Source organism: Panthera tigris, chromosome F2, assembly GCF_018350195.1.
Source record: "Panthera tigris isolate Pti1 chromosome F2, P.tigris_Pti1_mat1.1, whole genome shotgun sequence".
Lineage (NCBI taxonomy): Eukaryota > Metazoa > Chordata > Mammalia > Carnivora > Felidae > Panthera > Panthera tigris.
In genome coordinates this window covers 15946938-16054132 of record NC_056676.1, presented here as the reverse complement: position 1 = coordinate 16054132, position 107195 = coordinate 15946938, and the positions used below count along the sequence as shown (strand labels likewise).

Here is a 107195-nt window from a genome sequence, read left to right as displayed (position 1 = left end):
GTGAAGGTTCCTGAGTGCTTGTGGTGGTCTGCATCTCCCACAGGCACCAAAGAAGGGGCTTTGTTATCAGCTTGTTCAAATATGGGCACAAGGGACAGAGGGAGATGGGAGAGGCTTAAAAGCTGTCTGCCAACAAAGATCAACACTGGAGTTCGACTTCTCAGTACAGTGGCCAGTCCACTTCCTCACCTGAAACAAAGCTTTTCTTTCCCTTGAATTCTGAAGCAAATCGCTAATGGGAGAATACTGTGGCCCCCACTTAGGAGCCTCAGGGGATACGGTCCAAGACCCTCCCAGTGGATGCCTGAAACTGTAGAAAGTACACATTGTTCTATGTTTTTTTTTCCTATGCATTCATACTTATAGTAATGTTTAATTTTTAAGTTAGGCAGAGTAAGAGATCAAAAGCAATAACTAATAATAAAACAGAACAATTATAACAATATGATATAATAAAAGTTATTTGAATGTGGTCTCTCTCTTAAAATATTATATGGTGCTGTACTCAACCTTCTTCCTGTGATGATGTGAAATGATAAAATGCCTGCATGATGAGATGAAGTGAGGTAAATGATCTAGGTAGGCACTGTGACATCATGTGAGGCTGTTGTGACTTTCTGTTATGTCAGGAAGACCATCTGCTTCCAGACTGCGGTTAACCACAAGAGACTAAAACCTCAGAAAGCAAAACCATGGATAAGGAGGGACTACTGTATAGGCAGAGAAGCGACACATGACAACAGACAGTGTCCTTCACCTCAGCATGATTTTCATAACAGATGCACGGATGGATTTCCCTTCTTGTAAAACTGCAGCTCAGGGAAAGCAAGTCTATAAGCGACTTAAATATAATTCACAGAGGTTGAAGGATAAAGTAAGAGGAGGTAAGCTGCTGTGTAACCTTGAGATGATTTTTTGTTTGCCTGTTTATGCAACTTTTAACAGCAGGATTTTTAATAGGAGCTGGGTAGCAGATAACTTAAAAGTGACTCACTGACAATGCCTGGAGTATTTTGTGTTGTTGACTGAGGGTAAATTCTTACATTATTAATCACAAAGCATTAGTGATGTTTATAATAACATGCTGTGAAGATTGACTAGAACTACTCAGTCTTATTTAAAACAGATTATTGCAAATTAACTCTTTCTTTTTCTTTCTTTCTTTCTTTCTTTCTTTCTTTCTTTCTTTCTTTCTTTCTCTCTTGTAATTGTAGTAGGTAAAGATGTGAGGTATAGAAATTCTAGGTGGCAACAAATTTGTAGATATGGGATAGTTGCAGTTGGCCCTTAAAACAATTTTTCCACCTCCCAGTATATAATGATGAAAATCCAGATTTGGACTGTTTTACTCCAAATATTCCTTAAAAACCCAATTCTGGTCAAGTTTCTTTGGTCTTTTATCAATGCTCTGGACATGAACCTTCTCTGGAAACAAACCTACTGCAGTCCAGGTCCAGCTGGCACACAGCATGCTCTCTGTTCAGGAGAAAATGATGTGTAAATCAGGGAAGAATAAAGAATGGAAATATTTGGGGGAAAACATTGGATGTCTTTGAAAAGGTGGGTATATTCTCTTCCAAATTGTTCAATTAACCCTGAAAAATCAGAGAGATATTTGCATTTTGGAAAATGGAAACAAAACCACAAATTTGCAAGCAACTGATCCCATTGCCAAGGATTCCATTACTCCTAACTTTTGATTAGTGACATGGCATTTAAAGGGGCTTGTTTGGAAGCCTTATTGCTCTCCTTGTATCTTAGTCCATTTGGCTCTAACAAATTACCACAGGTTAGCTTTCTACTGTTTCAGTAGAAATTTAATGCTTACAGTTCTGGAGGCTGGAGAGTCCAAGATCAAGATTCTGGTCAATTCAGGTTCATAGACAGCATCTTCTGGCAGTGTTCTCGAACTCATGAACCAAACCATGAGATCATGACCAGAGCCAAAATCAAGGGTCGGATGCTTAACGGATTGAGCCACCCACGCACCCCCATACTTTCTTCTTTTGAGATGAATAGGATGCTATACTTATGCATCTAAATAAGCCAGACATAAAATGTATGTCTTTTTTGTGAACTTCACTGCCTTTAGAATGTTGAGATTCAGGAGAGCACAGGCCTAAAAAGATGGAAAATAATCCTCCCAATTTCAGTTTAATGATACACAGACTTTTTGAGCAGTTACCACATGTTAGACACTGTGCTAAATGTTATAAAATATGCAGAGAAGAACAAGGGCCCTCAAGAGGTTGACAAGCCAGTTAATGTGAGTGTGTGATTAGGTTAATGGCACAGGCTGAAACACCAAATTACAGGAGTACAAAGGAATGCCAAATAAGGGCATCTAGGCTGGTTTAAATAGAAGTGGACAAGAGTGGTGGATATGTAAAGAGTATTAGTAATAGTGGTGGAAGGCAATGTGGGAAAATAGACAAGCCATCTAAGGCCATTTAAATTCATCAGACTCTCCCAAGGCCAGAAGAGGGACATTGGAAGAATTTTAAGGTCAAGGAGAAAGGCATATGACCTAAAGCCACCAGACAATATATTAAATTTGGAGTTTATGAAAGGCTTTGATTAGGATCTGTAATAATTACAGCTGATAAATAAAACTATGATCAACTTTGCCATCCATTCATAATTGTATAATAATGAGGTGGATGATTTTATAGCATTAATACTAATGTACCAACTATACTTGGGATGAGCCGACCTCAACCACGTGGGTATGGGAGAAAGAAAGGCAAGAAGTGAAACGGAGCGGAAAAGCCTTCCTGTATGCTATGTGCCCAGAGAGATATCTGGAAAGTTCTAAGGCAAGGCCAAGCACTATTTGCCTATTCATTATGTGCCCACATACAGATGAATCTTCCTTGAAAACTATCACCTGAAATTAATGCTTCTCTAAATACTGTCAGAATAGGTAAATTGTAAGGATCCATCAAATCTGTCCTTCAGCTCTCCACAGATCCACTGTTCTGGGCCAGCAAAGAGAAGCCGAAGGCTCAGTTAATGAGCCAATTATACAGCTATTTTGAGCTTCTCGTAGTAAAGCACATACAAAGTATTCAGGGATATATCTGGGTCTATTGTGGGTTGACTGTGTCCTTCAAAACAATACTTTGAAATTATAACCGTGGTACCTGGAAATGTGATCTTATTTGGAAATAGGGTCTTTCAGCTGAAATGCTGCAGTTAAGATGCAGTTAAGATGAGGTCATACTGGATTAGAATGGGCCCTAAATTCAATGACTGGTGTTCTTATAAGGGCAAAGAGAGTTGGAGACCTCTAGAGACACACAGGAAAGCAGGCCATGTGATTTCAGAGGCAGGGATTAGAATCAGGCATTTATAAGCCAAGGAAAGCCAAGAATTAATTGTCATTACCAGAAGCAGGAAGAGGCAAGAAAGATTCTTCTTACCAGAAGCAGCATGGCCCTGCTAGTACCTTGATTTTGTACATCTAGCTCCCAAAACTGTGAAAGAATAAATTTCTGTTGGTTTTAGCTACTCAGTTTGTGGTAATTTGTTATGGCAGCCCTAGATGGTGAATACGGACGACTCACAGAGTGTAGCATAGAAGCCAATTGACTCCCACATCCTTGGTGCTACATCTTTTTCTACCCATGACCCCTTGGGCAGAACTCTATCACCTGCCAGTTTCTATAAGAAATCCCATCACACTTAGCGCTTCATAATTTTTTGGTATGCTTTGATGAGCTTTTGAGAGGTCATTAGAAAGGGGTCGGTCACATTATGTCCCATAACCATATTCTATCGTGTTGACCTTCTCCCTCTTTTTTCTTCTTCTCACTTTCCTACCCTTTTCATTTCAGGAAAAAAAAAATACAGAGGTGCCTGGGTGGCACAATCAGTTAAGCATCCAACTTCGGCTCAGTTCATGATCTCACAGTTCGTGGGTTTGAACCTGCATCAGGCTCTGTGCTGACAGCTCAGAGCCTGGAGCCTGCTTCATATTCTGTGTCTCCCTGCCTCTCTGCCCCTCCCCTGTTCCTTCTCTCTCTCTGTCTCTGTCTCTCTCCCTCTCTCTCAAGAAAAATGAAAAATACATAAATTCTTTTTATTTTACACATAGTTAATGGAATGTCTTTGGTATGTGAGTCTGTTCTTGCTTATCAAAGGATTTCTTTCTAATAAATACAGGCTCATCTCATGAGGAATTCTGGTGAATAACACTTTTCCATACCATTATAACTGCACCCCTTCCTCATTTAAGGTGGAATTAAATGGGCTCAAAGGGGTGAGGTGACTTGCTTGCTGGCCATGGTTCACTCATATGCTGGAGTTCCTCTGTCTTTGCTGACAGCCCATTGGAGCAACCCATTCTTCTTCCATGTTCTTGGAACATGTTCAACATGAAGAGCTTCTAAGGCCAACTCAAGCCTCATCTTCTTTACTGGCCCTTTCTTGAGATATCTCCAGGCAGGTTTTACCTCCTTAGATTTCCAGGGATCTCACTGTAGCCTTTGACCACACACTGTTACGTGTCTGAATAGCTTCATGTATTGCAATGGTATTTCCCACTCTGGATTGTAGGTAATGTGTGTAGGGAACATGGCTTTTAAGTTGAAAAGGATCTAGCAGGGGATGAGGAAACTGAGTCTACAACTGATTGCTGTGTGACTATAGGGGAATCTTTTATCCTGTTTCTTGGATTCCTCATGTATTCGCAGGTACTTTAATCATTAGAAAGTATTATTTTGCTATGCCTCACCTAGTCCATTACTTGATGGACATGGTTGAGTTGACCTGATTAAATCTAATTAATTTTTAAACATGAGCAGTGCTCTGGAACATTGAAGTGTAGTTTCTACACATGTGTGCATGCATGGGATTTTTAAAAAGTCATGGTTTATATGCTGAAGTTTTTTTTTTCTACATTTATTTATTTTTGAGAAACAGAGAGAGACAGAGCACAAGTGGGGGAGGGGTAGAGAGAGAGGGAGACACAGAATCTGAAGCAGGCTCCAGGCTCTGAGCTGTCAACACAGAGCCCAGTGCGGGACTCGAACCCACGAACTGCGAGATGATGACCTGAGCCGAAGTCAAACGCTTAGCCGACTGAGCCACCCAGAAGCCCTGAATGCTGAAGTCTTAAGTCCTGGTTGTCTTCTTTATCTTTGTCTTTACATTGTGAACATGCTAAAGGATCAAAACCCTTTATGGAAGAATTTTTTTGATAGAAAAAGTGGCTAAAGTGAAAGCTCAGAAATGGATGACAGGGAAATAAAGCTCTATCATGATCTCAGAACATAGGTACAAAGAAGAGAGACTGCAGGAGAGGAAAAAGGGGCTGTCCTGACAACAGACTCCTGGCGTGTACTCGACTGGATCCTGTGCTCTTAAACCAGAGCCAACCTGTCGTCATTCTCGTCAAGAACATTGCGCAAACACTGCGCTTACAGTACAGAGTGGTCATTCAGTGCACACAGTAAGGGGTGACTCATCTGTACAGATTCAAGAACAATTATGAAACTGACCAAAAGCTGGTATTTTTATTGTCACCATTTGCCAGCAATTCTAAATGTCAGTGACAAAATACTCTCTGAAAAGAAACTTATGATCTGAGTTCTAACAATTGTTGAGATTACTGTTGAATTTAAGTAATAATTAAATTAATATATTGCTATTACTTATCCTTTAATAAGCAGTATTCTACACGAAACTTAATTTAAAGAATTCTGGGGCACCTGGGTGGCTCAGTCCGTTAAGCATCTGACTTTGGCTCAGGCAGGTCATGATCTCGGGGTTTATGAGTTCGAGCCCCGCGTCGGGCTCTGTGCTGACAGCTTGGAGCCTGAAGCCTGCTTCAGATTCTGTGTCTTCTCCTCTCTCTGCTCCTCCCATGCTCATGCTCATGCTCTGTCTTTCAATAATAAAGAAACATTAAAAAAATTTTTTTAAAGAATTTTTGGTTATGTAGTTTACTGCAAAACATGTGGAGTCATCTATATACGTGTTCATCTCAGGCAAATGTTCCTTTGGTTCAGAGTTGTCCCAGCTTGCTGTGGGTATAGAAGGTATGTGGGTCCCCAGGGTTTGACATATTCCTGAGTTTAAACAGTAGATTAGAAATAAATAATAGTGAAGTGATTGTCAAGATATAGAAAAAAACTTGGCTTCTTCAATTCTATCATCTAAAAACAATTTGGTGTTTTTATTGGTATTTACAATTTAAAACAGTAAAACTGAGTGCAAATGGCAGGCATAGGTTTTTGTTGATAAAGACAAATTTAGCTTGCATGAAATATTTAACTGAATCCGAATATGCATTTTAAATTAAAATATTTTAAAATTAATTACTTTAAAGTTATTTTAAAAATCAAGAAAATAAAAAGTTATATAAGTGGCACTGTTTAATAATTCTTAAATTGTACCTTTTACAGACATTATATTATTTATTTATTTTTTTAGTTTATTATTATTTTTTCTTGTAATCTCTACACCCAACGTGGAACTCAAACTCACAACCCTATGGTCAAGAGTCACATGCTCTTATGCCTGAGCCAGCCAGGCATCCCAGATATTTTAATTTCATTAAAATTTATAAATTACCTACTGAACAGTGATTTTCATAAAATATTATTATATGAAACTGTAGCCAATGGATCAAAGTTAAAACTGTTAGGAATATTTAAAAACCATTGAGGGGCACCTGGGTGTCTCAGTCGGTTAAGCATCTGACTTCTGCTCAGGTCATGATCTCATGGTTCATGAGTTCAAGCCCCGTGTCGGGCTCTGTGCTGACAGCTCGGAGCCTGGAGCCTGCTTCAGATTCTGTGTCTCCCTCTCTCTCTGCCCCTCTGCCACTCACGCTCTGTCTCTCAAAAATAAATAAACATTAAAATTTTTTTTAAAACCATTGAATAAATAGTTGTGCTTTTTTCCTTTTTTTGTACTATATTTATTTTAATTAAAATTAAAAAATTTTTTTCCTGGCAAAATTACGTTTATGTAGTACATTAAAATTTGTTTCATTGTCTTCAGTTCTTTTCTGGCTGTTATCTTTATTTGTTTCATGTTACAGTTACTATGAAAATATTTTGGGGGTAGGGTTTACAAAATGGCCCACTCTAGATGTCCAGTCACTCGTGGTGTGCCACGAGATGGTGAAACTGATCTCAAGGGCCAAGTTCACAGGCAAGTGGGGCAAGCTCTAAGTTCAGGAATCTACTCTGCCACCACCTAGCAGTGTATTTGCTGCTGAACTTGCTTGATTTTCTTTCTTGTAATAAAAGAAGGTTTGAGGACATGATTTCCAAGTTGCTTTCTGTCTCTGAAATTTTGTGATTCAGATTGATTATTGTACCCATTACATGTACATGAACACCTACAGTGTGGGGTGCTTTCCAACTCAATATTCATTTTACAAAATTTCTGCCATTGCTTTTTGGATTCACCTACTGTTTAGACAGCTGTAAAAGTGAGCCATATCAGTTGTTTCTTGGTCTTGGTATTCCATTCTAAATCTAATGTCATTTTCAGCATCAAAGTTATCTGCAAATGTCATCGTTTACTCAGACTTTTTTGGTCGATCTTTGAGTCTGGTGCCTTAGACCACTCAGCCATCCGGACACTGCTTGTAAATCTTTGCATGTATCAATTTGTCTACATTTTACCTGCCATGAGCTGCGTCTGAGCTACATTTCTGTTTCTGATAATTCTTATCAATACGGTTTCTTCAAAGTCTCCTTGGCCCACCTCTTAAGCTGATAGGCCAGTTTTAGGCAGACTTTTGCAAGGCTTGTGGAGCTGCAGCCGGATGGTGCTTTGGTTGGCTGTACTGGACGTTGCTGATGCTTCGTGGGGGACAGCCAAGGAAAGCGCTCATGGCTCACACGTGTGTAACCTGGGAATGCAAGGAGTTAATTTCTGTGGGGTCATCTTTGCAACAGGGAGCAGGAGCAAGTGAGTAAGTGCTTCCTCCTTTCCTCCCCTTGAAGGCAGTTCTGAAGTGCCTTTCACAGACCTCTCAGAAGGCTCCAGAGGATCAAGCAGAGTTGCTCGAAGCAAAGGCTGATGCATCCTGTGTTGGCTTTCTCTCCTCTGTCTCACCCCTCTGGATTTTCACAAGCCTTTGTCCCAGTCTCTGCCTGTGGTGGGAATTGAGGCCAATGCACCCTCAGGTGCAGTCTTGAGAGGAGGACCTAAGAAGGAGTCTAGTTGTGAGGGGGCAAGTTAGAGAGATACAGCTTGAGTGCTGTGAAGACCCAAGATTTGTTCCACATTTCAGTGGACTGGTCCCTGCATTTGAGCTCTCTTAGATGCCTCACCACCTTTGACAAATAGAGTGAAAAGAGGGACTCGCCCCTTTCCTTCCTTTTGCAAAAACTAAATTAAAGATGACGGGAATGTCCTCTCTACATGAAGACTCCCATTAGGGATGTCTGTAGGTCAAGTGTTATAGTATTTATCATTACTCCATTTAGAGTCCACTTTCCCAAGTGACCATAAACTGGTGCTTACAAAAGAAAGCTGCTCTTGCCTTTTACCTGCAGGTATGGATGCTGGAGAGGCTTCAGGGCGTCCAGCCTGGCTGAACTTGCTTAGGTGCACCTAGCTTGCTCCTGTAGCTAACTCACGCCCTGTCTTTCTTTGAAATGCTCTATGTGGCATGTTGGAGCAAATGACTTTCTGAAGCCGAGCCTAAAAGTTTTCCAAGCTGCTTTGTTGTTTTCCTGACAGACGAAAGAACTTACTGGGGCTATAATGAAAGGCAGACTGCGATCGCTGTCATGTCAAGAACGCTGCAGTCGGGAAAGTCGACATGATTTCATGGCTAATGATTCACTCGCTAATATCAGTGTGGGCTGCAGTGAGGATAACCAAGTTGAGCTGTCTTAGATCAAATGATTCAATTAGGCCAGCTGTCCCTATTTGTCATGGCTCAACTCGCTTTCAAATTACCTTTCCAAAGTGCATACGTGCCTTAGCATAGAAGTTAACAGCTCAACTGTTTTACAAAAAAGGGATACTTAGGCATGATTAGAAAAAGTCACTTTTTTTTTTTTTTTAAAAATCCACACAGACTTCTTCCCCTTCCCATACCCGTTTCCCATAGGAGATACAGTATGTATTTGCTTAGCTAACCCTGAAGCTATTGTCAGTGTGGTTTTGCTACTGAAACCTTCTGGGCATCTCATGGCAAGAAATTGTTAATTTTAAAAAGGAATGTCTAAGTTGCTGGAGGAAATAGTGCCAAGGTTAAGATGCCTTTTCCCACCAGCTTCCAATCCTTCCATTGGCAATCAAGCAAATTTAGGGTCAGAGAAGAGTTTATGTTACATATCTGGATTTTTTCCAGAGCTGATGGAGAAACACAGGGATGAGAAGTAAATTGGCTTCAGGTCAGCAGGGGAATATTACAAAAATATGATGTAACTAACCGTTATTTAGAAGGTAAGAGAGGTCCTGAATTTTAGTCTTTGCTTGTGAGATATGTGAACACTCCCACTGTCCTGGGGGAGAAACAGCCCGAATGAAAGAATGAGTCAGGGAACATTTGTCTTCTGCCTCCTGTGTGAGGGGGGCTGCACAGACACAGTGAGAAAATAGAGCAAAAATCAGGAGCTTAATTTCTACCCCACGGGGGCTTGCAACTAATGACTCTGAAATCTTGTAGTGTTTTGGGGATCATGGCTATTGGAAAGATAAAGACAAATTGAAGTAAGTTTAGAGTGGAATAACAGATATAGCCAAAGAAACAGGGAGCTTAATCTAAAAGGGAAAAATATATTGGGCCATCTGGGTGGCTCAGTCAGTTAAGCATCCAACTCTTGATTTCAGCTCAGGTTATGATCTCAGGGTCATGAGACTGAGCCCCACATCAGACTGAGCATGGAGCCTGCTTAAGATTCTTTCTCCCTGTCTCTCTCTGGCTCTCCCCTGCTCTCTTTCTCAAAAATAAATAAATAAATAAACAAATAAACAAACAAATAAATAAACAAAAGGGAAAAATATTAAAAAGTTAAAAAAAAATCCTTCCTTCCAATGTAATAGCAAAGGGTGGAATCTTAAGTGCTTAAAAACCTATCATGAAAAGGGTCAAACTGCTGTGTAAAGGGGTGACCTAGAAAAAATGAGATAAATGCCATAAGACTCTTGAAATTTCTCTGTCTTGAAATGTTCTCAAAAGGGCAGTGAGGAATATAACTGTGAGGACATTCCTGGTAGGTTTGTTTTAATGGATTCACCATTCCTTCTTCTTTCCATTACATTTGAAATCAGATTTATCTTATACACAACTCAGGACACCAATAGAAAGAATGTAGTCCCCTACTGTGAGGCCATTGTAAACTGTTGCCCCAGGCTCTTGCTTTCCATTTATTCTTGTTTTAAGGACCATTTCAGCTATGCTTCAACCCTTGATGATTTCCACAATCTCTGAGAAAAAAGAAAACATATGTTCAAGGTTTTGTTTTTGCTTGCTTTCTTTCTTTCTTTCTTTCTTTCTTTCTTTCTTTCTCTCTTCCTTTCTCATCTGTAGGTAACATGCATTCCTAGGCAAAGAAGAAAAAAAAGGGTAGGATTCTTTTGGTTTACCATGGTGTTTCAGGTATTGGTTATGTTGACTTGTTGATTGCTTTTAATGTCGTTACCCCTCGAAATAAGGAATATCATGTGCCGGCAGCTTCAAAACTCAAGCACAGCTTGGAGACCTTACAATTTATTGGAAGTTCATCTAGAGTCCAGCCTGGTTCTGGTGTCCAGAGTTGTTGTTGTTGTTGTTTTCTCTTTATCAGCGCCAGGAGATGTGGTTCTCCCCTATAGCTCACCATTTTGTAGGCTTACTTCTCTGTGCCTGCTCCTTTTGCTTTTGCCTCACTAGGATCTTGCTCTGTTTCTCCCCATGTCTTGAGCTCAGACTGCCCCAAAGGGCCTGAATTAGTCCAGCCCCTTGTCTCCACTGGCAGAGCTGTCACAATAAACACATTTAGGAGATGGAGCCAGGAGCTCAGTGGCCCTGGTCTTGTCAGCTTTTGTCAGGGGCAGGGTCATGTGGCACCAGCAGGGCTAGTTATGGAGCAGGAACTCCTGGGAGAAAGGCTCTGGCGGAGTGTTACAAGTTGAATTGTGTCCATCTCCAAGTTCATATGTTGAGACCCTAACTCCCAGTATCTCAGAACATGACTGTTTTCAGAGATAGGACCTTGAAAAGGTAATTAAATTAAAATGCGGTCATTGTGGAGCACCTGGATGGCTGACTTTGGCTCAGTCTTGAGCCAAATTAAGTGTCTAAATTAAGTGTCTGACTTTGGCTCAGTCATGATCCTGTGGTTTGTGGGTTTGAGCCCCACCTCGGGCTCTGTGCTGATAGTTTAGAGCCTGGAGCCTGCTTCGGATTCTGTGTCTCCTTCTCTCTGCCCCTCCCCACTGCTCACGCTCTCTCACTCAAAAAAAAATAAACATTAATTTTTTTTTAAACTTTAATAATAAAAATGTGAGGTCATTGCATTGGGCCCTAACCCAGTATGATAGGTGTCTTTATAATAAGAAGAGGAAATTTGGTCATAGGCAGGCACAGAGGAAAGACCATGTGAAGACCTAGGGAGAAGAGGCTGTCTACAAGCCTTGGAGAGCGGGCCCAGAAGGGACCAACTCCACTGACACCTTAATTTCAAACATTTGGTGTCCAGAATTTTGAGAAAATAAAGTTCTGGGCATTTAAGCTACCTGGTCTGTGGTGCTTTTTATGGTAGCCATAGTGAACTAATACAGGCTGGCCAGCAGTTTGAGGTGGGATGATGTTGTGAAAAGAGCTTGAAATGGAAAGTTTGGTGATAGGCCTTATTGTTATTCTCCTACCGGGGGATTGCAGGCAAGTCTCTGTGTGTTGAGTCCTCAGTTTCCCCATCTGTTAAATAAGGAGGTTGGGATTAGGTGAGCCAATGCTGTAACATGCAAGCCTCCTAAGTGACCCCATCTGAGGTCTCCTCTGTCCTGCTTCTACAGCTCATTCAGAGGTGGGCATGCAGGGGCTCTGTGGAGCACAGGCCTTTGGGGTAGTCATTCATTGCTAACCTGCCATCCTGTCATGGCCCACAGTTTCCTTTCCACAGCAACTTTCGTACTTTTGCCTATGTTTCCCTAAAACTAGGGGAATACCTGCCTGGAGACATAATTAGCCTAATTCCCCCACTGGTAGGAGGGTGGCTGCAGGCAGGCGATGCTGTGCCGCTGTGACTCACCAAATTCTAAAATAACATTCGGCCGTGGGCTCCAGCATCGCAAACAGGACACAACCGGATGACCTCCGCTCTTCTTCCTTCTCCTTTGTCCTCCTTTCCCATCCTCACATACCCTGGAGGTTCTGCTTCCAGGGGCCAGCCTTGTGTCTCCTGACCCGACAACAGCTAAGAGCCTGCTTTGCATGGTGAAGGAGGGCTACCTGACCTCATTGCTGGGTATAGGATACATTGAGAAGCTACTCACTTCCAAGGGGCCTCATGATGTTTTTTTGTGATCTCATGACTAGGGCAGGTAAAATGCTAAGGAGGAAAAAATGTTTACTTAGGGGCTTGAAGCTGAAAGACAGAGATTTTTATCCTTATCCTGGCCTTTTCCCTATAGTTCCCTGAAACTCTGAGGTCCCAGCTTTGAGGTCTGGACCCCATCCCTTACACTTGTAGGCACTGGATTGTCACTGTTGCTGCTTCTTTGTGGAGAGAGGCAGAAAGGAAGTTTCTTTACTCTCCTAAATGAGGGTGTTAGGAGTCAAATTGTACCCCGCCCCCCATTCATATATGGGTGTTCTCACCTCCAGTACCTCAGATTGTGACCTTATTTGGAAATAGGGGCATTGCATATGTGATTACTTAAAATGAAGTCATAGTGGAGTAGGGTGGGCCCCTGATCCACTATGACTGGTGTCTTTATAAAAAGAATGTCAAGCCAAGAGAAAGAGACAGAGAGAAAGTCATGTGGAGACAAAGGAGAACATCTATAAGGAATGCCAAGGATTGTTGGCAAACACCAGAAGTGAGTGCAGAGGCATGGAACAGATTCTCCCTCACAGCCCTCAGAAGGGACCATGCCTGCCACCATCTCAATTTTGGGTTTCTAGCCTTCAGAACTGTGAGATAAGACATTTCTATTGTTTAAGCCACCAAATGTGTGATACTTTATCATGGACACCCTAGCAAACTAATGTGGGAGGGGGTGGTCTTTGGAACATATACTCTCCCCAGAACTTGTGATAGTCTAGTTTTACATCTCTGTGCTACAGTCTTTATGTCCCAGCCCTAAGAATAGCTTTCTTGAGGAGAGAACACAGTGTGCCATTAAGTTAATTGGCAGTAAAATCGACTGGGCCATTAAGACATGGCCCAGTCCCTGCTCCATAGCTGTCCTACCCTGAGTCATGTCATGTGTGTCATGCTCCTCTTGTGGTTCCTGCTACTCTTCAGAGACCTGGAGTGTCCTATGTGTTTCGCACCGAGAACACGTGGTACTGGTACAAGTCAAGTCCTATTGTTCCATTTCTTGACTTTCAGAGTTCAGCAGAGATCTCCATTCCTCCAGAAAGCCTTTCCTGACTCCCTGTCCCCATGGGCCTGGGCTAAGGGCTCCTCCCTCCTATGTGTTCTTACAGAAGCTTAAGCTTTTCCCCTCACAACACATAGCCTGCCCCTTAATGGCTTGCTTATCTACCTCTCCTCCTAGATTTTGAGTCCAGGGGCTGTGTTCTGATTGTTTTTGTGTCTCCAGAAGCTGAATAGAGTATCTGACAGCTAGCCCATTCTTAATTAGTATTTGGTAAATGAATGAAGAAATGAATAGATAGGTTATGTTCAGTTCTGAACCCAAAAACTGCACCAATGCTGGGTGAGGATGCAGCTCATTAAGTAAGGCTGCTTTCTGGTGCCTGAAGAACTCAAAACAGCTTTGATTCAAAATGTTGGCAAAATAGACTGCCTCCACTATTTTGACTTTTTCAGAAATGAATTGATGAGGTAATACATTTTGAAGCAATGCCACAGAAATATACCATGTTGTGCTTTTGAAACTGAAGTATGACAGTGAGGTTGTGTTTCTGACTTATGTGTTTGTCATAGTGAAAGGGGATTTATTTACTGGCCTCCACCTATAACTGCACACTCTAGAAGTGGCCTTCCTCTTTGGAGTTTGGTTTCCCTTCCTCCATAGGTGGAGGAAGAGAGTTGGCACATGGAAATGTGTAATCTGCTATAAGGAAACAGCCAGCCAGGCCATCCTTGGCTATTGTAACACTCCTCCAGTATTTATGAATATTTGCTAAAATGATCTAAGCACTTGATTGTAAAGCTCAAATGTAGAGTCTCTGGGGTTCTAGAGTACCTAAGCTACAACCCACACTTGTGGAGATGCCCTATTGAAAAAAATGACCTGAATTTTCTGGGTGCAAGCATCTAATTTATGCAGCTCTGCAAAGCTAATTTCAGTCACGCAGTGAACATGTGGCACGATGTATTCCAGGCTAGGGCTGGCTTTGCTTATGTAGTCTTGCATTGTTAAATGTATTTGTTTCTTACCCCTGCGTATTTAATTGCATATATAAATATAACTACGCTTTAAAAATCTCGCCTAAGGCAGGGAGGGCAATTTGTGGAATTAATGCCCCCATTTCGGCCTCCTACATCTATGGAGGCTTCACTAATTGGTAATAGCATCCTGTCTGCCACCATGTTGGAGGGCTACTTCAGAGTCCTCTCCAGAGCCCCTCATGCGGCCACTGTCAAAAGCAAGAGATCAAAGCTCAGCTATGTAGTATTATTATACCTCATTAAACCAAATAAGTAAAATAAAACAAATCAAATCCAGTAAAAACTAAATAAAAGAAGGTAAATAAATGAAATAATTTTTTTAATCTTTATTTTTGAGAGAGAGAAAGACAGAGCGTGCGCAGGGGAGGGGCAGAGAGAGAAGGAGACACAGAATCCGAAGCAGGCTCCAGGCTCTGAGCCATCAGCCCAGAGCCCGACGTAGGGCTCGAACCCACGAACTGCGAGATCATGACCTGAGCCGAAGTCGGACGCTTAACTGACTGAGCCACCCAGGCAGGCGCCCCTATAAATGAAATAGTTTTATTTGCAACTTACCATTTAAAACAGGTTACCAGACTTTTTCTGTAAAGGACTGGATAGTAAATATTTTTGGCTTTACAGGCCAGATATGGTCTTTCTGTTGTATGGTTTTATTTGATTATGTTTACTTTTTTGTTTTGTTCTTCTGGATTTTTAAAAACAATTATTTAAAACTATAAAAACCATTCTTAGCTCCTGAGCCACACGAAAATGAACTGCAGGCTGTCTTTGGTTCATTGGCCATAGTTTGCTGACCTCTGATGTAAAACACTGTGTTTTACAGTATGTAAAGATGATCGTAGTGTTTACCATTGAAATCTTTTGTAGATGTAACTCCAAGAAGGACCTAGGGCACCTATTTCATGTGCAGGATTATATAAAGTTATGAAATCCCAACATGCATAATTCATGTTACGTTGGATACTGAAAATACAATGCTTGTGTAAATAGGGCATGAATCATATGTTCTTATTGAGTTATATAGTTTGCAGCATAGGAAGGGCATAATAATCCCCAAATCTGTCTGCTTAGATGTAACTTACAATCTTGCTTCCCACCCCCCCCCACCCCCCCCCCCCCCCCCACCCCCCCCGGCCGAATCTGTTGAATAGGTAGAATTTGGAAGTCCAGGCAGGGGTTTGAGTGTAGACATCTGTGAATATCTGATTGGCATCAAAACTTATCTCACAGTGGGTGGAAGTGTAACTTGTGGAGACTAACGACCTAGAAAAACCCGTCTGCCCTGGATATGAGATCTGAGTGTGATATGAGGCTTCAGGAAGTTGCATTTGCCTAGGACCCATGTAAATGGCTGCATCCTTCACGCATTCACCTGTTTGTATCTCCTATTCAAAAGGAAACTCCAGAGACTCACTGCACATGGCTGTGGTGTCTGTCTCTCATGTGATATCACTTCCCTTTATTTTCTAAAGGGACCTTTGGTACTCCTCCTTTCAATTTGTAGAAACTGGTGATTCCAAATTCAGTGCTGCATTGCTGTGCATTTCTTTTTTTATTTTTCACCCCTAAAATCAAGCAACTCTCATGGATACATATGACCAAGATGAGGACCAAGAGGTGAATAGAAATATATTGGTGAAAAAAAGTGCAAACAGAATTGTGTTGATCTGGGTGATTCTAGAAACAAGAATAAACCCAGAACTCTCTTTCTGGAGCATAATACCGTCAAAGTAGGGCCATTACTTAGAATAATCTTCAGGAATGCAAAATTGGCAACTTGCCCCACGTTGTCAACTTGCGAATTGTACAAACATGTTGGATTATTATTGTCTGTCTTCACTGAACATATGCCTTGCTAGGTGTGGATAGTCTAAGAAGGTATGGGAAACCTGTCTGGGCTTGTGTTTGCTGTATTAGGGCCTCACGGAACAAATCCACTGAATTTCAAATAGATCCAAGTTATCCTTCCATTTCTGTTGCATTCCTTTTTTGTTTCCTGCCACTCTGTAGGAATATAAAGTATATATACACACATGTATATTATAGATGGATATAGATTGATATGGATATCAATATGTATATAGACAGATATCCAGATATATAAAATCCAGGTTTATGATGCAACATGAAACATTTATGCCTGCCTTCCCTGTCTGACAGCATAGCTAGGTAGAAGGTATTAATTATGGTACAAGTGTATGATTTCATTGTTGTCATAATCTCTTGGCATGTAGTAAGTCCTCAATCATTATTATAGACTCCATGGGTAGGGTTCGAGTCATGGCTCCACTCTTTAGCAACTGTGTGTTCTAAATTTTTTTGAGGCTTAAATTTTTTTTATCTGTAAAATACAGCAAATAGTAATAGCTAATTTATAAGGTGGTTGTTCTGATTCAATGAGACACTATATTTGATAAAAGTTCCTTATACAATGTAGAGAGTTATATAAATGTTAATTAATTTAATTTAAACATATATTGGCAATATTTCTCCCCTCTGGCTTCTTGCCCAGCAACTGTTCCAGGCCCCAGAGATCTGTGCTGGCTGTTTCCATAAGACATCGGTGCAGATGAAGCATGTGGTGGCGGCTGAGTTCTCCACTTCCATCTGGATGTTTTTGGCATTGCACAGACATTGTTTCAGAACGCTGAAGTCACAATACAGCCTAGTATTAAAAAAAAAATCCCCACACGGTATCAATTGTGTGTAGTCAAGTGCTCAGTGTGTAGGTTCTTGGCCTCTGGGAACTTACCTTCTCAGGCCTCCTGACCCACAGGTAATTACCATGACAGGTAATGCTGTTGGGAGGCTTTGGTTTGATCTTCAGGAACACACATCTTTTTCCTTCCACGAGATGAGTATCCTTAAACATCCTGACAGGGAGTCATTTTGGAAAAATCTATATATCAAATAACTATGCCTCGGAAGTTAAAAGAAAACCATAGAATGTTTTATAATCAAGAAATTACTATTTAGATGTGATAAGTACTTAATGATGATGGGGCAAGTGATAATGTTGGAGGAAGAGGTTTGGGTCCTTAAAACTAGGCCACTTATGACTGCCAACATTATATGATCAGAAGAGGGTGGTGAGAAGAGCTCAGGGTCAGGCGTCTGACTCAATACAGCTCTTGTTCTGCAGAGAAATAAACCCATCGGCCAAGAAACAGTCAAATGCAGGGATTCAGCACTAGTTCAGGGTCTTGCCATGGCCAGGAGTATTTCTTGTCTTGCTTTCAAATAGGAGGTCAGAGCTTGACTGCCAGGAACATAAGCCCCAAGTCAGGAACATAAGAACTTAGAGTCAAATGGTCCTGGCTCTCCATCCAACTTTCCCACCTTCCAATGCTCAGTTTGTCTGTTTCCTTTCATTGCACCAAAAGAATCCATTCTCTTCCTGTGACCATAGCTAGCAAGCCTTGTGCAGACCTTTTTTTTGGGAGCTGGGAGACCTGGGTTTTTGCTCTGCATTAGTACCAGCTAGTCAGTGGTGTGGTCCTGGGCACCTGGGCATTGGTTTCCTCTTCTGAGTTAAGAAAGGATTGAGCCGGATGCCTCTTGGTGTTTCTTCTCGATTATATTTCTCTATCACGAGTATGTTGGAGAAGGTAGGATGGCTGTGCCTAATTTATATTCTCAATTTTACTGCTCAAAAAAGTCTATAATGCAGGCAAACAAGTTTTTTATTTGCTGTTAATTAGCATCCCTCCCCTTTGCTCCCACATGTAGAAGTAAAGCTGGTACTTTTTGTACCAGCTTTTTGTTTTGGTTTTGTTTTCCTTTACCTGCAAGTGTCACTGAGAATGGAATCTCATGATCACTACAGATATAGGGGGCAAGGCTATTAAACATAGTCAGTTCTTGTTTTTCATGGTAGTTAGGTTCTAAGCAGCCATGAATGCTGAGTTACTGAATAGTGAACCATTACTCCTAGGGGAAATAGAGGGTTAGGTTCCCTCAAGCCTCTGGTTACAACTTTTCATCAGTCAGTCATTTGCAACTTTGTTTATGTGTGTTTCTGTTCAAAGGCATATATATTTAATACATGTTGTTGATTCATTGACAATGAACTCAGGACCCATGTCTACTGGAAGCTGATCCAACAGAAGCATTGTCTCTGTGAGGTACATCCAACCTTTCTGTTCTTAGAAGCACTAGACACATGCTGCAACACTACATTTGTAGGCAATGGAATTTTAATTTCAATTTTAAACAGTGGAATTCCCACTAAAAAGCGCAAAATGTGAAAAAAGTGGCACTCCATACACCATGAAAGGGACACTTGTTTGTAGCTGAGAGCTGAAATAAGAAGGCAGAGCATCACCTTGTTCAACCTCAGTGGGAAGTGTGCAAGTTGGGCAACTCAGATTCTGCTCCATGCCGCTTATGTCTTTGAATGGTTGTCCGAGAGCCACGGTATTGATTTTGTGGTTACACACAAATTTCAGTGAACAGGTAAATTTTCGAATACAGAACCTGCAAAAAAAATGAGGATCAACCCTATGCTATATGAGATCACAGTGGGTTTCAGTTTGAGGGAACACGATTCTCTGCTTTGTTTGAAGCCCATGTAGATTACTGTTTGTTACGGTGATGCCTAGTCTCTAAACAAATCTCTAAACAAAGAAGATAGAAATTAAAGTGGCTGAAAGAAACTAGAGGCTTATTTTTCTCTCTTATGGGACCATATAAATGCCCCAAAGTGGGCTCTCCTGGGTGGAGTAAATGGCTTGCCCTCATCAGGTTGCAGGTGGCACATCTGTGTTTCAGCTCAGGGAAGATAAAGAAAATAAATGCAGGGCAAAGATCCCTTCTTAAGAAAGTGATACAGGTGTTGCACACATCACTTCTGCTCAGATTCTAATTTACCAATGCAGGCTGGAAAATGCACTTCTCATGGGGAAATCACAGGTCCAGGCAGAAGTGTCAAATAGATTTTAGTGGTCCTACTCTATAGGAATAACACTGTATTGCATTAACTACACTCAATGATATCATTCATTTTATTTTATTTTTTATTTTTTTAATGTTTGTTTATTTTTGAGAGAGAGCAAGAGAGTGCAAGCAGGGGAGGGGCAGAGAGTGAGAGAGGGAGACACAGAATTAGAAGCAAGCTCCAGGCTCCAAGCTGTCAGCACAAAGCCTGACATGGGGCTCAAACCCATGAACTGTGAGATCATGACCTGAGCTGAAGTCGGACGCTTAACCAACTGAGCCACCCAGGTGCCCCGATATCCTTCATTTTAAAGCCACGAGGCATCAATTGCAGTACAAGAGTGAAGCTGATATGAAACAAAAACAGACACTCAGATCAATGCAACAGAATAGAGAACCCAGAAATGGACCCACAAACATATGGCCAACTAATCTTTGACAAAGCAGGAAAGAATATCCAAAGGAATAAAGACAGTCTCTTCAGCAAGTGGTGCTGGGAAAACTGGACAGAGACATGCAGAAGAATGAACCTGGACCACTTTCTTACACCATACACAAAAATAAACTCAAAATTGATTAAAGACCTAAATGTAGGACAGGAAAGCATCAAAATCCTCGAGGAGAAAGTAGGCAAAAACCTCTTTGATCTTGGCTGCAGCAACTTCTTACTCAACACGTCTCTGGAGGCAAGGCAAACAAAAGCAAAAGTGAACTATTGAGCATCAGCAAAACTAAAAGGCAACCGACAGAATGGGAGAAGGTATTTGCAAATGACATGTCAGATAAAGGGTTAGTATCTAAAATCTATAAAGAACGTATCAAGCTCAACACCCAAAAACAAATAATCTAGTGAAGAAATGGGCAAAAGACATGAATAGACACTTCTCCAAAGAAGACATCCAGATGGCCAACTGACACATAAAAAATGCTCAATATCACTCATCACCAGGGAAATACAAATCAAAACCCCAATGAGATACCGCCTGACACCTGCCAGAATGGCTAGCATTAACAACTCAGGCAACAGCAGATGTTGGGGAGGATGCGGAGAAAGAGGATCTCTTTTGCATTGTTGGTGGGAATGCAAGCTGGTGCAGCCAATCTGGAAAAGTATGGAGGTTCGTCAAAAAATTAAAACTAGAACTACCCAGGACCCAGCAATTGCCCTATTAGGTGTTCATCCAAGGGATACAGGTGTGCCATTTCGAAGGGACACATGCACCCCCATGTTTATAACAGCACTATCAACAATAGCCAAAGTATGGAAAGAGCCCAAATGTCCATCGATGGATGAATGGATAAAGAAGAAGTGGTATATCTACACAATGGAGTCTTACTCGGCAATCAAAAAGAATGAAATCTTGCCATTTGCAGCTACGTGGATGGAACTTGAGGATATTACGCTAAGCGAAATTAGTCAGTCAGAGAAAGACAAATGTCATATGACTTCACTCATATGAGGACTTTAAGACACAGAACAGATGAACACAAGGGAAGGGAAATAAAAATAATATAAAGACAGGGAGGGGGACAAAACATAAGAGACTCTTAAATATGGAGAACAAACAGAGGGTTACTGGAGGGTTTGTGAGGGTGGGGTGGGTTAAATGGGTAAGGGGCATTAAGGAATCTACTCCTGAAATCATTGTTGCACTATATGCTAACTAACTTGGATGTAAATTTAAAAAATTAAATTAAAAAAAAAGAGTGAAGCTGATAGATAGACTTAATGTATTATTGATCTATCTTAAAACTTGCTTTGGATTTTTAGATCTAAGGAGGCTACAGACAAGCATCTGACATGATAACTATGTTGAAAGGAAGTCCTTGGTCAAATATCAAAACAGCAAATTGACCTGACAATATTTAGCTCAGATATGCAGTCTGTTAAATAGTTAATAATAAACTGCTATTCCATTCATTTGGCATAAAAAATTCATGTGTCAGGCACAGGTGAGGTTATCTGAAGAAAGTGTTATTGGGTGCTGGGACAACGGACATAGAGGGAGAAAAGAGGCCTGGGTGTAGAGGAGATGGGTGCTTTGGAGATACAAAGCCGGCTGAAAAGTCTCAAAAGCTGCTTAGTGATAGTGAGGTAAGAGTGGCAGGTGGCCGAGTATTGAGCCTTGCGGCTTGAGGGCCTCTCATCGCTCCCTTTGGGCAAAATACCTTGGCAAATAAACTGACTAATTAATTTTTTTCATATTCAAGGTAGAATATAAGTTCTACACGGCCCTTCAGGGAAGATGGGAATTTCTCTGACTAGGAGCTATGGACCTAGATTTGAGTAGTAGTCTTACCACTTGTCATCAGACTTTGCAGCAAGGATACTACCTCTCTAATCCTCAAGCTCCTCACTTATAGGCTGGGGCTAACAATAGCCCTTATCACGTGGGATTAACTCAGTTTATGGGATGTGAAGAGCTAGTACGCTGTCTGGCACATGGTAAGTGCTTTTAAAATGTTCACCTTGCTGGTGAAGAATGGGAAGAGGAAGAAAAAGACAAGGAGGAGGATTTGAAAGGATAATTTGAGGTTTGAGGGACATGTAAAAAGAAGATACGGGATTTGTGGAAATCTTAAACCAAGAGGCTAGAAGGAAAGAATTATAGGAAGGAAGGCATGGAAGCAGGGAAACTTAGGGTATGTTCCAGGAGTAGCATTTAGTCTCTTTACTTTCTTCTGTAGGACATATGGAAGGATGGTGAATGCTAGGGTAAGAAAGAGAAGTGTGACATGATTATGAGGGGCCAGGAAAAACAGGCTGAGATCTCTCTTTCAAATTAGGTAAACAATGGAAACTACCATAGTTTTTTAATCCGTATGACTGAGGTGTTTTGTAAAAGCAATCCCTATGATTTCTAGAATCTCAGGATTATGCTACTGAAGGGAAATGGAGTGAACTTTTATTTCCATTTCCTTGCCACTCATTCTCCCACCTATTTACAAGTCAGGATTTGGTTTGCAGATGTACCAACGTTCTACTCTCAGCTCATCTGAACAGAGGTATCAGAAATTGGAAACCAGTCTAGGCACTTCAAGCAGGAAGGACTTAATACAGGAATTAGAGGTTTATGAAACCAGTGAAAGAAGGGGGGAGTGAGTGTCAGGGAAAACTGTCACTCGTGGGCAGGAAATAAAAAATGCCACAATCACACAAGTTCTGGCAATGATCTCAGCTAGTTGCCATATCAAAGTTTAATGATTTGCAGGAAGCTGCCTGGAAGCAGCCATCAGAATCTCACAACCACCCACTGCCAAAGCCCACACACCCACCTGTTGCTGCCTGGGAGAATTGATGGCTTTTGTATTTCCTTTGGCTTTTAATCTCAGGCTAGTTCTCTCTCACTGTCAGGACCTAACTTGGAGCCTTGCAGGCAATGTAGCTCCGAAGCTTCCAAATCTGTGGTGGGGGAAACCATAAAAGAGGGAAAATGGTGCCCTATTGCTGACACATAATCTGACACCTCTGTGTAGAGTGTTGTCCTGGCTCCAGGTAGTGGACGTACTCATCTCTGGCTATTTGGAAGAATTCAGGGGTGAACATTTGTCCTAAACTTATCCAATTAGAATAAGTCTCAAGGCTTTTCATGGGACACTAAAAAACAGGCTTCCTCTATTTTGCTGTAATTCAATTTGAGAAGGCAGGAATCTAAAGACTCAGGAGCCATCTTGCATTCAAAAGGTTAGAATTTGCCAGACAATAACACCCAAAACACAAAGGAAAAGAGAACTAAACTAAGAAATCAAGTTCTGATGACTCATTCGAGCTCCTGAATTCAGCCATGCTTGAAGCTAATCCTATTACCAGACTTATCAATTTTATGAACCAATAAATTGCCTCTTTGCATAAACCATTTGGGTTAGGTTTTCTGTCACTTGTAACTGAAGACTAGTTAGAAGATCATGGTGAAAATGGTCCAGTTTGAGTTCCACAGATGTTTATTTTGAGATGTAATAATTAATAAAACATAGATTTTGATCCTAAAGATCTCATTAACTAGACACATTCACAACTAACTATAATCCCAGCAAAATAAAATCATCCTTGATGCCAGATTTTAGCCCAAAAGCATAAAGCCTGACCAGCTTGAATGTGTCAGAAGTCAGAAGGCAGAATACCCTTGGACACATATTACAAATAGCAAATACAGTTGTCTCTGTTGTCCCAGAAATTCCATGGTTCCTCAGGCAAGTGGCTCACCAGGAACAACGATGGAAATGACGTGCAATAGAGGTATAGAAAAAATATCTGGGCATTAATGTTATTTTTCAAAAGCAACCAATTCCGGATAAAGGAAATCATTTTGACCCAAAGCTTTGTTACTGTTTCTTTTCTTCCTTTACTCTGTTACCCACCCTCAACAAAATGTTTTAGCGGAAGCAAGGCCATATCGATCATCATGGTTTTAGAAGATGTCATGGAAAATGTCAGTCTTATCTTGAAGGTACAATAAGGACTTATTTTTTGTCATCCTGTTGTAGCTCTCTAAGGGGAGGGATGGTTTTTGTTGCTTCATATGCATGCATACATGCCAATATGTGCATGTATGCATATTCTCACTGTTAAAGTGTATGGCAATGGTGTTGGATACCTAGTCTTGCTTGGTGGCATTTTGCAAAATTTTACACTCAGAATACCCTGTGTTAGGCAGTAGTCCCAGGATATCTGGGACTCCAGAGCTCCAGAATAAAGAGAAGATTTGCTAAAGCTCCATTTATAGATGACTTAACTTGGGAAGGTTGTTTCTCTATGGGCAATGCTTATCTTAATCAAAGATGAAGACATTTGGGGAAACTCATTCATAACTATAGCTCAGTATTATTAAATGTCATTCCATGGAATAGATTGAATCTAAAGGGAGATTTTAATTAAGGAGCCAGTGTTACACTTACTAATTAGCCCTTGCTTGCTTATTTTCTTTCACAAGCAGATTTCTTGTCAAGAGTTGAAAATGTCTCTATAAATGCCTATCTCTGTCCATATGGCTGCCTCTAAGTCACATTGTTCATGGACTTTGATAGGGAGAGCTAGGCGTTAAAGACGCTGGTTAGAGCAGTGTCCCTTCTGCTCCAGGTACCATGGATGAGAGGCTTCCTCCATTCCTCAGAATGAACTGATTATTCTTTAAACATTAGAAAATGCTCTGACTGTGTCATATATGAACTATGTTGGTCTGGAGTGATATCTTTTTTTTTTGCAAGAGTACTGTCATATCCCTTTTATTTTCCCAATTAATTATTAAATCCCTTTCATCTGTTTATACTAGCAGGGCGTCCATTTTCTGCCTCTTGTGCTTTTCTGTGACTCTAAATTACCCAAGGCCTCTAGGCATTTACTTAGTCTTAAGATGCTACTTGCACTTCAAATACTGGGCAAGGAGAGAATTAAGAATTCATATCAGTCCTTCGGTGTGTTCCAGTTCTAGATGGCTCTTGATTTCAGGCTGCTGAAAGCCAAAAGCTGATGCAGCTTAGTCCATCCTTATCCACTTCCCTTTTAGGCTTTTGAGGTTAAAGGTCTGAATTTACATATTACATGATTTGTCATCATACCCAAAATACAAATATCATGCTGCTGTATGGCATCTACCTTTCCACTTATAGTATAGGACTTGGCTTGGATTCTAGGTCCCCAATTTAGACTACTTGCCCCTGTATGGAGTGTCCCTCTTTGGGGCCCTTGGTTTCCTTTCTTGCCAGGCAAAGTCAGCTAGAAACATTCTAACCCATCAGACAAATACAGTGTGATTGAGTCTAAAAAAGGAAAAAGTCAGATTTTTAAACTCTTTCCCCTTGAAATACCCCTTGATCTTTATATGAACTTACCTGCTGTCTTGGTATCCAGACCTCTCTACAAAGGGGTTGCCTGAGGGACAGTCTTTGACAAGCTACAAAGAATCCCATTTTGCTTTTCCTCCAAGGTTTTGGGTGACTTCATATTCAATATGTGTTCAAAGAAGAGAGGCCATTCATTTGTGCAGATAAGTTAAAGAGGATCAGCTCCCAGGTGACTTTCTGCTTTTGTGAAGGACTAGCATTGATTGGTAGCTTTCTTACCAGAAAACTTTTAAGTTTTCCTCACCAGGCACTGTGTTAGAACATAGTTTCTAAGATGGGATGTGTGGGTTTTTACACAAACTACTGTCCAAATTGGGATAATTTTGAGTGTGAAAGGGGACACTAATAATTATACTGGGACAACAGGTCTAAACCAAGACTGTTGGAGGCAGAAGGCAGAGATGTTTCATGATCCTGTGTGTGGATCTACACATTCCCTGAGTGGTGAGAGGTATGTGTTGAGGGTGATGCAGGACTGGCTCCTTCATAGACTTCTCTGTGTGCAACAGGCCCCAATTACCACAGAATTCAAACACTTGCAAAATGTTTAATGGGTAAAAAGTACCAGCAAAAGTGATTTTGTTACTCAAGAGTCTTGATAAGTATACTGATGGGAAGTACTGATTCAGCAGTCAAGGTACTTGAACAGATTTGTGATCATTATAATTGTTGTTTTTTTTAAAAATACTTTAAGTTTATTTATTTTTTGAGAGAGACAGAGACAGCGTGAATTGGGGAGGGGCAGAGAGAGAGGGGGAGAGAGAGAGAATCCCAAACAGGCTCCACACTGCCATTGTAGAGCCCGATGCAGGGCTCAAACCCATGAAAGCACGAGATCATAACCTGAGTCAAAATCAAGAGTTGGATGCTTAACTGACTGAGACACCCAGGTGCCCCTATAATCATTGGTTTTGAACTAAATTTTCCTTTTCCTTTTTTTCTCTCACATAAGAAATTAATAAACAGTAGAGATCAAATATGTTCAAATAAATAAACTGCCCAGTTTGCTGAAATTGGATCTAGTTTTTAACTAAATTTGTATTGTTAGTTATGAAAAATATGGAATATTGCTGGCCTTGAACAAGGCATGACATATCTTCTTGTTTTACCATTCTAGCTTTTTTTTTAATCAAAGACTTTTTTTTAAAACCAAAGGCTTTGCTTCACACAATGTCAAAATTTTATGAGCCTTTTCATCAAATATCTTGTAACTTCTTCAGCTATTTCAACAGCTGAGACATCTATAAAATGAATAATATCAAGACCTTAGAAAATATATGCAAGTTATAAATAAATGGGAGGTTTAGCCAAGAAATGTTTAGAATGTTAGAAATGTTTCTTTCACAAGTTTGTTTCATTGCTGTACCTCATGTCTAGGCACAAGCTAATATAGCACACTAATGAACTTCAATAGAAACAGTAAGTTCCCGCAAAGATGACAATCAGAAGAATGTGTCATGTGCTTTCAACTTCTCAAAGTCATAAAGCACACATTTTTCCAACTTAACCAATTTTTCCAGTAGGGAGCATTACCTTATGGAAGAGTTTTATGCTTGCAATCAGGAAACCAAAAAGAACTAGTTTTCAGTCTAGAAATAGTAATAGTAATAGTAATAATAATAAATTGATAAGAACCTAAAACCCAAAACTGAACTTCATGAGGGGTTGGAGTTTATAGTTATACTATTGGCATTATTTAGGAAGCCAAAAAATCAACATGAAATTTGGTACCAGGATGAAGCAAGCATTAAACTCTTGAGGAACATTTCCTCAACCCATATCACACAGAATTTCCATAGATAACATTTCGAAGTGGATGAGCTCATAATTCAAAATTGAAAGACATATAAGAAAATAAGCCAGGGTGCCTGGGTGGCTCAGTCGGTTAAGCGTCTGAATTCAGCTCAGGTTGTTATCTCATGGTTTGCGAGTTCTTAGCCCCGCATCAGGCTCTGTGCTGATAGCTCAGAGCCTAGAGCCTGCTTCAGATTCTGTGTCTTCCTCTCTCACTGTGCCCCTCCCCTGCTCACACTCTGTCTCTCTCTCTCTTTCAAAAATAAACATTAAAAAAAAAAAAAAAGACAAAAAAAGAAGCCATCTTGAACAAAAGTCAGCCAACAAACATGCACACACACACACACACACACACACACACACACACAAACCAGGATGATTAGAGCCTTCATAGAATAATCTAATAGTGACTGCATATTTATTAAAGATATAAAAGAAGAATCAAGAACATAAGAAAAGAATAAAATACTATGATAAATAAACAGAAAATCAAATAACATTTCTATAAATGAAAATGAGTTTGTTTAAGATTCAATTGCTGGTTTGTTAGTCAGTTTGCATCTGCAAATGGGTAGCTCTGTGCTACATAATGGAGATATAATTGTGAGACTTTCACTTTCTTGGAGCCTGTAGTGTGGTGAAGCATGATTGGCATGATTCAAATCACCAGAAAAACAAAATTAATCAGTTAATTAATTGATAAGTTATTAGAATAACTAAGGAAAATTGAAGAAAAAATTAGTGAACTAAAAGACATATCTAAAATAGAAATCAAATAATTAATTTAGTTATCCAGAATATGGTTTGGAAAGATAAACAGATACAAATGTAAAAGAAAGTATCAAAAATATGGAGAATAGAATTAGAAAGATCAGCATATAGTTAGTAATACTTCCAAAAATGAGACTAAAACAGAAGAGGCAATTATCAAAAAGACAATGGCTGAGAATTTTTGAGAACTGATTATAGACTTGAAATAGCAGTTCAAGAAACACAACATATTCCAAGCAAGATAAATAAAAATACCACCACATAAATATATCATAGTGAATCTGCAGAACCCCAAAGACAATGAGAAGATTATAAAAGTAGCCAGAAAGAAAAGATAGATTTTTCTAAAAGCAAAAAAAAAAAAAAAAAGTTAAACTGAGAGTAGATTTCTAATTAGAAACAGTATAATGCAGAAAACAATGGAATATCACCTTCAAAATACTGTAAAAATTCCTGTCAACTTAGAATTTAACACATATCTCAAATATAGATCAAAGACCTAAAAAAGAAAAAAAAAACTCTTCCCAAATATCTAGTTGACTGTTAAATTATGGATGTAAATGAGAAACTTCCCAAGAGCCCAGAGAAGAAGCACACAAAGATAGAGGTCTATCTTCGAAAAACAAAATGCTCTTTGTGAGAGTGTAAGTTTAGACTTCTATAAATTGAGTTCCCTACAAGCACAAAGCTGAGGCTGAGTATATCTCTTCCCAAATCCTTGGATGATCACTAAACTACTCAAGAAGGGAGGCTAGGGGGCAAGGCTAAAAATTAGAAACTGGGGGAAAAACCTAAGCAAAAGCATCAATGACTATATACAACAGAGGGACAAATTCTTCAGTTAGAATCCAGGAATTTAATTTCCAGTTGTCAGAAAAACAAAACAGAATCCATAGTCCTTCCAGTATATTATGTACACTTTCAAGTTTGACCAACTTACTAGACATCCAAAGAAATAGGAAATTATGAGCCTTACTCAAGGGAAAAAATTATAGTTAATAGAAACTTGCTTTGAGTGGGTCCAGATATTGGATTTAGCAGATGAAACCTTCAAAGCAAATCTTACATTTAAAGATGTAGATTGAAATACGTTCAAGTAATTGAAACAAAACATGATAAAATAAGAGAATAAATAGGGAATTACAACAAGCAAAATAGAAACTGAAAAGAACCAATTGGAAATTTTAGAGCTGAAGACTATAATAACTGAAATAAAAACACACCAAATGGACTAAAAACATATTTGAAATATCACAGAAAAGAATCAGTGAAACTGAAGGTAGTTTAATAGAAATTATCCAATGCAAAAAAACAGAAAAAAAATGTATTCACTGAAAGGGGTGCCTGGGTGGCTCAGTTGGTTGGGCGTCTGACTTTGGCTCAGGTCATGATCTCGCAGTTGGTAGGTTCCAGCCCCACGTTGGGCTCTGTGCTGACAGCTCAGAACCTGGAGCCTGCTTCAGATTCTGTGTCTCCTCCTCTCTCTGCCCCTCCCATGCTCATGCTCAGTCTCACTCTGTCTCTCAGTTATAAATAAACGTTAAAAACTTTAAAAATATATATAAAGAAAAACGAGCATATTCAAGAACTGTGAAGCAATATTAATAATTCCAACACATGTTATTAGAGATCCAGAAGGAGAAGAGAGAATTGTGTAGAAAAATCATATGATGAAATAAAGGCTGAAAATGTCCCAAGTTTTGTCAAGAACATTAACTTATAGTTCCAAGAAGTTCAATGAACTTCATGTAGGATAAAATTTAAAAAAAATCAGAGCTAGACACCTTGTAGCAACATTGTAGAAGATAAAAACTTGGGGATTTGGAATGTTTTGATTAAATTGGTGGTCACATGGCTTATATACATATCTTCCAAACTCCTCAACCTGTACAATTAAAATGAGTGAATTTTATTTTTGTAAACTATATTGAAATAAAACTATGGAAAAAATACATGTGTAATACACATACTCAAACATATATGTATATATATATCACAAATATCTATCTCATAGTTAATATTTTATCAAAAGAAAACGGATAGTTTAACATTAAATCCATTATTTTAAGTCACTATATTAAGAAGTTACAGGAGAAAACCATATGATCATCTCAATAGATACAGAAAGAGTATCTGATAAAATTCAACAATGGTTCATGATAATCTTGCTTAGTAAACCATGCATAAAAGAGGGTTTCATTATCCTGAGAAAACATATCCTCAAAACCTACAGGAAATATTTTAAATCATGAAGCTTGAGAAACATTCAAATTCACTGTTATTATTAATCTTAGTCTCAATTCAAAATTTTACTGGAGGTCCTAGCTAGTGAAATGAGACAAGAAAAGTAAAAGAAACATGTAATAATTAAAATGGAAGTTATGTGGTTTTCCTTATGGGAAAAAATGGATCTCAATAGTACAGTACAATTTTCATAAAAGGAAATTCCAGATGGACTGAAGACTTTAATGTGCAAGACTACAGATCTCATAAATCAGTTCTGTTATACCACAACATATGTGTTCCTAAAAACCACCCCACCATGCAAAATCTCACAATTAAAAAGTATAGGACTTAGGGAGAAATGGGATGGAAAGGCAATACTCAAAAACTGACAAAAAAAAAAAAAAAAAAAGGAAAAAACTGGAAGCATAGTTTTTCCTGCGTCAAATAGTTACAAAATACATAACTACTACAATAAATGTGGAACTTTACCTTGAAATAAATGGATAGGTTGCTTGTGAAATGGACATCAGAAGAGTTCCACTGACGAGTTATTGTGAAGTAGGTTGTCTGAAATTTCATGGAAAGTTGTAACACCAAACATGGATAGGTGTGGCATGTAGCATACCTGTGAACTGAGGTAGCTGGTAGATGTTTGAGGTACGCGTGTGTGTATATTATGTGTATTCCAACACAGCTTGATTTAACTGCATGTCTTTCTCTGCATTCACCTAGTGTTTTTGCTGACAAAATTGCCATAAGCAAATTGGAGTTTTGTGTTATGCTCATATTTTTTCTAATTATACCAATTGTCTTGGAACAAATTTGCATATTCAAAACAAATACTATAGCCAAGCTGACTGTATAAGAAATAGGATAGTATATTTTTTTAGCATTGTGGTAGGGAAAAAATTTCCTAAATAAGGCAAAAGAAGTTTGAAATATAAGGCATGGGTGAATTTGACTATTATTATTCAATAATAATAATAATAATAATAATAAACTTTACATATAGCAGAAATGATACAAAAATGAAGTAAAAAGATAAGCTATTGACTGGCTTGGAGAAAATGATGATAATGATTTTATTTATAAACAACTTCTACAAATCCTTAAGAAAAAGGCAAACAGTCTGAAAGAAAAATAAACAAAGACAATTTACAAAGAAGATAAAACAAATGTCCAATAAGTATAAGAAGAGCTGCTTTGCCCCACTAAAAAGAAGGGAGCTAAAGGCTAATTCAACAGCAGGCTACTATCTACATACCAGTTTGGCAAGAACGAAGAAGTTTGATAGCACCAAACTTTGGCAAGAATGTGGAGAAACAGGAACTTTATAGTTTATGATGAAAACAAGAACTGATATAACTGCTTTGGAAAATAATTTGTCAATCTAGTAAAACTGAAGAAGCTGAGTTTACGACTCAGTAGTTCTATCTCCTGGTGTCTACCCTAGAGAATATATGGCATCCGTCTGTAAGAGATGTGATTGAGGATGGCCAAAGCAGGATTGTGGGTAATAGCAAACACATGGAATAATCTGTCTCTTATTAGGGGAATGTATAAAGTATTGTTTATTGAAATTATGGGAAAATATAGAGCAATTAAAATTGTGACCTAGATTTGCAGGTATTAGCATGAATAAATTGCACAAAGAAACATGTTAAGTGCAAAATATATGTAAATATTATATATGGCATGATACTACTCATGGCAAATACTGGAGAAACAAACTATTCATATGCATGTATTATTGATACATGCATCTGTATTAGCACATTTGCAACGGGATGATACATACCAGTTTCAGAGTAGTTGTTAACCTTGTCAAGGAGGGAAGTGGAGTGGGGTCAGATGTTCCTGAAACATTTTATCTTAGTTTTTAAAAAGGAGAGAGTCATTTGATGCAAATATAATGGATTCATTGGTGAATCCATGGATATAGGCCATGTATTACTTTCTGAATTTTTGTATATTTCAAACTTTTAAACAAATAGATAAGTGCCTTATTTTATGCTAGGCAATTTTACTAAGTGAAAAACAAAATATATGACACAAAAATAGACACTCAGATCAATGGAACAGAACAGAGAACCCAGAAATGGAACCACAAATGTATGGCCAACTAATCTTTGACAAAGCAAGAAAGAGTATCCAATGGAATAAAGACAGTCTCTTCAGCAAGTGGTGCTGGGAAAACTGGACAGAGACATGCAGAAGAATGAACCTGGACCACTTTCTTACACCATACACAAAAATAAACTCAAAATGGATGAAAGACCTCAATGTAGGACAGGAAGCCATCAAAATCCTCAAGGAGAAAGCAGGCAAAAACCTCTCTGATCTTGGCCGCAGCAACTTCTTACTCAACACGTCTCTGGAGGCAAGGCAAACAAAAGCAAAAGTGAACTATTGAGACCTCATCAAAATAAAAGCTTCTGCACAGCGAAGGAAACCATCAGCAAAACTAAAAGGCAACCAACAGAATGGGAGAAGGTATTTGCAAATGACATATCAGATAAAGGGTTAGTATCCAAAATCTATAAAGAACATATCAAGTTCAACACCCCAAAAACAAATAATCCAGTGAAGAAATGGGCAAAAGACATGAATAGACACCTCTCCAAAGAAGACATCCAGATGGCCAACCGACACATGAAAAAAATGCTCAATATCACTCATCACCAGGGAAATACAAATCAAAACCCCAATGAGATACCGCCTGACACCTGCCAGAATGGCTAGCATTAACAACTCAGGCAACAGCAGATGTTGGGGAGGATGCAGAGAAAGAGGATCTCTTTTGCATTGTTGGTGGGAATGCAAGCTGGTGCAGCCAATCTGGAAAAGAGGTTCGTCAAAAAATTAAAACTAGAACTACCCAGGACCCAGCAATTGCACTATTAGGTGTTCATCCAAGGGATACAGGTGTGCCATTTCGAAGGGACACATGTTTATAACAGCACTATCAACAATAGCCAAAGTATGGAAAGAGCCCAAATGTCCATCGATGGATGAATGGATAAAGAAGAAGTGGTATATCTACACAATGGAGTCTTACTCAGCAATCAAAAAGAATGAAATCTTGCCATTTGCAGCTACGTGGATGGAACTTGAGGATATTACGCTAAGCGAAATTAGTCAGTCAGAGAAAGACAAATGTCATATGACTTCACTCATATGAGGACTTTAAGACACAGAACAGATGAACACAAGGGAAGGGAAGCAAAAATAATATAAAGACAGGGAGGGGGACAAAACATAAGAGACTTAAATATGGAGAACAAACAGAGGGTTACTGGAGGGATTGTGGGAGGAGGAATGGGCTAAGTGAGTAAATCATTGTTGCACTATATGCTAACTAATTTGGATGTAAATTTAAAAAATTATGAAATAAAATAATAAAATGAAGGAAAACAAAATATAAAGATGTGAGTGGAAAGAGAAATCATACATTGACACATACGTAGAAACATTTTGTTGGAAGTGTGTTTGCTGCCTGGGGAGTTCTGCAGTGTAATGAGTGAGTGTGAACAGCCCTCTTACCCTGCCTCTGTCAACAAAGATATCTAAACCTGAACCCAGTGCTTGTATCTGGGGAGGCAGTGAAGTGAACAAAGTCACTTTTTCTATTTAAATCCCATGTGCAGGCTTTCTTCCTTTAGGACCTCGGCCAGCAGTGTGCTCACGGAATGGACAGTGGGCCTGCCTGGGGCCCCCCCATGGACAGCAAGATGCAAGCACAGCTGTGTCTGAAAATACCTTGGTTTGGGAAATGGAAATCTGGGATGCAGGGCAATGAGGCAGTTTATATTGAAGCCAGGAAGCTCTAAATTTCCTAACATAAAGACAACCCCGCCTGCAAATGCTGAGAGCCATCCCTTCCTGTTGTAAGCAGGGAAGTCAGAAGGCCTCTGACCACACGTTCTCTTTCTATTGGCCTTAACCCTCTCACAGCTGGATGGGAGGATTCTGGGAAATAGCACGTCCCAGACGAGGGATGCTGTGGTGCCAAGGGGTTAACAGGCACTTTGTGTGAAGTTTTAATATTCCACAAATGAAATGTGCATGTGGAATGGGAAAAAAAGAGGAAAAGATTATATTTGTCAGCTGGGCTGCCATATGTTGTTCTGGCCGGAGCACAGCAAAAATGGTGACAATTCTTTCCTGAATGAGAATCTCTGTCAACTCCTGATTTCATGCCTTTCTTTGGACAAGCAGGAGCTTTCTTCATGACTGGGCAGAGTCTGAGATTTTTCATATGTGTGGGGGCAATCTATGTCTACCCCTAAAAGGTAGAGCCTTGGCATTGCATGACTTGATTTTCAGGAGGTAGAAAAAAGCAGGAAAATCATAAAATTCATCTGCATATTTTCTTCTCCTTCTTTTTTTAAATGGAATTGGCCCTCAGGGTAAAAACAGTCCTCTGAAAGCACAAATAGCTAGCTGCATGACAAATGGAGAGGAGGTTATATTGGCAGAGATCTGTTAGTTCTTACTAAAAGTCATCATCGGTTTCACAGAGTTGAAACTTTTGTCATACAAAGGGCTTTTCTTATTCATATTCGGTGGGTTATGATGCCTAGGTTAGTAACAAGTAAATGTTTAAGTGTATGTGTTGTAAGAAAAATAAATGAGATTCAGGCTTGGTGTGAGAGGGTGCTTCTTTTCTAGTTATATATTTCTGTCTTAATTTGTGTTTGAAAATGCCACACTGGACAAAATTACTTTTTTTTCTTCAAATAATGTTTTATGGATCCTTCTTATTGATTTTCTAAGTAATATGATATAGGAATTTTAAAAATTATATAAAACATGGAAGAGACAAAAATGTCCCATCATCCCAGAATCTAAATATTTTAATATATTTTTCCACACTGTCAATAAATAAGTAAATGTATAAATAAATTTTACAAAATTGACATCACATTGTTAAAGGTTTTGTTGTCAATATAATTCTTAATAGTTCCTTATATTCTATTGAGAGGATGTTCCTTTCATTGTTAACTATTCCCTATTATTGGGCATTTGGTTTCTAAGTTTGTTTTTCTGTCACTGACAAGTAAGACAAATAATCCTTTTTCTTGCATGAATGTTCTTTGCAGAAGATGGCACTGTTTGTTAGAAAAGCAAACAAGGGTACCCTTGATCAGTTAAGGCATAATTTAGAATTTTACAGCGATAGTGCTAACTGAGCTGACATTCTCTGGGGAGGAAGAAGCATTAAGAGAAATGGCTGTGGGTAAAGCCTGGAAAAATGAGGGATGAAAAATGGGGCCAGAATCAGATGGTGGTGAAAACCCCCAGACTCCATACTGAATGGGGAGATAATCTGAAGTAAGAGAGCATCCCTGCAGGAATGAGATTCTTCCTTCTCTCCAGTCCGTATAGGTAGAGTGAGCCCAAGTACAGCAGATCATTTCCTGAAATCTAAGAAGGAAGAGCAGAGAGCAAGTGCCCCAGCCAGGTCTGCACAGAGCCTCTGTTCCTCCCTCCTCTTCCCTCCATACCCTGCTTGGGCTCTGAAAGGATGCACAGAACACTGAACACTCAGCATTCCAATCCTAGTGTGAGGAAAAAGAACAGAACACGGATGATACAGAAGACACATCAAAGGGAAATCATTCATGCCATAGCAGAGAAAATAGAAAACAGAAATGAGGACCTAAGCATGGGCCACGTGAAAAGGGATAGCAAGGCAGCTAGGGCAAGAGTGCTCCGAAGAGGAGGAGGGAGAGGAGGGAAGAAATGATCACTGAATGTGATCTGGCAAGGAACTAAAAATAATTCTTCATGAGCATTTCCTACTTTAAAACAACCTAATTAGAAAATAAATAGCTCAAAGATGATGATGAAACACAGAATGAGAAGGAAAGGGAAATAGCAGACTCAATAGTTTTAGGATCAACCCAGTATCATTAACAAGCTAACGAAGCAGATAATAAAAGCAGCTACCATTTATTGAGCATTTAGTAAATTCGACACTGTCCTAAGTGTTATCTATTGATTACTTTCTTTAATACCCATAAAAATACTATGAGTAAATAGTTTCTTCATTATCAATTGAGGAAACTGAGACTCAGTGTGGTTAAGTCACATAAACTCACTAGAAAGTGGCAGAGGCAAGATTTTAACCCCAGACATATCTATATCACTATATATGTGTAGTTGGATCAGAGTTATTAAAATCCAGTATTTCCTTCCATCCATCCATCCATCCATCCATCCATCCATCCAAGCATCTATCTATCCATCCATCCTTCTATATAAACAGAGATGAAATTCGTAGAATACTAACGATACCTATTTCTGGATGATTTTTTTTTTCTTGATACTTTTCTGTACTGATTGAACTTAAGCAATATTTTTATCAACTTTAGAAAATGATTGAATGATGTATTGTAATACAACAACGATAGTAATATCATGATTGTAGTCTTTCTACTCTTATTCCTAAATCATTTATTTAATAATTCACTTCCTTATTTATCTTCCAGTGCTCTAAACATTTTATGTCACTTCCTAAAGAATATCGGAGATTGTGATACAATATTATTTTAATGTTTCAACATTTAAAAATGTGTCAAAACACCAGCCAGATCATATTTTAGTTTTAGACACTTGAACAGAAACTTCTGAACCTGAATCCCACCTACAGTCCAGTGAAAACTATATTCCTTCCCTATATATGTGGTATAATTTGCTTTTTAAGCTTAATTATTGTTTCTCTTCCCCACTAGAATGTAAGTTTTATGAAGGCAGGGAATTTTGTGTGCTTTGTTGTATGCATAACACCTCAAATAGAGCCAAGTATCTAGGATGTATGTGCCATAAATGTTTGTTGAATGAATGAATGAATGAATGAACGAATAGAAATGGACTTTGTTAACAGAAAGTAAAGTGGACTAAGATTCATAGAACTGTTGACTCCTTGAAGGGAACTTCACATTTAAGTACTATTCAACTTGATTTTAATTGTCCATATGACAGTTTTTCACATTTAAATGATAGAATACATTTAAAAAAATACATAGTGAACATGCATTTCAAATACTTACAATATTCCAAAGCCTGTATATCACATCCACACAAACATTCTTCTTAAAAGATTTCCTTTGTGAAAGGACAAAAGCAAATGTGCCTGTATATGGGAGGGAAAGTCCTGTTTTTCTGCAGCCATGTGCCAGTAAAAGATGTTCTTGCAGAAGTCCCAGAGTGGCAGGCTTGAGGACCAGGTGTGCTTCACAGAGCTTCCATTTGATTTCATTGCCACATTAAATAAAAAGTTTTTTTTTTTTTTAATTTAGGTTTTCTAGTTTTTCTTGAAAGTTGGCAGAATTGGCTACACTGGATCCACAGTTTCACATAATAACTGGCTGTTGCTGAGTAGCTATTGCCACTGTTAGACCATAACTCCACAATTTGCCACAGTCCATACCATTCCATAATGTGTTCCTGACCATCTTGTGCCTGGATCACTTGCCCATTTCTGTAGGCACTTGAGTTTGCCATCCATGTTCCATATATGCTCCCAACTTCCCCCATGACTTGTTGCCTCCCTAGAGCTCTGCCCTTCTGCTTTTTCTGTTTTTGACAGAATAGTTCCTTCTCATTATAGATACAGTTTAAAAGCTCTCCTTAAGTGTTTCCTAAGGAACTGATCTTGTGTCTTTTTTCAGTTTGACTTACCTTGTTGCGTATATTTTTGCCATTTAAACCTGGATTTCAGATTGGACACAAAAACACTGGACTGCTCCCTCTGCCACACACCATTTTTCTTTCTTTCTTCCCCCCCACCCACCCTCCGCTTTTTTTTAGTAGGCTTCATGCCCAGTGAAGGCCCAATGCGGGCCTTGAACTCAAGAACCTGAGATCAAGACCTGAGCCAAGATTAAGAGTTGGATGCTTAACTGAGCCACCCAGGCACCTCTCTGCCACAAACCTTTGCCATGCCCTTGTAATCTTGCATGCATGGCTTATGTCTTATCTCAACCAATAATCTTTTATGTTAGAATTGGAGGAAAAAACTAAAAGGAGAAGTGGGAATGAGAAAAGGAGAAGTAGGAAGGGACATTCTGGATGAATTTATCATAACTCCTAAGTGGGGGAAATTGAATTAAAGGCATTTACAAAAGAATTATTTCACTACTACTTTTCTCCTTATCTTACCATATATACTTCAATGTTTTAAAAACATTTATTTGTAGAAATATAACAATTTTTAAATACTTCAAAATAATATAAAATATTTAAAAATTATTTTTAAATATTTAAAAATTTTATGATATATATGATTTTCCAATATTGTAATTTACTCCTGGCTAAACTTTTATGGAATACTAAAGGCAGGTAGCAGGAAGAAGCAGAAAAAGTAGAACAGTATAGTCTTGGTCACACTAAAATTAGGTAATCAATAGGGTGATCCGTCTCTATTTGCCTGGGATAATCTTAGTTTATTCCTACTGACTTGGCATAATTATTAATAGCATCACTTTTCACTCTCAAAGTGTCCTTGTTTGGATGATAAATTATATAGGCACTCTATTAATCAGGCCCTAAGTAATCACAAGCTATTTGTAATTTAATTGCAGGGACTTAGGGTATTTGTATTGTTTTGGTGGAAAATGGGGATATAGCTACCTAAATTGGAACTTATAAAATATACTAACACTTTTTTAAAGATTTTATATACATGCACACACACACACACACACACACACACACACACAAAGCACTTCTATAGTACTGCCTTGTATTCTAATTATTTATTTGAATAATTTGAGTAACAATTTAAATAATTTATTCAAGTATTTCCATTAGCCTCCTTAGGAATACTCTTCCACACATGAGAATATACTAATCTTTAATTTCTTTTAATGCCTTGCAAACAGTTTTGCACTTAGTAGACACTCAATAAATATTGGTTCAATGGAATTGGATAAAACGCAATCAAATTAAGTTATCCCATCAGGGATAATCTGTGTTGGTTTATCTTCTGATCCACAAACTGGGAGGTGCCAGTATGCCACTACAAATTTTACATATTTCACACTAAATAATTTTTTATGCCTCCTCATCCTTGCTACTACTATTGCTTGTAAAGCTCTAGTTGTGTATTGTTACAAAGCATTTCTTTTCTGAAATGGTTAAAAAAAATATGTTCATTAAGGCAAAATGTCCACTGGTGGCCTTGATTTCTTCAGATATATTGGACAGAAATGTTAGCATTTTTTTTTTTTCTGGCCAAGGTTTTGATCAGAAGGACAACAGGGGACCACCAATAGGATGTTGGCCATAACTTGCAACTTTCATTAGTCAAAAATTCAATGAATAATTTTTTGGCCCTATACGGATTTCAAGAGACTCAAATAAGAACCACATAGAGGACCAACCTTTGAGAATCTGTGTATTTTGTATTTGAGTACTGAAACTCCTGGCCAACTGGCAAGGCACTGAGCTCTTCTAACAAGTTATAGGGTGGAAATTATTTCTCTTCTCACCCATCTGCTCTAGGAGCCATAGCTCATATTTAGAAGTAGCACTACTTACAGTGAAGAAAAAAAAGACCATCAATGGAAGTTAAAAAAGAAGAATAAAAGGCCATCATTGAAATAACAAAACAAATCCAATGATAAAAAAGAAGACAAATCACTTTGTAATATTCATGCAAAAGTCCTAATTTTTGTATTATTGCCACCTGGCATAATCAGTCTACAGAGATTCCTGTGCCATCTTTTGAAAAAACGACCAGGCACTTACTTTTAATGGTATGTGAGAGTATTTCTCTGTGATAAGAAAGCAATAGCCCTTCACTAAGTACGTTAGCAGAGGCAAAGGAGTGAGTTGCTCTATAGGGTGGGGGTGGGGGGATTCACCATAAATAGAGGGAAATATTCGAAGAAAAAAAGAGAGCAGAGAGGGTTAGGAAAAAGGAAAACAACGAAAACATTTCTCCCTTTTATTTTCTTTCATCAGCTTTGAGCAGCTAAAGGAATCAATCAGGTTTTCTTAGCTGGTTACATTCCTTAATAAGGTAATAAGCCCTTTGCTACTGGCAGGGGGAAATGCCATTTTTAACTCCTGCTACTGTGTTTACAGATGATAAAACTTTTTAATGGTGCAGCCTAGTTCACTTGGGCAGGTAAAGCTAAGCCAGGAAACTTACAATATAACAACTGTGAAGAGCCTGTTATTCAAAAGGAATGCCACATCCCACAGTAAGGCAGCTTCCCTCCCCCCCCTTTTTTCTTTTTTTAATATAAGCAAGACTAATGTAAAGTACTTTTCAGGAATGGTTTCATGTTAAGAACCATATGGAAATACCCTTTACTTATTACTTTGCAATCTAATGCTTTGGGAAACCAATTGTATTCAGTGGTCTAATTAGTGATATGACTTTTTTTTTTTACATTTTTATTTTTTAAGTGATATGACTCTTCAAGTACATGTGTTTTCACTTAAGATTGGCCAATTGTTGAATCCTTCATCCTTTCATGGACAGGATATATTGATTTTATCCATGAGAGAAAAGGATACCTAATAAACCTCTGGCCTAGAAGAGAGAAAAATAGATCCAGGTAAAATATCTTGTTTTAAAGAGATTCAGCACGGTGCATATACTTTTTATTTCTTGGAATTTTCTCATGAATTTGTCTTCTACCCTCATGGCAATTGATCTTCAAAAAGTGTTGGTTTTTTTTTTTTTTTTTTACTAGTTAAGGACACCTCTCTCTTTGTGTGTGTGTGTGTGTGTGTGTGTGTGTGTGTGTGTGTGTGTATCTCTTAATAGGGATGTTCTAAAATGTTTATTTTGCACATGTGAGTCATTCTGCAAGACCCAGACAAATGTCACCTAATCTGAGGTGTCCCCTGACTCTCTCACAGGATGAATTGCTTTCTCTCATGGGCTCCAGTTTTACCTTATGTGTAAAACTATAGTAGAGTTACCAGAAATGTGTGGAGAAGATCCACATGTGACCCCTTTCGCCTGGGGGAGTCAGAGAAGGCTTCAGAGAGGTGATATGGAAGCCTGATCTACAAGGAAGTGTGGTATCCCAGGTGGAAAAAGCATACTTTTAGAGTTCAGTGTGGATTAGCCTTTGCCCTCATGCATAGAGAAGAGTCCCCTAAGAGTATCTCCAGCAATTATCTGGCATCTGTAAGTACTTGATTTTTGTTGATGGATATATGATTGGATGAGTGCTGAGCTGAGATGCGCATGTTCCTTTATCATCCAGTCCCTCAAATGGGCTCAATTCATTTTGTTTAGATCCTTCATGTATATCAGAAAGCTTCCATGAATCTGGAAGTGCCAAGTGGCTTTAAAGGTATTCAATATCTCTATTTATCTTTCTGCTCTATCCAGAGGCTTTCAATGAGAGATTTTATTTCCATGGGGAGACAAAATTCCATACTTTCTGAAAGGTGTTGCTAATGATCTTGGTGTTCAATATATACTGACTATTCAGATAAGTTGGCATTAGATGTTTTAGAATATCATGTTAAAAAGTAGGATGTGTGGCCCTGTACTTACATGATTTTTATATTTGGTTTCATCTTGATGAGTTTCAGGAAAAAAAAGCAGGAACAATTTCTCTGAATTTCATCACTGTATAAATGACAGAGGGATGATTTTAGTACTTCTCATTGTGACTAGATATCATGAAAGAGCTACATGGTTGTGTTCAAATACCACCGACTATTCTATAGAGGACTTCTAAATATGTCATCTTGTGGACCTTGACCCTGATAATTCGTGCTCCCTTTAATTGGAGACATAACTAGAACTGATAAGATACACTTTTGTTGTCTTTTGCAATGTACCATTCACAGATTTTTTTGAGTGCTTCATATAATCATTATATGTTTTTTCATATTCTCTTGATTTCTGTCTATTGCTGAGAAAACACTTTGACTTTCTGAAACATAAAAACAAACGGGGAAAGTAAGAACTCTTCCTTAGGTAACCTCTGAACAGAGGAACTTTGTGCATTATGCAGCCGAGGCCATGCCAAAATGCAATTTGGAGGGTGTCCAGCCCTTCATTGGAAAGTAATGGTTTTCACTGAACTGAGTTATGACCAGCTGTTTACAGACAGTCTGTGACATACTGATAGAGCAGAACACCGTATGTTGCTTTCCAAATCAAATGATACAAGAAGTGTGACAGAGTGGAGAAACATCTGTCATTAGCAATTTTCAGCACGCTTCACTAATTCTGGACAAAATACGAGTAATGAACTTACCGCAGGAAACTTCAAATACTACCACTGCCGAAACAAGGATATAAACAGCAAGTCCTCCTAATGGCTTCTAATTTAATTCATTTGCAGTAAGAAACAAACAAAGTGGGTTATTTGTTTTTGATCATAGGGTAGTAAACACTAATGCTGATCACAAATGCTTATTTTAATCAAAGAATAGGGCTTGTGAAATGCAACTTCCTTCAAGTTCAGATAGAAAGCTTTATGCCTTCTTTAATTGTTGAAACAGGGTGTGTTTCTGTTTTTGCAAGTAGTAGGGTTGGAGAATGCACCCTGACAGGGATGAAATCTTCCCCATGTGGTGTCTGAGTGGCACACTCTGAGCTTGGGGTTGCTAGGGCTCTGACAGATTTGTTGGACCTACAGTGATATTTACATAACATTAAATGTTCTTAGTCTTTCTACTAAGGAGCTTGTATAGAAGAATGTGTTAGGTCTTTCTCAAGCTGCTTTCCCCCACCACTTCTCATCTTGCTGTTTTTTTTTTTCCTGGCTGATAATTTTCATTTTGCGGTCCCACAAATTTTCACAGTTCTGTAACGAGCGCATGGTCCTCATACAGCATCCACATGGTTCTCTACTGGTCGACGTCACACTGTTGATGAGATCTCGCAGCCAAACCATGTGAAGGCTGCAATCTGTGAGCATTTTTCTTTTGTATCTTTGCAATCAATTGAGCTATTAAGCCGTTAGCATTCAAGGCCTACTCAGCTCAGCTTACGTGCGTTTATCGCCAATACGGCAAAATTCCTAAATGGACAGAATTGAGTTTGACTTAAAAAGAAAAAAATGGAGAAAGGTTGTTATTCTTTATCTGAAGTTTCGACTAATGTTCAGAAAAATGGCAGTGTAAAATGCAGACATGAGATTTTGCCCAATCCGTTGGTGTTCTGCCGATGGGACCTACTTTGGACTGTGTCCCAGAACAAAAAGACTGAACGCCATTCGGAACTGATGACTGTAAAATGAGTGTAGGAGGTCTTTGAGGAGCTTCTTAATTACAAAATTATTCATGATAAAATGGCACTGATCTCAAATTCCCAGTTTCTTGTAAATTTTAGTGTGGAACCACATAAAAATGGTTTATAGCTTTTTAACACCTTAGGTAAACCAGATCCAGCCTCAGAATGTTGTCGGGAAAATCATCTCCAAATACCTTTGAATATTTCACTCTTCTTCTTCTTCTTCTTTTTCCTTTTTTTTTTTTTTAAAGGAATGACATACTGACTTATTTATCTTTTTTTAAGTGATCCCTAAATTATCTTATGGTTGAGAAGAAATATTCTAAGATATGTAAATGCTAAATTGTTCTGGTTTTTATAGACATCTGCATTGAAAAACAAAACAAAGCGAAAATATAGATGCCATTGAAACCCATCATTACGTTTGTGATCTAGATAATAAAGTAAGCAGACCCGAGCAATTCGCTAACACTAACGCTATTCTTTACATAAACAGTAAATGTTTAGATTTTCCTGTTCACTGACTAACAGCACACATATCATAAACACTAAGCTGTTATAGTACGTTTCGTGTGTTGATTCACTTTAACAGTTGTTAGTGTGAAGACAGGAAAAGAAAAGTGGGTGTAATGAGACCATGTGCAGTATGCTGTGAAAACAGAGGCCCTTATTTGGCATAATGGGTTGCACCATAAGGGCCATAAAATTGTGCATGTGTTAGTATCATTTTAATTATTACGGGTGCCACATGTTAAGCAGAATAGCGGAACTACTAAAACAGCTTCAAAATCCTTACTGCTGATCGCTGCATTTAATTACAAATAGGAACATTTGGAGATAGGTCACCATAAAACCCTTCTGTTGTCAAATGAGCTCAAATCTGATTTTTGTAATTATGTTTTTATACCACAGATCCTGTTGAATAACTATAGGGAATAAAATTTTAATAAGTGCTGATTAAATGTAGGTACATCTTGCTTCCTAAGAATATTTATGAATGCTTATCACACTTAAATCAAGGTACCATCACTATTTTCCTGTGGACAGTGCTTTGATCATTCAACCTTAATGCAAATAAGCTGAATAAATTTATGTGCCATGAAATATTGTTTTTTTTTCATTGAAGCATAAAAGCTCTGGATTTCAATTATTCATTCTGTTTGTGAACACTGTGTACTGTACTGTTATTCTCCAGAACCAAAGTGTTTTCATTATCCCACTACATGTCAGACTCAGTGGGATCTTGTAATTAACTTTCCTAAGGCAGGGTTTTATGGAGGAAGATGACAACTTATGTCGAGCTTTGGTTCCCTAATAGAATAAATATGGTGAGGGATGGTAAGTTTACTTTTTTAATCTGTCTTTTCTTTGGAATTACTTATTTTTTTGTTTTCTGGTTACTTGGGCTTTAAAAATCTTGAACACATTGTGTTCACCAAGAGAAACTGTTCTTTGGGGTGCCTCATACATGTCGTATCCCTGTTTTTTGAAAAATGGTTTTGAAACCTTGCATGATGGTTAGGCCTCCTACCTCTTTTGAACATGAAATTATCACTCTGTTTCCAATATAGACGAGATATGTAGGATTAACTGAAGAAGGAATTGCTAATGGGTAATGGCACATGAAAGTCATGAGTTATTACAAGGAACGAGGCCAGACACAGAGCTGGCGTATTCTTATATTGCTATCCTTTAATGTTGGTGTGTGATCTCACAGATATTAAAACAGGTACACTTATAAACTATCCATGTGGACACATAAATTTGTGGTCTTTATAAGCTCAGAAGGCATAAAATACTTCTTACTCTATAAAACAGAGAAGTTTTATCCTTTTGATCAATAACATTTCTTTAGAACATTCAAATCCCCTTGTATTTTCCAGAAGATCATTGTTGGAAAAGTTACTCATTGAATTTGTAGAAAAGAATCTTGCTTTACAGCAAAGATATTTTTGAGGATCACTAGAGAGTTCCATTTGCAAAACTTCCCAGATTATTGGTTGTCATTAAGCACTTGATCCATACTTTAGATAGCTGTTTTAATCTCCAAGTGGCTCTGCAGTCTAATCATTCAAAGAATAGTACATGTTTTCTAATCCATATCTCCATATCTGCTGTTTCAGATAAATGATATGGCCTGGAAGAGACATACACTACTATGAGACAGATGCCACCCCCATTGGCGGTTGTGTATCACTTCCTGAATACATCATTCTGATGCAGTACTTGGAAACAGGCTTCAAGGCTGCAAATCATAGACTGAGGGACAAATAGTGCTTCTCTTTGAGGTAAAAAATACAATATATGTATATATGGTCCTAAGGTTTCTGGGTTGGTCCCTACTTGAGATTTGCTACTTCCCCAGTGCTGGGTGTTTATCATTTGGATCTATAGTCTCTTAGTAATTGTCATTTTCAAGTGACGGAGGAGGGGACTCAACCAATACCAAAGGAAAAAGTTGCAAAGTTATGCCTCTATCATTTGAAAGCATCATTTGGCAGGGTCAGCTTATTTCTTCAGCTCAGTTCTGATAAACTAGACATCTCTAAAACTCAGGTGGCCATCTAGCACTGTGTTGAACTCTAGTAGTGATATACTTTAGGAGGTGCTAAGTGTTAGCTGGAATTATGTCCCTTTATGAGCAAATTAATTGTGGAAAAATCTGATAATCATTGAAATAACTCATAGGAATAGATAGGGAGAAAAACCCTGCAGATGCAAGAATCATTTACTGGGAGTAATCTTTAGCACAGTAATTCCATTAATTTATGTCCTTATAACCAAAGTGCAGGTTTTATAATCAATCAGAATAAAAGAAGGGGTAAGCAGAGATGAATGACAGATTGGAAAGAGAGAGGGAATTTCTCATTTTCCAAATTATGGAATAGAACAGATACTTTCTTGGATTGATACACATTTTCTGGTCTTCCTGGTTCTTCAACTCCCTGAAGGCAAGCTAATCATTTGATGAGCTAATCATCTATATCTCCAGCACTGTGCACATTCCTAGTGTCAAAGGAATAAAAGGAACTTAGAGCTGGAAAGAGGTGACAGGTAAGTCAAACCCTTCGTTTACAAGCAAGGATATTTTTTCTAAATACTAATACAGTAAAAATCTAGTGGTGGCCATGAGTGCCTAGCAGTCCCATCGGATGCTTGCTGAGAGCAGAGTGCCAATCAACCCACTCACTGCTGTATATCCCACCACCCCACACAGTGCTGAGCAAGAGAAGTTTCTTAGTGAGTGTCTATTAGCTAAAAATTTCTGGATTATTTTACAAAATTGTCTAAAGAAAAATTTGTGATCAATCTTTGTTAAAAGCTAAATATTAGAAAAGAGGATCATGTTGACATCCTGCTCTAATGGACGGGTTTTATCACAACCATCAATTGTAGATAAGTAACTCAGAAACTGAAACCAGCCAATACTGCCCTTTACTTCTACCTGACCCACTCTGAGTTCTCAAAAATTTTTTACTGGAAATTTTTCTATGTCTCCTTTGAGAACAATTGATAATTCACTCCTACCACAGAAGCATAAGGAGCATTGAGAATTTTAAGAGAATTATTGTCTCATAATTATTTCCTTCATGCCTTTGGGGGTCAACAGATCTAAGTACAAGAGGAGAATCTGTTTAGTAGAATCACTTGTTTCATGAAGTACCTGGTATCTCTATATTTCTAATGGGAAGGTTTGTATTTTCATTTTGTTGTTTTATTTTTATTTTATTTTTTAAGTTTACTTATTTATTTTTGAGAAAGAGAAAGAGAGAGAGAGAGAGCAAGTGTGTGCACATGAGCGGGGGAGGGGCAGAGAGACAGGGAGAGAGAGAATCCCAAGCAGGCTCCACACCATCAGCACAGAGCCCGATGTGGGGTTCGATACTATGAACCATGAGATCATGACCTGAGCTGAAATCAAGAGTCAGACATTTAACTGACTGAGCCACGCAGGAGCCCCACATTTTGTTGCTTTTTTTTAGGGGACATAACTATTGGTGAACTTAGTCAAAGAGTTTAGTAGTCAGTTAGTAGGGATGTCTTAGACACCTACCACTTCTTGTCTCTCTGGCTGTGCTGAGGCTGGCAATACTAGTGGAGAGGCAACAGGCAAATGGCATCATGGTTCCTGGCTCACTTTCCATCCTGGTGTGCAGAGTTCGTTTGGAAATCTTTCACAGGTAAAACAGCTCACATGCTGAGTTTCGTAAGACTTGTAGACTACATTATGACCACTTCATACAATGTCTCAGTTTTTACTATTATGAAATTTCACTGGTTTAATTTTTAATTGGGAAATTTGGTTCTCTTTACCTTACATGGCTTTCTTAAACTCATAAATGATGATAACTAGTTTCATTTTCCTGAGATACGTGTCTACTCATGTATCATAAAGTACGTTAAAACATTTTCCCAAGCTAAGCTGGGGAAGAAGATGTCACTCCTGTTGAGAAATTTAAAAGAAACATTATCTAGAAGCAAGTCTTATAGTGATTGTGCCATGAGGCTTATTCCATTCCTTTGTTGACCACATATGTCCCAAGGCTATATGTTTCCATATGCCATTTCTTAAACTTTATGTACAAATTCTAAATTAGAGGTGAAACTATTCTTATTAATATTTGGCATCGATAATTATTTAAATGTTTAACAGCAAATATAAGCAAATATCTAGTCAAGGATGTTTCTATCTAGTCAAGGATGTGTATTTTATGTATACACATACACACACAATTCTTTTAGTTTCCCATCCAAACTATAATTTACATCAAAAACATCTTGTAAATACAGAGATTAAAGATGTCTAATTATGACAACTTTTACTAAAGAGAATAAAGCTACTCAGAAGATTTGGCTTATTATATTTTCCTTTTACTGACCTTTTAGGATAGGGGCAAATGAAAAGGAAACAAACTGACACTGGGAATTTTAAGAACAACTTCTAGAAGATGTCTTGGGTTAGTACCCATTCAGACCTTCTTCTTTTTTTAATTAAAAAAAGTTTTATTTATTTATTTTTGAGAGAGAGAGACAAAGAGAGTGAGCAGCAGAGGGGCAAAGAGAGAGAGAGAGGGAGAGAGAGAATCTCAAGCAGGCTCCACACTGACAGCACAGATCCTGATGTGGGGCTCAAACTCACAAACCGTGAGATCATGATCTGAGCCGAAACCAAGAGTCAAAAGCTTAACCAACTCAGTCTCCCAGTGGCCCAGCCCATTCAGACCTTCTAAGTTTGCATCCCCATATGGAAGAAGCCTCCCCAATGCACTCCCCTGTGCCCTGTCACTTTCTGTCACCCCCACGATCAGCTCCCATATCTCATATATTCTTCTATTGTTCCTCTTACACTTCTTAGCTCACTTTTCCATCCCAGGATTGGGGGTGGACTATCATTAAATCATTCTTCTTCCTCCCAGCCTCTTTCTTCCCATCTTGCATCCCCAGGGCCTGGCCTGTACAGAGTCTAGATATTCACTCAATACATCTGTCGGATTGAACTGAGTTCCAGATGTTGAACAAGTTGGGCATTCCTGAAAGAATTAAGCACTAAGAGTGAGCTGGTTTTCACTAGGCTGAACTTTCTGGTTAACTAAAAATTAATGAGAGGTTTGATGTGTATATTTTAGCCCTTCTTAAAAAATGTTCCTGCTGAATTAGGGAAAGTATAATCAACCTGTCAGCTCTTCTACTGAGCATGAGTGGATTTCTTTTAGGTCCAGATTCACATTAGATTCACTTTTGAATATGCAACACAACACAGTCTGGTACATCTCAGGGGCTCAGTGATTATTTGTGGAATGAAAGAGTTGCTTATTTATATTTTCCTATAACATATTTATTGAATGCCTACATTTTGCTGGGTTTTTAACAAACAGGATTGGTAAAATTATTTCTGGATGGTTCTCAAAGAGAAAATTCAGTTCGTTGGAACCGTACACACACTGGCTTTCAGTTTCCTTGGTATCATAGTAATTGTGGCTTAAAGTAAAGATTGAGATTTTTGACCAGGAATACTTACTTCAAGGAAGGTGTAGGTAGAAAGCATCTTGAGGACAGGGACTTCAGATGCTGAGTTCATACACCAATTTTCAACAAACAGAATATAGATGAGGATCAGAAATGTAAACACGCTTCGAAGACAGAGTGGAAATTTTAAGTTGACCCTGGGTTCGAATATAGTTGCATATGTAGCGGACTTCTTTTAATTATAAAAATCACACTGAACTAAAAAGATGTTGAGGCTCCGATTTAATTTTGCACTCCTTCACGTTTCCTCAAACCTTCATATTGTTTGACAGTATGTTGCATGACTGTTGCCTGTAAGTGTGAAAAGTCAAGATGAGAGTTCACAGCAGGTTGATGGCCTGGAGATGAGAAGTCTGTCTGAGGACACTTCAAAGTTGTAAAGGTATTATTCTCACATGGAGTTATTTCTCAGTGGGTGTGAACAACAGCTACCCATCAAGCTGGTGTAGTGTGAAATAGAGTTTCCTGAAAAATGATGTGCAGACATATGCAGAAAGCCACATGCTTAGTACATGCACAGACTGCACGCCTGAATTCCAAGTGTTCGAATATTCGCCATGAGATGAGCTAGAAATGCAAAAGTCCCCATCATAAGTAGCTGGGGAGAAACACAGCTTGCAGTCACCACCGATTCATTGGGTTCCAGGCACGCACATGTTGAAGAACAGAAAGTGAACAGTGCAGCTGCAGTGGAGAAGGAATGTGTGAGGAAACAGGAGGGATCTGGTGTTATGCAAGACGTCAGGAGTCTTCCTATATAGTGCTTGAAGACCTACCACTGCCACGAAAGCAATTTTGTTCATCTGGTTGTGCGTTGTGTCACAGTTTGGGGGGAACGATCACGTTTTGTTAATCTCCACTGCTGAATGAAGAGATTCGCATGCAGAGGTACACCCATGCTCATTGTGCTGAGTGTCTGCTGAAGAAGTATCTGTCCACGTTCATACATGGCTCCTCAGGGCCAGTGCGTTATTTGTGTGTTAGATGTGCCTGTACCTTTTCTCCAAATGGCTTAGCGCTGTATACAGATCTTTACATGAGTATTTTTCTTAACTGCATGGGTCTGCTCATGACTTCTGACAACCATGCAGTAAGGAGGGAGGCAGTTAGGGGAATGGAGAGCATGATTTTGAATAAGACAGAAATCATGCACATATACCTGGAACGGGGGGGGGGGGCGTGTGCAGAAAAAAACATCCAAGTGTTTATGTATGTATTTATTTTTACCCCACATGTTTAAAAAAGTATTCAAAGTGGTTTACCAAAAAAAAAAGTATGTATGTCATAAGGCCTATGAAAATATAAACAAAATAAAAATTTTGAAAGAGAGGTAGGCTCAAATATGCTAACTCTGAGGGTTAATGAGAATAAGAATGAGTCATTTCACTACACAGATGGAGGTTTACTTATGTGGTTTGGTTGGCAGGTGTGCTGACTCCGTGGTGTTAATCTTCAGGTTCATTGTGTGGGAGGCCCTAGTGAATTCTCTCCTTCAGTTAGAAAAGACACAGATAAAGAGATGCAACTTGCTATGAATCCTAAAACTGGGCAGGTTGGGGGTCAGATATTGTTTCATATTCCAGAATTGTTGCTTGCTACTCTGTGGGGTTTGGTTGTCACGCATCAAGGGGTGGCTGACCAAAGAAATACATACCAGGGCAAATTTTTTCTCATTCTCTTTGGCATTAGTTTATTTTTTTTTAAAATAGCTTTTAAATTATTGAAGTAACACATGTTCCTTGCATAATCCCAAACAAAAGTATAAAGATGAAAATAAAGATCTTCTCTAAACCAATTACTCAGCAACAACCCTGTTATTTTGAGGGTGCGTTTTCCTGTGCTTTGGTTTACTCGTGCATAAACACATCTCTTTAATCAGAGCCTGAGGGTCCTCCTTGACTCTAATTTTTCACACACCCAATGTCCAATGTATTAGAGAATCCTGTTTTCCTGACCTTCACTGTTTGTAGACTTTAGGTTCTTTTCCCCACTTTCCCTGCTGGTAGTACCTGCTCTAAGTCATGATAACCCTCCCCTGGCACATCCTCGTCTCTTCCTCCCACAGTCCTGCTGGTCTCTTTCCAACCCTGAGTCAGAGCGATCTTTTGAAGATATAAGTCAAATCCTGTCCCTCCTATGTTCAAAAATCTCCAGTGGCTTTCTAATTTACATTGAGAAAAAGTCCAAATTCTGCATTATCATAGCCTACAAGGTCCTACACTCTCTGGTCTACTCTATCCATCCCCAGATGATATTCTGTTGTATTTTCATTATTGGTTACATAGTACTCCAGTTAACTATTGTCAACTCACTGCCTATTGATTAATATCATCATTTCTATTTTTTTCCTGCTATAAACAAGGTTGAAACAAACATAATGGTACACACGTGATTACACAATTGTGCCATTTTGCATTCATCATAACCGTGTTGCCAGACTTCCTCTGCAGAGATATTATACCAATTACTCTGCCATCGACCTGCTTCTTTCAGAAGCGGACTCTGGTTATGGTTCAGCCTCTGTGGCGGCCAGAGCCTAGTAAGCAAGCCCTGGAATTTTGCATCCGAATTCCTATTTTGATGGTGGTGAGATTTTGAACTACTGTTGGCATCGAATTCAGTGCCAGTCTTCTTGCTTTGCCTTGTCAAATTGGACAGGGAGACGGCTGTCTTGCAAAAGTGGAATTGTCACTAATTGGCCACAGAGGAAAGATTCAAAATCTTGCCAAAAGTCTCCTGTATTCTAAGGGAATAAAATCCTCCACATAACTTTCCCTCTCATTAAAAGAAACAAACCCAATATGAAAAGCACTTTGTAAACTAGAAAGCATTGTATAAATGCAAGGCATTGCTGCTATTCTTGTTGAGATGCTGCTGCTGTTGGCCCTGTGTGAGGAATACTGCTGGAGCTCACTGAATGCACGCATAGGGAGGCCTGTCTGTCCAGACTTCCCTTTTTACCAGCTTGTTACGTCCTGTTAGAAATGTCAAGGAAGAAGCAACAGTAAATAACTTTTGACTCCACTTTGGCTTTTTCATTTAGATTAAAGCAGAGTACTTCAGGTGCAGTCTACATACAAAATGAACACTCCTTAAAATGTTTTGTCACTTGTAATGTTTGGGATTCAAGTTGGTTTTCTTTATTATGACAAAATGAATTTAGCAAGAGTTAAACACTGCTTCATACTGAAACTGACAGCTACTTATTTTTGTCCACTGCGTGGACACTGTGAAAAAATTAATGGTCTGTGAGAAAAGAGTTCAATCATTAATTCTTGTTCCAAAGTAGCATGTATTCCATAGTATTTTATTAAAAACATTACATGTAATTTATAAAAATCAAGCCAGATGATATTCTCCTGAACATTTCAGAGAACCGGATTTTAACAAATCTATTTCTATTTAAATTTAAAAGAATGCAAATATGTTTACAAGTCTAGAAATATGTATGTTGGAGTTTAAAATGTGAGTGAATAAATTTTCAGGAGTTAAACCACTTATTTTTAGAATTTAAAGTAGGTTTTAATTTTAGATTTTCCTAAAATGAAACAAAAAAAAGACAAATGCTGCCTTCTATAAGATGTCAGAGTTTAGGGGAATAGCTAATCTTTGAATTATTCACTGGGATAAATAATTTCTATTAATATATAAATTCCTTGCATTTGTCTTATTTTAAAAGAATTTTTATGGCAACTCTAACTGTGACATCGGATATTTCTTGGCCACACTTGGCAGGACATCAAGTCCTGTCCATTCTTTTTGTTTTTTTTTCCTGTTATCTATTCTTTTTTAAAAATTTTATTTATTCAAGTTAGTTAACATACCGTGTAGTATTAGTTTCAGGAGTAGAACCCAGTAGTCCATCACTTACACGTAACAACCAGCACTTATCCCAATAAGTGCCCTCCTTAATGTCCATCACCTGTTTAGCCCATCCTGTCACCTACCTCCCCCAGAATCCATTCTGTTAAATTTCCCAAGGATTGAAACTGGAAAAGGAAGGGAAGCCAAATATAAGTGAAAAATATTGAAAGAATAACCATGCTGTTTGTTTTGGATTAATAATCCATATTCTTAGTCCAATATTTGTAATTTTAGTAACATGCAAGATAGCTAAAAATCCCTCTTCTCATTGCTTCCTTGTCAAATTTTTGTATGCAGTCATAAATTACCTTAATTTGGATAATTTTATGAAAGGTTAGTTTAAAAAGTTCATTTGATATTTTAGATTCAAATAAAATAAAACTTCAGTATTATTTTGTGAATCTTTAGATATCAGCAGAAACTTTAACCTATTCTGACTTTCTGCCAAGCAAGCCTATATCCTGATTAAACTCAACAGTTCATCCTGCCTTACCTTAACCAGGGTAGCTGAACATTGATGGAGAAAATGACACCATCAGGATAGTTGAAACTCATTTTATGACCACGAATATCAACTAGGCTCTCAGAACTGTCAGACATTATAGTTCCTAAGAAGACTAATAAAACAATGACCTACCTCTTGTCAAAGCCAATGTTCAGTAGTCTCTCATTCATTCAACAGCAAATGTTTGCCTCTCTTCTTGGACCACATTCTTAATCCAGAGCTAGGACACCACATATGCCTGTTCCTTTTTTCCTACCTCACTTCCTCTCCACTTACTCTGCATCTTTTTACTGGTGCTTTCTTCTCGGTCAACATATTGGCAGGCCCTAGCATTTTCTCTTCAGCTCTTACATTTTCTCTACATTCACTCTTTTCTAGGCAAATTCATTTAATTCCATGGCTTTTTCTGTCAACATTCTGATGGTTCTCAAGAGGAGACTATGGACTCAAGAGCCAACTCCCAGTTCCTCTCCTGTGAGCTCTAAACTCATCTAGTCCACAGCCCATTTTGCATCCTCATTCAGATTTCCAGTGATTCCTCAGTCTTAACAAGGCTGAAACCTCTACAGTCAAATATACTCTTTTGCCCAGGCCTTCCCCACCTTCATGTTCATCCAGCTGCTCAGGCTCGACTCTTAGCAATCGTTCTTGATTAATTTATTTTTTTCACCCTTTACTCTAGTAGCTTGGTGATTCATTTTAACTCTTCTATAATTTCACTGCTGCAACACTGTCCAAGCTGCTGCATCACTCACCTATATTATCAAAATATCTTCCTAAATTGCTTTTCATCTTCTACCTGTTCCCACAAAATCCTTCCACCTTATAATAGCCAGATTGATCATTCTAAAGTATAAAGCAAATTATGTCAACTGCTTAAAATTGTCTGATGTTTTACTGTTGTAGCAGAATCAGTCTCAAACTCCTTCAAGGTCCCATGTGATCTGCCACTTGCTCATGTGTCTGACCTCACCTTTCCCCACCCCCATGTTTAACTGACCACAGTCACTGCTGTCGGCCTCATCTTCTTTGCACACATGCAGATCATGCCTGCTATAGGGTCTTTCTTTGATGTGTCTCCTACTTGGAATGTGGGTACAAAGGCTCCATCTATTCCCAGTTCCATTCTCAACTCAAGTTTCCCTTCCTCTGAGAGGCCTTCCCCTTCCACCTTGGCAAGAGAAGCTCCCTCCCTGTCACCATCTATAGCATCACCTTCTTTTATTTTCATCGTGGCACTTCCCAATGGTATCTGAAGTTTCATGTTTGTTATGTGTTTAGTCATCTTCTCCATTTTAGTAGGATATAAGATGAGGAGGGAAAAACTCTAGTCTTGTTCACCGCTTTATTCTAAAAGTCTAACATAGGACCAAGAACAATGCATCAAAATATAACTGTGACTAACTATTCCACCTCCTAATTTTACAATCAGAAAACTGAGACCAAGAGAGGTAAAATAACTTGCTCAAGGTCATATCAAGTTAGTAAATAGAGCTATTATTTTAAATTTTTTAATGTTTGTTTATTTTTGAGAGAGAGAGTCAGAGCATGCACGGCAGAGGGGCAGAGAGAGAGAGAGAGAGAGAGAGGGAGACACAGAATCCGAAGCAGGCTCCAGGCTCTGAGCCATCAGCACAGAGCCAGATGTGGGGCTCGAACTCACGAACCGTGAGATCATGACCTGAGCCGAAGTCGGACGCTCAACCGACTGAGCCACCCAAGCACCCCAATAGAGCTATTATTTAAACACATAAATAAATTTTTGAATTCAGATAGAATTCAGATAGGATAGGGATAGATGCAAAGTGCTATATGTACACTCAGGATGAGGCTTTGCTGAACCTGGGCAGGGGAGGAAATGTGTGTTGATGAAGATCTCAGGAAGAGAGGCCATTTGGGCTGCCTTGAGGTTGAGAAAGGTGTCTCAGTCAGGAGATACATCCTGTGCAAAAGCCTGCATGTATGAAGGCATATGGTTCCTCAACGAGTGGCAAGTATTCTTGTGGTTTTTACATAAGAGGGTGACATGATCATAGCTATGTTTAGAGAGTAAGTTTTGTGCCTGAGTAAGAGCTTTTTGAGATGCTAGAAAAGACAGATGCTTGTGAACTTTATTCTTCTGTGTGATGACGAAGTTTTAGAGCCTTCATAGAAAGCACTGGTCACCTTGTAGGCATAGAGGAGAAACATGCAAGTGGCATCTTGTTAGTTGGGTTCGATGAGGAGGGACTTTGTTCTCAAGGCGGTGTTCTTCTAGCTGCTCTGAATATATATCTCCACCATTTTGGAATCTCTCTTCATAGGAATAAAGAGTCACCTTATCTTTGACTGGATATTGCATTTCAAGGCAGGGCTGCCAAAGAGTAGAGGCCAGGCAAATCCTGTTGGATTTACAGTCTGGGCAATTTTGGTCTGGGCCAGCCCCCACCATGCCCAGGTGGGGCACTCTTTTCATATTCCTGACCTGCCTTCTGTAAGCACTCATGTGGCGACTGTCTTCCAGGCCAACATACTGAATGTATTTCTCCCTTTCTCCATAATTTAATGTTCATCTGCCTGTCCAGAGAAATTGGAAAGGAACCCACAAAGAGAGGTCCTCAGAAGTGCTGAGAGATTTCTCTAAGTGCTGATTGGATTCAAGAGACTTACTTTTCCTCTTTGATTCAGGGGGCACCTCATTGTCTTTTATAATCTGGAAGGGGGCTGGGCTGAGAACCTTTGCCAGTTCTTTCTTTCCAAGAACCTGTCATCACTTAACCTCTCTTAATGAGAGTCTGTGTATAAATTTTCCAAATTTTCACTTTTATAAATTCCAACCACAGTGAAAATTATATATTATATATATCATATGCATTCATGTCTTCTTATAGTATTAGCATATTTATTTTTACTTAAGATAATTTGTCATATGTTTTTTGTTATCTTAATTGTTAAATGTTTTTAAAAATCCTCTGTGAAAATCCTACACAAAATATTCTTCTGTCCTACAACATAGTTAATTTACTCAAGAACTTTGAATCTGTGTAGTGAGGAAAGACTTAAGTATCCCATAAATTTATACTTTGATTTTGAATATATTTTGGCACAAAAGGAGAATAAGAAATTAGAAGTAATTTTGGCTTCCACACTTGATTTATATTTACTTGTGAACTATGGTTCCATTGGTTAAAATGCTTTCAAAACTGATGCTAATGAGATTTAAGTGTCTGTGAAATCTGAGTGTGATTTTCTCTCAATTTTTAAATTTTTATTTCTAAAATCATTATTATGTTAATTTATTTCCAGAAATCCAAAATATGCTACTAGCTTTAATTCCATAAGCCTCTATGAGACAGTCTAGAAGAAAGTATAATTAACCCTCAATTACTATCTCAGAGAAATGGAGCAAAGATCAATAAAGGACTTTTCCAAGTAAAGTGCAATACATACATACTTAGTAAGCAGACATTAGTAGGTAGTTGTTTCAATAGATAATGTTTCCTCTCACCTTTAATATAGAAAATGACTAGGTAGCTATACTATATTTGTGTGTCCATGCTTGTGGGATGTTCAATGAATGAACACTTAAGAGAGTTGTCAATTTTATAGTTTTTGAGGCTGTATTAAAAATGATAACTTAGATGAACATCTTGTCTACTAATCAACAAAACTTGATATGCTGTTTTTATTTAGGAAATATTTACCAAACATTTATTACAAGCTTGCCCTGTTCTAGCCAATGGGAGTAGAGTAGCAAACTAAACAAATTTTTTTAAAGTTTATTTACATTCCAGTTAGTTAACATACAGTATAATATTAGTTTCAGGTGTGCAATATAATGATTCAGTACTTCCCTACAACACCTGGTGCTCATCACAGCAAGTGCACTCCTTAATCCCTGTCACCTGTTTAACTCATCCCTCCCACCCACCTCCCTTCTGGTAACCATCAAGTAAACTGAACGAATTTTTTGACCACATAGAGCTTATGTGTATATAGATATAATTTCCTTTTCCCCTTGCTCCCCTTTCCCTCCACAATTATTTGTTTGTTTCAGCTGTTTCTTGCTGAACATGTAAAGGCAAATAAATATGAGTATATCTGCAAAAATAATCTTCTTTTGTGAATTTTCGCTTTTATTCCCCATTTCCATTTCCCAGGTTACAACTTCCAAAGCTATTTGTGAATTGAAATAAACTTTTAAAATGTTATTTTCTGAGGCTAATTTAAGCGTAAAATGTTCTTTGCTCTTTCTTATTTATTTTTTTTTAAGATGGCATCTTTGGAACAGGTATAAAGCAATCCTTAATCTAAAACTTCTGTGACAGTATCCAATTTTTGTTTATTAGCTTACTTACAATGCACTGTTCTCACATTCGAGTCGTTAATCCATTTTGAGTTTATTTTTGTTTATGGGTAGGAAAGTGGTCCAATTTCATTCTTTGGCATGTAGCTGTCCAGTTTTCCCAACACCATTTGTTGAAGAGACTATCTTTTTCCCATTGTATGTTCTTGCTTCCTTAGTTGTTAATTGACCATAAAAACGTAGGTTTATTTTGGAACTCTCAATTCTATTCTATTGATCTGTGTCTCTTTTTATGTCAGTATCATACTGTTTTGACAACTATAGCTTTGTAGTATATATTGAAATCTGGGATTGCGTTACCTCCAGCTTTATTCTTTTTCAGGGTTGCTTTGGCAATTAGGGATCTTTTGTGGTTCCATACCAATGTTAGGATAATTTGTTCTAGTTCTGTGAAAAATGTTGCTGGTATTTTTATAGGGATGGCATTAAATCTGTAAATTGCTTTGGGTCATGTGAATATTTTAACAATATTTGTTCTCCTAATCCATGTGCATGGAATATTTTTCCAATTTGTCATCTTCAATGTCTTTCATCAGTTTTTTTTTTTTAAATAGTTTTCAGAACAGAACATTCACTTTATTGGTTAAGTTTATTCCTAGGTATTTTTTTTTAATTTTTTTAATGTTTATTTACTTTTGAAGGAGAGAAAGACAGAGTGTGAGTGGGGGAAGGGCAGGGAAATTCAGAATCTGAAGCAGGATCCAGGCTCTGAGCTGTCAGCACAGAGCCCGACACAGGGCTCAAACCCACAAGCTGTGAGATCATGACTTGAGTTGAAGTCAGACGCTTAACTGACTGGGCTACCCTGGCACCCCTCTTAGGTATTTTTTTTAAATGTTTATTTATTTATTTAGAGAAAGAGAGAACAAGCATGAATGGGGATGGGCAGAGAGAGAGGGAGAGAGAGAATCCCAAGCAGGCTCTGGCTGTCAGCACAGAGCCCTACACAGGGCTCCATCTCAAAAGTGTGAGATCATGACCTGAGCCAAAATCAAGAGTCAGACGCTCAACCAACTGAGCCACCCAGGTGCCCCAGATACTATTTTTGGTGCAATTATAAATGGCATTGTTTTCTTATTTCATTTCCTGCTACTTCATCATTAGTGTATAGAAATGCAACAGACTCTTATATAGAGAGAACAAACTGGTGGTTGCCAGAGGGAAGGTGGGTGGGTGGGGGGAATAGATGAAGGGGATTAAGAGTATATTTATCTCAATGAGCACTGAGAAATGTATAGAATTGTTGAATCATTCTCTTGTACACTTGAAATCAATATAAAACACTGTATGTTAATGATACTTGAATTGAAAAACAGGGAAGAAAATAAAATGCACAATTCTGAGCCATGTTTGAGGCTACCCTGATTCCACATACCCCTAAATTCAGATTCATGTGTTGGGGCTTTCATTTTGCTGCCCATTTGTAGCCCTGTTTGTCTTGAAATGGTTTGGGCAATAGGGTATTTGACCACTAGGGACTCAGAATTGACTTCTATCCTCATGGTCATTTATAAGAAAGCCAGAATTTGCATCCAGAACCATAGAAATAAAAGACAAATGCATAAACCCAAGGAAACAATTAGCTTCCCATTACAACGTTTTATCATCTAGTCCTGTGTAGGTCTGTGTCAACACAGATTGACAAAGTCATAGAATTTTATTAGACAATGTGAAAACTCATTTGCAAATTTTATTGCCGTCCATCATTGCTCACATTCACAGTCCAGAGGCTCTCCATTGTTGTGAATAACAATTGGGAGCAATGGCTGGCTATGGCCAATGTAGAGGTTGCAATTTCTCACCGACAGGTGTTCTTTCCTAATTACCTCCATTAGTTCCTCTTTATTGCAAGACTCCATGTCCTGATTCGTATTCTCTTTACCACATACCAAACCAGAACTAACAGCTCCAGTGTGCAGTGAGACAGTCACCATACACTCACCAGGTACTATTTCAGTTCAGGGGCTGTTGTCAACGGGACTGTACTTACGGTACAGTCTGATGGCTAGTGTTCTGACCCATGCAGGACTTCAAGATACAGGAAGTCTGAAGAGTCAAACTTAGAAGTCTGTAATCTGTGAAAGATGCTGATGAAAAAAGATATTCTTTAGAGGGGGTGGGTTTGAGCTGAGTGCCCCAGAAAGCCAGACCTACACTGCCACCAACAAATCCAAACTGCAGTTGTGCTAGGATGGAGATCCTGCTGTTATCTGAAGGTGATGATTTAACTAATTATTCTAGGAAGCATCGCTTATTTCTTGGATTTTTTTCAATATGCAGAAGACTTTAACAATATCTAAAGTATAATTTTTACCAATAATGCTGTATTTATTACCATTTTACATTGTATATACTGCTTTCAATGAGTTGTGAGTTGTAACCCTATAGGTTATATGAGTATATATTATTAGTTCTCATTATTTTTATTCCTTTCCTTCCTTGTCTTGTTCTTTTCTTCTCCTTCGTCCTTTTCTACCTTCTCTTTTCCTCCTTTTTAAAAAAAATGTTTATTTATTTTTGAGGAGGAGGGGCACAGAATCTGAAGCAGGCTCCAGGCTCCAAGCTCCAAGCTGTCAGTGCAGAGCCTGACATGGGGATTGAACCCATGAACTGTGAGACCATGACCTGAGCTGAAGTCTGATGCCTAACTGACTGAGCCACCCAGGCACCCCTTCCTCTTTCTTTTTGATAATAGACAAGGAAATCTGAGGCCCCTACAGATCAATTCATTTGACTAAAGCTACACAACTTTTAAGTGGATAAGCTGGGGCTAAAAACCAGCTCTCTAGATTCCAAAGATTATACTTTTTCTACTGTCCCATGGGTCCTATTCTACGGGATGTCCATCAACAAAATGATGACAGAAACATTCAGTCTATAACCTTCATGAATATCTGTTATCATACAAGCAAAGTATATAGGTGACTGACCGTATTTTTTATTTACCTGTGAACAGAGTCTGAACTTGATCACTCTTAAAAGCTCTAAGTGCTGGGGCACCTGGGTGGCTTAGTCGGTTAAGTGTCCGACTTCAGCTCAGGTCATGATCTCGTGGTCCTTGGGTTTGAGCCCCGTGTTAGGCTCTGTACTGACAGCTCAGAGCCTAGAACCTGCTTCAGATTCTGTGTTTCCCTCTCTTTCTGCCCTTCCCCCACTCATGCTCTGTCTCTTTCCATCTCTCAAAAATGAATAAACGTTAAAAAAATAAAAATAGCTCTAAGTGCTGAACTCTTGATAAAGTTCTGTATATTTTCCTTAAAAAAAATATGATGGCACTATTTCTTCCACTAAGGCTCAGCTCTTTTAGGAGATAGGTCAGTGAGCATAACAAGATGAAAAGGACTAAAAAGTAAAATTTAGTTATCAATAAGAAGTCAGACATCACAATATATCAGTGTCGGAAATATAAAGTGCCCCTTGTTTGGGGTCTGGGGCACATCCCGGGGCTGCAGAGGTGGAGCAGGAGTAGGGGCTTGGAGGGATGGCAGTGGGAGGTGAAATCAGGATGAGAACAGACACAGACGTGCTAGTGGAGCCCACTATACTTGGGGTCCCAAGAAGAGTCAACCCCTACTCTTTCATCAACATCATGCCCTTGCAGAAGAGACAGTCCCTTCCCCCCCAGAACAAGATGCCAAGGAAGAAAATGTGAACCTGCCCATGCCCACCAGGCATTTGATGCCCATTCCCTATGGCTACGCCATGCCCTGCCACCTGCTGCTTCGGCAGCTGGCCTGCTGAGCCTTGGCATCATCCATACTGTGTCCCTGAACAAGGAAGGTGCTGGTCCCCTTCCTTTCTGCACACTGAAATAGGTGCCACCTTCACTTAGTAAAATCTCAGCCTCTCTTTTTACTCCTGTCCTCCTGTGACATTAGGTGTTTGTTTTTATAGGTGGCAAATAAACCCAAAATAATTGTCTTCTGTGGCAGGAAATCAATCAAGAAAAGGTGTCAGAATTTTTTCTTTAGAATACATTGCAGTGATACCAGACCTGTATGAAAAATAATCAAAGACCTCCTTAGAATGGAGTTGGGAAGCCAGCAGGGGGAGCTCTCATGACCAGCACTCCTGGTCAGCTGCAGACCCAACTGGAAGAGATGCAAGGGGATACTCCTTTACAACCCCAGGTGTAGGAAGGAAGGTTTTCTCTTGCCCTGGCAACAGCCCAGCCAATGAGATACAGACACAGGCCAGCCAATGAGAAGTCACTATACTTCAAACTCCCAGTTTCCTCTATGGACTTTTAGTTCACAAGAATTTCTTTCAACTACCTCCCTTCTTTGTAAATAAAAGAGTCTCCTCTCCTTTGTTCTGTGGACTTACCTATGGTTTTGATGTAGCTTGAGTGTCCTGGATTGTAATTCTCTGCTGTTCCCAAATAAAATTCTTTGCTGGTAAAAATGAATGAATGAATGAATGAATGAAGTGCCTGGAGTTTGGAGGTGTTCTGATTTCACCGTCACAAAAGGAAAATACCATTTATTCAGAGCAATTGGAAGAGGCAGAGGTATAAGTTGCAGGACTGAGTCTCTGGCAGTGGTGTCTCAAGGTCCTGTCAAAGACAATGATCATTCTTGAACCGTGAGTTTTAGACTTTGAAATGTAAATCTCGTATTAATCTTAAGCAAAACATTGATGTATTTGGCGGTTTTGTTTCTATTGTCTTGCTATTTCTTTGCAATGCCTGGCGCCTGTATGCTTACCTCAGCTGCCAGAGAACAATTCATCATCTCTAAATCAGTGACATAACCTAAGATGGGATATGGGAGTAAGGCTAGCAGAAGAAGATTTATAACAGGGAGTAACAGAGTGTGAGTGTGTGAGTATCTATTCCTCTGCCTTTGCCTTATATTTAGCAAGACCAGAGTAGTTTTGCTGTTCTAGCAGTGATCTCTTTTCAGTTAAGTATCATTGCTTACCACAGTTGTGACTCTTGTGGTCATGTGGGGAAATTTAAATTGATATAAATAGCACAACTGGCAGAGTGCGTGGCCGGCAGGATGTCCTCTCTTAAGGTGGGTTTCCTTCCCTTTCTCTTCCTTCCTATCATGATGCTGACTTTCTCCCTGGAGCTTCTCTGATTAACATTACCGTAGCTTCTCCAGTGTTGCTCTGGCCCCCTCCACGACCAGCCAGCATCACAGAATGGCTCCCACAGAGAGGTCCTCTTGTTAGTATAACCACCTGTGGGAAAACGCTACTGTTTTATCTATTTGTAAGCTTGTTGTGTTCTGGTTCGTAACTTCAAAAATATTTAGAATTGTTTAAAGGAGGCTTGGCCCCTTTAAAAAGCAGCTTCAGCAAGCAGGATGACACAGGCAGTGATGAAAACCAAAGCTGTTGAGAGCTACAGCTGTCTGGTCCTTTCGTATGCAGATTTATGGAACGAGGAGGGGTGTTTGAGAAGGAGCTGAGGGAAGACTCACGAGAGAGTTGGCAAACACACAGTGAAGAAGAGGGGCCTCGAGCTTCAGTCTCCCAGGAAATACAGGCTGACTCAAGGAATCAATAGCATTTAGAATTAGACAGGACTTTTATAATCCCAGTAATGTGATCTAGTCCAATCTTCTTACCTCATAGAAAAGCCAAATGATTTGCTGAAGGTCACAGAGCTAACAAATGGAACTCCAGGAAACTTCTGAGGCCAAGTGTAGCATTCTTTTCACTGTCTTTGGCCTTGTGCTGGACACATAGCAGGTGCTGATATATATGTGTCTCATGAATGAATGATTAGATAAAAGCACTTATGGTCACCAAGGCGTGTCTTAGACATCTAGCATCTTCTTGCCCACCTTTAAAAAAGTTACGAATCAAGCTAAGGGAAGGACAACAAGTAACTTTGTATCTCCAAACATTTGACTTTTGAGGGGAAATATTTTTTTTTTCCTCCTTAGAGGCCAAATGTTGGGTTAAACCTCTCTCCTCAAAACCACCCATACTATTTCATCTTTTTCTGTTCATAAATTACTTTTGTAGTCTTTCAAAATCCAGCTCAACTGTCACCTTCTGTGAAGACTCTCAGACCCTTCCACTTCCCCATAAACCACAGAAAGAATGCTTCCCACCCTCTCCCAATCACAGAACACTTTCAACACTTCACTTTTCTCGTATTTCTCCAGGTGTACTTCTCATCACTGTTGGTTTATAATCTGCCATCACCGATGGAATGGGGACTCTAAGAGCCACAGCTTGTGTGGTGCCCACCCTTGAGTCCTCAAGGCAGAACAGACTAAGTAACACAAAATAAGGGCACAATTAAGTTCCTAAAGATTTAGGGGCACCTGTGTGACTCAGTCGGTTAAACATCCGACTCTTCAAACCGGCTCAGGTCATGATCTCACAGGTCATAAGATCCAGCCCCGAGTCAGGCCCTCTGCTGGCAGCACAGAGCCTACCTGGGATTCTCTCTTTCTCTGTGAGACCACTGTGGCTCTAATAAATTTCTCTTGACTCCAAATCATCTTTCTTTGATTAATCTCAGCTTGTGTATATATTTTTTCTTTTCAACATTTTTATTTAAATTCCAGTTAATTAACATACAGTGCAAAATTGGTGTTAGGAATAGAATTCAGTGATCTATCACCCATCTAGCCCATCCCCCACCCACCTCCCTCTATCAACCCATCAACCCTCAGTTTGTTCTCTGTCTTTAAGAGTGTTTTATGGTTTGTTTCCCTCTCTCTTCCCCCCCACCCCCACATATGTTCATCTGTTTTGTTTCTTAAATTCTACGTGAGTGAAATCATATGGTATGTCTTTCTCTGACTTATTTCACTTAGCACAATATACTCTGGCTTCATTCACATTATTGCAAATGGTTAAGATTTCATTCTTTTTGATGGCTAATATTCTATTGTGAGTGTGTCTGCACACACACACACACACACACAAACACAAACATCTTCTTTATCCATTCATCACTCCATAGCTTGGCTATTGTTGATAATGCTACTATAAACACTGGGGTGCATGTACCCCTTCAAATCTGTATTTTTGTATCCTTTGGATAAATACCTAGTGGTGCAGTTGCTAGATCATAGGTAGTTCTATTTTTTAACTTAAAAACTGTTTATTTATTTATTTTGACAGGTGGGGGGGAGGGGCAGGGAGAGAGAGAAGGAGAGGAAGAATCCCAGACAGGCTCAAACTCAGGACATGGGGCTCAAACTCACAAAACGTGAGATCATGACCTGAGCCAAAACCAAGACTTAGACACTTAACCCACTGAGCCACCCAGGTGCCCCCTATTTCTTAACTTTTTGAGGAACCGCCATACTGTTTTCCAGAATGGCTGCACCAGTTTGCATTCCCACCAACAGTGCAAGAGGATTCCCCTTTCTCCATATTGTTACCAACACCTGTTGTTTCTTGTGTTGTTAATTTAACCATCCTGACAGGTGTGAGGTGGTATCTCATCATGGTTTTGATTTGTATTTCCCTGATGATTGAATGATGTTGAGCATCTTTTCGTGTATCTGTTATCAGTTTGTACTTTATATTCAAGCCTAACACATATTTAGTGAGTTCCTAATCTAGAGGTGTAACAGGGAAGCCTAATTCCTCACACTACCAGAATGAAAAACTGGTCTTCTAACCCCTGGGAATAATCACCTCTCTGATAAAATATGTAGTGTCAACAGTGAAAGGGCTAGAAATAATCGAGGAGGAAAGGGGATGTCTGTTTTTCCCCCAACTCTGGTGTGTATAATCAACCTTGGAAATAAAAAGAGTGACAAATATTTTGGACCCACTAGCGATATGCCAGACTACAGAGGTGCAAATGGTGTAACAGATCAGGCCGTTGCATTAAGCAGCCTACTATCCAATAAGAAAGACTATGTGTATTAAACGACCATTTTTCTCCATTATTAACAATGTCAGATCCTGGGCATTTGTCACTCTCCTGAATTGCCATATTCCCAGTGTGGAAGAGTAAAGAGTAAAGAATAATCATAAGGACTTAGAATCAGACTCTGTGTCGTATTTTAGGTTACTTCTGAAGTAGACTCTTGGATAACTAGTTTATTTGCAAGGTGATCCCAGGAAACCCTGGTGGAAGTGTGGGGGTACACGTTTGGGTAGTAAAGGGCATGCTATCAAATAAGTTATCAGTATAGGAAATGAGCCTGATGACATTAGGGAAACAGGAGCCAGTGTTATTCCCCCTGAGGAGGGAGAGCTGGGGTATTTGTACACTAGCTCCCGTCAGTCATTGAGGGTAGTTATTTCCTAGACATTTCTGGCTTTCTTCAAGAGCTGGCAAAGCAGACAACAGACATAGGAGAAATCACCAGGAAAAGAAATGCAGTTCTGTATTGAGAATTGGAAGTTAATGATCGGGTTAAGAGGATATCAGCAAGGCACCAACAGCATTTACTACATCTAAGTTTGAATCCTGGCTCTGCTGCTTATGACTTTGGACCAGTTAGTTAATATCTTGGTGTTTCAGTTTCTTATTATAAAATTGGAGATAAGAACATCTGCTTTACAGTGCTGGTACGATCAAATGGGATCCTGGATATAAATTTCTAGGCATATAGTGAAGCCTCAGGAGTCATATGATCTTACTAAACCAGTGTTTGATGTGTGTATTTCATTAATTGCCTGAGGAGGTCATTCACTTATCAATTACCTGCTTTTCCAGGAGGACTATCACAGAGTAGCATAAATATTCCAACAATTTCAGGCTTTGGGTCTCAGGTTCTGAAGCCCTGGGATACCGTGATGTTTAGTTAAGAGTGACGGATGGTGGCAGCATCCCCCTGTACTTGAGGGGCATCACCTAGGAAGTTCGAAGTCTGATTTCAGTGGTAGGTTTGTGTAGAAATATGTTTTCTCAACTTTTGAGACCAAAGTCCCTTATTGGTCATTTTTTTTCCTACTGATTGCTATGCCCACATTGTTAAGATTTTTGCCACCTCAAGGGGCATCTCAATTTAAAGGAAGAATTACTTCAGCTTTCCTCATTTCATGGGCAAAAAGAATGCCAAGAAAGAGCAATTTACCAGGAATCCCTATGGAGAAAAACTTCTCTATGGCCAAGTTATAATTACATACAGAATTTAGTAACATAATCTCAAATGGTTTTTTGAAGATTGGAGGGTCAATGATGACCTTGAAATGCTATGTTGTGGGAACCGCATGTTGACTTTTTGTGAATACTAATCTAATTTACTATAACTTGATAAATATTGAACACTAAATATTGAAAATATTACGAAAAATGAGCCACACGATAAATTGTCTTTGATACTCATCCCAATTAGCAAGGTCCTGAAAGTAATTAGTCTAGGCTGAACAGAAATCAGGCCACAGGGGAGTACAAAATTTAATCAAACTTGAAATTCTGACCTATATTAAACAGAATGAGGTTTAAAACCTCCGATGTTTGCGCTGCTTATCATTTTGGAGCCTATTTACCTGAACAGACCTGGTACATTTTGCAGTGTAGATTAAGAGGCAGAGTTTTCCATTCCATGCAGTTGTTTTCAGTGCCTAGCCCTGTATCATTTAGTCTGTCACACGGATACAAATTGTGAATTCTTGACAAATTTTGGAGCTCTAAATGAAACAACTCCACTCCCAGCAATTCCTACAGCTCATGATTAGTCACTCCAGAAACTTTTAATTTCTTCCAAGTTTTTAAATTTTCCCCCTTCTCGCTTACCAAGGGATTTTATTGTTGCTGAGTTATATAACCTCTTTGTAATTATGTCTGTGGAAATAGGAATATTTTTGAAAAATGAAACTTAGTAGAAATAGAATTACAAACATGGTAAATGGGTGAGAAATACTTGTTAATCGGTGTGGACTATTTAAGTAGTTTTTTTTTTAATTTTTGTAATTTTCATGGGGGAATTTTCAAATCTGTGAAAAATTAGAGAGCAGATAGTATAATTCTTTTTCACCCATCATCAAGTTTCAACACAATGTATTTTAAATGTGAAGGGCCTCTGTAAATTTTCATTTTTATCTCCCTGAAGTAAAACCCTGAAATTACATTTTTCACCCATGAAAATAAATGTCTTAATTCTTAGAGTTATTACACTTTTAATTTGTTTGTTGTCTATTTTTTTTTTTTTCATTTTCCCCCCCTGGGTCAAATACTGTCTTTGTCTCTGCCTCTCTGTGTCTTCCCCTCTTTCTCTTGTTGGCTGGTGCAATCTTCTACACCGGGGGCTTTCCAGGGATTAGAAATGGCCCAGAACACATTACCTTCTTCTGACCCATGGAATGCTCCAAATCCCCCTTGATAGGAAGACAGCAGCTGGTCTAGAGGAGATGACCAGAATGGCTGACAGCCTGGGACAAATTTCCAAGGTCAATGAGGAGAGAATCGTATCTGTTCAAACTTTGCTTAACTTGAGGGGGAAAGGTTTCCAGATCAGTGGAGAGTTTCCATTTAGAGGTTAGAGATGAATCTTCATTTCTTTGGGGTAGTTTAGCCATTTGCCCATCAGAATATGCGTTTATTGTGAGTCATGAATGAGAGAAAATGAGTTGAGGACGCCAGAATATTATTCTTGTATTTCACTGGAACTATTTATGCTGAGCTGCTTTCACTTACTACCTCCTGTGCTACCACCTGCCAGAAGCAGCCCGCCTCATCGGAGCGCCGTCTGGTATTGCTGGAGCATGAGGGCCTTGGCCTCCCTGCGAAGGTGCTGTATGTTGGCACTGCGGGCCAGCAACCCCTCATGCTTGAACGTAGTTGGCACCCACAGGATGAGCAGGAGTCATTTATTTTCTGGTCCAAGTGTTCTAGCTAAATCATATCCACTTACTATGAAATCACAAAGTGATAGAAAAAATATGCAGTCTTTTCCGAAATAAATGTTTTTCTCTGTTTAGAAAGTAGTATGTCATTTATTGGTGAGCTAGCATAGGGCTGTCCTTGTGTGTGTGTGTGTGTGTGTGTGTGTGTGCACGTGCGCGTGTGTGCATGTGTGATATGTCTGCTTTATCTTTACTTCTAGCAAAATACATTTAATTGTATTTTGGATAGAGTGAAAGGGACTCTGAAAAGCATCTTCCTACTCTTTTCAGGTAAACTAGTAGAAGGTGAAGAGAACTATAGGTAAAAAGAGAAGTAAATAGATACGTTGATAAATTTTGACAAGTATCTTGGTTAGATCGAGACAAACTTCAGTGTCAACAGTGAGCCTATGGTAGCTTGGGAAGACTGTAAATGCATTCGGTTTTCTCTCCCAACTGTGAATTTATAATACAGAGAAAAGAAGTACTTCATATAAATCATCATTCACCTTTGCTATCACTTACTTGACTATTAAACATCTAAACGAGAGTGAAACCTGTGACTTCTGGGGCTTGATGTTTTCTGGCCAAAGCAGTCACATGTCAACTGTAGACAATAGTGTTTCTGACACCAGAGGAGGAGACTTTTTTTCTAAATTAAGTCCCATCACTTAGCATTCTAAAGTTTATTCTGTACAATGTGCAAAGACATTTATTAATTTGGATAACCTTGCTGTTCTAACAAATTGACTAAAAACAACTAATGGCATACACATAATAGAGGTTTATTTCTTGTTTCTGTCAACAGTCCAGGACAGATTCAGGTGAGTAGGAGAGTTCTGCTCCACACATTAATTCTGTGTCCTCATCTGGCTCCTGACGACTTTGAGGGGGTCAGCATCTAACAGCATGGAGGGTGTCTTACGAGAGGAGTTTATGTCCAGCTTCAGAGGTGGTGTCACTTCTTACACATTACTGACTAGAATTTAGTCATGTGGTCACAACTGCAAAGGAAGCTGGAAAATGTAGTCTAGCTGTGTGTCTCAGCAGAAGAGTAGCTCTTCTCTGCCACCCTGTCTCTCCTCAGTCACTAGCTTAGGAAGAATACTAGGACACAATCAACTCTAATGTGAGATAGAAAATGTAAGTTGAAATTCTACTTAGTAAATATGTAGCAAGCACCTGCATTAAGGCCTTGTGCTAACACCGGAGAGAAGACAGTATGAAAAGGTGCTGGAGCTTATACTTTAGGAGGAGAGATATTGGAGTCATACTGGTAGTGCTGGGTTGAGAACTTGACAGCAGGCAGGGCTCTTGTCGGAACTGTTTCCAGCTGAGTCCCTGTCATTCAGCATACTGCAGGACATACATTAGGGTTTAGCAAATATGTGACAAATAATGAATAAATTCTAAGTCAAGGTACGTCATCCCTCAAAGTCTAAGAAGAGGGTGGAAGAGACACAGATTGTATTAAATTAGATGTTGGAAGCTGACATCACAACTACACAAAAGAAGGCAGCTGAAATCTTTTAATAATGATGACTTAAAAAAATTATCAAGGGCATGATTTTCTTCTTCATAATAAAAGCAGACTTTTCTGAACTCTACCTTTCACACAAACTGAAAAACCTCCAGTGGATGTGCTATAATGAAGGTAAGTTATTCAGTGTTTTCAGGCAATAACAGTCTTCTTTTATCACTCACTATATCAATAATATTTAAAGAACCCTCCAAAGACACACTTATTAGTAGACAAATGAGGTAATAAGAATTTCTTTTACTTAAGCATGGCTACATACTGGATTTATCTCCCCAGTATGGGTCATTACCGATGTCGTAAGTGTTTCCAGAAAAGACTTCTGCCATCATTACCAAGTTTTTATTAGCAATTGAAGTGTGGAAAATGTGACAACAGATTTTTGCCCAAGTCTGCGTATCTCCGGCCATTCCATATCCTCACTGACCCCAGCTCCAAGATCTTCTTGGTGTTTTTCAGATTCTGCAAGGTGTTCATACTCTAAGCAAGAATTATTAGGTCTGTGGTAACATAATCCAATGCATTTAGAGAACACATTGTTTGAAACGGTAGGTGTCATTTGAACGAAGGAATAAGGATTAGGATTTGGGAACTTTAATCTGAATTCTTCTTCATTTGTTTCTATAATATACCTCTGATTGAATTTGTGTGATTCCATTCAGGATGGAATTGAGAAATGTATTTAGTTTTTGGAGCTCAGGGTAAAGTTTATTTCAAAGTGACTAAATTGTTAAACTTTCTTCAAGTGGCTGCTTTGGGATTTTGATATAAAATAATCTCAGTCATTAAATTCGATCAATAAAAAGAATAATCACTTTAGCTTTCCAAGCTTATTCAAACTGTGCTGGTTCTGTGTCTGTGCTCAGGGCTCTCTCTCAGAAATCCTACCCTTCCACATCTTTGTCTGCTCACATTCTGTCCATTAGTCAAGGCCCATGACAAATGTCACTGCTTTTCCCAGAGACTTTCCGGATGTAATCGGTTCCTGTTTTTTAAGTATTATCCAACCTTGTTTGCTAGCGATTTGCCTAGTTCTCTCTTAACCTCTTATATTATGAAGCCTTTGTGGGCAGACATTGCTTCTTCATCTTTTCATTTCTCCCAGAATCCAGTCACTGAGCCTGTCACACAGTCGTGATGCAAATATGTGTTCAGTTGAATCGGAGAAAAAGGAATTATATTTGAAATGGTGGGAAATTTTAAAATTTTAAGAACACAGACTTACGGGGCAGGGGCCCTTCGTTAATAAATCTAATTACAGCTACAGATTTGTGTTACGCTTATTGGGGTAAACAGGTTGACTGTCCCTATTTGTACTGCCGAGAGATACGAATGAAACTGTGCTCAGGACAGCCAAAGGTAGTAAAACCACTGAAGTCTCAATCATATGCCAAAGAAAGAAGCAGTGGCTCTAGATGGGTATTTCTAAAGTGTTTCCCCCCAATAACACGCGCCTGAAGGACAGGAAGCACTCTGATCAGTAGCACTTGCTGAAAAAGGAATGTTAAATGAGACACACACTCCATATAGGAAGCCTATCAATATACTTTGTGTCTTTTCTTTCAGTTGTTTTCCTATATGTGCACATAGTTTACACAGGCATGACTATAGCTCGTATATACTTGAATACCGTATTAAGACTTTATATCACATAATTATCAATATTACATGAATCTGCATGCTTGTTTTAAAAGATAGAACAATCTTAATCAATGTACTATATTGTTATACTGCTTCTCAGGCACTGGGGTTATTTTCAGAGAAATTTCTTATATCTTCTTCCTCAATCTTTCTTTTCTCTAAGTTTATTTATTTTGAGAGAGAGAGAGAGAAGGAGTGTGGGGCAGAGACAGTGAATCCCAAGCAGGCTCTCTACTGTCAGCGAGGAGCCCAATGCAGGGCTCAAACTCACAAACCATGAGATCATGATCTGGGCTGAAATCAGGAGTTGCGCACTTAACCGACCGAACCACCCACACGCCCCTCCATCTTTTTCTTGCTAAGTTTTAAAGATGACAGATTTCAAACACACAAAAGCAAATAGTGCAGTCACATGTGGCTTCAGTTCCAACGTGTGAAGGGCTTAGAAGTTGTCAGTCCCATCCTTACAACAAGAAGAAAACTGGACAAACAATATGAATGAGTTTCCTTGGACTCATCAGAGAACTGGGTTGCAGAGCAAATTGCCATGCTGAAACCTGGAGAGAGAGGGGCATCCAGAGTAACATCCACATGATCTACATATCTGGAGCTGAAGCTGCCAGAGCCATTAATGGGTAGGAACACTCAAATCATAATCATAATTTTGATTAACTGCTGCCGGCTGAGGTGAATAGCTTGAGAGTAAGAAACTCCTGGGAGCCTGGCAGGGGGAAGGCAAGAACGATGAGAGTGAAATAAGCTCAGAGTGTTCTCCATAACCAAAGCCTACTTTCTTGAGAAAAGACATTGCCAGTCTTTGCTTCTGGGTCTTTTCAATGAACAGAGACAAGTAGCAAAAGTAACAAAATACGAATTTTTGAAAAGATAAAATGAGTTCTTTTCAATATTTCTAATATCAATTAAAAAGTATGTGAATTTTAACTTCTTGGGTCTTATGCTTGGATCTTTTTTCAGTAAAAGCTATTGGTTCCTAACACCGTTAGCATGGTTTCTTATTTTCATTATGTGACAAAACAAATAAAGATTCTTTGCAATACGAAGATGCTAATATTATCGCTAATGAGAACACTAAACGAAGTTTAAGATTTCTCTGCCATTGTGGTGTCCTTAGAACATTTTTACAGAAATCTAAATCTCACCACCCACAGATAATAGTGTAGCTCCTTGGAGATACCAATGGTTAGGGTTTAAAAGGAGACAATAAATAACACCCTTACACTTGTCTGAGTTATTAAGCAACTGTGAAACAGATCTACCTAGTAAAATAGGACTAAAGTAACACCTCAATAAGTGTTAAAACTGATGTAGGAAATGTGGCTTACATCTGTGGGCAAATGGTCTTCCTAACACTGCTCCCCAGAACTAGACAGTTCTCCACTCAGTCATAAGCAGTGCTCGATCACCAAAGGTCTCTACCTTTCCATAGAACAGGAGGAGAATGCAGAGGAATGCAAGCTCTCAGTGTATAGCTTTTGCTTAGAGAGAAAAGACAAAAGAGGGCAGAGCTATGCTAGTGTCCACTTCTTCAGAAACACAGGAACCAGAGTGGAGAGAGGGGGAAGTGTTTCACTAATGAAGTCCTTCTCAATTAAAGCAATATTAGCAAGAGGATGTTGTTCCCCACCCCAATTGTCAGTTTTACTTCCCACACCTTTAACATTTATTTTTATAATTCTACAAGGTACTCTCTTTTCATTGGTTAATTGCTGGTAGAAAATATTTACTCTGTGATAAATTCCTCTAGTTTCACCCTCTCTCTTGCCCTTATCCTTCCAAGTTCAGACAACTGTATTATTATTTTTGTTTTTCAATTGCCTTTGCAAATTTTAATCATTTAATTTCACTTTCTATCAGCTTTGACCAGTATATCAACTCTCATGTAAATTGAAGCAATGTCCATTTTAAGGAGAAAAATCCTATTGTTGGTAACATGGATAGAATATTCTTACATTTTATTATTTGCTTTAAATTATGCCACATTCTGATTTGTTTCACATTTAGACCATGACTTTGTGTATTGCTTTTTTATTTGTTCTTCTGGACTTTCTTTTTCTGTAATAAAATATCTGTAATATTACTCAAGTCTTTCCATCTTCTTAATCATGCTATTACTGAATCATGTACTTTTTTATCCTAGATATTTCTTCCTTACAACCATCAGTTATCTTGTTCTGTAGTGACCTACTGGCTCTACTGACTTGTTGTGGTGTTGGAATATTGTGTTAAATCCTGGGTTGGGTCTCTTGGGATAAATTCTCCCTTTCCATGAATTGTTTTTTTTTTTTTTTTCATTTTTCTGGCAAACACCCTTAAGTAACGAGAATGTGCATGGCAAGAAAATTTCTGTGTCTTTTTTATGTTTAAAAATGTCATTCTGTTATCAGAAATGGTGATGGTTTAGCTGGGTAGACAGCTAAATTGTATTTTTATACAATTAAAAATAGTTTTCCCTTAGAGCGTTAGAATTGTACTACTACCATAGGTGTCTTTTAAAAAGCCAGTGATAATGAGAAATCTGATGCAGATATGATTCCCAACCCTTTAAGAAGGACCTGTTGTTTCTTTTGCACTTAATGGCCAAGATTTGGCCTCCAGTGTCATACTGCCTTAGGTTTGAATCCCAGCTTCACTGCTAACTATCAGTATGAAGTTGGCAAGTTACTTAAATCCTCTGTGTTTCCCATTCTCCATTTGTAAATAGGAGAAAGTCCTATTTAATTGAAAAAGTTGTTATGGGGATTAAATAAGTTAATATTGTGAAGTGTTTAGAAGAGTAGCTGGTATAGCTAATGCTCAATAAATGTTACCTGCAACTATTCATACTATTCTTTAAAACTTTGGTATTTAAAATTTTTATGAGGATGCATGGAACTTTTATCACCCAGAGCTTAGCAGTACTTTTATTTTTCTGAGCATTTATGCTCTTCAGTTTGAGGAAGACTTTTTATATTCAGTAATAATTTCCTCTTCTCTGTTTGCTCTGTTCTCTATTTCTGGCTCTTCTTATATTGGATTTGTCAATATTGGAATTCCTAGAATCAGTATTATCTACTTTACATAATAAGTTACAAAGTTTGTCATCTTTTTTCTTAAATGAAAATTATCTCTTTAAATTTCAAAAAAGTTCAATAGTATATGCATTACAGGCAGGAGCCATTTTATGGAGGTCACTTATTGATGACTTCCTTAATTCTTCATAATACCTGTTTTGTATGTCCTTTTTTAACTTAATTACTTATTATGGAAAGTTGTATGTTTTTTAGAAGCTTTCAGTGTTACTAGCATACAGTTGTGTATTCTCCTGTAATAAAAATTTTTATGTATGATATTTTGCAATTTCCTATGTATAGCTTTTTAAAATTTGTATTTTTTCTATTTAGATTTAACAGAGGCTTATGTAATGTATTAGTTATGAATTTTAAATTAATTGGCAGTAATAATCAATTCATTGTTTAATTTGTTTTCTAATTACTTTTGCCATTTTTCCTTAGAGATTTTGTTACTGCTCTTTGCTTAAAGCTTCAGTTTAATTTGAATGAACTTTCTCATTGTGACCAATGAAAGGATTTACGGGTATGAATTTACCTTTGTGAGCATTTTTGACCCATCCCAACAGCGTTAACTTTGAACTTTCTTATTTTGTGATGTAGTGTGTTTTTCATTTTCTTTCAGTGATTTTATTTAAGAGAGGGTTAAACCTTTCAAAGATATTGAAAATTTATAGTGTTTATTTTGTTGAATTATTTCAAAAAGTAAGATATAAAAGTTCTGCTTTTACAGTTTTGTTAATGGTTGAAAATTTATTTTTTTATTTTTTATTTTTTTTCAATATATGAAGTTTATTGTCAAGTTGGTTTCCATACAACACCCAGTGCTCATCCCAAAAGGTGCCCTCCTCAATACCCATCACCCACCCTTCCCTCCCTCCCACCCCCCATCAACCCTCAGTTTGTTCTCAGTTTTTAAGTCTCTTATGCTTTGGCTCTCTCCCACTCTAACCTCTTTTTTTTTTTTTCCCTCCCCTCCCCCATGGGTTTCTGTTAAGTTTCTCAGGATCCACATAAGAGTGAAAACATATGGTATCTGTCTTTCTCTGTATGGCTTATTTCACTTAGCATCACACTCTCCAGTTCCATCCATGTTGCTACAAAGGGCCATATTTCGTTCTTTCTCATTGCCACGTAGTACTCCATTGTGTAAACCACAATTTCTTTATCCATTCATCAGTTGATGGACATTTAGGCTCTTTCCATAATTTGGCTATTGTTGAGAGTGCTGCTATAAACACTGGGGCAAGTGCCCCTATGCATCAGTACTCCTGTATCCCTTGGGTAAATTCCTAGCAGTGCTATTGCTGGGTCATAGGGTAGGTCTATTTTTAATTTTTTGAGGAACCTCCACACTGTTTTCCAGAGTGGCTGCACCAGTTTGCATTCCCACCAACAGTGCAAGAGCGTTCCCGTTTCTCCACATCCTCTCCAGCATCTGTAGTCTCCTGATTTGTTCATTCTGGCCACTCTGACTGGCGTGAGGTGATATCTGAGTGTGGTTTTGATTTGTATTTCCCTGATGAGGAGCGACATTGAGCATCTTTTCATGTGCCTGTTGGCCATCCGGATGTCTTCTTTAGAGAAGTGTCTATTCATATTTTCTGTCCATTTCTTCACTGGGTTATGTGTTTTTCAGGTGTGGGGTTTGGTGAGCTCTTTATAGATTTTGGATACTGGCCCTTTGTCCGATATGTCATTTGCAAATATCTTTTCCCATTCTGTTGGTTGCCTTTTAGTTTTGTTGGTTGTTTCCTTTGCTGTGCAGAAGCTTTTTATCTTCATAAGGTCCCAGTAGTTCATTTTTGCTTTTAATTCCCTTGCCTTTGGGGATGTGTCAAGTACGAAATTGCTGAGGCTGAGGTCAGAGAGGTCTTTTCCTGCTTTCTCCTCTAGGGTTTTGATGGTTTCCTGTCTCACATTCAGGTCCTTTATCCATTTTGAGTTTATTTTTGTGAATGGTGTGAGAAAGTGGTCTAGTTTCAATCTTCTGCATGTTGCTGTCCAGTTCTCCCAGCACCATTTGTTAAAGAGACTGTCTTTTTTCGATTGGATATTCTTTTCCTGCTTTGTCAAAGGTTAGTTGGCCATACGTTTGTGGGTCTAGTTCTGGGGTTTCTATTCTATTCCATTGGTCTATGTGTCTGTTTTTATGCCAGTACCATGCTGTCTTGATGATGACAGCTTTGTAGTAGAGGCTAAAGTCTGGGATTGTGATGCCTCCTGCTTTGGTCTTCTTCTTCAAAATTACTTTGGCTATTTGGGGCCTTTTGTGGTTCCATATGAATTTTAGGATTGCTTGTTCTAGTTTCGAGAAGAATGCTGGTGCGATTTTGATTGGGATTGCATTGAATGTGTAGATAGCTTTGGGTAGTATTGACATTTTGACAATATTTATTCTTCCAATCCATGAGCACGGAATGTTTTTCCATTTCTTTATATCTTCTTCAATTACCTGCATAAGCTTTCTATAGTTTTCAGCATACAGATCTTTTACATCTTTGGTTAGATTTATTCCTAGGTATTTTATGCTTCTTGGTGCAATTGTGAATGGGATCAGTTTCTTTCTTTGTCTTTCTGTTGCTTCATTGTTAGTGTATAAGAATGCAACTGATTTCTGTACATTGATTTTGTATCCTGCAACTTTGCTAAATTCATGTATCAGTTCTAGCAGACTTCTGGTGGAGTCTATCGGATTTTCCATGTATAATATCATGTCATCTGCAAAAAGCGAAAGCTTGACTTCATCTTTGCTAATTTGGGTGCCTTTGATTTCCTTTTGTTGTCTGATTGCTGATGCTAGAACTTCCGACACTATGTTAAACAACAACGGTGAGATTGGACATCCCTGTCGTGTTCCTGATCTCTCAGTTTTTCCCCATTGAGGATGATGTTAGCTGTGGGCTTTTCATAAATGGCTTTTATGATGTTTAAGTATGTTCCTTCTATCCCGACTTTCTCGAGGGTTTTTATTAAGAAAGGTTGCTGGATTTTGTCAAAGGCCTTTTCTGCATCAATTGACAGGATCATATGGTTCTTATCTTTCTTTTATTAATGTGATGTATCACATTGATTGATTTGTGAATGTTGAACCAGCCCTGCATCCCAGGAATGAATCCCACTTGATCATGGTGAATAATTCTTTTTATATGCTGTTGAATTCGATTTGCTAGTATCTTATTGAGAATTTTTGCATCCATATTCATCAGGGATATTGGCCTGTAGTTCTCTTTTTTTACTGGGTCTCTGTCTGGTTTAGGAATCAAAGTAATACTGGCTTCATAGAATGAGTCTGTAAGTTTTCCTTCCCTTTCTATTTCTTGGAATAGCTTGAGAAGGATAGGTATTATCTCTGCTTTAAACGTCTGGTAGAAGTCCCCTGGGAAGCCATCTGGTCCTGGACTCTTATTGGGAGATTTTTGATAACCGATTCAATTTCTTCACTGGTTATGGGTCTGTTCAAGCTTTCTATTTCCTCCTGATTGAGTTTTGGAAGAGTGTGGGTGTTTAGGAATTTGTCCATTTCTTCCAGGTTTTCCAGTTTGTTGGCATATAATTTTTCATAGTATTCCCTGCTAATTGCTTGTATCTCTGAGGGATTGGTTGTAATAATTCCATTTTCATTCATGATTTTATCTATTTGTGTCATCTCCCTTTTCTTTTTGAGAAGCCTGGCTAGAGGTTTATCAATTTTGTTTATTTTTTCAAAAAACCAACTCTTGGTTTCGTTGATCTGCTCTACAGTTTTTTTAGATTCTATATTGTGTATTTCTGCTCTGATCTTTATTATTTCTCTTCTGCTGGATTTAGGCTGTCTTTGCTGTTCTGCTTCTGTTTCCTTTAGGTGCGCAGTTAGATTTTGTATTGGGAATTTTTCTTGTTTGTTGAGATAGGCCTGGATTGCAATGTATTTTCCTCTCAGGACTGCCTTTGCTGCATCCCAAAGCGTTTGGATTGTTGTATTTTCATTTTCGTTTGTTTCCATATATTTTTAAATTTCTTCTCTAATTGCCTGGTTGACCCATTCATTCTTTAGTAGGGTATTCTTTAACCTCCATGCTTTTGGAGGTTTTCCAGACTTTTTCCTGTGGTTGATTTCAAGCTTCATAGCATTGTGGTCTGAAAGTATGCATGGTATGATTTCAATTCTTGTATACTTATGAAGGGCTGTTTTGTGACCCAGTATGTGATCTATCTTGGAGAATGTTCCATGTGCACTTGAGAATAAAGTATATTCTGTTGCTTTGGGATGCAGAGTTCTAAATATATCTGTCAAGTCCATCTGATCCAATGTATCATTCAGGGCCCTTGTTTCTTTATTGACCGTGTGTCTAGATGACCTATCCATTTCTGTAAGTGGAGTGTTAAAGTCCCCTGCAATGACCACATTCTTATCAATAAGGTTGCTTATGTTTGTGAGTAATTGTTTTATATATTTGGGGGCTCCTGTATTCGGCGCATAGACATTTATAATTGTTAGCTCTTCCTGATGGATAGACCCTGTGATTATTATATAATGCCTTTCTTCATCTCTTGTTACAGCCTTTATTTTAAAGTCTAGTTTGTCTGATATAAGTATGGCTACTCCAGCTTTCTTTTGGCTTCCAGTGGCATGATAAATAGTTCTCCATCACCTCACTCTCAATCTGAAGGTGTCCTCAGGTCTAAAATGAGTCTCTTGTAGACAGCAAATATATGGGTCTTGTTTCCTTATCCATTCTGATACCCTATGTCTTTTGGTTGGCACATTTAGTCCATTTACATTCAGTGTTATTATAGAAAGATATGGGTTTAGAGTCATTGTGATGTCCGTAGGTTTCATGCTTGTAGCGATGTCTCTGGTACTTTGTCTCACAGGATCCCCCTTAGGATCTCTTGTAGGGCTGGTTTAGTGGTGACAAATTCCTTCAGTTTTTGTTTGGGAAGACCTTTATCTCTCCTTCTATTCTAAATGACAGACTTGCTGGATAAAGGATTCTCGGCTGCATATTTTTTCTGTTCATCACGTTGAAGATCTCCTGCCATTCCTTTCTGGCCTGCCAAGTTTCAAAAGAGAGATCAGTCATGAGTCTTATAGGTCTCCCTTTATATGTTAGAGCACATTTATCTCTAGCTGCTTTCAGAATTTTCTCTTTATCCTTGTATTTTGCCAGTTTCACTATGATATGTCATGCAGAAGATCGATTCAAGTTACGTCTGAAGGGAGTTCTCTGTGCCTCTTGGATTTCAATGCCTTTTTCCTTCCCCAGATCCAGGAAGTTCTCAGCTATTATTTCTTCAAGTACACCTTCAGCACCTTTCCCTCTCTCTTCCTCCTCTGGAATACCAGTTATGTGTAGATTATTTCTCTTTAGTGCATCACTTAGTTCTCTAATTTTCCCCTCATACTCCTGGATTTTTTTATCTCTTTTTCTCAGCTTCTTCTTTTTCCATAATTTTATCTTCTAGTTCACCTATTCTCTCCTCTGCCTCTTCAATCCGAGCCGTAGTTGTCTCCTTTTTATTTTGCAGTTCATTGATAGCATTTTTTAGCTCCTCCTGGCTGTTCCTCAGTCCCTTGATCTCTGTAGCAAGACATTCTCTGCTGTCCTCTATACTGTTTTCAAGCCCAGCGATTAATTTTATGACTGTTATTCTAAATTCACTTTCCGTTATATTATTTAAATCCCTTTTGATCAGTTCATTAGCTGTTATTTCCTGGAGATTCTTTTGAGGGGAATTCTTCCGTTTGGTCATTTTGGGTAGTCCCTGGAGTGGTGTGGACCTGCAGGGCACTTCCCCTGCGCTGTGGTGTATAACTGGAGTTGGTGGGCGGGGCCGCAGTCAGACCTGAAGTCTACCCCCAGCCCACCGCTGGGGCCACAGTCAGACTGGTGTGTCCCTTCTCTTCCCCTCTCCTAGGGGCGGGATTCACTGTGGGGTGGCGTGGCCCGTCTGGGCTACTTGCACACTGCCAGGCTTGTGGTGCTGGGGATCTGGCGTATTAGCTGGGGTGGATCGGCAAGGTGCACAGGGGCGGGAGGGGCAGGCTCAGCTCGCTTTTCCTTCGGAGATCCGCTTCAGGAGGGGCCCTGCGGCACCGGGCGGGAGTCAGACCCGCCGGAGGGATGGATCCGCAGAAGCACAGCTTTGGGTGTTTGCATGGTGCAAGCAAGTTCCCGGGCAGGAACTGGTTCCCTTTGGGATTTTGGATGGTGGATGGGCGAGGGAGATGGCTCTGGCGAGCGCCTTTGTTCCCCGCCAAGATGAGGTCTGTCGTCCGGGTCTCAACAACTCTCCCTCCCGTTGTCCTCCAGCCTTCCCGCTTTCCGAGCAGAGCTATTAACTTAAGACCTCCCAGATGCTAAGTCCTGCTTGCTGTCAGAATACACTCCGTCTGGCCCCTCTGCTTTTGCAAGCCAGACTCGGGGGCTCTGCTTGGCCAGCAGGCTGCCCCTCCGCCCTGGCTCCCTCCCGCCGGTCTGTGGAGCGCGCACCGCCTCGCCGCCCTTCCTACCCTCTTCTGTGGGCCTCTCGTCTGCGCTTGGCTCCAGAGACTCTGTTCTGCTAGTCTTCTCACAGTTTTCTGGGTTATTTAGGCAGGTGTAGGTGGAATCTAAGTGATCAGCAGGACGCGCGGTGAGCCCAGCGTCCTCCTACGCCGCCATCTTCCCAGGATCCTCCAATGGTTGAAAATTTAAATAAATATTTATAAATATTTTGTGTACAGTCAAATATAGGAAAGTTATGTTTTCCCTAAGTTGTAAAATTTGGTATTTATATATTAATTTTGACCCGTTATATATAGTGTTTCTATCCTCTATATTCTTATTTTCCTTTGATGGCACAGAGTAACATTTATATGCTAAAATTTATCAATAGGATCATATTTATGTAAACTTATCTGTATAGTTTTAACCTTGTAACAACTGCATTTTATTGCTACAGAATTTGTCCAAAAAAATTCAATGTTATTATATCTGTATTAACTCTTAAAATATTTTCAATGGACTGTTTATCTCATGTAATATTTTTGGTTTAATTCTACTTGGCTTTTGCAATAATTAACTCAAAATGGATCAAAAATCTAAATGTAAGAGCTAAAATTATCAAGCTCTTAGAAGAAAATATAGGGGTAAATCTTCATGACCTTGTACTTGTCATGTATTAGATATGATGCCAAAAATATGAGCAACAAAAGAAAGAAGATAAATTGGACTTAAAAATGTAAAAACTTCTTTGTTTCAAAGGACATCACCAAGAAAGTGAAAACATATCCATAGAATGTGAGAAAATATTTGCAAATCATATATCTGATAAGGGACTTATATCCAGAATATATAAAGAACTTATATAACTCAACAGTAAAATGACAACCCAATTAAAACACGGACAAAGATCTAAATAGATATATCTCCAAGGAAGATATATAAATGGCTAATAAGTACATGAAAATATTCTCATTAGTCATCAGGGAAAGGCAAGTCAAACTGCAGTAAGTACTACTTCATATGCACTAGGATGGTTATAATCAAAAAGTCAGAAAATAAGTGTTGACAAGGATGTGGGAAACCAGAACCCTCATGTGCTGCTGGTGGGAATGTAAAATGGTGCAACCACTGTGGAAAACACTCTGGCAGTTGCTCAAACTGACACAGTTTACTACATGACACAGCAGTTCCACTCCTAGTTATATATTCAAGAGAAATGAAAACATATCTACACAAATGGAGATATTTATAGATTCGTGGACATAAATGTTTGTGACAGCATTATTCATAACAGCCAAATGGTGGCAATAGCCCAACTGGGTATCCATCAATTGGGTAAAAAAAAATAATTATGTGGTGTATACATACAAGGGAATATGATTTGACCTTCAAAAGTAATCAAATACTGATGCATGTTACAACATGGATGAACCTTGAAAACATTATGCTAAGTAAAAGAAGCCAGTCACAAAAGACCACCTATTATATGATTTATTCCATATTAAATGTGCCAAACATGGAAATCTGTCTATAGAGAAAGTAGATTAATGGTAGCTGGGGTGGAGGTGGAGGATTTGGAGGGTTGGGTGAAATGATAGCTAAAGAGTATGGGATTTTTTTTTGAGATGATGAAAAAGTTCTAAAATTGACTGTGGTCATGGTTGCACATACCTTTGAATATATTAAAAACTATTGTGCATATTAAAAAGGTGAATTGTATGGCATGTGAATTATATCTCAATAAAGCTGTGAAAAAATAAATTAATTCTACATGGCTAACATTATTGCTGTTTCTGATTTGTTGCTGTTCATTAAGTATCTTTGTCCAACCATTTATTTTTATACGTATTTAAAAAAAATTTTTTTTAATGTTTATTTTTGAGAGAAACAGAGCATGTGTGGGGGAGGGGCAGAGAGATAGGGAAACGCAGAATCTGAAGCAGGCTCCAGGCTCTGAGCTGTCAGCACAGAGCCCAACGTGGGGCTTGAACCCACGAACCGCGAGATCATGACCTGAGCCAAAGTCGGACGCTTAACTGACTGAGCCACCCAGGTGCCCCTAGTTTTATATGTATAAATTCATATTAGTTTTCATACTTTTCCAAATTTTTAAATGTTTATTTTTGAGAGAGAGAGAGAACATGCATGTGGGAGGGAGAGAGAAGAAGACAGAGGATCTGAGAGGGGTTCTTCACTGATGTGAGCCTCATGTGCCTGAGAGCCTGATATGGGGCTCAAACTCATGACTTGTGAGATCATGACTTGAGCTAAAGTTGGACACTTAACCAACCGAGGCACGCAGGCACCCCATACTTTTCCAGTTGATAGAAGTTCTGTCATTGTATATTATGTCATGCATTTACAAAATTTCAGTCATTTTAGGGTGCCTAGGTGGCTCAGTCAGTTAAGTGTCTGACTCGATTTCAGCTCAGGTCTTGATCTCACAGTTTGTGAGATCAAACCCCTCATCAGACTCCACACTGACAGTGCAGAGCCTGCTTGGGATTCTCTCTCTCTCCATCTCTTTCTGCTCCTCCCCTGCTCTCACTCTCTCTCTCTCTCTTTCAAAATAAATAAATAAACCTAAAAAAATTCTGTCTTTTGCTGTGAAAATTATGTCTTTTTTGTTGCTCTGGAATAATTGGAATAGGCAGCAACTCTTGCCTTAGTTCTATTAGTGTTATTTTAAAAGTTCCCAGAAAGGTTTTGGTTCTGGTTCCAATATGGTGGAGTAAACCCACTACAGCCTACTCCTTCAGCTGATTACAACTAAAACACAGAACAAAACACAAAACGAACCACCTGTGACCTCTGAAAAGTAAACAAAAGCATTATTGTGAAAGGAAATCAATCTTCAGGCTGGGCTTCTTCTGTAGCAGTTTTCCCCAAGGGCGTGTCCTAGCCATGGATCAGCACAGGAGCCCCACAGGCAGCTAAAACTCCAAGAGAAACCCATCTTTCTGGCCAGAGGAACCAGGCAGGAGAGTGGAGGAGTACATAGGAGGGGAGAAAGCTGAAGAATGGGTCTCCAATTGTTTATGAAACCACACAAGACATAGTCAAACCCCTGAGTGATACAAGCAGGAGACAGAGACAAGCAACACAGCAAAGGCTTAAGGAGCAGAAATGAAATTTGAAACATTCACACAAGTCTCCAGTTAGTCCCTGAATAATGCTCATCTGAGTTGAAGCCAAACCAGTGCAGCAAAGGGTTAGAGAACTGAACTGAAATTCACACTATTGCCTACAGAAGATAAAGGCAGAAATAACGCTTTGAATCTAACCATGGTGACTGCCTGTTAACAGTGTGAGATAACTAAAATGACGACGAGATGCTGCTACACAAGCTATTGGAATGTCCAAAATCCAGGACACTGACAATACCAAATGCTGGCAAGGATGCGGAGCAACAGGAACTCTCATGCATTCCTGGTGGGAATGCAAAATCGTACAGCCACCTTGGAAGACAGTTTGGCAGTTTCTAGCAAAACTCTACTCTTACCATATGATCCAGCAATTGCGCTCCTTTGTATTTACTTCAAGGAGTTGAAAATTTATATCCACACAAAATCCTGCACACAGATATTTATAGCAGTTTTCTTCATAATTGCCCAAACTTGGAAGCAACCAAGATGTCCTCTAGCAGATGAATGGATAAATAAACTGTGGTACATCCAAACAATGAAACATTATCTAGGACTTAAAATAAATAAGCTATTAAACCATGAAAAGACATGGAGGAAACTTATATGTATATTATGAAGTCAGTTGTTCCCCTGGATATCCTTCCTCTCCCAGTTTTCATCAGTCTGTAACTAAAAAACTCCATACATTTGATTAAGCATCTTATTTTAGAAATTTTATATTCTACTTCTGCCGCTCTGACGTCAACATTTTCCTGATACTATTTGTAATACTTCTCTCCTACTTTAGTATTTATAGCCTATTCTATTAAATCTCCCTCAATTATGACTTCCTCCAGTCATCCTTCAATGATGTGAACCATATGAAGAGTAATTTTTGCACATGAGGTGATATACTTTCCAATCATTGACAAATCTGACAATGTCCTTTTTTCTTTCATGTATGAACAAGTTGGAAAGAGAGAGGAAAGGGAAATACATTTAAATATGTACTATGTTTTAAGCACTTTCAAAAGCCATTATCTCATTTCTTTCTTATTTTGACACTGTGAGGTAACTATTACTTCTGTTTTACAAATGAAAAATTGTTAATGATTCAAAAGATAAAATAGTTTGCTTACATATCTAGTAAGTGGAAGAGCAAGGGACATGATTTGAACTCTGGTTGTTGTCCTCCAAAGCCCCTACTCTCTCCTTTGCACCACACTTCATCATGATTTTTTTTTCACATGTTGAGGAATCAGCCAGTTGGTCCTTGCCTTCCTCAGACCCTCTGGGGGTCAGACATGGTCTTCATCCTGCTAACTCAGAAACACTCACAGATCCTTACCACAGCAGGCAATCTGTCAACAGCCTCTCAACTGGAAGCTAGAATAATAATATCTATCATTCATTGAGCATCTTCAAGTGCTAGGCATTGTGCCAAGTGCTTTACTATTGAAATATATAATTTCTATTTTACAGGTGAAAAAGCTGAGGCTCCCTATCAGCACTTAGCTGGTAGGTGGTGGAGCCAGGATAGCCTGTTTGTTTCTCTAACTCCAAAGCCCATGCCTTAACCATCATGTAACTCTGCCTGGATAAATTCAGTGTCTGGTGTCACTGGACACACGTATTCCAATCTAATCAAATTCTTCCATTATTTTCCATTGTGTTAGCTTGTAAAGTGTGATTGAGATTCTGCTGTGGCTCTCTAATTGGCTCTCGATTCCTCCTGTTGAGATTGGAACTTCACCCTGAATTTCAGCTCATTTTGTTGGATGTCGTGTCTGACCTGCTTTCTTCTTTCCATTGTTTTTCACCTTCACCTGTTGCCTGGGAGCACTGGACCTGGTATACATTGATTGCTTCCTGCTTGTCTTCTAGTATCTCCGTTGGCTACAATTTTTCTTTCCTTAATATAACTCCCAGATTGGACTAGCTTGGATATCATGCTGAGACACCATTTGATGCATCATCTCTATAGCCAAGTTTAGTTTCCCTGCCTTTGTTCTCCATGTAGTCAGTGTGCATGAGTGAAATGAGTTTTCCTAATAATTTGGAGGTAAGATGGTCTTAGAGTATCACTAGTAATAAGGAACCTAAAAGCTATTCAGAGCAGAAATACACATACATGTTGCTTGTTAGTGGGTTCGTGAGGGTGACTGCTCCTAGGAAAATATGATTCTTTGTAAAAGGAAACAAATTAAATTATGCATTGGGTGGGGGAGGGAGAGAGACAAGAGTAACCTACAATATATCTAGAATAGGAAAATCTAATAAGAATTTATCCTTGTTTATCCAGCATTACCAAAGGGGGAAAGAAAAATATCTAGTTATTCCATTGATGCCAAAGATCATTCCTCAAAGTTTACAATAAAATAACCCCTATTGACCATGCAACTTCTCTGGTTACAGGAAGAACCTTCTGGTTATGAAATTAGCCCCCAAAATGTCTTAAAAAAAGAAAATAGGTACTCTAGAGAAGGCAAATACTGCAACAGTAGAAGAATATTTATTTTATAAATTGGTGTTCTGATGTCACTTGTGAGTTTAATAAATGTACATTGGGCCTGGGAAACCAATTGACTGTAGGTTTTTTGACCAAATTGCGTTTGAGAACCAGCAAAGCTGAGAATTAGACACTGGGATGTGGGTTACTATATCAATGTATTGCTACTTCATGGACTGTCTTCCAAGTGCCTATCTGTATCATTTTCATATACTACTCTCTTAGTTCTCTCAGTAATGAAAATATAAATCGATATAACTCACTTCCTTTCTCCACTGTGCATTGCCACTGGGGTCACTGAATGCTTTCACTTAGGCCCACATGAATCATAAAGTTATGTAGAGACATAAATGTACATTCTGTGGATATAAGATAAAGTATGAGTTTAATTCCATTACTAACCAGATTTAGTTAAAACTAAATGGTGTCTTATTTTGCAGTGTATCTATAGCATTGTTTCTCAGATCTCAGCTCTCTCTTAACTTGTGGCTCTTTAAGACTCCTATTAGATATTTTGTACTCCACTCTAAAGAGACTTCAATTGGTATGGCAATTTAATTTCGTTTCTAGAGTTATATCACAGAGAATTATTAGTTTTAAATTTTGACATCATTTCTTTATTGGAGCAGCAATTTTATTAAAGTTTTCTTTCAAACTTTAAACATAATGTTGAAAAAGAAAAATTAACTTAAAGATCGAGCTAGAGAAATGCAGGAGGCTAAGGGTGTCCTCTGGTCCTGCCTTTGACATGAGTAAGGATTTAGCTGGATGCCTTGCTACAGTCCGTTCCTCTCTTTGTTGGGCTGGTCCAGGGTCAGTGTCTTAGCCGCCTGACTCAGCTAGCTCCTGCCACCTACTGATTGGTTGAAAATATCGATTCTGGGCAATAAATAACTCAGTGCCACAGAAACTATCCTTAGGCACCATTTAAATGTCACTTTGACTGAACAACTTGACTTGGTGTTATTTGCTTTGTAAGAAGAGAAGGGGAATTGAGTTTAAAGTTTCATGCTACAGTAAAGAATCATTATTTTTCACCTTCTTTCTTCATCCCCACCTCAGACATCCCAACCATGGCGTCAGGACCTTTGGAACACTCCCAACTTCTGATTAACATTACATTACATAATAAGATCCAAGAGTGAGGAAGAGGGAAGGAACGGAGCTGGAGAGTTTCTAATATTGTCTTTTAAAATTTTTGAGCCATTTTCCACTCACTGATCATTTCCATGAACATGAGGAGAAATAGTCTTTGTTGTATGAACAAAAACCATTAATTGAGAGTGTAAATTCTGAACACACGTTTGGAATAACAAAACTTCATTAAATGGAAACAATCAGGATGAACTGTGGAATAGAAACTTGTATTTTCTTCTCTGGTTGATATGTCTGAAGACATCCATGAGCTCTGAAATAAAAAAAAAAAAGGATGTTTCTATTCTATTTCACTTCATATTATTCTTTTACTCATCTTTTATACTTTTACGTGCTTGTCAAGACCTTAACTCCAGATGATCAACTGTAGATGGTCAAAATATATGTCTTCATTATGTCATAAATTATTTCTACACATGTACACCAGTGTAGGTGAAATCTGGTGGTCATTAAGTATCCATCTTTACTTGAGTACTAGTTGGTTTACTCCCCAGAGTAGATTGGTAAATTCCTTATCTTTGTAATATGGACAATTTATATAATACCTGGTTTACAATCCCCCCCCCCAAGACATTATTACCCTTCCTCAATTAAGTGAATAGGAAAAATGACATATGGAGGATATAAGACCATCCAAGAAAAGTGAAAAGTCCTTAATTTTTCCTTAAATCAACAAATATATGTTGGTTAATATGTTTACTGCTGATTTTTGAACTCAGATCATTTTGTGTGGTATTTACCACCATATTCTATCATTAATATTTATTATTAAGGGAGGAATGGGACAATATTCATTGAGCACCATGCTTGGTAGATCATGTCATGCATTTCAGATACTTCTCAGTGCTAGTTAGGCATGCCTCAAATTTCCATCGAGTCTGAAGTAATAGTTGTAAATCTCAGGATTTTAAAAATAATATTCTCTAAAATATTTTTACTGATGTTCTCCATAATGTATATATAAATAACACCAAGACACCTTTTTAATCATTTTGTATGTGCCATTTTCCAAACTACCATGCATATTAGCCTGGAAGATGATGTGACACCAATGTAATTGCATCATTGGTTAAATTGCTTTACTTAAAAAGAACTATTCTGAATGGATGGACCAATTTTTCCAATATATTTTCACTTTCCAGGAATTTTCCATTGTGGAGTTAAATATTTGAAAATCTTAGTATAATATAAACAGGCCAGTATCCTAGGTTTCTCTGTTTATTCTCACTGTATATGCCTTTACATAGCATTCATGTCTTTGAAATTTATTGACTTTTTTGGTCCAGTTTTCCAGAATGTGAACTTTTTAAAGAAGTTCGAGACTGTTTAGATCACTGTTTTATCCCCAAAGTCTAACTCAATAAATGTTTATTGAAAGAATCACTTTAAAAGAATCTTCTTACAAGGCAATAACGATAAATATTTAAACAATACCTTATTGCTAGCTTTTAAAGTAATTTCTTGACAGATTTACTGAATGAGACCAGCCTGTTTAATAAATTATAGTATTCAACTTTAATTTTCCCATCCATGGTTTTCTGTCTTCTTTTTGGAACTTTGTGCACTGATTTGGTATGCTTTTCCACAAACTTCAACATTTAATAATTTCTCTAAGAAAAAATTGTGAAGCTTGGTTAAAATTCAAATTACAGCTTTACCTAATAATTCTAGCCTATGAATAATGCTTTTCCTATAATATATGCCAGTTCTCATGTTGGGAAATTTTATAAAATTACCCATTTTCTCTTTGCATTAGTTTGCTGCTGACACTGTAACAAATTACCACAAACTTAGTGGCTGAAAACAATGCATATTTATTTTCTTGTAGTTCTGGAGGTCAGTAGTTCACAATCATTTTCACTGGGCTAAGGTCGAGGTGTCCTGGGGCTGGTTCCTTCTGGAGAGAATCTATTCCTTGCCTCTTCCAGCTTCTAGAGGCTGCCTGCATTCCTGGTTCCTGTCCTTCCTTCACCTACCCAGCTAGCAATGCAGCATCTTGCTTCTGTTACTGCATTGCCTTCTTCTTCTTTATGCAAATCTCCCTCTACCTTCTACTTCAAGAAAACATGTGATTGCATTTATGGCCCATTGAGATAACCCATAATAATCTCATGTCAGGATCCTTAATTTAATCATGCCTGCAAAAGTCTGTTTTGCCATATAAGGTAGCATTCATAGGTTCTAGGAATTAGGACCTACATATTTTGGGGAGATATTGTCCAGCCCACCACACCCTTCTCGATTTAATTTCTGTACTAAATCTATGATGCTTTCTTAATAAAAATGTCTTAAAATATGTACAAAACATTTATTTTTATTGATGCTGTTTGCTTTATTTTAAAGAATTAAAGAATTTTAATAAAAACAAATTATATTTTCACAGAAATTACAAAGTTTTATCAAGTTGTCACCTCCAAAATCTCCTGACTCTGATCCCTTGTGGTGGTATTGTGGAAGACTGTGGCAGGTCAGGGGTGGAGAGACAGTTGGTTTGGTCAGCATACTCTTCACACCCCAGGATACAGCAACTGAAACTGGTAGAATTTATTTCATTCTGTTCTGACACTTCTCCCCTTCTGCAAGCTTTTTTGTTTATGGAAGATGAAAATGTTAAAAACAGAAAACACACGTTTACTCAATTTCACATTCCTGCTTAGACTGATACATTGTTCTTAATATACTGCACCCTCTAAAATGTCCATCTCTCAGGGCGCCTGGGTTGCTTAGTTGGTTAAGTGTCCAGTTTCGGCTCAGGTCATCATCTCGTGGCTCATGAGTTCGAGCCCCACATAGGGCTCCGTGCTGAACAGCTTAGATCCTGGAGCCTACTTCGGATTCTGTGTCTCCCTTTCTCTCTCTGCTTCTCCCCCACTCTCTCTCTCTCTCTCTCTCTCTCTCTCTCTCTCTCTCTCTCAAGAATAAATAAACAAAAAAATTGTTTAAATGTCCATCTCTCTCATCTGTGCTGGTTCCTATCCTCTGAAATCTCTAGTAACTCTTTCCCTCGCTGATAGCACTTTCTTAGCCTTCCAAATTACCCAGGGAATCCCTGTCTCAGGGAAGTTTCTATAAGCCCTTCCCACGTGACCTCCACATAGACGGCCCCTGTAGCTATCACTCATCATCTGATTTACAACTACTTATTTTCTGGTCTCTCTTCTCCCCTAGGTTGTGTGCTCCATAAGGGTAGGAACTGTGTCCTTTAGATTGTAACATGTAGCATTCTACCCACCCCAGAGTTGGTGTTCACTAGATGTGTGCGAATAAGTAAAGGCTCATTCAACAATTGTGTACTGACTAAATGGATGAAGTTTCGTTTACCAGTGAGTTTACTAATTTCACTAACTTTTCTAACATCACAAATTTTGACACATGCACATTCCATAAAGTGTGAGGCATAGTGAGAAAATGGGGAGAGTTTTTCACTTATCAGTGTCGATATTATAAAAACAGAAATATGTAAAATATTTTCTGTATTTTGGAGGTAGAATCATGTGGATCAGATCATACATTGGCACCTGAATTTGTGGTTCTGGCCAAATGGGACAAATATGCATCAATATGCTTCTGAAAGCAGTGTTAGTAGGTCATATAGTTTCTACTTAAGAACTCTGACAAAGGAGGTGTATATATATATATATGTATATATATACATCTGTGTGTATATACACACACACACACACACATAGATGTATTTATTTATACATATGTATTTATATATTTATGTTTATATACACACATATTTTAAATATATATTTATATATTAAATATTTATATTTTAATTTATTTTATGTTTACATAAGATATAATATATAAATATATAATATATATATATGATCTTTGTAGACTCTCAGAATATTGAAACTGTGAGGACTATAGAAATCATTGATTTTACTGTGTGTTACTTTTTAAAAAATTTTTAAATGTTTAAATTTATTTGAGACAGAGACAGCGTGTGAGTGGGGGAGGGGCAGAGAGAAAGAGAGACACAAAATCCGAAGCAGCCTCCAGGCTCTGAGCAAGCTGTCAGCACAGAGCCCCACGCAGGGCTCGAACTCAACAAACCGTGAGATCATGACCTGAGCCGAAGTCGGAAGTTAACCGACTGAACCACCCAGGGGCCCCAGTGTGTGTGTTACTTTTAAGATGAGGACAGCTGTATGTATTCCTGTAGAGGTATTGATTTGCCCCAAATCATAGAGTCAAACCTGGGACTGGAATCCAGCCCTCCTGCCCAATGAGTTTATTGCTAGATCTACTATGCCATAATATAGTAATTTAAACACAGTTTTCAAAAGTCAGTAGGTCTTCCAAAATTCTAAACCAGATCTATCATTTGCATTTTTCTCATGATGAGAAGCAGTGAAAAGAAAACTAGATTAGGATCACCTAACTTGGATATGTTGATGGAGGTTTTTCGTTGCAGCCCCAAAACATTGTAGAATGGCACCTATAAGGCAGATGCCGCCTCTGCTGTGGATTGGGAGCTGCAGAATTCGGAAGCCACCTCTGCTCTGAACAGGAAGCTGCTGAGTTAGAAAACTGCTTGACAAATCAGGAAGTTGCCACCGTGACTGCTGGCTCCAAAATCCTGCTGGGGATTGGCTCACACCAGAGCATCCGAACAGCAGTACCTAAATCATATGCGGCATCTTTGCTCCATAGGAGTCTGGGAAATGGTGTTTTAGTATGAAAGAGAGGCCCACACTGGTTTTAATCTTGCTTGGATGATGATGGGACAAATTTAACGTCTGTGACCCCCAAATAAGACGATGGATATGAAAACAGTTTGTCACAAAGACTTGCAAAATGCCAGTTATTTAGTGTCATTCCCCAGGCCGTTGTGCCCTCCTAGTTATTCCTACTTCTTTTAGCCTATGTGGCATGCTAGTGGGATGAAATACAACTATCTTACTAGAATATCACTCACTTATTCAATCCCTGAATATATCTGCCCATGAAAATAGTACAAAAGGGAATGGGGAATATGATATCTTTAGCTTGGACTTATTTCCATGGCTAAGTTTAGAAAAGCGTTTTAATGAGTCTTCTTGTTAGCAGGCTATAGCTTAATGCCATTTGGCTCTCCCTGAAGACTCTTCTAAAATTATTCCTGATCTTGGGACTTATTTTACTTTAAAGTAAGCGGACATGCTCTGAGTCTTGTGCTGGTTTATTAATTGGAATGAGTGACCGAGAAAACTTGGCTGGTGCCATTTGGCAAAATTTGGGGCTATTAAAAACATTCTGAAAACCACATTCAGAATCTAACTTGCTGGCCTGGGAAAATTGACCCCCCACTCTTCACTCCCCGTTTTCCAGTGGTTGCACTGTTTTGTGTCCTCCGTGACCCAATTCTGCTTGATCTCAAGTTGCTACCCTTCTTCTCACTGGCCTTCCGCTCACTTCCCACAATCTTTGCCGTGACCCCACTCTGTTGTTTTTATTTCCAAGTCTATGAAATAAAAATGTAAAGTACTTTCCTACATATGTTCTTTAAGTTCTCTTGGATAATGAGCCATCGTTATTGTGGGTGAGAAAGATGATCACTGATTCATTTTGTGGGGGAAACATGATACAAATTAATTTTCAGTATTGGCAGGTATTTGTACTTACACTTCCCTGTGCTTAAAATAATATTTCTTGCCATTTGAAAAATGAATTCAATATTATGATTTGTAAATATTGCTTATAAGAATTATAAAACTTTCTCTAAATGTAGGCTATCTCAAGTGTGACTGCATAGTGCTGGTAAGTCAAACTGTCTCTGACGGAGCTCAGGTCGTTGGGCAACCTCTCTGGTCTTCCATTTTCCTATGGATAAATCAAGATGAGTTTCATCTCCAGCAGTCTAACATTTCTATGAGCGGATGAATGTTTAGCTACCCGGCTTAAAAGTGATGGCTTGCCTCCCTCACTAACCTATCCCAAAATAAGGATCTTAGGATATGGGATTACAAAGTGCATTACCGAATTCACTTCTCTATTTTTTTCTCTTCCTTCTTCCATCTCTCTCTTCTCCCTGCACTAATAGATTTCAAGATGAAAGAACAGACCCTGAGGGGTTGTCTTTCTTTACATGACCAGAGCTAGAGGTGGACACGGTCATTAGGAGGGAACAGCGGAACTATTTTTGAGCGTTTCTTTTCCATAAAGGAAGTAACAGGACGCACCTCACCGGGACAATGTCAACAAGGAAAGTTTTTACTTTCTTCCTTAGCCTGGTTGCTCATGATGAGCAGTTACATATTCAAATGAATCTGTCAGGGACAAGAGTCTGGTGCTTGAGTTCCTGCTCGGCCCGATGACATTGATTTGTGAGCATAATGCTCGGCTGCGGGATGTGTGACAGATAAATTTTATCAAAATTAAGGCACAATTAAACATTTCATCTTCCTAATTACTGGCTGTAGATTCAGCCTGATGACCATGTGCTGTAAGAAATCAGCGACCATTACACATTTTAATGGAGCACAGCTGTCTTACAGCTTGGTAATATTTGCACAGTGCCACAGAACTGTAATTTATGATAAAAAGAAAAAATGTGTATTGGCGCTTTTTTGCCAAAATAGATTAAGGATTCATATACTTTAATGAGATTTGGACCTAGTCTTGGATTATCGTTATAAATGATTTATGTGCATGTTGGTGGACTCCTGTAGTTCAGAGTTGATTTGTGTTTTGGTCTACCAATATGTAATTCAATATCTATTCTTGAGCCAATACCCATCGCTTTCCCCCTTTTCCATTTCTTTTGCATCTTACATTTCTTTCACCTCTCACAAGGAAGGACAGATGGGAAGGGAACAAAGCAAAAAGGCAATGGCGGGAAGGCAGGAAGGACCTTGTTGAAAACAACTGTAGCTTCTTAAAAATTCATCGGGAGCAAGCTGAGGGAAGGGTGGAGGTGCCCGGACTGCAGGAACAGAGGCCCACGTGGACCTGTCTTCACCAGCCCTGGCCTTACGTAGGGACACAAAAATCCGCGGCTTAGAGGGTGGAGCGGCAGACAGGCCCACGAGGACCAAACCAACCCTGACTGCAGAACTGATCTTTGCTCTTCTGAGAGGAGAGGTGACTGACAATTAAACCCTCCTCTTCTGTTTCTTCATCTGTGATGGAGGGAAAGGCTCTATCCCCCTTCCTGAGACTCCTGAGAGCACTGAGGGAGACTTCCAGTTAGGTATTACTGTAAAAGGCAACGTGGCAGTGCTAGTCTCCTCACCACTACCACCGTAAGGACTTCCGGGCTGTGAGTTTGGCTCCACTTCCTGTTAACCACCGTTGCTGTGTGTCTCTTTGTTACCGTTCTTACTGGAAGAACACTTCAGCATGTTTGATGAATGAACTGCTGTGAACAAATTGGTCACCAGTAGGGTCATGAATAGTCAAAAATGTACACAGAGATTCTATATAAATTGCTAGCGCGTGGTGCATAGCTGTTGTGAATAAATTGGGGAACAAATGTAAATTTTGGTATCTTACTGGTGATTATTATGATGATTAAATTTGTCCAGGTAAATTGATGGCACATCTCCAATCCTTCTTATGTGCAGAGGATGCACATCTCTTCAGAAGTATTTCTTTTCAGAAAGCACACTGTGGATGAGAGAAAAAGGCAAGATACCAGAATCTACATGAATCTGCTCAATTTAGGTGTTAACTTGCCTACTGAAAACAGAGAACATACCCTAATGAATTCAGAAGGCCTATATATATATATGTAACAGGGAAAGAAGAGCTCATCATTTTATCATCCCGATCTTCTCCAGGCTTGATTTATTTCGGCACTCATATGCTGGAATGTTTCATACTGTACCAGGTTGCATATGCTTGCACACTAATTCTCAATTGCCGTATGCAGTTTGTGACAACCATCTGCTTCGACCTCCCTTTGAGTTCTTTCTCCCACTCAGCCCAGCTGAAGTAAAAATATGGACAGAAACAACTTCTGCAGGGAAATGAAAAAGTTAATAGGAGAGTTAAAGTTACATTGTGTATCTGCCTTTTGCATGGATGTGCTCCTGCAACTTATGCTCCACTTATCAAATATTTCTGCAATGCAAAGCCTGACACTTAGCAGAAAGCTGTAAAGAATGCCATGTTTCTTCTGGCAGTCTTGGCTGTGGAGGAAAGGTAATAATAAAATACATACATCTAGTGCACATCTCAATGCTGGAGCCCCCTAGCACTGCTCCCCAGCCTAGACCTACAGTATGTAGCACCTTGTCACATACCAGGAGATGAGGGGGGAGGGGAGGAAGGAAGAAAGAAGCAAGCGTATTTGGAAAATGCCTGACAAAAATCAACAGTGCATTTTGGAATTTGACTTGAAGAGGAGGGTTGATATATATATCCTAAAAATTATCGAATGAGGGCATAGGAGAAAGAACTTCCATAACAACAGAGCTCAGATCCCATGTCTTTTTGCATGGAGCATGAAAGGAGAAATAGGAAAAGGTGTCTGAGAATTTTATACATGTGTATTTGTGTTTGAGAGATTAAAAAAAGAGAAATGCTTGAGTTATTAGAAAACACACTACGTCATGAAAGTGATTGTATTTATTGTACTTCATCAGATCAAAGGAACCACCAATTGTATTGGACCCGATCTCATGAATGCTGAAAGTTAAAAAAAAAAAATTATGTCTTAAAAACAATGAGAAGTTCGATATCTCTATCTATATATGTATATGTAATTCTAAATCCACACCCATATCTGTATCTCTCCCCAAATGGATCAAAGTATGGTATCTCGGTCTTCCGTACTGTGAGCATATGTCTGACTCTAAGAACAAAAGAAAAATGACCTGGAGACCATAAGAAAAATTATGGTATGGGAAATTTATGGGAGAAGAAGAAGGAGAGAAGAAATAGGAGGATGGGAATGGAGGAAAGAAAAAACTGGGTATGTATAGAGAGGACTAGAGAAGCAATCTGAAATAATGCTGTCACACTAGCATTCGGAAGACCACCATCACAGCCTCTGTGTTCCAAAATCATTAATATTACTACAGGAAAAGCACAAAGTGAGAACATGAAATGAAATTGGCAGATAAAGAAAAAAATGTCCTGGATATAGCACTGATGAATTTCAGATGGAGTCAGATATAAAGCCTGGTGAATCATTACTAAAATGGGCAAAATACAAGTTCAGTGTGTTCTCTTAGCGTCTGAACCACCAGATTCTGTCTAAATATAATTGATTAATTCTAAAAGCCGCAAGACACGCAAATATTATTTGCTGCGTTTTACCTTTTCCTTCAAACTTAGATGGTCTATCGGAAGAATTTCAGTTGAATATGTCAGAACCAGATTATGTAATTGGGGTATATTGCCTGACAATTGTTGAGAGAAATTTAAAATCCTTTTGAGACCTCCAAAGGGAATAGTTAATGATCAATTAGTAATGATTTAGAGCGTGGGCTTTGGAATCAGATGGACTGGGTTAAAATTCAGCTCCACTTTTGACTTTGCCATTTTTAACTTATGAACTTGAGCCCCAGTTTCTCTATTTGTAAGATGGCCGAGAAGAGCACCTACCTCACTGTTGTTAGGATAAAGTGAGAACATATATGTAAATCACCAGCACACTGTTTAGTACATAATAAATGCTCAATTAATGATAGCCGTACCTATTGCTATTGAAAAGTCTGGAGGGAACAGATGATAAAAGCTTCATGGGCAGTGGGAAGGAAAATGCAGGAAAATGACCATGGACAGTTTGTGGTGGATGGGGCACTGAGTTCTTTCCTGGGCAGGTAGGGGCATGAGATGTTAAATTTGCTTAGTTGAGAAAATGTGATCTTTTGTTATCATATGATGATGAAGCTTACATATAAAGATTACACACACCACCGATTCTTTGGCAAATATTCTATAAAACCACAGCACATGGTTCCATTTCTGGAAATATAATTCCTTCTCTGTTGAACTGGAATATTTTATGAAGGCTGAGATTTGCTACCTTTGTTTGATTAATGCTTGAGGTCAATTTGAAATGTGTGTGTGTGTGTGTGTGTGTGTGTGTGTGTGTGTATTACATATTTGAATACATAGGCATATATAGTTCCTGATATTAAAAAAGACTCCTGTAATTTGGATTTTCAAAGAGTCTCTGCTTTGTTTCTCTTAGTTTCTTCCAGAAACAGAAAGACTTGATCACTCTCATTTTTATTTTCAGCTAACTGGTTTCATCTACTTTGATTTGTGTTATGCAGCAGAATTTTTGGATGCCAGATGTCTAAAACACATAGGTTAAAAGCAGGTCAGTTTCAACTCAAGACTATCATTTTACAGTTTAGTGAATATATTTACAAATTCCATAGTAACAAGCCTGTTGACACTGGCACAGTGAAATTATTATCCTCAACAAATAATCCAGTACAAAGTGTTTTCTTCAGACCCTGTGTGCCTACCAGTCACTGATGAGAGCCCAGCACCTGACGATAGGGCTTATGAAAGTTTGAAGTGGAGGAAGAGAAGCTGTAGCTTGGGGCTCTTGTTAATGACTCCCGCATCCTCACTCTGCAGCCAAGCCTGGCGAAGTCCACAAGAAACAGCAGGGCTTAAATAGCTCACTGCTAGTCCTAGCAGGGTTCTTGTCAGTCAGCTATATTCACTGCATACCTATTGTGTGCAGAACGTAGCGTTTCACTTGCCAATTCAGCACTGAGAGGTTGGTTTGGCCCTTTTTATCTTTATGACCTGCAGACTGGTAACAGCATTTCTAGCAGTGTGTTCATTTTAACAATAATTTATTCCAATAAAACAAGGTGGATGCTCCCTAGATATGGACACCATATGCCCTGAATTTTCTGGGCTAATCTTGATTTCATGTAATTTTATTTTCATTACAATAACGGCAATTAGTGAAATACATAATGAAATGTGATTTCAATTTTTTATATTATTCTGAGACTTCATATAATGAATTGGCATATCAGGAAAAAAATATTTTGCTAGGTTACATGTATGGATTTCTTTGGGAAATGTGGTTACTGGGTAGGTCATGGTGATCCTTATGAAGGGATTTTATTTTTACTTCTTGAACAAAAACCATGCTCTTTCAGGAGGGTGTTCTAGCACCTATGTAAACCTTTGGCTCCACTGATGACTTCCCAGCTCTTCCGTTTCCCCTTCAAGGAACATTAAAGGCTGTATTCTGATATAGCCATGGATCTTAACATCTGTTAAGAAATTTTAGGTTTCAAGTAATAGAGACACCAGCTTAAACTGGCATAAAAATACGGGAGATTTATTAGGTCATATACTTGAAAAGGTAAGTCAGGGCTGGCTGTAATTGAGGCTTAACTTGGAAACTCATATATGTTGTCCAGGACTGGTTTTGTCTCAAGTTTCCCTGTCCTTTGTGTTGACTTCATCCTCAGATTCCACACAGGGCCGTGGATAGCCCTCAGTTACCTTCAGCGTCTCAAAATGGCCCTCGCAGTTCTAGACCTTTCATCTTTACTCCTCACTGGCAAGGAAAAGAAAGATTTCTTTTGGTAGCATCCATGAAAGAAGTAATTTCAGTACCAGAAACCCTAGCAAACCTTTCTTCTGCTTCATTGGTTCTGCTTGGGTTCTGTGTCTTGTTATCAACCAATTAGGTCCCACTTTAAAATTTGGGGTGAGGTCAATCATATCTATGCCATGCCATGTGATTAAAAATGGTTCCTCCAAAACAAAATTAGGGAGGGGAAGGATGCTGGAAAGAATGAAATATCCAATGTCTACTGTAAGTCTCTGTGTTTGTGCATACCGTTAAAACACAATTTCCTAGACTAAAAGAGCAATTTGCAATGCAAAGCAGTCAAATCATATTATCTGTACATGTTGAGTGGTCAGCCAGACTCACACACTGGCTGAAAGGTTGTTTTTTTTTTTTTTTTATTCTGAAGACGAGGCACATAGTTCATAAGGTGAAATTTCATGCCTGACACAGAGTGTTGCACCCAGGAGATGGGCAGGTTTACTCATATTTAGTCAGAATTACAAATAGATCAAGAAACTCCACGTCGGCAGAACAAAGAAATATAATAATATCAGTATTTCTCTTAAAAAGCATGGGAATTATGAGGATTCCAGAGGCCCTCAGATCATGGAACAAAGAAGAACATCCTAGAATTATGAAGCTAAGGTGAAATCCTGAATATGCTGTCGCCTAAACTTACTCCACTATAAGAATTATCTGGGGGAACTTGTTTAAAACACAGATGTTCGAGTTCCACCCCAAACTTTCTGAATCAGTAGTTCCAGGGGAAGGGCCTAATAATCTGTATTTTCAAAAGCAAGCAAATTGGGAAACATCAATTTACTCTACATCTCCCACTCATCTGTGAAAATCACATAAATTTGTATTAGAACAGGGAGGATACTGCTTGCAATTGCCTCATTTATTCATTCAGCAAATATTTATTTTACATTTATTCTGTTCTAGATACCATGCTTCTAGGCAGTAAATATACAGAGAAGTATAGTCAGATAAAGCCTCTGGATTCATGGAATTTATGGTGTTATAGGGAACACAATTAATAAATTAGAATTACATAGACACATGATTACTACAAAGGGGAATTATAGACTGCTTGAGGAATGATTAGGAGAGCTAGTGTCATCAAGAGAGCCTTAACTACTTACCCATTGGTGTTTTCACGCATGTGAGATACAACTGAATGTCCAGTAGGAGATGACAAACGTGAGAACGAGTCCAAGATAGACCACACTCCACTGATGACCAGGGAAGCAAACTGGCCAGATCATGTAAGTATAAGAACATCATGGAAAGAGATCTTGAGGAAACACCCCCATCACTGGTGTTTATTCTATCTTCATACATCTCCCGAATGTTTACTTAAACTGAGAGGTGAAGCTGTTTCCTGATCTCAAAAACCGAATTCCTAGAACCAAGGGATTGCTGATTTTACTACCTTCGGCACTTAACAATGGCAAAGTCAAGCTCATGCATATAGAGTTAGATGTTGGTGCTGTGTGCTTGTAAAGAGCTTTGCAATTTGGGGCGCCTGGGTGGCTCAGTCGGTTGAGCGTCCGACTTCAGCTCAGGTCACGATCTCACGGTCCATGAGTTCGAGCCCTGCGTCAGGCTCTGGGCTGATGGCTCAGAGCCTGGAGCCTGCTACCGATTCTGTGTCTCCCTCTCTCTCTGCCCCTCCCCAGTTCATGCTCTGTCTCTCTCTGTCCCAAAAATAAATAAATGTTAAAAAAAAAATTTTTAAAGAGCTTTGCAATTTAGTCAATTTAATCAAATAGATAAAACTTGCCTTTGTCGTTTCTCTCACATGCAATTTGAATATCAGAAAAGATGAAATCAGAAGATGTTCTGTCACTTGCATTCACGAGAATAGAGGACTTTCTATCCACTTTTCTATTACTGTTTCAGTGTGGCCATTCAGTAACATGTGAAACAGTGGTATTACAATGCTTCTTTTGTAAATGAGAATTACTGTTGGGATGTATCACAAATTTTCATTGAGGGGGGCGGGGAGAGGGGCAGAGGGAGAGGGAGGGGAAGAATCTTAAGCAGGTGCCATTCCCAGTGTGGAACCCGATTGGGGTTCCATATCACAACCATGAAATCATGACCTGAACTGAAATCCAGAGTGGAAGCTTAACCAGCTGAGCCACCCAGGGGTTCCCCAAGTTTTCAGTTTAAATACAAAATTTTTATCTCTGAAGATTGTTGATTCAAATCACAGAGTAGTAATGAATATTTTGACTTTCTGAATATACTTTCAGCTCTGAATCTGGTATAGAAACTTCAATTCTATTAATTCTATTATGTTGATATTTAAATGTTGTCTAGTAAAAATGCTATATGTAAGGCAAAGGAGTAAAAATATCAGGTGATTCTTTATAACACACAGATGAAAATCTATGGTGTATTAATTTCAAGTTGATAGTCCAATATGGAAAATTCTTGTCTTACTAATACCCAGGATTTTAAGATTGTGTTACTTTTATTGAAAACCAGCTTCTTGTTTTCCTCTAAAGTAGTTTATTGTGTAAACATAATGTATTGTTTGGCTTAGACAGGATTTTTTAAAAGTATCAAATTTATAAAATGCTGCTTTGAGACTGAATTGCACTGGTCAATATTGCCATGATTTCCTGGCATCTTGGAAATATAACTCAAGATTCATTATAAAATACTTGTTACTAAGACTAAGTTTGTGTCTTTGGAGTAAGAGCCCAATGGCCATAAAACCAACTCTTCTGTACACACAATTAGTTGCTTGTTTTTCATAAGTATGTTTTGAATTTTACCTACATGAGGCTGAAATATCTTCAGGAAAATTAAAAATTCAATTAACAAATCAATATTTTAATTTTATAGCCTAGGCACTTGGAAATACAGACTGCTGGGACTTTTGTTGATGATGCTATTGTTGCTGTTGCTGTTTGGTTGATTTTTTTGGTTTCCTTCCAGATGTTTTACAGCATACAGATAGCCATAGAAAATCCATTCTTAAGTAAATGGACACGTTTCTCTTCCTTATTATATAGAGGAGATAAAGATGACTGTAATCAGTATACTTGTTGGCAACTACATAATAATCTTTTGTTTGAGTTATACCTGGCTTAGAGGCTACAGTATCAGCATAATGAGATAGAATTCTTGAGGGAAATCCTTTGGGGGGGAAAGTCAAAAACAAAAACAGGAAAACAAAATGATTGTCCATTTATGATACTGGGTATTTTGGGGGATTCAGATGGTGTGCTGTTTGTCAGGCAGGAGAGGATAGGCAATGAGCAAAAGAAGACATAATTACAGAATGGAGAGACGGAGACCTGATAACATCATTTGAATTCTTAGATCCAGCCATTCTACATGCAACTTTAGACTTTCCATATTTATTAACCAATAAATTTCTTTTTTAAAAAACTTATGTTACATTGTGTTTTATTTCTGGCAATTGTAGCCAAAAGTCCCAACTTATATATCAGGTGTTGAAAAAAAAATGGTGCAAAGTTCTATTTGTGGTTATGAGAGAATAAAAATATAACACCATGTTATCTATTATTCATGATCTTTAGTAGCAATATTATAAGTTTTGATAAAATGATATTTCTTATGAATTGAAGGTGGGTTCAATTAGAAAGTGGGTTAGGGGGGCGCCTGGGTGGCTCAGTCGGTTGAGCGCCGACTTCGGCTCAGGTCACGATCTCGCGGTTCGTGAGTTCGAGCCCCGCATCGGGCCCCTGTGCTGACAGCTCAGAGCCCGGAGCCTGTTTCAATTCTGTGTCTCCCTCTCTCTGACCCTCCCCCTTTCATGCTCTGTCTCTCCCTGTCTCAAAAATAAATAAACATTAAAAAAAAAAAAATTAAAAAAAAAAAAAAAAAAAAGAAAGTGGGTTAGGGCTGCTAACAGTTTTACTGAAGGCAAAATAACAAACTAAGATAAAGTTTTTATGCCTTTAATTTAATAACTACTTTTGTACTTATATGGTATAGGAGGCTCTGCCATAGCACATTCTGCAAACCCTCTTTAGAAGAAAAAGACAAATGAGGAGAATTCACTGTAAAATATATTATGGTGGTTTATTGTGTTTAATAGAGTCAACCTGATGTCCCAAACCTTCTGCCTTTATAACACAGATGACCATAAGTTCAGTAAGTTCTGTTAACTAACACATAGAACCGTATATTATACGTCTGGGGAATGTTGCTATAAAAAAAGGAAATTTAAAGATTTGGAGCACTAGGGGCTCCTGAGTGGCTCAGTCATTTGAGGGTCCAACTGTGGCTCAGGTCATGATCTCACGGTTCATGAGTTCAGGCCCTGTGTTGGACTCTGTACTGACAGCTCAGAGCCTGGAGCCTGCTTCGGACTCTGTGTTTCCCTCTCTCTCTCTCTGCTCCTGCTCTGCTCACACTCTTTCTCACTCTCAAAATTAATAAACATAAACATTTTTTGAAAAAAAATTGGAGTACTAAACTATCCATAAAATTATTGAATAATTCTAGATAACTGAGGCCTTGCAGAAAGATGACAAATTTTAATGATCCTTAAGCAAGAAAAAGACATTTGATATGTGGGAAAGATTGTAGAATCCCTGGAGTTTCAAGACATGTTTCCTTCTGGTTTATTGTCTATTGCATACCTGAGGCAAACGCAGTCAACATTTTAGCCCGTTGTTTCCTGACACCTGTGTCATTGAGTGAAAGTTTGTACTTGTGCTTTATTTAAATGCTTACTATAAATGAGACATACTTCTACTTTGTACCTTACTGATAAATGGACTTTGTTTTCCATACCAAACTTTACCTCTGAGCATTCACTTCTAAACCATCGCCACCATAGATTAATCTCTGGCACCAAAGATAAGATAAAAGGTGCTCAGATATTTGAGATATGATAGGGAGCCACTTACAGATTCCAGTACTCAGTCGTTGGACAATTTCTTCTTACCTGATAAGCATGCTTTCCTACAGGAGACTGCATTTTCTTTTTTCTGATTTTTTTTTCTTTTTCTTTTTACATGCCAGTTTAACATACAATGTTACATTAGTCTCAGGTGTACAATATAGTGATTCTATATGTTACTCAGAGCTCATCAGGATAAGTATCCTCTTAATCCCGTCACCTCTTTTACCATCCTCGCTCCCCCCTTCCCTTCTAGTAACCATCAGTTTGTTCTCCATAGCTAAGAACTTTTTTGTTTGTCCTTTTTTGATTTGTTTGTGTGTTTTGTTTTTTAAGTTCCACATATTATTTAGCATTATACCCTTTAGATCCATCCATGTTATTGCAAATGGAAAGATTTCATTCTTTTTCATGGCTGAGTAACATTTTATTGTATATACATACCACATCTTCTTTATCCACTCATCTATTGATGGATATTTGGGTTGCTGCCATAATTTGGCTATTGTAAATAATGCCGCAATAAGCATAGGCATACATGTATCCCTTCGAATTAGTGTTTCTGTGTTCTTTGAGTAAATACCCAGTGGTAGAATTACTGGACCATAGGGTAGTTCTATTTTTAATTTTTTGAAGAACCTCCATACTGTTTCCCACAGTGACTGTACCAGTTTGCATTCCCACCAAAAGAGCACAGGCGTTCCTTTTCCTCCACATCTTTGCCAACACTTGTTGTTTCTTGTGTGTGTGTGTTTTTTTTATTTTAGCCCTTCTGACAGGTGTGAGGTAATATTTCACTGTGGTTTCGATTTGCATTTCCCTGATGATGAGTGATGTTGAGCATCTTTTCATGTGTCTGTTGGTCATCTTTGGATGTCTGGAGAAATGTCTGTTTATCTCTTCTGCCTGTTTTAAATTTTTTGGGGGGGGTTGAGTTGTATAAGTTCTTTTTTCATTTGCATTTTATTCATTGCTTATGTTGCATATTCAAATACAATAAACCTCATTTTAAAAACGTAAGGCACATAAAAGTCTCTGTCCAAGGTCTATATTATTCTTTAAATTTCTGTTGGCTAATAAAGATATTCCCACTACAGAACTGGAGCTATCTAGAAATGCACATGATAAACTTTTTGCATGCAGGATACCTGAAATATTATTATATCTTACCTCATGACACAATTGAACAGTCTCAAATCAAATGTTTGTATGTGAATAATGATTATAACTATTGTTGTTATTTGCAAAACCTTAATCAGCTTATCCACATATGTACAGTCAGGTCCCCAAATGTTAATTATATAAAATCTAAAGGAAGAATAGTATCTACCTGCATCTGTGTTCCATTTCTTTAAAGGGAGATTTGGCATTTTTAGTCCTCCTTCCATGAGTCATGTTGCTACTTGCAAAGGCCAATGTTATACAGTGCTGAAGACCATGGATGGATACTGCTCATATGACACCTGAATCCAGCCATCCTGATCCATATCACAACACCTGAATATATCTGTCAACCCCTGCAAGATGATGCAGCCCTTGATGAAGTCATCAAGGGCCCCCATACTTGTATGTCACACTTGTGGATGAAGATGTCGTGAAACTGGTCAGAGGGCCCATACACTGAAAGTGCTTGCTTGAGCTCCTTCTTGTCAACCATCCTAGAGTGATTCCTGTTCATAAGTGTGGAAGACATTCTGCCAGTCTGTGATGTATTTCCAGATAACAGTGAACTCGCTGAAGGTCACACCAGCCTTGTTCTCTTGGTCAAACATAGATATCATTGACCTGACAGTCACTGGATTCAGTGGAATCCACGTGCCATTGGATAGTGCTTGCTGAAGTTCATTGTCCAGTATCATTTGGCTCCTATCTTTGTCAACCCTCTGGGAACCCTTTGGGAAAGCTCTGATCTGTCAGCACTACACCTCTGGCAGGGCGGGACGGAAGGACAGCAAGGGTAGGTGGTCATGGACCCAGGCATGGTTGGGATGAGACATGGGAGAAATTTTACATATTTTAAATACTAACCCTGTATTGGACATATCATTTGAAGGCAAATGCCTTCTCCCATTCAGTAAGTTGCCTTTTTGTTTTGTTGATGGTTTCCTCTGCTGTGCAGAAGCTTTTTTATTTTAATGTAGTCCCGATAGTTTATTTTTGCTTTCGCTTCCCTTGCTTCAGGAGACATGTCTAGAAAAATGTTGCCACTGCCAATGTCAGAGAAATTACTGCCTGTGCTCTCTTCTAGGATTTTTATGGTTTTAGGTCTCACATTTAGGTATTTGATCCATTTTGCGTTTATTTTTGTGTATAGTATAAGAAAGTAGTCCACTTTAATTCTTTTGCATGTAGCTGTCCAGTTTTCCCAACACCATTTGTTGAAGAGACTGCCTTTTTCCCATTACATATTCTTACCTCCTTTATCAAAGATTGACCATAAAATCATGGGTTTATTTCTGGGCTCCCAATTC

General features: G+C 38.6%; 1 long non-coding RNA gene and 1 pseudogene across 3 annotated transcripts; one reads left to right on the top strand and one right to left on the bottom strand.

Moving 5' to 3' along the window:
- The first annotated feature begins 644 nt into the window (after positions 1 to 644).
- On the top strand, positions 645 to 91033 carry LOC122235020. 3 transcript variants are annotated; one of them, XR_006213100.1, is made up of 4 exons: positions 645 to 884; positions 45456 to 45620; positions 46284 to 46386; positions 50006 to 50423. It is a non-coding gene; the product is annotated as an uncharacterized LOC122235020 (long non-coding RNA). The 3 variants fall into 3 exon arrangements; XR_006213102.1 differs by lacking the exons at positions 46284 to 46386; positions 50006 to 50423 and adding an exon at positions 90720 to 91033; XR_006213101.1 differs by lacking the exon at positions 46284 to 46386 and having other exon boundaries at positions 50006 to 50422.
- Positions 91034 to 106142: 15109 nt separating this feature from the next.
- Positions 106143 to 107195, bottom strand: part of LOC102971217 — a 7978-nt pseudogene continuing 6925 nt past the window's right edge.